Source organism: Tiliqua scincoides, chromosome 12 (assembly GCF_035046505.1).
Source record: "Tiliqua scincoides isolate rTilSci1 chromosome 12, rTilSci1.hap2, whole genome shotgun sequence".
In the NCBI taxonomy this organism is placed as follows: domain Eukaryota; kingdom Metazoa; phylum Chordata; class Lepidosauria; order Squamata; family Scincidae; genus Tiliqua; species Tiliqua scincoides.
Genome location: NC_089832.1, coordinates 605,748 through 712,327, shown reverse-complemented (window position 1 = coordinate 712,327; position 106,580 = coordinate 605,748). Strand labels below are relative to the sequence as shown.

General features: G+C 57.1%; 4 protein-coding genes across 6 annotated transcripts; 2 read left to right on the top strand and 2 right to left on the bottom strand.

The window, feature by feature from the left end:
• The first annotated feature begins 2,513 nt into the window (after positions 1–2,513).
• CCNB3 (cyclin B3) lies at positions 2,514–9,253 on the top strand. 2 transcript variants are annotated; one of them, XM_066640130.1, is made up of 12 exons: positions 2,514–2,550; positions 3,733–3,852; positions 4,609–4,692; positions 4,937–5,055; positions 5,223–5,340; positions 5,897–5,995; positions 6,505–6,597; positions 7,141–7,278; positions 7,739–7,894; positions 8,072–8,221; positions 8,402–8,532; positions 9,073–9,253. In XM_066640130.1, the coding sequence occupies exons 2-12, from the start codon at positions 3,763–3,765 to the stop codon at positions 9,140–9,142; spliced, it is 1,248 nt and encodes a 415-aa protein (XP_066496227.1). In that variant the 5' UTR covers positions 2,514–2,550; positions 3,733–3,762; the 3' UTR covers positions 9,143–9,253. The 2 variants fall into 2 exon arrangements, with proteins under 2 accessions (XP_066496227.1, XP_066496226.1); XM_066640129.1 differs by having other exon boundaries at positions 5,894–5,995.
• Positions 9,254–13,198: 3,945 nt separating this feature from the next.
• LOC136663187 (diacylglycerol kinase delta-like) lies at positions 13,199–46,730 on the bottom strand. The gene is made up of 29 exons (XM_066640170.1): positions 46,542–46,730; positions 32,908–33,018; positions 32,310–32,390; positions 31,395–31,499; positions 30,766–30,898; positions 30,394–30,500; positions 30,030–30,155; positions 29,418–29,520; positions 28,914–29,076; positions 28,483–28,591; positions 27,894–28,033; positions 27,427–27,508; positions 27,140–27,231; positions 26,729–26,828; positions 26,324–26,573; positions 25,697–25,798; positions 24,970–25,069; positions 24,089–24,196; positions 22,412–22,508; positions 21,747–21,854; positions 21,330–21,443; positions 21,056–21,190; positions 20,227–20,393; positions 19,934–20,048; positions 18,568–18,654; positions 17,501–17,620; positions 17,084–17,210; positions 15,903–16,033; positions 13,199–13,288 (listed from the first exon to the last, which is right to left on the bottom strand). The coding sequence occupies exons 1-29, from the start codon at positions 46,728–46,730 to the stop codon at positions 13,199–13,201; spliced, it is 3,492 nt and encodes a 1,163-aa protein (XP_066496267.1).
• Positions 46,731–53,317: 6,587 nt separating this feature from the next.
• Positions 53,318–84,919, bottom strand: SHROOM4 (shroom family member 4). Of its 2 annotated transcripts, XM_066640064.1 has the most exons (11): positions 84,777–84,919; positions 74,851–75,002; positions 71,344–71,475; positions 67,152–69,378; positions 66,677–66,738; positions 64,920–65,576; positions 64,451–64,563; positions 64,108–64,360; positions 58,774–58,945; positions 57,566–57,838; positions 53,318–56,886 (listed from the first exon to the last, which is right to left on the bottom strand). In XM_066640064.1, exons 2-11 carry the CDS (start codon positions 74,964–74,966, stop codon positions 56,617–56,619), a joined length of 4,275 nt encoding a protein of 1,424 aa, XP_066496161.1. In that variant the 5' UTR covers positions 74,967–75,002; positions 84,777–84,919; the 3' UTR covers positions 53,318–56,616. The 2 variants fall into 2 exon arrangements, with proteins under 2 accessions (XP_066496161.1, XP_066496162.1); XM_066640065.1 differs by lacking the exons at positions 74,851–75,002; positions 84,777–84,919 and adding an exon at positions 72,501–72,657.
• Positions 84,920–90,658: 5,739 nt separating this feature from the next.
• BMP15 (bone morphogenetic protein 15) lies at positions 90,659–102,825 on the top strand. Its single transcript, XM_066640169.1, has 5 exons — positions 90,659–90,711; positions 93,834–94,112; positions 95,472–95,514; positions 95,676–96,033; positions 101,939–102,825. The coding sequence occupies exons 1-5, from the start codon at positions 90,659–90,661 to the stop codon at positions 102,823–102,825; spliced, it is 1,620 nt and encodes a 539-aa protein (XP_066496266.1).
• The last annotated feature ends 3,755 nt before the right edge of the window (positions 102,826–106,580 follow it).

The following is a 106,580-nucleotide window of genomic DNA, read 5'->3' as shown; positions in this document are numbered from 1 at the left end:
GGAAAATTCCAAACTTACCTTCAAACTTTTGGATTCCCGGAGAAAGCAAGGGCAAGAAGCAGTGACATACAAATGGGGGGGCCCCAGGTGGCCGCTGGTCCCAGGTGCCAAGCTGCGAGGGGGGAGGGGTGACATCATTAGTGACCAAAATCACAAACATCACGGTTATTAGGGATAATACCATCATATACCATTCAATGTGCAATTTACAGCAGAATGCAATGAAAAACCAGAGTGAAATATCTCAATTCTATCAAAAGTTATGGCCAAAAACCAGAAAACAAAGACACAACTGTCTTGTGCAACAAAAAGTAGTTTCCTTAACTTCGAACTGACCAATGAGACTGATTATTCAAAGAGCCAATGAGATGTTATTATGACACAGAATGGAACCAATAAGGTGTTAATAAGGAGACACCCAGGGACGGGACGGGACACCAAAATTGTGGGAATTGTAGTTTTTAGGACTAATACCATCATGTTATATACCATTTGATGCATAATTTACAGCAGAATGTAATGAAACCAGCCACATGGAAATATTTGTGTTCTGTCGAAAGCGATAGCCAAATAACCAGAAAAAGAAACACAATTAATTGCCTCATGTCACCAAAAGTAGGTTTCCTTAACTCAAAACTGACCAATGAGCCTGAGTGTTCTGAGAGCTTACAAGGTGTTCCTATGACACAGCAGGGAACCAGTAAGATGTTCAGCTCCCTTGTCCATGTATCCAGGCGCATACTCAAACTCCCATTCAGTTGTGTCACTGGTTTTTATGGGTTACTGATTGGTTCAGTAACTTGGATTATTCTATAGTAAAATAAATAAATAAACAAATGGAGGTGACACATGAGTTACCAGACTGGGGCCCAAATCCTAACCCACCTTCCAGCACCGGCATAGCTGTCCCAATGGGATGTGTGCTGCATCCTGCGGTTGGGGGCACTCACGGAGTCCTCATCCAAGTAGGGGAATGTTTGTTTCCTTACTTAGGAGCTGCATTGCCCTTTTGTCGCTGCTGGAAAGGGGTTAGGATTGTGCCCTGGTGACACCTGTCTTTGGTGGGAAGGTTATTGGCCACTAGTTCAGATGACTTTTAAAGTGGATTCTAGACATTCATGCTGGATTATAGTCTATCAGTGGTTATTAACCATGATGGCTGCATTGATTCTGTAGATCAGGGGTCTCCAAACATTTTGGCCAGAGGGCCACATCAGATATCTCGTGTGGTGTTGAGGGCCAGAAAAAACTTTAAATATAAAATTTAAATAAATAAATTGGAGACAGAACTTAGATGAGTGAATAAATGAATGAATGACCTCATTCATTCAACCTCTCTGACCCTCCAGACACAATCAGAGCACTGTTCTAGTCATGTTCAGTTGAGTGGGCCAGAGGCTTTCAGGGGACAAGAGGTTGCCTGGCGGGCCGGAAAGAGGCTTGCTGCAGGCCGCATCTGGCCCCCGGGCCGGGGTTTGGAGATGCAGGTGCAGTATGTCATTGAGTCAGGGATGGATTCAGTGTTTTGTGTTTGGAAGGGGCCATGAGCACTCAACTCCAGAGCCCAGGTTAACCAGGTGGGTAGACCTGGGGTCCCAGTTGAACTTCGCCCTCTGTGGCTGAGGTTTGCTGGTTGGGTAGACCTGGTCTCCCACCTTGGAATTGCAACCCAGATTAACTAATTTGGTTGTACGGGGGGGGGGGGGTCAAAAATGTATGGGCCCCATTTGTTAGATGGTCTAGCTACACCACTGGCAAGAGGACAACAGAACAGAGGACCAGCTTCCCTCCTGGGAGCAAGTGACAGGTTTGAAACTTAAGTAATAAATAAGTCAGAGAGAACGTTCAGACCAAATCCTCCTCCTTGGACAGCGATTATTTCTGCTTGCGAATTTAAACCAGCGCAGTGCTGAGAGGTTCTGATCCAGACAACCGGGGAACAGCGGCTCTGCATGTCTGCTCAGAAGTGTCACATTACAGGCAACGGTAAGTGTGGATCGGATTGCAGCCTCCCAGGAAAGCGTGTGTAGGATCTGCCTGGTTTTAGGTTGCAATCCTATCCGCACTCACTTGGGAGCAAGTCCCATTGACTATGGTAAGTCTTACTTCTGAGTAAACCTGCCTAGGTTGGGCTCTGAGGCTGCCATCCTGTCCACACTTTCCTGGGAGTAAGCCCCACTGACTATAATAAGACTTACTTCTGAGTAGACACGCACAGGCGGACTGCGCTCCAAGCCCCGCCTGTCCGCAGTTCCGCTGCCCCCTGCTGGAGAGCGTCTACAAAGCCCCCCCCCGCTCCCCCGCAGAAGGGGGGCCCCAAGTAGGCGCTGTCCCTTTAAGACGAAGCCCCGCCCTGCGCCTCCCATTGGCCGCGGGAGCCGGTTTTTAAAAATCTGTTGGTCCCGCCCCTAGCAACCGCCTTCTCCCCACGCTGCCATTGGCTGCCCGGGAGCCAATCGATGGCCGCCGCCTGCCAATGTAGCAATTTTCAAATCCTCACTTTGTGCCGGAGCAGGACGGGCGCTCCGGCCGCGCGTGGAGGCTACGCCGGTAGGTCCGGAGCCTGTGCCCAGGAGGGTCCCGGTCTCCTTCCCGTGGCGCGGCCCCTCGCCCCGTCCCCACCGCAGGAGGGGGAGACCCGTCGGGGCCGGGCAGCTGAGGCCGCTCGGGAGGCAAGCGGGTGCGCGGCCGGCTTGCCGGCTCTGGCCTCACCCGGCCGGGTTCTCTTGACCTCTTTTACCCGCGGCGCTCAGCGGAACTTCGAAGGGCCGGACTGCGGGCAGCGGATGCCGCTGGCCCTTCTTGCTCTTTCAAAGGAAGAGGGATTTAAGGCGCTGGAGGAGGAAGGGAGGCCCCTCCGGAACAGATGCTGGGCTCCTTGCCCATGTCCTGCCCGTGGGCTTTGAGGCACCTGGTTGGCCCCTGGTGGAAGTGGGGTGCTGATAGTTACTCTGTGGAACATAGTTAGCCTGTGGAACTCCTCGTCACCGGATGTGGTGACCGCATCTGTCCTGGATGCCTTTAGAAGGGGGTTGGACAAGTTTCTGGAGGAAAAGTCCACTATGGGTTACAAGCCATGATGTGTATGTGCAGCCCCCTGATTTTAGAAATGGGCGATGTCAGATGCAAGGTTGGGCACCAGGATGCAGGTCTCTTGTTGTCTTGTGTGCTCCCTGGGCAATTGGTGGGCTGCTGTGAGATACAGGAAGCTGGACTAGATGGGCCTATGGCCTGTTCTAGGTGGCAACAATTTGCCCTGCTCTAGGAGGGCTCTTTGTTGCCTCCTGTTCTCCACCCTGCTGCCTGTCACTGCAGGGTGGTGTGGGCACACAGGCCCTCTTGCAAGGGGCATCTCTTATTTGCTCAGCCTTTCTAAATCCTGGCTTGGCCACCCTTGTGCTTCATAAAATCCTGTCTCACAGCCAGGCTGCTGCCAGTCCCGTTCCCCCCCCCCAATTACTGCGCCAAGCAGTAATTCCTTTTTGTCTGACCGCACAAGAAGTGAATCTGATCAAGGAGGCCCATCCTTGCCTGGGGAGTGCCCCTCTCCCTGCAGTTGCTCCTCCACCTGCCTCAATTCTTCCTGCTGTTCTGGTTAAGAGAAGACAGAGGTGCCCAAGCTGTCCTAGATCTCAGAGGCAGTGTTCCTGGCCTGGTGTCTGAAATGATGGGAGATGGATTGGTTGGCTGCCTCTGACATGCTGCCCTTTCCGGTTTCTTTTCCGCCTCCAGCTTTGCTTGGGGAGGCTGAACACCAGCAGGATGCCCGCCCCACGCAATGCCAAGACTGCAAGCAACAAGCTGCCCTGGTCAGGCAGAGCAGCAGCTGTGGACAATGCTCAAGCTGAGAAGGTGAGCAAGGTTCGATCTGCAGGGTGCTCTTCCTTCATCCCCCCTTGCGCCCCAGAACCTTTGTGTTTCACCTCTTTGTGACTCTCTCTGGTAGGGCAGCGTGGCTGTCCCGGGCAGGCAGGCTGAACATCCAGGGGTTGCTGACTGGGACTGGTGCCAGGGGCTGCTGGATTACATCTTAGGGAGCAGCTTCAGGCAGGCAATGGGGAGACCGAGCTCTCACTTTTTGGGGGTGCTGCTGTGTTGCTGGAGTTCTTCCAGCAACACAGAGGTCTGTCAGTGGCTGTGGGCTCAGAGGGGTAAGTGGAACCTCCCTCTTAAGATGCAGTCTACCTCTGACACCAGATATAGGGCAGATGAGGAGAAAGCTATTGTCCACCAGCTTGGGTTGAGGGCTTGCAGGAGGCATCTGGTTGGCCCCTGTGTGAGGCAAGGTGCAGGCTGGGGTAGCAGGCCTGCCCTTACCCAACCTTGCCCTGTGGAACCTTTCATGCTCTGAGTGGGGGCTGCCACAGTAGGGGGCTCTTTTCTCATACCCTGCTGGTGAGCTCTTGGAAAGAAGTAGCCGGGCTTGATGGCCCTCGAGGAACTGATCCTGCTGGACTCTTCCTGTGTTCTTGGAGCTGCTTTGCAGAATTGTTAGCCTGCCTGGCACCAGGGCTCTCTGTCACTTTAGGGGAGAGAAGCCTCAGGGATGTGGGGATCTCAGGTGCAGGCACGGGCTTTGTTGACTGGGCTCTTGCACTTCTGTCCTAGGAGGAGAATTCACAGGCCAAGCGATCCCCCTCCTCGCCCCAGGGGGCACCTAAGAAGCGCTCGGCTTTCGGGGACATCACCAATGTGAGTTTGGGCACTGTCCTGGGGTGGGGGAGCAGGGGTCAGAGGAGGCAGCTGTCCAAAGTGTGCTTGGTTTGGGTACATGGACCAGGATGGGGGTGACATGGCACCTGCTGTGTCTTTGGCATTCCACTTGCAAGGGTGGCTCTTCCACATCTGTTTGGGGTGGGTGGGAAAAAAGGGGGGCCCCACAGAGGAGGTCTTCCGGCTGGGGTACTGATAACAGCTTAGTGGTCTCTCCACACAGGCTCACAAGTCTCGGCAGATCACAGGAAAGAAGGAGACGGCGAAGGCAGCACCCAAGAGGGCGCCAAAGGGGCTGGCTGTGCTGGGCGTGGTCAAGAATAACGAGACAAACCTGAGAAAGTGAGGGCACCTGCACAGGGTGGGGGTGGGGACCCTCTGCCCCTGCACACGACTGCGCTGAGCAGAGAGCGAAGAAAGGGTAGCTGCTGTGCGCAGTCCAGTGGCAACGCTGAGTTGGAAGCACAAAATCGCCTCCTGTCTCTCTCTCCCTCCCTCCCTCCCTTCAGGCCTCCAAGCAGAATTCCTCTGGAGCCAGCACAGGCCACGGAGGCTGACTGTACTGCCAAGAAGGGCCCAGGAGAGGTGGTGGAGGAGAGCCCTTCATCGGAGCTGGTGGCTCAAGAGGTGCCAGTACTGAGAGGCGGATCCTCTTATGCGGGGGGTGGGGCTTGTGGATAGTGGAGGCAAAGTCCTGGGGTGATCCGTCCCTGCTGGTCATGCAGAAGGTCCCAGCTGGCTCCATCCTGGTAGCCTCTCCATGTAGGGCTTGGGGAGCCCCCCTGTGGCTGGGACCTGGAGACAGGCAAGGCAGGGCAGATACCTCTTCTGAGGCAGGTGGCATTGGTGAGAGCTTCTGCCTGGAGCAGGGTAGGGGCTGCCTTGCCCATGTCAGGGTAGGGGCATGCTGGTGGCATCTGCCTCTCCTGCTGAGCTGGCCGAGCTCACCTCTGGAGTTTGCTTCAGCACCTGATCAGATCCTCTTTTGCTCACCTGCTGCACTCAGCGTAACAGCATAACTGTTACTTGGTTACAAAGCTGGTTGCACGTGGGACAGCCTCGAGCAGCAGGCCTGGTCTGGAGCCCAGCTTGCACAAACGTGTGTCCTGGCTCTTTCACTGATGGTGCAAGAGGCTGCTTTGCGCAGTTGAGTCCTGAATGTTCCATTCTCCTTTCCCAGCAGGTGTTGCCCATTGAAGACATAGACAAGGCCCTGCTGGCCGACCCCTACGCAAGTGCCGAGTATGCCAAGGACATCTTTGCCTACATGCGGGAACGGGAGGTAGCTCGCTTTCATGTTCCACCACCATCATCAGTGCTAGAGAAGTGGGGCTCAAGGGCCGGCACTGGTGTGGGGGGGGCTCCCTCACTCCTGGCTCTTCTGAGGAGAGGCAGTGGCGGGGGGGGCAGGAAGGGGAGCATCTGCAGTCCTGTCCCAAGAATGTGTCCTTGACATGGTCAGAGATCTGGAGTGTCCTGGGCAAGAGCTTTGAGCAAGGCAGGCAGTATGTGCAAAGGGAGGCAGGTTGTGCCGGGTGAGAAGACCAGCCCCACTGTACCCACTCCATGGGGCATCAGGTGGGGGGAGGTCTGGGTGGAGGGGACTGCCTGGGCAGGAGAGGCGGAGCTTGCTCCAGGAGCACCTGCCATGGTCCGGCAAACTGCTGAGACTTGATGACTGGTCTGCGTCCTTCTCTTCCCCAGAAAGGGTTTAGGCAGTTGCTGGGGGTGGGGGGGCATCAGTCGCAAGACCTTGCTACAGTCTTGGCTCTTCTGCTGCTCCTTTTGCAGGAGAAATTTGTGCTCCCAGATTACATGGAGAATCAGCCTGACATCACCAGGGATATGCGGGCCATCCTGGTTGACTGGATGGTGGAGGTGCAGGTGATTGCCTACCGCCTGTGGGGCAAGCCCCTTGTGTTCCTCTTTGGGGCAAGGGGGAGGGCCCTGGACTGTCAAGGAGCAGTTCATACTCTGCTCAGAGTGTGGCGCTGACCATGGGAGGCAAAGGGAGGAGGAGCTGTGCAGGGAGTGGCGCTGCCCAGAGCCACGGCCCAGGGTAGGGGGAGGTGGCTTATCCACTGCCTGCCTGCCCGCCCCTCAGTGTGCAGTCCCAGTCTGCCTGGGCTGGCAGTCAGCATCTTGGGCCTGGCTGGGGTGACCTGGCTGGAAGCCCTGCTTGGGCCATGACCCCCCACTGTGGTGGTGATCTGGAACCAGTCGCCTGTTCCCACTCAGCTCCATGTTTGCCTCACAGGGCTGATGTGAGGCTCAGGGGGACTGACCTCATCCACGTGTCCTGCTCATGGCTCTGTGAAGGAAGAGTGGGAGATAAATGCAGGCGGTCCCAGGGCCGGTCTCTGGCAGCATCTCCAGTTCAGTGGCCCACAGACCTGACTCTGCTTCTGCCCTATTGGGCTTCTGCAGGAGAACTTTGAACTCACCCATGAGACACTGTACTTGGCGGTCAAGCTGCTGGACCACTACCTGGTGAAGGTGACCACCATGCGGGACAAGCTGCAGCTCATCGGCTCCACTGCCATCCTCATCGCCTCCAAGTTTGAAGTGAGCCTGAGCAGGGGGCCCCCAGGGGCCGGACGAGGGCGCTCTCAAGTCAGCCTGCCTCTCTTGCCTGGGGGGGCCATTGGCATTCGTTGCCCAGTTGCCGCTAGGGCTGCAATGCCTGCTCCACCAGGGAGAGGAGGAGGGTGCCAGGGCAGTGAGATCCAGGGAGGGAGCCGAGGAGTGGGGTTTGGATTGCGCCTTTTCAGGTGGTGACTCTCCAGGGCTTTGTGTTAAAAACTAAAGCTGCAGCTGATCCATTCAAGGCTGAGAGTTCTTAGAAATGCCCTGCGAAGAACGTGTCCCCTCCGAATCGTGTAGGGCAGCCCTGCTTTGGAGAGATCCAAATGGCCCATCTTGACCTTCTCTGCTGCATGCCTAGTGGTTGCCTTGTCTGGGGCTGGGCCTCTTTTCCTGCCAGAGCAGAGGGCCGGGCGCCTGACCACCTTCCCCCCCCCTCCAGGAGCGCTGCCCGCCCTGTGTGGACGACTTCCTGTACATCTGTGACGACGCCTACAAGAGGGAGGAGCTCCTTGCCATGGAGATCGGCATCCTGCGGACCCTTCAGTTTGACATCAACATCCCCATTGCCTACCGTTTCCTCAGACGCTTTGCCAAGGTGGGCGCTGATGCTCTGCAGAGCGATGCAGTGAGTGTGTGTCTGTGCCTGATGATTCTCTAATCGTCAGCCACTCTGGGTGCTTCCTTATCTGCCCGGCCACATCTAGCTGTGCGTTTGCTCCTCGCGGTCTCCCCCGTCCCTTCTTGTCTCACTTGACTCTCCCCCCCCCCACAGTGCGCCCACGCCACCATGGAGACCCTGACCCTGGCCCGCTTCATCTGTGAGCTGACCCTGCAGGAGTACGACTTTGTGCAGGAGAGGGCCTCCCGACTGGCTGCCAGCTGCCTCCTCCTGGCGCTCAAGATGAAGAACCTCAGTGGCTGGGTGAGTACTACCTTGGCCTCGGGCCCACACTAGGGGGCTTTTGCTAGCAAGAGGCGTGAGATACTGTCCTGGCACCAGAAGCAAGGTCCATTGGCGAATTTGTGGGACAGCTGGTCCATTCTGTCATGGGGGGGGGGGCAGCACAGAGAGACCATTGACATGTTCCCTTCTGGCTTCCAGAGCCCCACCCTGGAGCATTACAGTGGCTATGAGGCCCAAGAGCTCCCCCCGCTGGTAAAGAGGCTCAACTTCCTGCTGACCTACCGACACGATGAGCGGCTCAAGGCTGTGCGCAGCAAGTACTCCCACCGGTAAGGGAGCTGTGTGTGCTCTGTACCAACGTGGACGTTTCTTGCTTGCAGCTCACACGAGCTCTTTGCTCCTGGTGTCTGCAGTGCTGGGGTTGCAGCTGTCTGTTCTTCTTGAACACTTCTTGCCTCCCCAGTGACAGAGCACTGCTGGATTTGGGTGGGGGGAGACAAAGCATGGAAACAGTGCGATTTGGCTGGCCTCGCAGCACTCAACAGTGGGGCTTTTAAAAGAGCAGCAGGGCTGAAGCTTTGAGTTGCCTCCTCATTCCTAAACCTGCACCCCCCCTGCCGAAGCTACACAGGTCTGAATGGGAGACCTCCTGCTTCATGTCTGACCTGCCAGTCTGAATGTCACTGCCTCGCTGCATTCATTGGGGCTGTAGGACAGTCCTGTCTCTGAAGTCCTTGAGAACAAAGTCAAAGGTGGAGGCAGGGGCTCCAAAATCCTCCCCCCCCAGCCGCAGTGGTGCATCTGGGTCCCCTTTCTTCCTGCTTTCACGATGCTGGAGCCTAACTCCTCCCTCTGTCTTGGCTTTACAGGGTGTTCTTCGAGGTGGCCAAAATGACCCCCATGGACATGCTGAAGCTGGAGGAGGCGTTGCAAACCTAACCCTGGCCTCAGCCTCCTGTGTGTAAATACCCTGTACATAGACACTTGTTTTTAGCCCAAAGGACCTGTACATAATGCTTGTTTGTTTTAAATTGAACTGGGGGGGAGGGAAATGGGGGAGAAAAGAAAAGAAAAAATTTGTTGTTTGGAAAGGAATAAAAATGGCCTTTATTGAATAAAGTACCTTTCCTTCCTTGTCTTTTTTTCATAGCAGCTTAGGTGGCTCTAGTCAGTGAGCTGCTCCTCTATCCCCAGGGCTCTAAGGGCGATGCCTGCATCACTTCACCTGGCAGTGGCCTCCTTGCTGGCCTGGAGTGCCCTTGTATAATTCCCCCCAATGGGGCTTTGTAAATTTAATTTTCATCATTGCCTCCCCAGGGGAATGTGCAGAATCTGTGAAGAGCGGCTTGTGCTGACACTGGCAGGGGGCAGTGGGATCTAACAGCAGATGCACTCCTGGCACAGGATCAGTGCTGGATCCCAGTTCCACAAGGCCAGGTAGCCCTGAAGTTCACAAGGAAGGCAGAAAGATTCACAAAAATGAAATCCACATTCAGGTTTATTTTTGCACCAGGAGACCTGGATTCTGGCGTGTTAAAAATTCAGCTTCTTTTGCCAGGTTTGCAGGGGGAGGAAACGAGACACCATCACCCCTGCCCCAGTTCTGGCTCTCTCTGCTACCCTGCGAAGGCCCTGCCAGTGCAGTCGCTCACTTTTTCTTTCCTGCACTACTGCCTGGCTGGCAGGTAAAGCAGGGGCTGGAATGGAGGGGCAATGCAGGGAAGGCATGAATGGGGGCGGGGGTCAGCCACGGTTGTGTAGTCTCCCTTGGGCTTGGTATGCAGCAGGTGTCATCCCTGGCACCAAAGAAATTCCTACCTGAAACCCTGGAGAGAAGCTGCCAGTCTGTGATGACCGTGCAGGTGGTCTCAGCTGGACTGATTCCGGCAGTTTCCTCTGCAGGGTGAGGCCTGGGGTGTGATGGCTCTAACTGCAATCTGCTGCAAGGAGATGGGAAAAAGCCTAGGATGGGGGTGGGTTACAGCTCTTAAATGCAGGTCCCTGCTAGGCTGAAAGGGGGTGGGGGAATTCTGGGGGCACAAGGAAAAGGCATAATCCAGCAGTGCCTTGAAGAGAGCCAGGTGACTCAGGCACCCAAAAGTCAGACTCACTTGGAGTTGCAGCTTCCACCTTTCCACCTGTTTCTTTTCATTCTCTTGCTCCTGAGCAGAGGAATGAAACCAACCTGGCTCTGCAAGAGCATCAGCTTGAAAAGACAAGAGCAGCAGGACTAAGGCCGAGGAAACCCCCCAGTGGCATCTGCTGTGAGCAGTAAAGGTTCTGAGGGTCCCCACTTGCTTCAAGGAAGTGAGAAGCTTCTGCTGCTCTCATAGGCCTGCTGGGCCTCTGTGCATGTGTGCTTAAGGCCCTGGATTTTGCCTCATGGGCAGAATATGGACTGGTCATGAGTAAAGCCCTGGGCCAGCCTGAGGGGATGGAATACAGAAGGGAGGGATGGTCTTTCTTGCATACCCCAAGGGGGACCCGCAGCCTCCTGAACAGGCCTGTTCCATGGAGCCAGTGGGAATGAGCCAGCCAGCTGGTTGCCCAGCCCAGAAAATATAACTATGTACACCCCCCACCCCCTTCCACCACACTTAATTCACAATACGAATCAATCACTAGCACATGGAGATGAGGAGTGCAGCAGCCTGACACACACGTGCACACGCAGACCCCCCCACCCCCAGCAGCATGGACAGGATGGAGCAAGAGCAATACAGCACCGCCTCCTAATGGCGCAGGGGGGCACTCGGGTATCTCTTCCGGCTCGCTTGCCCGTGGGTCACGGAAGCAGTTGCAGCAGTCTCCCCGCTTCTCTGTCTTCTTCACACACCCGCACCCAGCTTCATTGTTGGCTCAGGGCAGAGGCCGGCGTCTACTGCAGGCAGATCCTCCTGTGAGTCTTCCTTTTCAATCTTGCTCTTGGGGGTCAAACATGGGGCGGGGGGCGGGGCAGAGGCTGTTGCTCAGTCCTGTGTGCTGCTGCACAATGGGGTGCCAGCTTTGGGCCAGGTGGTCCCTTCTGGGCTACAGGACTAATCAGGTCTCTTCACGGCATTCCCAAGCCCAGTGGCAAGATGTGAAGGACAGCAGAACCTCCCAGCGATGGAAACGTCAGAGTCCTGAGGGTGCTTAGCAGAGGTGGTGAGGGTGCCAGTTTGGAGATGCTGGGAATGGGGGGGGGGGAGGCAGCTGCTTCAAGGCTATTTGCTGTGTTGGCTGCTGGTCTCACACCAGCTGCATCTCCTTGAAGTGGCCCCAGGGGCGACTGCCCTCCTCTGTGTAGCGCCTGTCCCCAGCTCCAGTACTGCTGCTGATGCCCTAACGACTTGGGGGGTCTCACAGAGCCATTCATCTCCCACCCATCAAGTGATGCCAGCAGGCTGGCAAGTAGTCAGGGCTCGAGTCAGACAAGAAGCACAGTGCGCTGGAGGTTTGCCCCAGAAACGCCATCTGCGGAGACCTTCTTTCTTCTGTGCAATCTAGAACCAGCTGGGGAAGGCAGCCTTCAGCCACACAAGCGGAACTCAAAGCACAAGTGTGTGACAGGTGAAAAATAAATTAAGCTTTATGTATCTGTTTCTCTCTCACTATATATATATATTAAATCTTTAAATAAATATCTTCTCTTTCTTTCCAAACTATTTACATTCTCAGCAAAGCTCTACAACAGGCAGGGAACAAAAGCTGGCCTTGCGCTGGCCTCTCGTCTTGCAGAAGCCAAGAGCTGGGCCAGTAACAGGAAGGCCTCACTCTGCTCTCCTGCCCCATTCAGAGAGACAGAAACACTGGGCCAGGTTCTCTCTGCAGGGGTGGGGGGAGAGGGCAAGCCCATTTGGAGCAGCTGCTCCTGGGAGGGCTCCACAAGGCCTCAGTCACTCAGCCCCTGAGCCAGCAGCACCAAAGAATTAAAACAAAAAGGGTTCTACTTTGATCAGAACTTTTCTTGAGTGTCACAGAATATTTCTGCTCAATGAGGAGCCCTGTAGAACTGGGAGGTTCCCATTGGTGCACATGGATTCAAAGCTGGCCTGATGGAAAGTGATTTTTAAAACCTCTGTAGCAAAGCTGTGTGTGTGTGAGAGAGAGAGAGAGAGAGACGGACTTCAGGCTCAAGTCCTTTTCTTCTTTCCCCTCCTCTTAAAAAAAGTGCAAGATGCCACCCTCTTGGCCTCCTGTGTGCCCATCCAAACAACTGGCGGCAACTGCTCAGTAGGGACTACGGAGGGAGCAGAAGTGCCCACCTGTGGCTTGGTTTTCCAAGGCTGCACCCCAAGGGAAAATCTTGTTCATTAACAGCTGCACGACAGGGAGAAATGCAGCACATTTTAACCTCCTCTGCAGCTACAAGGCAGAAAGTGACTTCCCTGCCTGTGGAAAGCAGCCAAGTGGCTGCAGGGAAGAGGCAGAAACAGCAGGAACAGGCCAGTGCTGGGAGTCTGCAGGGTCTGGATCTTGCCCCAGTACCGGTGCTCCTCCAGCCCTGTCCGCTTGGCCTGGCTTCCCACATTGTCCTCTTCCATCCTGGCTGCTACTCACCACCCAGCCAGCTCTAGGAGTCCTTTGGGGCACAGCCAGGCCCAACAGACCCCCATGTCCCAGGATGCCACCTGCAACTGGTGGGGCCATCATCGCTGCAGCAGCAGCAGCAGCACCCCTCCTCCTCCCCCCCAGTTCACAAGGATGAATGGAAGTGAACCGCTGTGTGTGAAGCCACCGAAGCACACGGGCGAGATCTACAGGCACCACAACAGGGAGGGGAGGGAGGAGGAGGGACAGCAAACAGCCAGGCCACAATCCTGGGCAGACACGGACATGCAAACCCGCTGCATGAGATGCATGAAGGAGTGAAACGGTCCTTGCACGAGGGGGCCGGAAGGCCCTGGTGAGAGCTGGGAGCCACAGCCGACTCAAGATGGGAGGAGCCCCTCAGTCCCAGGAGCCGGTGGCTGTGGAGGGTCCTCAAGGGCTGCAGCAGAGCACCTCTGCTGGTCATGGGGAGTTCTTCTGGAGTTGGCTGGCAGTGTCCTTAACGCCCTGCAGAATCCTCTTCACATGGCCCACCTTTGTGATCCCCAGATCCTTCCGGGAAGAAGAGGAGAAGGTAAGGCTGAGGCAGCAGCAGCAGCAGGGGGCAACTGGGATGACTGAGCCCCCCAACTCCCTCCTTCTTGTTAGGAGGAATGTTTGAATGCTGCCTTTCTGCAAAGAGTGGTTCATGTAGCAAACTACACCAACACATGGTTGTGCCCACCGGTTTTCCTCAAAGACTGTCTCAGGTCCAGTCCAGCAGGAGAGAGGCTTCCCTGGGACTCAGCCCAGTGGCAGGGTGCCAAGCAGGCTGAGAGGTGGTCGAACCCCTCGTCTTCTGGCTGGTCTCAGACCCAGAACAACAGGCCCCAGGCAGCGCACCTGCTAGGTCTGGCCTGCTTCATCAGAATGGTCGCCCAAGCCCTGCCCCCACCAGGTCAGAGGGCAGGGAGGGGTGCTTAAGTGATGGTCAGCCACCCCACTGGACAGAGCTGAGGTTTCTTAAGGTCCAGCTGAGGGTGCTTGTGCCTGTGCTGGTTCTAACAGAGGAATCTGTGCATGATCAGCTCCACCTGCCTCCCTGCTGCACACACAGATCGGAGCAAAGGAGGGAGGCATCAACCCCAGAGCTCCCCCCCCACCAATCACCTCAGGGGGCCACAACAGGCAGTTCAGATGTCACAGCCATGGTGCAGAACTCACCAGTGCCATTCTGGCCTCATGTCGGGCCCAGTCCTACTAACATTCCAGTGCTGATGCAGCCGCAATGCAGCCCTGAAGGGAGAGGACAAGCGTTCCTTAGCCCTGAAGAAGGCTCTGTGAAGGTTCCCCCTCCCCATCACAGGATGCAACACATGCACTGGCACTGGGAATATCCAATTTTCCAGTGCTGGTGCAGCCATGCCAACGGGCTGTGCACTGCATCCTGTGGTGGGGGCCCCTGTGAGATACAGGAAGCTGGACTAGATGGGCCTATGGCCTGATCCAGCGGGGCTGTTCTGTTCTTAACTACAATTCCCAGGAAGCCTTGCAGGTCTCTTGTTATCTGGTGTGCTCCCTGGGGCATTTGGTGGGCCGCTGTGAGATCCAGGAAGCTGGACTAGATGGGCCTATGACCTGATCCAGTGGGGCTGTTCTGATGTTCTTAACTACAATTCCCAGGAGGCCTTGCAGGTCTCTCGTTATCTGGTGTGCTCCCTGGGGCATTTGGTGGGCCGCTGTGAGATCCAGGAAGCTGGACTAGATGGGCCTATGGCCTGATCCAGTGGGGCTGTTCTTATGTTCTTAACTACAATTCCCAGGAAGCCTTGCAGGTCTCTCGTTATCTGGTGTGCTCCCTGGGGCATTTGGTGGGCCGCTGTGAGATCCAGGAAGCTGGACTAGATGGGCCTATGGCCTGATCCAGCGGGGCTGTTCTTATGTTCTTAACTACAGTTCCCAGGAGGCCTTGCAGGTCTCTCATTATCTGGTGTGCTCCCTGGGGCATTTGGTGGGCTGCTGTGAGATACAGGAAGCTGGACTAGATGGGCCTATGGCCTGATCCAGTGGGGCTGTTCTTATGTTCTTAATCATGGAGGCCTCCTCAAAGTAAGGGAACAAAAGTTCCCTTACCTTGGGGCTGCATTGCGCATGCACTGGTGCTGGAAATTTGGATAGGATTGGGCCCTTAATTATTTAAATTTGTATGCATTTGCACATATGAATAAATAAAATACAGGTGTGCCTCTTTGTCTGCAGGAATTCTGTTCAGGAATCCCCCCCCCCCGACAGATAGACAAAACTGCAGCTATAGGTGAATGCCCGTCTCCATAGTCTGGATCCTTCAGAGACCCTCTCCCTCTGGATCCTCTCCTCCTCTTTGCTGGCTTTCTGAGCTCAGCAGAGGCCATGGATGTTGGTCCACGGCCTCTGCCAGGCTCAGATGGAGCTCTAGAGCTCAAAACATGTGACTTCTGGTGTCACAGAGGAACTGGAAGTGATGTTTTTGATGCCTTTTAAGGCATTTGGAGGTCTGGGGAACTCCTGGAGAGGTGCTTGGGGGGCCCAGCGGACCTGATCAGAGGAAATGGGATCTGTGGATATGGAGGCCTTCCTGTAATTTTGAAAAGGAAAAAGTTACTTCCTTTGTTTTTAGGAGGAGCAGCCACCATTGTAGAAGAGGCACTTGCTCCTGCAGAGAGTGCAGGGAGAAGAGAATGCCTCTTCCAAAATGTACTGTACTAAAAATAGTTAGTGTTTTTAGTATGTTGCCTGATGAAGAGCTTTCTAGAATGAAGGGCTGCAGGTGAAGGTGTGCGAAAGGGAAATACAGGCCTCTGAACGTGCTCCATTTTTCCAACTGCCAGCAGGTGGGGCAGGGGCACCGCTGAACTCTCATGGGGCTGAAAGAACTGCAGGAGCAAAACCGCCCTTGTAGGGGTGCCAGAAATGTCAGGAGTGGACAGAGACAGAAGTCTTCCTCGATGTGCCCAGTCTGCTTCCAGCCCTTCTCTAGGTCTACAGCCCCACATGCAGCCACTTGCACACCAGGGAAAGGAGCAGGTGAGAGGTGCCCAGCCCATGCAAGCAGCTCAGCTTAGCGACAACATGCATCGTGCAAGCACACCCCCTCTGCCCCCCCCGCGGTTGCACGGGCAGCCAGCTTCAAGAGACTGGCAGGGAGTACCTTCAAGTCTCTTCTCTCCAGCAGGATCAGCTCGGAGCCCTGGATGTCGTGGCGCATAAAAACCTCTTTGTACTCCCCTAAGTCAAGTGCCTCCAGCCAGGCAGCCACTTCCTCAGGGCCCCAGTTGTCCACTGGCAGAAAGGAAAATTGGAAGATGGTCGATTCAGTGGGGGGAGAGGCAGAGGCACTGAGCTGCAATGGCGTTACCAGAGGGGGCAAAGCGCCAGGTTTTGCAAGGTGCCTCAACAGGCCGCATCAGCTGTCCCTGCCCCTCACTGTCGTTCTGAGTGGCAAGAGCAACAGAGGCCTCCTCTGCGTGTTGCTCCTCTGCACTGCTCTTGCCGCTCAGAATGGCTCCGATGGCGGGGGCAGCTCACAGGTGCGTTGAGGTGCCCTGGAAATTTAGCACTTCCCCCCTCCCCAGAACACCACTGCTGAGCAGGAGCCTGTGGGGAGACAGAGTAAGGAAAAGGGCCAGCAAAGCACAGGTAGCGAGGGTGTGGGGCAGGGGAGTGCGAGGGGAGAAGCACAGGAAGACAGGTGCTGGGATACCCCTCGGCTGCCAGCGGGGGCTCCGCATCACCTGCCAAGCCAAGCCAAGCCAAGCCCAGGTGACACTGTGGCTGCCCTGCCCCCACCTCTCTGTTCTGCCCCTTGGGAGGAACAGCCAAAGGCACAGAAACACAAACACGAGCAGTGAATGGGGAGGCTGCTCCACAAGCTCATGCCCAGTTCATGCCCCCCCCCGTCACATCACACACAAATAGCAGGAAGCGCTTCCAGGCCACAGCTGGACTGCAGGTGCTCTGGCCAGATGTGCCCCTGCTCTTTTCTGTGGTGCTGCCCCATCCCCACCCCTCACCTGCCACCCACAAGGACCCCAAGCACACGGAACACCGGCAGTTGGAGAGAAAGTGCCCCACCGGCCTCTGCCCCAAAGGCACAGGCCACAGTCTCTGGCACCAGCAGGAGCTGCGCCTAGCGCTCTCTGCCCCCTTTGGCTCTGCCTTCCAAGAGGGCAGACTTGCAGGTGTGACTTGATGCCACGGAGTCCCGCTGCTCTTGCCCTGCCCAAGCGCACCTTCAAGGGCCAATCCTGACTGTGCTCTGGCAGAGGAAGCTGCTCTCACCAAGCCCCCCAGGAGCACCTCAGTGCCCTGCAGCGGTGGCAGCAGCAGTACCTGGTGTGATGCCGAAGCCGGACTTCTGCTTCTGGAGCTTCTCCTTCTCCCGCCTGGGCTTGTTGAGGTTGATGCGCAGCTTGAGGCTCCCCTTGTTGCTGCTCCCGGAGGTCTCCTGGCCGAGGCCCTGCACAGGAGAGAAGAGGGAGAATCAAGGGGGGGGGGAGACCCCAGCCTCACCTTGGACTGTTCTGTCTTCCTCTGCTCACTTCCCCAACCCCTGCTGTCCACCTCAGCCTGGTCCACATGGCACTGTCTCCTGCTTCTAACCTCCTTTGAAAGACAGGCTTGCACTGACCATCCTGGCGGCCCTCCTGCCTCCCCCCCAAAACTGCCGCACCAGGAAGGTGGCTCCTTCTTGCTAGTCGCTGGCTGGGCAAAGCCAGAAGGCAGCCCTTGCCCCCCTGGGGCACCCACCTCCTCCGCAGAGGTGCCGACTGGCACCATCCAGTGGATGTCGGAGAGCTTCTGCAGTTCTTGGCTGATGGCATCCAGGGCGCTCCGGAGCCCCTCCTCCTGCTGGGGGGAGTCCAGCTGCTGTGAAGAGAGAAGGGGGCTTTCATTCTTCCCTCCCCCAGATCTGGGTTCCCTCCTCCCCACCCCAGAAGCAACAGGGTAAGCCTGAGGTTGTGTGGCGGCACAGGCAGTTCCTGGCAGGGCTTGGGGAAGACTGAAGCACAGGAAACGGCAATCACATCTTAGGACTGAGAGTCACAAAACATGAAAGAAGAGCTCTTCTCTCTGTCACTGTTGGCTTCTGCTCCTGCCACCAAATACTGGCTTTCCTCAGACAATGCCAACTTCTTCTGTTTCAAAGGGGGGGGGGGAGTCTGAAAGAAACTAGGAGGTTCCACTTCCAGACTGGGGTGGGTGAGTCTTGTTTTTTCTTCTCTCTATAGGTCAGCAAGGGAACCCAAGCTACAGCCGGTGCCACATTCGGCCCACCAACATGTGCTGAATGGCCACTGACATTCAAATTGCACGTAGCCCCCTCCACCACTCCTTCCTCTTCTCCATCCCAACCGCACCCCCCCCCACCCAGCATCTTTCTCTTGTGGGATGAAGTGACTGCTGGGTTGGGCTGTTCTTGCTGAGAGAGAGAGAGAGAGAGAGAGCGAGAGAGCAAGCAGCCCAGCAACTGCAAATATTCCACAAATAATGTGCTCCTATCGTGAAAGCTGCATACAAAATGCGTGTATTATTTTCAAGACTTGGATCGGCTGTGGTCCCCGTAGGAGCAAGGCGGAGCAGTGTGGCCGGGCAGCTGAGAACTGTGGGACTCCTGATCTGCAGTCATTCCTGCCTCATCCTTGGCTACACGTCCCGACAGCATGCCTTGGATGGCCAAGAACAAAGAACGCCTGCCTCCCATGGCGTCATCTGGGCAAGCAGAGACAACTGTGTCTCCCCCTTCTGCCCAGAAAAGGACAAGGATGACGCCTGCTACACAGTGAAGCCAGTACCCCACCTGGGCCCACACTCACCAGCTTCCCTTCCAGGAACGCCCGGGTCTCCGTGTAGAGGGCCTTCACACTTACAGACAGCTCCATGGCAGTGCTTCTGCTCAGGAACTGGGGGGACTAGGTGGGACAGAGAGAAAGCCTTGGAGGTCCATGTTCTGAACGTACCGATGGGGGTAACTGACAGAGGGAGCCCCAGATTCCCTGGTGCCACTGGCTGGTGCCACCCCCGGTTCTCATACTGTGACACAACTTTGTGAAGGGAACTCTTTCTGCCCTCTTGCATTTGGTGGGGTGGAAACATTGCAAAATGGGTGCTTTGCTTCCCCCCAAGTAACGCTGAACTGTGGCCTCTCAGGCCGAATGCCAGCTCGGGAAGCTCTGCCTACAAAAGAGCACCTTCCGGCACTGCCCTTTAGAACTGTGGAGGCTGCTGAGGCACCCACAAGGGGATGGGTGCACAGGAGCTGGAGGAGGTGGCTCTCTTTAGACCAAGCAGGGTTCGTGGAATGCACTTGCGCCCAGTCACTGTTATTCCCCAGCATTCAGGGTGCTCTGGAGCCCCTCCTCCTGCTGGAGTTACTGGAAGAGACGTGCTCATAGTGGCCAAATCTGTGTTCAGGTGCCTCATCAAAAGACTGAGTTCAAAAAGTGTCGCTGGGGAGTTTCAGCCCTTTGGTCCCTGCAGCTCTGTTGACCTCCCCAGGTCTAAATGCCACCCCTGGAGACAAGCGCACTGGCTGGGCGGCAAGAAAAGTTCCCACGGCTGATAGCAGAGAGACCAGGGACTTCTGCCTCTGGGGGAAGGCGTTGTGGTGGGAGGGGGCAGGAGGCACTGCATGGCACCTCTGCTCCCTTCCGCTTCCACTCCCCTTTCCTTCCCTTTCTCCTGGGCAGGCCACTGCCTGGACCCCATAACAAACCCTGAGCACAAAGGAAGGTTGTGGCATCCGCAACAATGGCAGCAGCACCTTTGCACACGCACTTTGGACCAGCGTGCACTGGAATGTCTGAAAGCTCCAGCAGAGTGCGCGACAAGCAGTCACCCAAGAAACCTCAGTCTTGCTCCCTCAGAAGTTCTGAAGGGGGAAGATCTGCCGGCAGAGCCCAACGCCCCCCCTGCCCACTGGTTCTGGGTCAGACTTGGCTCAAGCAGGGGCACAAGAAGGCCCATCTGCCTGGTCATTCGCCTCCATGTCCAGCTGACCCACCCAGACGAACTTCATTCAGTGCAACAACCCAGAAACAGGTTTCGAGAAGTGCTTCAAGACTCCCTTCCCTTCCCATCCCTCCAGCAAGACGAGTGCCACAGACCGGGGCTTAAGGTGACCAGCCCTGACACGGAAGCCACCCATCCCCTGGCCGGGGGGGGGGGGAGGACTTGCCTTACCTCAGGGCTGCTACTCTTGCTGGGCAGGGCCTCGCTCAGAGCCAAGGCGCTGCCATTCACGGCATGTGCCAGCTCCTGCTCGATGGCTTTGTGTGTTTTGGCCGCCTCACGGATCCTGCAAGGGGCAGGTCAGTCACACCTCTGCAAGGAGGCCCCCTCCTCCCCTGCTGCTGCACCAGCTTCCCCGGTACGCCGGGAGACGGCAACTGCAGGAGGGAGGACTCTTTGGGGCTGCCCAGAAAGTGGCCTCTAATGCGTGTGTCCCCCTCCACAGGGCAGGGCAGAGGTGGTACCTGCTGATGAGGGTCTCGGTCACCTGGGCCAGCTGCTGCACCTGACTGTACTCCTCGTCAGTCATGTACTCCATGGACTGCTGGGAGCTGAGGCGAGGCCGGGAGGCAGTTCGGTAGCCCTCCCCCTTCTGCTTGTCCTCCCATGATTTGAGGGTGCTCTCAAAGGCCTGCAAGGACACACAGTGGGCATGACCCTCCCTCCAGGAGGAGGCACAAGACCAAGGCCGGCATGGTGTGACTTGGGAGACTGCCACACACCATCACATGCTTGCCTTCCACTCACTCGGCGCCAGACTGCTGTAGTTCTTGTTGGGCAGGCTCAGAAGACTGGCACTCCAAACCCCATTCCCCCCTTTAGCACTCAGTGGTCCCTCTGTGACATCACAGCAGCTAAGCCACTGGCAGCCAGGCAGGCGGTGCTATTTCGCCATCAAAATCCCCACTGCACTGTTGGAGCAAAGCAGCTGTTGCTGGGGGTTCCTCCCAGCCGGCAACAAAGAGGCTGCATTCTCCCTCCCAAGCCAACTTCCAGGAACACAGGAAGCCACTGCTTGGTTCTTCTCTAGGCCATGACAGTCTCTCCGGCAGCAGAGCCTCAGGCAGAGAGAGCCTCTTTTCCAGTCCTGCTCCCGAGATCCTCCCAACTGGAGGCTGAACCAGGGACCCCCTACAGGCAAAGCAGGCAGCTCCGCCACTGCCCCCCCCATTTGTAGCAGTGGAAATCAGTCTCCAAAGCTCTTGCAGGAGCCCAGAGGCTGCCGGAGAGCATGCTGGGATTGCACTTGCTCCAATTCCTCCCCCACCCCCCTTGTAGCCCCTGGAGCCTCACCCGGTCTCTTGTCAGCATCTGAGCCCGGTTCTTGTGCTGGATCTTTATCATGCCAGGGGGCTGGATCCAGGCTTCCCCATCCACCTGCACTGGGACACCCTCATCCCCACGGATCGTGATCTTCACCATCCGGCACTGCCGTGCGGGCACAAGAGGAGTGGTGAGGGGGGCTCAGAAACCAAGCCCAGCCAGTCCCTCATCTGTGGAAACTCAAGCCTTTCTCCCAGAGAGTCTGGGAGGCTCAAGCCAGGAGGAAAAGTGGGCCCTGCCCTACCTGGGCAATGCGGTGATGCTGCAGGTTGATGACCCGTGACATGGCCATCTGGATGCTGCCAAAGACGGCGACCACCTCCAGCTTCTTGTCATCAAAGGAGGGAGCCCCAAAGTTCTGGAAGGCACAAACGTGTCAGTGCCCTCAGCACTGGGCAGGCTCCCCTGCAACCCTGCCTCTCTCCTGGAGACCCTTCCAGGGGTGCCTGCTGTTGGGGCCAGGGAACTTTGAGGGGGGGGAATCCTGCAAGGCTGGGTTTCAATTTCGCCCCTTCGCCACACAAGAGGGAAGGAAAAGCAGAGATGAAGGAAGGGAGGGGCGTCTCCCTGCACTGGGAGAACCATTCTAGGGGACCGAAAACCACATGCTGGCTTTGGCCAAGAAGAAGCTTCAGCCAGCTGCCCACATGCCCCAACTCACGTTGTCTTCCTTGGTGCCTCCCCAGAAGTTGATGCCTCCGGCGTAGCTGGGGATGTTGAGCACCGCGATGCCCTGCAGGCTGGGCAAGGAAATGGGCACTCCGTCACACTGCCAGGAAGAGGAGAGAGCAACAGCATTGTTCTCTCTGACCCGCAGGTTCAGCACCCAGCAGCAGGCAGCCCTCCAGACTGGGGGGAGACCCCAAGCAGGCTGCAGCTGTCCAGCAAAGGAGCCTCCTGTCGCTTCGCCTCTCCCGAGGCTTGACCCTTGTTACTCAAGGGCACTGGAAAGGGGACCCAGATCACTCGGGAGGTAGGGCTGCCCGTGCCTCATCCTGCGGGGTGAACTTACAAACCCCGAGTCTTGCCACTGCAAGCTCCAATGGTGCTGTTGTACTGCTGGAGGAGAGATGGGGGGAGGCAAAGGGATGGAGCTGCAAGGACTACTCCCCCAATTTGAGTCTCGCCTCTATACTGAACTCTCACTGGGTGGGCTCGGGCCTCTGTCTTTCCTGTCTGCCACGTGGGGTCGCGGGCCTTGCTCAGCTTGCAGGCATGCTGCAATGAGGAGCTTTGCACGCTCAGGATTGTGACACAAATGGCCAAGCACGAGAGCTGCCGCCTGGCCTGCCCCCAGTCCACCCTCCAGGGGGTGCCTGCAGCTACCTCGAGCTGGACGCGCTGCTCCAGATTCTTATAGGTCCGCTGGAGCAGCTCCTTGGTGCCCAGGACCCCGTACCACATCATGTTCTTGGTGCGGCTGCTGCAAAGGGAGGAGGAGAGCAAGGAAGGCCTTCTCAGGAGCACTGCCGAGGAGCTCTGCCCACCCGCATCCCACCTGCTCCACACACCCTTCCTTCCCACCCCTGAGGCCACCCCAGTGGCCTCTTACGGGTTGCCTTGCACAAGGGAACTCTGCATCCAGGCTGCCAGGCTCCGTTTGCCCCCGGCCACCCTCCTGATCTGGTGCAGCCTGATGAGGATCACCTCTCCAGGAGACTGAAGCAATCAGCAGTCTCCTTCATGCCTTCCTAGGCCCTTCCGAGGGCATGCAATTAAGGCTAATTAAAAAGCTCAATTAGATTCTCTCCTCCTGGTGCCTGGAGGAGCTCCCAATGTCCTCTCTGCTGGGTGCTGATTCCCGCCTGCGCTCCAGGCCCAAAGGCTGCAGCAGGAGCTGGGGCTCTCTCAGGGCACCCAGGCAGCATTTCCTTGCTCCCTCAGGCTGTTCACAGAAGGCCCACTTAATTAATGTGCACACAGAGCCTTGGAATGAAGGGCACTGCTGCAAGGTGCCACTGGCACACTTCTCCTTCTAAGCAAGATGTACGAGGAGGCTGGGAATGAGCTGGCATGGGAAGGCATGGGCAGCACTCCTTTCGCCCTCCCCGAAACACGCTGGCTTAGGTCAGACTTGGCCCCCTTCTCCCCCACACTCCCCCAAGACAAGAGCCTGCAGGCTGCATGGCTTCACCCCCAGGCGCACTCTCTCCACCCTGCCATGATGTATATGCGCAACCTCCTGATTTGAGAAATGGGCTATGTCAGAAGGCCAGATGCAAGGGAGGGCACCAGGGTGAGGTCTCTTGTTATCTGGTGTGCTCCCTGGGGCATTTGGTGGGCCGCTGTGAGATACAGGAAGCTGGACTAGATGGGCCTATGGCCTGATCCAGTGGGGCTGTTCTTATGTTCTTAACTACAATTCCCAGGAGGCCTTGCAGGTCTCTTGTTATCTGGTGTGCTCCCTGGGGCATTTGGTGGGCCGCTGTGAGATCCAGGAAGCTGGACTAGATGGGCCTATGGCCTGATCTAGTGGGGCTGTTCTTATGTTCTTAACTACAATTCCCAGGAAGCCTTGCAGGTCTCTTGTTATCTGGTGAGCTCCCTGGGGCATTTGGTGGGCCGCTGTGAGATACAGGAAGCTGGACTAGAGGGGCCTATGGCCTGATCCAGTGGGGCTGTTCTTATGTTCTTATGCCCAGTGTGAGCCAAAAGGCAGCAGCAGCAACCTTGGCTCAGGCCTGGGGGCCAGTGGAGGCCTGTCTGCACAGAAGAGGCAATGCTCCTGTGTGTGTGTGCGGGGGGGGGGGGGGGGGGAGTTGCCTAATTAACTTGCAAGCAGGGTGGCTTTGTGTGTGCAAGGGCAGCAAGGTGGGGGGAATCAAAAAGAGGAAACCCTCATGGACTTTTCTTTTCAAGCACCCCCAGGGTTTCCATGGCCACCTGGTCAGTGTGGAAGGGGAGGGGAGCGGCCTGCTTTTCGGACATTCAGAGCGTTGCCTCCCAGGGTCCTCCACTCTTAGGGTGCACCTGTGTGCTGGGCAGGGGCGATCTCAAACGTACCTGCATTTTTTGGGGTGCTCGTCCCTTTTGTTGTTGAATTCCAGAGAGATCTTTGCATCCAAGCCGATGCCAAAATAATTATTCATGACGCATCTTTCAGAAAATTGTCTGAAACCAGCAGAGGCGGAAGGGAGATTGGAAATGGCTCAGAAATGAGCACTGAAGCAGAACCAGCAAAATGCCAGCAGAATAACAAATGCTCACTCTGGTTATTTCCTCTCCTTTCAAGCTTTGCAGAAAGTGAGAAAATGGCATCAGTGCCAAGCGGGGGAGGGGGGACAGGCGGCGTAACAATGACGCCGCACCCACATTTGATTGGCTGCAAGTGATGTCACTTCCAAAGCTCCAGGCACACCGGCTGGCTTTCAGACCAGTGTTCACCTAACTTGAAGCTGGAGGTCGATGGACTGTCCCAGGCCAGGCCAGGAAACAGGTGAAATGCCTGAAGAAGATGCCTTCCTGCAAGTGGGCACCAGGGGCTAGAACAGGCCAGCCAGAAGGGAGCCTGGCCAGTCGTGTTGCCCCTGACCACATTATGAAGCCGAGGACCTTGGTGCCCCCGATCTGAAAGATGACAGTGGGGGGGGGGGCTCCTCTGCCTGGCACTGACATCTCTATCCAGCAGTGGCCACACTGCTGGATTCATAAAAGGATAATATCCAACACAAAGCAAAGCAAACCAAGATTCATGCAACCAGATAAAAGCCTCACTCTGGAGATACCAGAAGATCAGTTCTCGGAGGCTGGGCTGCAAAGGGCTTTGACTGCTGTGGCTCTCTCCCTCACCCCACACAGGCACCAGCTGCATGAGGCACATCAGCGCCTGCCCCCCTTCTCCAAACGGCCAAGGCCAAAAGCAGAGGGACCCCCTCCACACTCACAGGGCCCCGGGGTCCTCTGCGAAGTGAACAGCGCTGAAGCTCTCAGGCCTGTCCAGGATGATGGACGAAGTGGTGGAGACGACTGTATCCCGCCGAGATTCTGGTGCAAGAAGAAAGACCCACTGAGGGTGTCTGACCACAACCTGCCCTCTGCCCCCTGAACAAGGTCCTGCAAGCAGTAGTAGCTGCAGCTGTATTCACTTTCAAGATGTATATCCAAGTTTACTTGTTGGACACAAACAGCAAGCAAAACCAACAGGAAGTGCGGCAACAAGACAGCACACAAAGATAAACGCAATAAAGCGGAGTTCTCAGAAAAGGAGCAGCCCCCAGAAGCAGCAGGAGAGCACAGCCCCCCCAAAGGAGCCACACTGTGTCTGCCGGGGATGGGCAGGCAGTGGGTCTGGTTTCCTCCTGGGGAAGGACATCTGCAGATTTGGCACCCCTACCCAAAAGGTCCTGCCCCAGCAGACACTCCTAACGTTACCAGGAGGGGGGCACTGGGGAAGGGTTGTCCCCGTCACGCTGAAGTCGTCACCCAAACTTTAAAATTCTGACATTGGAATCGCCCCACTCCTACGGAAGAACTCCAGATGGAGCCTTGAGCCCCACAGCCACCTCACCCTGCCCCAGGCCTCCAGCAGCCTCTCTCGCAGCTCGTGCCCCTCTGTCCTCCCCTCTCCTCCTCTCCTCTGGTTGCCTCCAGAGCCACCCAGGAGGGTCTTACTGAGCTTCTCAGCCTCCTTGTTGCAATCCTCACTGCTGTCCTTCTTGCTGGCCACTGAGAGGCTCCTGTAGGCCTGTGTCTGCTTGTTCTGCTCATCCACAGCTGCACAGAAGGAGGAGAGGACAAACAGGGTGGAGAGCTCCCTCAGCTGCTCCCTTCCAGAGCATCCCCCCACTACTGGTCTTGCGAGTCCTCATGTGCATTTGTGGTTGCTTTGCTGCAAGGTTGCGCAATCCGCACTGGGGCAAACCCGGAAGTTCCCCCTTGTCTTTGAAAAACCAAAAGTGACAATTCAGGCCCTCTGGAGGGTCAGTGAAGCTGCTTTGGATGGAACAGCTGGGGGTGCCCCAGTGGTATTGTGTGGGGTACTTGCACCTGTGGCCCCCCTAGGTGTGCAGGAGGGGGTCAGGCATGCTGCTCCAGCCAGAGCCTACAGAGGCTTCCCTCCTTTCTGAGCTCAAAGGCTCCAGGTGCAGGAGAGGAACACCCCGGAGGCCCAACCTGGGCCAGGCAGCTGAGTGGTTGGCTCAGCAGAAGGCAGCTCCTGAGGAGGCCACCTGGCTTTGTGTAAGGCGGGGCCATCAGTGCGAAACAGCAGCGCACCTCCCCAGGCCTGGCAACCCCTACCTTTCTCCGCCTGCTCAATGATCTGCTTCAGAGCCTTCTTCAGGCTGTTGGCCCTCAGCATGAGTTGCTCCTTGGACTTGAAGACCTGAGGCACAGGGCGAGGCTGGAACGGGGTCTCCTTGCCACCACTCTCCAGGGCCTCAGGGATGGCCAAGGTTGCAGGAGGGGCACCCGCGGGGGCCACAACGGCCTGCGACTCCTCATTCAGCTCACGGACCAGGGAGTCCAGCTTCTCATTCAGCTTCGCGCACTGGGCAGCAGGAAGAGGAGTGGCAAAAATGTGGTCTTCCTTGCAAGACGGTCTCAGTCTCTGCCTGGTCACCTGCCAGTCACAGAGCCTCCTCCTGGCCTGGAGCCCAAAGGGACTCTGCATATGCTCAGGGGGCCGAACCCACCCACACTTGCCTTCCGAGCCATGATGTCGGCCTCTTGCTTGCTGTCAGCTGCCTTCTCGTAGGCCTTGCCCACGTCGGTCACAAAGTCATTCACTGTTCCACACAGGAACCTGAGAGGGAGGGAAGCAGAGGGGGCGTCTCCGACCCACTTCTTCAAGACCCCCAAACCAGCCCTTCTCCTCTCTCTAGGAGTGGCCTGGCTTCCATCCAACAGCATCCAATGAGTGACAGAGAGACTAACAGTTCTCTCCAACCCAAAAAGCCAAAGCTGGGCAGGGGGTGGGCAGCTTACTGAAAAACACTATTTGAGTTATATTCTCTGTCACTTCTGCACTGACTCAGCCCACACACTGGAATCCCCCGTTTTTGAGGAGTTCCTCTTCCATTCACACACACACACACCCCAAGCACTGTGCCTTACTTGGCCGAGGAAATGACCACTGAGTGCTTGTCAGACTCCAGGATCTTGGCCAGGTGGAAGGCCACAGAGTCAGCATAGTGGGAAATCTGCGACTGAGAAAGGACGGACAAAGAGGGCAGGTTGCAGAGCAGGCAGCAGCCCTGGTGCCTGTCTTCAGCTCCAGAGAAGGACCCCCCCCCCGTTCCTGGCTCCTAGAGCCCACTCCTCCTCCTCCTCTTCCTCCCTCCAGCCTGTGCTGCTGCTTAAGGCAGGCCAGACTGGAGGTTGTGCAGCACCACTCCCCTCACCTGGATATTGGAATCATCACTTTCCTCTTCTTTGATGGCTGGGGGAGACTGCTTGGGAGCCTCGTAGGTCAGGACGCTCCACCTGCAGGGTAGGCAGAGACTTCAGTGCTGTCCAGAGGGCATGGGGGGGGGGCAGATGAAAGCTGGCACAGCATAGGCAAGTTGGCCGCCTACCCCAAGGAGGAGCAGCACATGCACACCCAGGCTGAGTTGCCCTGTTGTGCCAGGCTTCCTCCTTCACCATCCCAGGAAGCTCCCATCTCAGTGGGGCAATAAAGGGGAGATGAAATCTGGCAGAAGCAAACGGCACCCCCATCAAACACACACACGCTCCAAACCTTTTAGACACCTGCTGCTGAAGGGGGGCAAACTGTTAGGGGTTCCGGTCCACCCATGACCAGCTCCCTTCCCAGTGTGGCCAGTGGGCCTGCCCCGAGTTCCGCAAGTGGCTCCAGGCAGACACCCACCTGTCCAGCATCTTGGTGGTGGCTCGTTCCAGCTTCTCCAGGACCTGCAGCAGCTGCGTGTCATCGTCACAGAGGCTGCCCCAGCCCAGCACCCGGGCTAGGTCGTTGCCAGTGCCAAGGGGCAGGACTCCCAGCTGGCACTGCCACAGAGAGAAGGCATGGTCAGGGTGGAAGGTGGGCACAGCTGGCGCTGAGAGCGAGCCTCGAACCTCGCCACATTTCCTGTTTCCACACACAAGCCTTTCCTGCCTTTTGCGCACAGCCACTGCACTCTTCCTGCTTTGGGAACATTCTTTGAGCACAGGCCTGGACATCTACAACTCCAAGGGGGCCATCGCTTTGGGCAAGAGTTGGGCAAAAAGGGGGTCGAGTTTTGCTATCCACTCACTTGCCCTCAAAACTTAGGAAAATAATCCATTTTCCTGGATTCCTCCTGAATGGGAGGAAGACCCATTTCTACAAGTCACTCACCGCCCTCCCCCCAAAAAGGCAGCCTGGGCTTTTTCTGAGCAAGGAATTTAGGATTTCTGGAGGGGGCAGATAAATCCTCTGGCTTTCTCCTCTCCTCCAGTGGTAGGAACTGTCTCACCTGCTTGTGCAGCCCCAGAGAGTCGATTTCAGACAGTACCCAGCCCACACTGCCATCACCTCCGCACACCAGGATCCGGAACGTGGAGAACTTCTGGAAGAGCCGCAGCCTGGAAGAGAAGGGGGGGGCTTGGCCAAGACCCAGTGCAACAGCCACGCCAGAGGTCACGGAGGGCTGCTGCCGCCAGATCTGGCTTTGTGGCTGCACATCACACCAAGGTTCACCCAGTCCACTCCCTGCACAGCCCAGAGAGCCTTCAACGGACCAGACCTGGGTCCATGAATGAAACCCTGCCCAGCCTGTCTCACAAGAGGTTGCTCTGAGTGCCAAGCACCAAGGAGCCAATGGAGCAGGTGCTGGGTGCAAGAGGACAGGACAGCTCGCAGCACTGCGGGACACGCCTGGTGAGGCGTGGGAAGAAGGGCACCTACCCCAGGTGAGGCCCGCCATTCATCAGGTCAAAGACTTGCGCTGGGTTGAGGAACTGCTTGAACTTGCGGAGAAACTTGACGCCCTGGTTGTCCCCACTCTTGGAGTTGACAAAGGCAAGCAGGGGGCTGGAGCAGGAGGAGGGGCAGGTGGCCTTCCAGAAGCCTGGCTCCACAGAGGAGGGAAGAGGATGCTTCAGCTAAGGGTCGGCTGGCTGAGCAGGCAGTTGGTGCCCCAAGGGTGCCAGCCCTTCCTAGGCACTGCCACTGTGCCTCTTACCAGCTCAGAGGCGGGTGCCCCCGGGAGTGACTCTCCAGTACAGCCCAATCTGGGCTGTTGCGGTCATTATCAGAGCTGCAGGCCACAGCACAGCTACACTTGGAAATGCTGTTGCAACACAGACCCAGCTGGCTGCCTGGAAGGCCCCCCAAGTTGCAAAAAGGGCAGCCCCGTAGCAAGACCAGGAGGCCTTGCCCCAGTTGCCTCTCCCAGGCTTCCCCACTCACCATCCGAGTCGATGCTGTTGAGGGCTGTGGGGGGGATGATGGAGACCTTGTACTGCCCCAGGGGGCACTTCTTGCCCAGCTGCTCCTTGCAGGCACTGTGGACCTGGGGGGGGCAGAGCTGGCAATGGATACGATGCAGGCCCCTGACCCTCCCAGAAGCAAGGGGCAGGGCCTACTCAACGTCACCCACAGCACTGACACAGCCCCCAACTGAGGGTCACATAAAAGGAGCCATCCTGGGGATGAGACAGAGGAGGCATTTGGGCAGGATCTGAAAATGGGAACCAGCCCCACAGAAAATGACAGCCCCACCCCATGTGCTTATTTTGAATTATGGCTCTTGTTCTCTTCCACAAGGCTTGGAAATGAATCCAGCATTCCCAACATGCATTTAAAATCTGCTTTTTGCTTTTTCTTAAACTGAGTGGCAAGCAGGGACTTGCGCACTTGAGTAACCCTGCAGCACATGCTCCACTCCACCATTATCGGCCTGGTCACATTCCAGAGCACCTTCTGTGTTGGCACACAGGGACAGACCACTGCAGTCTCTTTGTGCGGACTGAGGCCAAGACTTTGTCATGGGGTTGGCAGGGAAACCCAGAGGACTCTTACAATGGCCTTGCACCACAGACAGCGCCAGTCCTGCAGCCTTCGCACACTGCCACACGTCTTGTCACACACGGCACAGCGGGCACTGACAGGCAGGTTGCCCTCCAGCCACTGGTGGGGCATAGCCACCTGAGAAGGGAAAGAAGAGCTCAGAGGGAGGACAGTCCTGCCCTTGCAGGTGGCCTGCTCAAAATGGCACAATGGGGACATTCGCAGGGAGTGCCACCCAGGAGTCCCATCCCAGGAGTGCCAGCTGCAGCTGTCAGTGCTCCATGCCCCCCAGGCACTGAATTTAAGGCCCACAGACTCTCACAGCTGTGAAGGTAGAGCCCGGGCAGGGGGCGGAAGGGACTGTTCTCAGAGTTACCCCATCCTCGTCCTCGATAATGTCATTCCCAATGGAGGCCAGTGTGGTCCACTTGCAGTTGTTGGTGGCTCTCACTGCACAGCGCTTGTGGGCCTTGAATTTGCAAACTGGGAGGAGAAAAAACCACAGAGAGGCTGAGGGGGGGAGGGGGTGGGAGAGACCAGAAGGACTCTTGCCCCAGGCCAAGGTTCCAGCCCTGCTTCTTCCCACAAGGACCAGCTGGGGCCTCGCAGGCAGCCAGCGCCAGGCCTGTGTCTCTCAGCTTTTGATATCTCCCCCCACCACCACCACAATCAGCATCTTGGCTTTTCTCTTCCACTCATTGCAACCCAGGGAAAATCAGTTTCCAAGGCCAAGGTGGGAGTCGCTCACCTTCACAGGAGAGGCCATGGGAGGTGACGCCAGAGAGCGCCTCTCGGCAGACATTGCAGAACGTGGGGCGGGCATGGGAGCAGGCGTACCAGTTGTGCATGCCAGAGAAATGCTCCATGTTGAACTGGGAGGCCTGGAACATGCCAAGGAAGGAGGAGGCTGGGGCAAGGGCAGAGCCAGCTTTGCCTGGAGCTGCAGCAAAGACCACTCCCTCCGCTGCCTGACCCCCAGCTACAGGTGCCTCTACGTCTCTGGTCAGCAGGGAGTCTTATAAGAGGGTTGACCTCAGGAGGGTGGGGGGCAGCCCCTCTGCCATCCAGGCAGTCCTCCTTGTTGTCAAAACAGCCACTCCTTCCTGAGCCCTTCCTTGCCCCAGGCTTGCAAGCGTTAGATGGGAAGCTTGCTGGCGCACCTCATGAGGACTGGGTGGGCCTTCCGCAGCAGACACCCCAGCGACCTAGTGGAAAGCCACATTCAATGGAAGAGGGCAAGTCCTGTAGCAGCAACAGCACATCCAGAAGCAGGGAACAGCCAGCAGTCCCACAGCCTCCTTCCACCTTTGAAGCGCCCCCCCAGCTTCATCTCTCTCCAGGCATAGCCCCCCCCCAGCACCCCTCTGGTCCTACTACCTCATTGGCTTCCCATTTCTGGACTGATTTCAGAGACCCAATCCAGTCTTCCATCTCCTTTCGATTTTCAGCACACAGGATGAGCTTCCGGAATGGCGTGATCACCTGGAAGGAAAAGGAGGTCAGAAGGGCAGCCCTGCCGGGTCAGACCAAAGTGGGCCACCCAGCCCAGCCTCCTGCTCTCTGGAGCAGTCGCCAGGATGCCTTCAAAGGCAGCAGCCCTCTCCTGGTCTTTGCTCCCCAGGCACCTGCTGCTGAGGGTCCACATGGCCGCTAGGGGCCCAATCCTATTCCATTTTCCAGTGCTGATGCAGCCACAGTGCAGCAAGGGAATAAACATTCCCTTACCTAGAGGAGGCCTCCGTGACTGCCTTTCCATTGCAGAATGCAGCAGATGCCCCACTGACACCATCATCGTTAATAATATTTACATACCGCTTTCCAACTGAAGTAGTTCATGACGCAGTTTACACAATTTAAAAAATCCAGTAAGTGGGTCTTAAACACGACTGCGCAGGTGCTGGAAAGTTGGACAGAACTGGGCTCCAAGAGTTCTGTCCCACTCAGTGGAGTTCTCCAAGATCTGGCAAAGGCAGCCCAGGCCTCAGTTGCATATTGCAGCAGGAAATTCCACGTGTTGCAGGAAAGAGGCCTCCTTTTCATAGGTTCTGAATTCGGAGCCCATCAGTCCCACCAGGTGACACCCATGCTCGAGCACTCATCCCCACCCGCTTCGGTCATCATATCCTCCCCTTCACCTTCAGACAAGGCCCCCTGGGCTCAGCCAGCAAAACAGGCCATTCAAGGTGAAGGCAGTGCAGAAATGCCTCTGGGAGGGCTGGGACAAAGCCCGGAAGTGGCCTTTGGACAACCTCGCTGGGTCCTGGCTCCCCCCAGCACAAGCAGCAGACCTACCGTGAAGCTGTTGTTGATGTTCTTGGTGCTAGTCTCTGCTACGCTGGCATCGGACAGGTCCACTTCATCGAAGATGAGCGACTGGAAAGAGAAAAGGCTAGGAGTGGCTGGCCAGAGGCGAGACCCAGCTTCCCCAATCCTCAAGGCACCCGTGGGGCAGGCCTTCTGCCCCCTGCTCGGCCCAGGCCCTGTGGAAGGATCTCAAAAGTCTACCCTGAATGAGGGCACTACACAGGCTGGATGGCATTTTGCCGACTTTGCTCACTGGCCAAATGCAGGAGTGGCTGGGGAGAGGGGCCGAGCCCAGCTCAGTTGGCCAGGTCACCAACTTGCAGGGGGGCTTGACGGCAGCGCCTGGGGACGGTGGCAGGCAGGCACTCCTTGGCCTACTTCCTTGAGCCCCAAACCAGGCAAGTTCCATGTGGGGTGGGGTGGGACGGGGCAGGGCAGAGGCATCACACTTTAAAAGCCACAAAAAGGAAGGGAGAGCTTTGGCCTACGCCCCTTCCAGGAGAGATGGCACCTGCTGCCAGCATTCCTTCTGCAAGGCACAGAAGCCTTGCCCTGTGCAACCCTGGCAGCCCTCCAGACTCCCCACCTTGGAGTCTTTGGCATAGTAGAGGGTCCGTCCTCGCAGCTTGAAGTATCTCCTCTTCCAGCGCTGGAAGGAGCTGGTCTGCTTCAGCAGGAGACCCTCCTTCACACTCTTCTGTGAACAAAGCAAGAGCAAAACACATTACCCCTCTGCACCGGAAGCCTTCAGGAGGGGTGGGGGAGTGGCCCCTCCAAGCCTACCAAGTTAAGTGGCGCAGTGTCCACTTTGCAGAAGGTGAACCAGGTGCCTGCAGACGGGGGGGCAGGGCAGGTGCTGGGTGGGAGCCCACTCCTGTCAGAGGACCCACCCAGCTGGGCTCATTCTGAGCACACAACAGCAGTACCACTGGGGTGGGGTGCCAGGGGAGTGCAGAGCTTTGCCCAGGCTCCAGCAGCCTGGTGGGGGTGCCACAAGTGGACAAGCAGGACCCATCGTGGGCCATGGCCTTCACTTGGGGCCCTTCAGTTTTCAAACACAGGTCTCCTGGCAGCATCCAGTCCCCAGCCACCCCCCTCTCCTGCCGCAGGCAAGCTGGAGCTGCCAAAAAGAACACGAAGGGTGGAGCTGCTGCCAAAGAAAGGCCTCTTCCCAGCACAGCTCCTGCCCCCTGCAGGCTGCCACTCAGGCCTCCAGAAGGGATCCCGACTCAGGGTGAAGGAGGACAAAGGTGAGTTTTTACTGCAGGCGCCAAAGCAGCAGGCGATGAAAGGCGCCGCACCAGCCAGAAAAACCTGATCTCTTCTCCAACCCGTGGCCACGCAGAAGGAACCTCCAGCCCAACCCGCTGCCTCTGGAGGAAGACTCCCCCACAAAGCACCCCCTCCCAGGCACACGTCTTGCACAAGCACCACCAAATCAACGGGGCCTGAGTGGACTGTGCCACACAAGCTCTTTGCACATCTGAGCAAGCCTTGGAGCATTCCCCACACCCACAGCTGTGTGGGTGAGACAGTGGGGTCACGGCCGCTGCCAGAGCACGTCTCTTCTCTGCCGTGAACCCACAGAGAGCCCCCTGCAAGCCCCTCTTCCTTTCCCAGGCCCACGCGAGCAGCTGTCAAGCGCTGCCGGACCCTTTGACAGGGCAGCCAGAAGGGGGGATGCTACTCCTCCTCCTCCTACCACATCGTTACAATCCAGTAGTAGAGTTAAGGCAAAGCTACGTGTTCGGTGAAGCTCGGCGGTGCCACAGGTGAGTTTGTGTGGGGGTGTTTGCTGTGAGGCAGCGTTTCTCAGCCTTGGTCCCCTGATGTGCCGCTTCACGTGGTCCATCTTAAGTACCACCAACAGCCCTGCACTAACCCTAACCCTCTCCTGGCTCTGCCGCACGGAAGCTCCCAGGAAAGGGGGGCAGGCGGGAAACTTCTGTGCTCTTTTGGGCAGCTCAACTAGACGGCGAGCAGGAGCCTGCCTGAGCCGGGCCCTCCAGCGAAACAGCTCCGGCAGCGCCTTGCGAGGAGGACAAAGCCTCGGCAACGCTGCTCGAAGGGGAACCCGGCCTTGGCGCTCCTCTCCGCCAGCCGCGCTTCGAGAGAGCAGAGCGGCGGCGGCCCGGGGTCCTGGCTTGGCTCCGACGGTCTCCCTGGGCTGGGCCGTGAGCCGCAAGCGTGAGAGGCCACAACAAGCGGCTCGCCGCCTGGGGGCGCCGCGAGGCTCTCGCTCTCTTCGGCGGAGCGGCAGCTTGCGGGGCATCCCGGCTCGGGGCGATCCCCATCGCAGCCCCCGCCCTCGCGGACCCTCTGCCGCCGTCGGGGCTGCGCAGCGCCCGCAGCAGGCGCTTGCGGGAGGAAGGGGCGGGAGGCGGCACCCGCGGCCAGGCCCCCCCCCCCCGCCGGGCACGGGACGCCTCGTCTTGGCGGCCCCTCCTCACGTGCCTTTAGGGGGCGCACGCGGGCCGCTCGCTCCGGAGCCAGGACGGGCTGCCCCCGCGAGCCCCCGTGCTGTGCCCAGGCAGGGCTACCTCTGCGCGGCGTCGGGCTCCGCGGCGCTGCCCTTCGCCACCTCCTTCCTGCGCTTCTTGCCCGAGTTCCGGCTGTTCACGGGCGGGCCACGCTCCGGGGTCGGCAACGGGCCTTCCACGTGGCTCGGCGCGGGCAAGGTGCAAGCGCGCCCCCGCCCCGGAGCCGGAGTCCAGGCCGCTCCCTCCGCTCCCCGCCCGGCCCCTCCTGGCAAGCCGGCAGCTGCCACCCGGGCCACGTTCTGCCCGACCTCAGGAGGAGCCTCGGGGAGGCCCTGAGCCCTGGACGGGGCCGGAGCGGGGCCCTTTCCGAGGCCTCCAGCAACACCCCCAGCCCAAGCAGGGCCTTTTGCAGCCGAAGAGGTCTCTGCCCCGAGGACTCGCACTGGAGGCACGGGCAAAAGGGAGGCGGCGGAGGAGGGGCGGCCGCGCTGACTGCCCGTTCAGGCCGCCGCGCCTCCTTCGGGGCACGTGCGGGAGGGCCTCGGCGGCACGGGCGCCCAGTCGGCCTCCGCCCGCGGGCTTTCCCCCGCCGAGCGCGGTTCTGCGCCCGCTTGTCTTGAGCAGAGCTGCAGCCTGCCGGGGGGCGGCCCCTCCGCGCCCGGGAAGTGCTGCGCCCGGCTTCGCAGCGGCTCCGGAAGGGCGGGCGCCCTTTGCAGCTCTGCTCGCTGCCTGCCGCTCCCCGCCCAGCCAGCAGGCACACGCGCGCGGGAGGCCGCAGCATGCGGAGAGAGTCCGGGCCGCCCTTGCTCAGGGAGCCGCTTTCCCGGCCAGGAAGCCCGGCTGGCGCTTCCCCACCGGCCCCCGGGAGGGGGAAGGCGCGCCCCACCCCAGGCCCGCTCCTCAGTGCCCACGAGCCCCGGTGCCAGCAGAGCAGCCCCCTCGGGGTCCCCCGACCCACCCGCCCGGGGCGCCTGCCGCAGGGAGACCCCAAAGGGGCGGCACTCGGCGCACTCACAGCCCACCCCCGGATTTCGTTCCAGCCGGAGCTGCAAGGAGGCAGGCACATCAGTGGGGGGGGGGCGCTGCTGGCCTCTTTCCGGGCTGGCCCAAGACCTCCAGGCCCCTCACTGCTGCCGCTCCCCCCACTCCGTGAATTGGGAGGGAAAGGAGCGGAAGTGTAGAGGAGGAGAGGCTGGCTGCAGCCAGCAGTGCCACCGGGCAGACAAGCAGCCCCTCGCCCGGCAGCGGCAGGGCCGCGAAGGAGGGGCGGCTGCGCCTGCGAGGAGGCTGCGGAGCCGCAGCGGCTGAGTCACTCGCGCTCGGGAGGAAGGGCTAAAAATAGCCCCTCGGGCGGGCCGCCAAGTGCCTCCGCCGCCCGAGGGGAAGGGCAGAAGTTCGCGGGGCCGCTCGGGAGGCAGAGCCTCCTGGGCCACCTGCGGAGAGAGAGGCGCGAGGCACCCGGCGAGAGCGGCGAAGCTGCCCCCTGCCCCGCACTGCCTGCCCCGCACGAGCTGCCTGGCTGGGGGCAGCCGGCTGAGTCTCTCGCTCTGCCTCGGAGAGCGGCGCCCAGGTCCCCCCTGGCGTGCCAGGCGCCCCCGCTGTGGACGCGGCCTGCCTGGGCCTCCCCGAGCAAAACGGGCGGCGGGCGACAGCAGGCACGTTCCGAAGCGGCGCTCGCCCTGCGGCGGTGACATCAGGCGCGCCCGGCCACTCTCGTCGCGGAGCGCCGCACCCATTGGCTCAGCGCTGCCCTGGAGCTTCCTCGCCAGCAGAAGCACCGGTGTCATTGGGGCGACCTCTCGGCCCCCGCCTGGCGACCACGTCTGGCTGCGCCCAGACCTCCTTGGCACTGCCAGCTGCGCTGGGGAAGAAGCGCTGAGTGAGCGAGGGCGGCGCCTGCACCCAGAGCCCAAACAGCACCGGGGTTACTGGGCAGCTCATCCTGGGAAGCCGACAGCCGGCAAAGACCAGGCTGCTTGGGGTGGCCACCTTGGGGGCAGGGAGAGAAGTGGCCCTTCTCTTTACAGCACAAGACAAAGGGATCTGCTGCTCCTTTCCGGGCCCTTGGCAGCTTCCACCATTCCCTGGACTCTTGTCCAGCAAGAGGTGAATGTGAGAAACCCTGCAGGCTCAGACCACGTGTTCCAGTTTGAGCCATGGTTTCCCATGGACGGGCCAGCATCCTGTTCCACAGTGAGAGGCCTACAGGACAAGGGCCCGGCCCGCTCTAGCTCCTGCTCTGCAGCATTTGCTAAACAGAGGTAGACTGCCCTTGGGCATGGAGGCTCCACAGAGCCATCACATGGCTAGCCTCCATGAGCCTCCCTCATTCCCCCTTTGAGGCCACCTATGCCCCGGCCATCATCACACATCACCCCACAGAAGTGAATTCCATCAATCCTGCGCCTTGTGGAGGGAGGGGGCTTTCCTCTTTCCCACCCTGCATCTACAGCCAGTCTGTTCACTGCAGGACCCTGGCTGCTAGGACGGTGAGGGAGGGAGGGAGGAACACTTCCCCCCCCCCCCACACCATATACATAGTTTTACATGTTTCTATCATGCCTGCCCCTCCCCCCCCCTGGCATAATTTTTCTCAACTAAAAAGCCCTCAATGCTGCCACATTCCAGGGCGCAGAGGAACCGTGGCTGCCCAAACTCCATCCTCTCAAAAGTGCAGAAGGGAGTCTGTGCAGCTGGGTCACTTCAGTACTTCACACCCCACCCCGCCCCCCAGGCCAGCAGCTTCTGCTTTGTGGCAGCTTCCTGGCTGTTTTCGAGCTTGAACTGCTGAGCTGCAAACAAATACCGTCCAGGCAAGGGGCCTCTCACTCCAGCTCTAGGAGGGACACCAGCAATCCCAGTCACTGCTTCCCCTCTACCCAAGATCAGGATCAGACCCAGCCTATGACAAATATTCATTCATTTGACCTGTCAAATGGCTTGGAAGGGGGAGGGCCCTGTGCGTCTCCCAGACAACATCACTCTCCCTGCAAGAAACAACATCAATTGGATTTTTGAAAGCAGGGAGCAGCAGTGCCAGGCGCTCCCAGAGCAGCCAAGTGCCTCAGAAGCCTCCATTCATCCCACAAGGCTCCCTCCCTCCCCAGCTGCACAGCCAGCCTCCTCCAACAAGCCTCCAGCAGCACAATGAAGCGAGCCCTGAGCCAGCCCGAGGAGGAGCCTGCTCCAGAGGAGGGGGCCAGCACTCTAAGTGGGCCCCAGGGTGGGGGACTCAGGAGCAAGCACAAAACCCCAGCACCCTTCTGCTCAGGCCCCTTTTCTCATCAGAATGTGGAACAGAGGCCGATCCTCCCCCCTTGTTGGAGTCCAGACCCCAAAGCAAGAACATGGGGGGGGGGAGGTGAAGGTCTGGGTCCTGACAGCCTGTCCTAGCCTTGAACAAAGGATGGGGAGCTGCAAGGGCCAGGCTTCCGGGAGCCACAGCTGCCACCAGCATCCAATGAAGTGGGACTTCCAAGCCCACTGAGGCTTCCATTCATGCCCCTCTTGGCTGCAAAGGCTTTAACCCTTTTTTGCCTGGTCCACAGGTGTGCACATTTGGCCCCTTGTTGCATATATGCAGCATTGGGCAGAAATGGCTTAAGGGTCCTGCTGGTGGTGTCTTTTCCCAGCAGTTACAGGAAGACTCAAAAACCGCCCTGTCTTATGAAAGAGAAGTCCGGCCTCGATTCAAAGCCCTGGTTTGAGCACATGTGCTGCTGCCATTCCCCAAATCATAGCTCAGTCCAGCACTGACTGGCAGCAGCAAACCAGGGCCTAGAAACATTGCACCAGGGACATTTTGGGTGCCAAGCGGAGGCTGTATCCTGGAGCCACAGCCTTGTAAAAATGCTCTTGGCACCTTGGACCTTAGGGGTCTGAACCTGGTACACATGGGCCAACATGAAGAGTTTTCCCTGTGGTCCTCTCTGAGTTTGGAGTGGGCTGCATGGGAGGAGGCAGATTCTGTGGTTGGAGGGGCTGGTGAGATCAAGAAGTGTTCTGGCTTAAAGGCGGCCCTGACCATGAAGCACACCCATTGCAGACACTCTTGCGCAGGCATCAACAAGGGGGCCGGGGCTAGGAGGGCTTCTGGGTTTCAACAGGTCTGCTAGAGAAGCAGTACCAAGTCCCTCAGTCTGGGCCTTCCAGACTACATAGATGCAATGGCTACATGAAGCCTCACAGCTTAGAAGCAGACCACCTGAATGCCAGAGGAAGCCCTGTGAGAAACAGGACACTCCCCAAGGAAGTTTATGGCTCAGCACAGCTGCTCCTTCTGAGTTTGGGGGACAACTGGAGATTTGGGGTTCTGGGACCCTATTTTGAGTGGATGTACCACAATTTTCTCCACTCCTTGTCCTCCCAGCTGCTTCCCTTGGGGTGCCCAGGATGTCTCTAATTGGGTCACCACTTTCCATTTCCAAGTGATGAGGAAGAGCATCTCCTTCAGGGACACAGCCTTGCAGGGCCAAACTCATTAAGTGCAAGAAACAGGTCATCCTCACACTGCACAACCACTGTCTATTCTTAGCCCATTGGCCATTCCCTTGGCAACCACACAAAAAGGCAGGGGGAGGGCTCAGCTCCCCCCAACTCCTGGCTTCTGTGACCACCCTCTCTGCACAAATACACCCGCCCCTCATTGGATGGAGGGCATTGCAGTTAAAGCTGTAGCAAATGAAGACCATGTGCACCTCATCTGTGCACACTACTGCCTCTTCAATGCCCTCTTCAGAAGTTGGGGGGGGGGGAAACACGTGGCCTCTCTTCCTGTTTGGACAGTGTTCTGCCAAATTCCCTTTCCAAACTTGGTCTACAGAAATTATGCCCACTTTAAGCTAATTAGTTCCCCTCTTCACTCAAAATAGCCCTAATTCTGCAGAAAGAACTGCTGGGTCCTGTCCCATGACCAGGGGGGCTCGCCTGTTCAACCTGCAGAGGTCTGCCTTCCTCCCTCTCCTGCCAGCAGCTTCTCCAGCTACTGCAGCAACAACACCTTGGTTCTCAGCAGGTCTTGGGCGTGGTAGCCACACACCAGTCTCCAGCATCTCCCAGTAGTCTCCATTCAGCAGCAATCTTCAGTGGTCTGTTCGCCTGTCAGTTAGTCTGTTGGTCAGTCAGCAAGTCCTGTAGTCCATCAGCCAATCCATTTAGTCCCTCAGTTCATTAATCAGTCTGCCAGTCAGCTAGTGTATCAGTCTGTTCTCTCTCCTCCAACCTTCACCCACACCTTTTTCCTTCCTCCAGGTACTGCTTTTATCCCTGTGGGACTTTTTGACTCCAAGTGGCTACAGCTATGCAGTACACTCACTGCAATCTAAGGCCCTGGTGTTCACCCTATGCTTGCCTTCCAGAGCAAGTGACCACTGTTGACACCACACCCTGTCTTCTTAAGAGATCTTGCACATTTCCATTACTGACAGTAGAAAGCAAGCAAATGGGGGAGCCAGGAAAGAGAGTATCAGAACAGGATTAGGGTTCACCCCAACCAGCCTCTAGCACAAGCCTTCACTTCTGGCTGGAGAGGAGTCCTGCATGAGCAGAAAGTGTGCATGTCCCTGTACAAGTTCAGCAGAGCAGTGAATCAGGAGGCTCTTGCAAGGAGCTGTCCTCACACAGAGGTTAGGAACAGGGCTGGGTAGTCCCCTGTCTGCAGCTGAGCTCCGCCTGGAACACAGCAAAGGGGCTCGTTGATCCACCACGACCCAGCCCCTCAGTCTCTAATAGGGGGGAGAGCAGCACTGGCCCAGCTGATGGGGCTGTCCTGAGGGCGACTGCGATCCTGGCACTTGCCTGCTTTGCTATCCAGACATCATGACTGCCCTAACCAGCCTTGAAACAGCACTGGTGATGACACCACTACACTGCCTAGCTGAGCAAATAGAGTGACGCAGCTCCCGCCCCCGGCCCAAAGCTCCCCACGAAGCTCCCCAAGTGGCCCTTTTGGGTGCGGCTCCCTCCCTCCCCCAGGACCCCAAGGGCACTTGATGTCTGAGAGACAAGACTCGCTTGAGCCCCTGGGAGGACAAGCAGCGGGACACACGCTGTGCAGCGGAGGCGGCTGTCTTCTCTCTGCCAGAGCGAGCCTCCCTTGCTTCAGGAGCGCTCTCCAGGGTGCTGGGAATGATCCATCCTGGCCTAGTGCAAGGAAGGATCTTTCCAGGCAAGTTCCTGACGGGGAGAGAGGGAGATGTGCCCTGCTTGCTCCCTGGGGCCTGGGACAAGCACTCTGCAAGTCCACGTTGCTTAAGCAGGAGAGCCAAAGTCCAGCTCTTGCCACAACCGTGGCATGCTTCCATGCACCAGCAATCTCCTTATCACGCCTCACTGAAGTGCTGAACTGGTCAGGTGAAGCAGGCACCAAGGACTCCCTTCTGCCACACCAGCCAGCTTAACCCCAGAGTCTCCAAAGCACAAGCAGAACCACACAACTTGTGGTGCCCAGGCAGATGGTGCCCCCCCTTTGCCGGAGACTGCAGTGGTGACTCATCACAAGGAAGCACATGGAGAGATGCGCTGCTGTGGAATACACAGCTCCAGAAGGACCCCCTGCACTCTCACCCTGCATTTCTTCTGCATCAGTGAATCCTCCTCCACAAGTCACCTGAACCAGAGTCAGCAGGCCGGCCCAGAGACCAACAAGGGAAGAGAATGTCTCCCTTTAAAGATTCCCCCCCTTTCAAATACGTGCACTTCAGGCACCTTCAAAGCAGTAGGTTGAATGAGAGAGTTAAAGCCAGAAAGAAAAAACAGTTTGGAGGCCAGGAGTGGCTGTGGCCCAGTGGTCAAGCACTCGTGACCCCTGCAGAAGGTTTCCAGGTCAGAGTGTCAGGAAGGAGGGCATGGGAAAGATCTTGTCTGGGAAGGAAGGAGCTGCTGACAGTCAGAGGAGACCTTCTGGCCCATCCTGGGTGTAGGCCTTGCAAGGAGGGCCATCAGGGAGACCTGCATGGGCAGGAGGTCTGGTCTAGAGGGTAGAGCCTCCATTTGCCTGAAGATAACATCTGAAGGTCGCCAGTTCGAGGCCACCGGCACCGTGAAAGGCAAGACCTTGAAGCAGCTGACAAGCCCAGCTGAGTTATTCCACCTGCTCTGAGCGTGGAAGGATGGAGGCCAGAATGTGCGGCCAGATCAAGAAAGAAACATCTGAATGTTGTGGTTCTTGAAAGAAAGAACCTTCTTTCATTTGTAAAAATCCCTACGGGGATTTAAATAAGCCTGCCTATGTAAACCGCCTTGAATAAAGTCTTGAATAAAGACCAAGAAAGGCAGTATATAAATATAAATACCTGTATTATAAATACCTGTATTATTATTATTTTCTAAGGATGCTGCCTACTTTTCTTTGTTTTTGGCAGCCCCCATCTTTGAACAGGAAGCGTCCTGGGGTGAAAAAGAGCTGGAGCTTTCTCTCTTCCTCTTGTTCTGCCCAGCTCTTTCAGCCCTGCATCTCTCCCAGGTAGAGTGCATGCTTTGCTTAAGCTCAGCCAGGCAGCAGGTACCTCTGCCCTCCTCCATGGTTCCTTCACACAGCCCAGTGCTGCACCCAAGGGCAAGGCAGCTGCATCTTGACAGGCATACCAGCACCCTTGAACATGTGTAAGAGAAGGGTCCTAGATCAAATTGTTGGCCATAAAGAGGGAACAGTCAGAGGAACAGACTGGAGGCTTCTGCAGGCCAAATCCAGTACTAGGCCTTCCTTTGCCCCCCTCTGATGTAGACCAGCCTAGGCTACCAAGGGTCTGAATTGTCTGAAGACAGCTGCCTGCATTCAGAGGAGTCTAAAATGACAGCCAGTTTAATCACTGGCTCCTGGCCCTCCAGAGCTGTCCGAGGAGGAAAACCCGAGTGGTTCAGTGCAAAGAGCTTTTGACTCCTTCGCGTGAACAGGATGGACTCCCACACCCGTCCCTCAGTCTCTGAAGAGTCTGTTAGGCTCAGACTAGTGTGAATTATACATTTCCTCAGTTTTGTTTTTTGTCACAACCTAAATGACAGCAGCTCAAAAATCTCCCATTTCACTGTGCTAAAAACAAAAAGACTATTTTTCCCACTGAAGGAAGACAGGGAGATTGCAGAATGAACTCTTGGTGTCAACGGTCACTGTGAAAGATGCTGGAGAGAGACCCAGCCCTGAGCCTTCACTCGAGGGAAAGTATCCAAAGACCCCATCAGACGGAGGTGACAAAGGATGACATTTTGGAGTTAAGTCAAAGAGTCCAGGGCTGGACGGCTTGTCCCCAGAGGCTGCACAGAACCAACGTGCAAGACCAGCCTTCTTGCCAGGAGATGAGAAGAGCCACCATAACACCAGTTCTCAAAAGGGATCTGGAGGAAGCCGGGAAATTGCAAGCCTGTTAAGTCCAACATCTGTTCCAGGTTAATCAGTGGATTGTGTCAGTAAAGTGAGAATTATGACACTGATAAAGTAACGGGCCTGGAGGAAGAATCAGCGCAGCTTCTGCGAACAGCTCGCTTATTAACCTTTTAAAATTATTTGATGGTGTCAAAAGTGCTTTTGAAATCCAAGTATGCACCATCTACTCCTGGATCAGCCCATCCACATGCCTGTTGTCAAAAATCTTCATTGTTAAGCCCCTAAGCAAACGTAACAGCCAATCGTTCATCGAAGAACAGGAAGAAGTGGAGAGGAATGAAGAGACTGACTTTGCAGAAGAAGAAAGCCAGCAGCAAGGCCTCTCCAAAGTCTTCCCTGAGCCCAGCACCACTTCACTTGCTCATAAATGGTCTGGAATTAGAGGTGGCCAAGACTGCAGATGACGCCAAATTATTCACGGCAATGAAAATCACATGGACTGCAAAGACACTGTCTGAATGAAGTCTCCAAACTGGGCACAAGAATGTTCAAAAGTGCAATTGGGTTATGTTGTTTCTCCCCTTCATATGCCTGTATATCTGCTGACAGAGTCCAACTGGCAGCAGCTACCCAAGAAAGAAATGCAAAACGAGACTCAGAAAAACTAAGCTGCAACTAAGACCTCCTGACAAACATCTCACCAGCCCTGTCCCAGCGTCTTCTAAATAATTGCCAACACCTCTCTCCCTTGGTCTTGGCCACCCTGCAAATGCTTGTATTGTATGAGTTCTCACACAAGTGCCCCACCCCATATCCTCCTGGCTCCCTCCTCACTTGCAGATTCAGGCTTGTGTTTTTCTCTTGCAGTGCCTACAGGCCAAACTAAGCTCCTCACCATTCTGTATTCCTGAGATCTTGGCAGAAAGGCCTTAATTTGCCCCCCCCCCCCATACTACTGGCTCTAATGGCAATTCAACCTCAGTTATCATTTGGGCACCTCAGATGGCATCTTTCAAAAGCCTATTGTTTTTGTACACAGTCACTATATGGACTTCACTGTACTGTACTGACAAAGTGTTGCCTGATTAGTACTGGACCTTTGCCTAGACCATAGAAAGCTGGATCTTGCCAACAGCCGGAGGCTTAGGAAAGGGCACTCTTCACTCTCTCTCACTTTCCTGGGACAAGGAATTCACACATTTGGTGCTCACCCTGTCCAATGCCTCTATCCCAAAATGCTTTCCCTTTCCTGACAATGGAAGATCTGTGGCAATCACCCCATGCAGAGATTGCTCTGCAGAATGAGCCCAGTTCCAGCAACCGGCGAAAGGTTTGCCAAACCCTGGCAGTTGGAGAGAACACCTGCCAGGCCCTTTCCTGAGATATCACTGGGGGGAGGCATCACTGGGGGGGGGGCAGATGAGGCTTTAATTTAACCAGCAGGATTCCGTGCCAGGGAGGCACCACAGTACTATGGCCCCAGGCGTGGGCGATGCTGGCTGCAGCAACTTAAAAACAGGTGGCCCAACAGTGTCACAGTCCAGTCTCTCATTGTTTCAAAGCACAAACAGCACTGCCTGAATGAGGCCTGCTGTGATCCCAGAGGCACTGCATAGCCTGAAGGCTGGAGAGACTGCTTCTTGCAAAGCCCTTGTGCAGAATCCTGCCTGCCTGCCTGGCTGCTTTATCTGTCCCCTCCACAGATAACAAGGATTGGGACTCCCTTTTCTTCTTTTCCAAGAGAGGCTGCTTGTGGCCAGTTGCCTACAGGAACGCCTGCAGTGAAGGAAGACCTGGTTTGGGGAAAATTCACCCTTTTCCTTGACAGACCGCAAAGAGAAGGTGCCACCTTTTGAGCCAAAGAGAAAAACTGGAGTGCCCAGTGGCCTGGGGGTTGGTTCTGCTGCTCCCCTGAGTTGAGGTCTGGGAGCGAAGTTGCTCCTTCTCAGCTCAGTGCCACCAGGAAGAGCCAGCTGGCCTCCAGACCCCACAGGCAGTGTGGAGGGAGGCTCCATCCTGCCAAGGGAATCGCTCAGAAAATGCCGGGCCTGAGATGCTCTTAGGAAATTAAAAGCATCCCCGTCCCCTGTGCCAGCTCTCTTGGCATCTCAGCATTGCACTCCCCCCCCCCCAAGCTCCCCCACTCACTCGCTCCTCCTTTGCACCAGGGCTGGCTGAGCAGCGCTCAGCTTTTTGCTCTTGCCTGTCAACTCCCAGCAGGCACTGCTGCCCTCCACAGGTGGATGTGCTGGGCTTGCCTGGCCCTGGATAGGCCCTGCCCAGTCGCAGCTCCTCTGGGACCAGGGCCCAGGAGTGCTCTCTGAAATGGGCCCAGTAGCTGCTGTGGAGCTGGACCAGCACCAGCCCAACAAATGAAGTGAAGGGCGCTGGTTCTGCAGGCAGGGACCCCGGGCAGCCTGTCTGGACACTGGCTGGCTCCAGGTGACTGCAAATGGCTGGCTCAAGACAGATCTCAGGGAAGGCGCACAGCTGGCCGTGGCTGCAATTGCTCAGAATTGATTTTCTCTACTATTGCTTCCCAGAAACAATAAACTCTCTCACTCTCCCCCCCCCCGCTTCCTATAAGATGCACCAGATTTTGCAGGGTCCCTGTCAGAAGCACCAGGGGGCAGTTCAGGGGTCCTCACCACTGAGGGTCTGCTCCAGGTCAAGGCCTCTCTTTCCTTCCAGAGGAAGACTCATGAAAGGTGTGGGTCTGGAGGGCAAAATCCACCCAGGCTTCACAGGCCAGGCCCAAACTTTCTGCAGTGGAGGTGATCGCAGCAACCTCCCGCCCCCCTCCGCACCTTCCTGGAGGTAAAACGTGGGGTCAGAACCAGCTCTTGGATCCACCTACAGAGCGCTGTCCATTTCCACCCCAAGAAATGACTGAAAGCCACAGCTGAAGGGCTGCATTTCAAACCGGGGGGGGGGGGAGGAATCGCAGCGCAGTCGCCACCCCTTCAGGCTGTTAGACGTTTTGTGGCTGATCTTGAGGGACGCACAGTCGGGGGTGGGGCGGCCCAGGAGTCAGTGGAGCCCAGAACTCCAAAGCCACCAGCGCCCTGGATGGGCGTCTGGACACGAACTGGGGGCTGAAGGAAGGAAGGAAGGAGGCGGCTGCCAAGGCGGCTCCCACGACCCGCCACCACCAAGACACGACGGCAGAGGGCAGGGCTGCAGGGGGAGTTCCAGCTGCCGAAGGCCACCCGGGTCCTGCCCGCCCGCCAGTCAGGGTGGATCCAGTGACGCCAGCGCGGCCCACCCCCCCGGGGGGCCTGGTTCGCTGCTTGCCCAGGGCCTGCCCGGCAGCGCTCCGCGGCGCCCCTTCCGCAACAGGCATCCCGCGCGTCTGGTGCCGGGTCCTGCGGGGCGCGCGGACCCGTCGGGGCTGGGAGCAGGAGGCCCCGATCCGCTCACCTTGGTGCGCATCTGGCCGGAGGTGGAGACCTTGCGGATGAGGCGGTGCGAGGCGCCCTCCTGCTCGCCGTCGCTGTCCGAGGACTCCTCGCCCGCCGGGCTCAGCCGGTCCAGCTCCAGCGAGGACAGCGACTCGCGGCCCCCGCGCAGGAAGGGCTCCCCGCCGGGAGGGGCCAGCTTCTCGGCCATCGTCGCGGGCCTTCCTCTGCGCCCGCGGGCCGGGCTGGGCTCGGCGAACAGGTGCGCGGCGCTCAGCGCGCTCTGCCGCAGCCTCGCCTGCCTGCCTGCCTCGCGCGCCGCCGGCAGCCAGAGAGCGCCGCCGAGGCCGGGCTCGTCTCCGCCGCCGGCCGCCTCCCTCGCTCGCTCCCGCAGCGCCGCGGGGGAGGCGCGCGCCCGCCCGCCCGCTGCCGGTCCGTCGCAGCTGCGCGCGGGCTCCGGGCACGTGTTGCTGCCTCCGCCGCCCGCGGGGAGCAGCTGCAGCGCGCCGCCCCCAATCAGGCGGGCGGGCGGGCGGGAAGGGTCCCGCTGGTGGCCCCCCGCCGCGCGCAGGAGACCCGCCGGACCCGCACGGCTCCCGGCCCGCACTCGGGCCAGGCGCGGAGGCCTCCCGCTGGGGACCGGGCAGGAGGCGGAGAGCCTCCGGCGGCCGCGGGCCCTGCCCTGTCCTGCTGCGCTCCAGGGGCTCGGAGACTCGCGGGTCGGGCGCAGCCGGGGCGAGTCGCCCGTCCCGCGGGGAGCGGCGCAGCCTCCCGGCCCGGCCCGGCCCGGCCCGTCCAGCCAGGCCGCCGCCCACTCGGGGCACAGCGGGCAGCGGGGCGGCAGCACTGGCGGCCGGGCTTCGGGTGCCCCCTCCGCGGGCAGCCCCTACGACGCGTCCCCTGCCCGGAGGGGCGCCAGCCCGCGCCTCGGTCCGAGGGGGCGGCGCGTGGCGTGTTCCAGGCAGCAGAACGGGCAGGGCCGGGACTCAGTCTCGGGGGTCGGCGGTTCCCCAGCAGAGCCGGAGCGCGGGTGACCTGGCCCCGCGGCACGAAGCAGTGCAGGGCTCCGGGCGCCCTGCGGACGCCGTCCAGCAGCGGAGTGCTGAGGACTGGCCAGCGGCTTTCCAGGCGGGCCGGAGAAGCTCGCGGAGGAAGCAGCATCTCGAGGGCGCCGTGGTCGCAGGGGCCGGGCTCGAGCTGCACGCCCCCCTTGCGGACTTCGGAGCAGCGAGTGGGCCGCAGGTTGCGGCCCGGCTGGGCTCGGGCCTGCTCCAGCAGGGCCTTTCTGAGGCCGGCTGATGGGCACTGGCAGGAGTGCAGGTTCCTGCAGCGGGGCAGGCGTCTCCCCACAGGCCGTGAACATAAGAACAGCCCCACTGGATCAGGCCACAGGCCCATCTAGTCCAGCTTCCTGTATCTCACAGCGGCCCACCAAATGCCCCAGGGAGCACACCAGATAACAAGAGACCTGCAAGGCTTCCTGGGAATTGTAGTTAAGAACATAAGAACAGCCCCACTGGAGCAGGCCATAGGCCCATCTAGTCTGGTGCCCTCCCTTGCATCTGGCATTCTGACATAACCCATTTCTAAAATCAGGAGGTTGCGCATACACTTTATGGCTTGTACCCCGTAATGGATTTTTTCTCCAGAAACTTGTCCAATCCCCACTTAAAGGCATCCAGGCCAGACGCCATCACCACATCCTGTGGCAAGGAGTTCCACAGACCAACCACACGCTGAGTAAAGAAATATTTTCTTTTGTCTGCTCTAACTCTCCCAACACTCAATTTTAGTGGATGTCCCCTGGTTCTGGTGTTATGTGAGAGTGTAAAGAGCATCTCCCTATCCACTCTGTCCATCCACTGCATAATTTTGTATGTCTCAATCATGTCCCCCCTCAAGCGCCTCTTTTCTAGGCTGAAGAGGCCCAAACGCCATAGCCTTTCCTCATAAGGAAGGTGCCCCAGCCCCGTAATCATCTTAGTCGCTCTCTTTTGCACCTTTTCCATTTCCACTATGTCTTTTTTGAGATGCGGCGACCAGAACTGGACACAATACTCCAGGTGTGGCCTTACCATCGATTTGTACAACGGCATTATAATATTAGCTGTTTTGTTCTCAATACCCTTCCTAATGATCCCAAGCATAGAATTGGCCTTCTTCACTGCCACCGCACATTGGGTCGACACTTTCATCGACCTGTCCACCACCACCCCAAGATCTCTCTCCTGATCTGTCACAGACAGCTCAGAACCCATCAGCCTAGATGTAAAGTTTTGATTTTTTGCCCCAATGTGCATGACCTTACACTTACTTACATTGAAGCACATCTGCCATTTTGCTGCCCATTCTGCCAGTCTGGAGAGATCCTTCTGGAGCTCCTCACAATCACTTCTAGTCTTCACCACTTGGAAAAGTTTGGTGTCGTCTGCAAATTTTGCCACATCACTGCTCACCCGTCTCCAGGTCATTTATGAAGAGGTTGAAAAGCACCGGTCCCAGGACAGATCCTTGGGGCACACCGCTTTTCACCTCTCTCCATTGTGAAAATTGCCCATTGCCACCCACTCTCTGTTTCCTGGTCTTCAACCAGTTCTCAGTCCATGAGAGGACCTGCCCTCTCATTCCCTGACTGTGGAGTTTTTTCAGTAGCCTTTGGTGAGGGACCGTGTCGAATGCCTTCTGAAAGTCCAGATATATAATGTCCACGAGTTCTCCTGCATCCACATGCCTGCTGACCTTTTCAAAGAATTCTAAAAGGTTTGTGAGGCAAGACTTACCCTTACAGAAGCCATGCTGGTTCTCCCTCAGCAAGGCCTGTTCGTCTATGTGTTTTGAGAGTCTATCTTTGATGAGGCATTCCACCATCTTACCCGGTATGGATGTTAGGCTGACCGGCCTATAGTTTCCCGGGTCCCCCCTCTTTCCCTTTTTAAAAATAGGCGTGACATTTGCTATCCTCCAATCTTCTGGCACTGTGGCCATTTTGAGGGACAAGTTGCATACCTTAGTCAAGATATCAGCAACTTCATTCTTCAATTCCTTAATAACTCTTGGGTGGACACCATCAGGGCCCGGTGACTTATTGATCTTTAATTTATCAATGAGGTCTGAAACATCTTCTCTTTTAACCTCTATCTGACTTAACTCCTCGGTCAGGAGGGGCCGTTCGGGCAGCGGTATCTGCCCGAGGTCTTCTGCCGTGAAGACAGATGCAAAGAACTCATTTAATTTCTCTGCCATCTCTAAGTCTCCTTTTATCTCCCCTTTCCCTCCCTCACCATCCAGAGGGCCAACTGCTTCTCTGGCGGGTTTCCTGCTTCTAACATATTTGAAGAAGCTTGTATTATTCCCCTTAATGCTGCTGGCCATGTGTTCCTCATAGTCTCTCTTGGCCTCCCGTATCAGCTTCTTACATTTCTTTTGCCACAGTTTATGTTCCTTTTTATTCTCCTCATTAGGGCAAGACTTCCATTTACGGAAGGAAGCTTCCTTGCCCTTTACGGCCTCTCTAACTTGGCTGGTTAGCCATGCGGGTACCCTCCTGGATTTAGTGGAACCCTTCTTCCTTTGCAGTATACACCTCTGCTGGGCCTCTATTACTGTTGTTTTAAGCAGCCTCCATGCACTCTGGAGAGATTGGACTCTTTTTACCCTCCCTTTCAACCTCCTTCTAACCAGCCTCCTCATTTGGGGGAAGTCTGCCCCTCGGAAGTCAAGGGTTTTTGTGAGAGATTTGCCCGGTATTCTTCCCCAACGACATGTCGAAGCGGACTGCAGCATGATCACTGTTCCCACTCGAGCCACAGCGGGCAGCGGGGCAGCACTTGCGGCCAGGCTTTGGGTGCCCCCTCCCCGTGCTGCGTCTTGGGAGCTTCAGGAACAGCCGCCGCCACGTTCTGGGGAGGCACAGCCTGCAAAGGCACCTTCGTGGGGCAGGGAAGTAGGTGGGGGTCAAGTGGGAGGTGCGCACTGTAAGCGAAGGTGAGGCGGTGCCTGGTCCAGGGCTCCAGGGGCGCTCAGAGGGTTCCCGTAGCTGGCAGCAGGTGGGGGACCAGAGTGCGCAGGTGGAAGCTGCTGGGCTGGGGGCTTCTGTGAGAGGCGTGGGGGCAGCCACAGAGGCCACACAGCTTGCACGGATAGGAAGCTGGACTAGAGCAGCCTCGGGCCTGATCCAGCGAGGCTCTTAGGAGCCTTTGGCCTCCTTGTCAGCAGGGGACTTTGGGGGGTGGGCACAAGATAGCCTTTCCAGGTGCTAGTCAGCCCTGCCTTTCAGACAGATTTTTTGACCCATTTTTGCCCAACCCACAGATGTGCACATTTGGTCCCTGTTGCGTATATGCAACGTTGGGCAGAGGTGGCTTAAGCTGCCCCCTGCCCCACAGAGGCACTTTGCAAGGACAATCCCAGGCTGGTGGGCAGGACTGAGTGAGGCACTTGAAGAGTGGCACAGGTTTGGTCAGCCCTGCCCCAGGCAGTGCTGGTACTCACCCCCTTCTGCCTATGACACTTCCGGTGGCAAAGCGCATCCCCCAGGGAGGTGGCCACCCTTCCATCCTGCACTGGTCACCTGGGCACGCTGGGTCAGGCACCGCTGCTGCTGGGCTCATTGCTGTGCAGGTAACATTGCAAGGCGGGCCCAGGGACTGGGAGGTGATAGAGCGTGAGGAGAACAGCAGGAGTTACCTCTGCCTCGCTGCTGCCGGCATGAGAAGACCCTGCCACACACGCTTCCAAGCAGGCAGACGCAGCCTGCTGAGTGGGCACACCTGGGCACACAACTCAGACAAAGCCTCTTCCCTGCCCAGTGCAGAGTGGCTTTCCCAGCACTTGAACACTGACAGGGGCCTCCAGCACAAGGTGCCGTTGAGGGGCCCTGGGGCTAGGAGCCTGCCCTGAGACCCAGGAAGACCTCAGTTCCAAGAAGTCCTCGCTCTACACTTATGGCCTTCAGCAAGTGCCTCTCCCAGCTGACCTCTCAGGTCTGCCCCCCCCCCCAGGGTGTGCTTGGAGATGACACAGCAGCACCTTCCAGGCAGCTTCACTGAAGCCCAGGCCCCTCCTAAAGGGTGTTTAGTTGAGCTGCATACTTGGACCAGCTCACTTTCACTTCCTGTCCCCAGTGACCCTCACCAGCCACACACAGGGGCAGGAGAGGAGCTCAGAGGTGCTTGGAGAGTCCTGGCAGAACAGGCAGAAGGTTGCACAGCTCAATTCCAGGTCTTTCCATGCGCTTCCTCCAAGGCTTGGCTAGCAGAGCTCCTCAGAAGGCCCCCTCCCAAGAAGCTGCCTAGGTCCCTCCTGGCCCCAGAGGTCTCCTCCGTCCTCTGGGGCCCCAACTCCCGCTGCCAGCCTCAAGGAGGCACACCTGGCACGGTAGCCAAGATTTCTGACTCACTGGCTGAAGGTTTCTGTTATCCCTGCAGGCCTGGGTAGGCATCTTCCACACTTTGGTTCTGCATGCAATTAGCCAAGCGTAAATTCTGCTTTGTTAATTGTCAGCCACTCCAGCCTTCACAGGGTGGAAAATGCTGAAACAGAATCCCCCCAAAGCCCCTGGGAGAGGGTAGGGTGTGCAATGTCCTACCTCGGATCACCAAGCCCCAGTGAGCGGTGCTGCCCCCACTGTGCAAACACTGTGAACAACTCTCCTGTTCCCTTGTGTTCACGGGGAGGGGGGGCAAAGTCCTGTTTGTGGCCAAAGGGCACCCAGCTGTTATTGCACCTTCCCAGCATTATGTAGGGAGGGAATTGAGGCAGTGCTTGGGGGGAGGTGACCAAGGCCTATGCCCAAGCCCCTGGTTTCCACCCAGGGCTCTAGAGGTCCAGAAGTCCCACCCACAGTCCCATTCCCAGCTGGAGTGGTGCAACAGGGTGGATTCAGCAGCTCACTGGGCTGTTGGAATTCCCTGTGGTGATCTTGTGCAGCTGGTTGACATTCCTGCTTTGGGGAATGTGGTGGGGGGGACGACAGCAGCCTCAAAACCTGCCAACTGACCCCAGCAGGAGTCCTTCTCCAAAGGGCAGGTACTTTTGCTCTGGAAGACTACCACGAGTCACCCAGAGCATCACAAGCTCCAAGAGGACCGGGCTGTCATGCAATCCTCATGCAAACAGGACAGTCAGTGACAGCTCCAGGTCACTCCAGCCTTTTCCTCCCCACTGGTTAGCACTGCAGGGTTGCAGCGCCCCCTGGTGGCAGCCTGCAGCCAAGGAGGAGGCAACCCAACAAATGGCACGTCTATTTTCCCAGGAATGACGACACAGCTGATGCAATCGCACTGTCAGCCCCTTGCGCCATGGCAGGGGGTAGTGGTAGAAGGCACTGGCAGAGCCAGAAAGGGTCTTTCCCTCCACCTCTTGTGTGTGCCTTTAATGCGAGAGGCCTGCACCAGAGCATGGTCCTCTCCCCACAAGGACAGCTGCTCTGCCGTGACATCATGAGGCCCAGAGACCCACTTCCAGGCTGCCCACCAGGCTAGGGTATTTGGTTCTCTCTGCCGGGACTGTTAGGGCCTCCCCAGCATCTCCAATTCCAGCCAGAGAGACACTTCTTGCCCCGGCCTGGCACAGCTGGCGAGAACAGCTCCTGCTACTGGCCGTTTCAGGCCCCAGCACAAAACCACCTCGCAGGCCCCAGGGAAGCCCACTCCCATTAGCACCATTCAATGCTGCTAATGCAGCAACTCAGCCCCCAAGGCCAGGGCACACGCTGCCAGAGGCGGGCCCGAACAGAACAGCCGAGCAGGGAGAGGCATCGTCAAGAGCGCCGCTGAAAAGAGCTCACAGTGGCAGTGCTGGACAGCAACCATCGATTTCTTTTAGTGTGTAGGAAGCACAAAATTATACCCAGCTATACATGTATTTAATAACATAGCAACGTAACGAGTTGGCACTTAGACTCCGCCTGCATGGAGGAGGGGCTGGCCTGGGCAGGAGGCGGTAGCCACTCCCCCCCGCCTGGAATGTGTGGGGGCAGGAAGGTAGAAGGAGCAGCAGTCCAAAGGGCCTGGTAACTGCACAAACAGGGAGGCACAAATCACCCCTTTCTGGTAGTCCCATAAAAACAGGGCACAAATGCAAGTGTTATGGGGGACCTGCAGTATGCAGGTCCCCAAGTTACACACGACTCTTGCGCAAGCAGCTTCTCAGTCTCGCTCCATGAAGAGTCCTGTGTAACTGGACAAGCTGCCTCCACTACCTCCCACAGCTGGTTTTCGCTACAGTGAGGACAAGCGAGCCTGTCTATTCTGCCTCTGAACAGGGAGGCAGCTCAATGCAGAGCCACAGGGCAACACTCCTTCACAGGGCACTGGTTAACAGGAGCCCCTCAGAGGTTCCAGCTAGGAGAAAGAGAAGCCCCCTGCCCACATCTGCAGTAGAAGAGGACCAGGTTTAGAGCACTCCTGCTGTGGGGAGAAGAGCAGGAAGTCACCAAATCCTGCAAAGACAAGTGAGGAAGCCCCCCAGGACTCTACCTGGGGAGGGCAGAGGGAGAGGGCTTCCTGCAGGAGCCTCCAGGGCTGAGGTGATGCCCTTGGCTACCTCAATGCCAAAGCAGCACCTCAGCCTTGAGGACCACAGGCAACCTCAGCAGCCTTCCAGGGGGCAAGCAGGCACTCCCTTCTCTCCCTCGCAAGACCAGCAAGCACTGGCAGACTGCTGTGGGAAACAATGAAAAACACCCCCCCCCCACTCACACACACGCACTTAACAACCAAGGCAGAGGCCGTGGCAAGCCCTGGCTGCTGCCTTTTCTGTGCTGCAGAGGAAGATTACAGAGGGCACAAGGGAGAGTCCCGTGTCAAAAAACGGGGGTGGGGGTGGACAGGAATGCTGCTGCTAGGAGACAGGCCTGCTCCCACCAGACCTTTGGCTCCAATGAGTGAGGCTGTCAGGAATGTTCTCTCCTTCAGGCTGGAAGTGGCTCCAAAATGTGTGCTGCCCTCTTGCACCAGCCGCGGCAGGCCCTGGCCTCGGGGAGGCTGGGTGGTCGAGGTGGTCTTGGATAAAGACTCACCTCCTCTGGGGCAACCTGAGTTTCTGGCACTTGCTGGGCCTAGGAGAGGGAAAACTCGCAGGGCACCTCCCTAACAGGGATGCAGAAGGTCCTGCTGATGAACGGGGTGGGGGTTCAGAGGGGTGGGATTGAGAAAGGGGGGTTTCAAGGCCTGATCCTTCCCACCTGCTAACCAAGGAGATGATCAGTTTTCCAAGCATGAAATACCACCACCAGCCCCTGGGGGGCTCCGTGCCTGCACACCTCCCTGATAGTGGTGCACAGGCTGAGGAGACAGCCCCAGGGCAAAGGGGGTGGGGCACCTCTTGGCTCTGTGGGGATTGCCAACAGAGTGCTGGGGGGGCCGGAGTTAAGGGCACAAGGCACCCTGTGAGGCATCAAACCAACCTAACCCAGCTTCTCTTCCCACCCCTGAGGCGCATTGCTTGGAGGGCAGTTCAGCACTAGGGGGGTTAAAACGCAAGGCACGCCAGCTCCCAACATTGTTCTAGAGACAATGGAGAGGAAGAGGATGTTTGGGCCGGATGGTCCATGGCGCACGTCCAGCACATTCCTTTGGCAAGAGGCACCGTTCACGCTGCTCAGGCCACAAAAGTGCCTTCGCCTGCCTCACTAAGGGGCTTCTGGGGGGGGGGGGAGAAGAGAAGATTAGTTCAGGTTATGCAGGGCCAACAAGAGACACGGACATGGGAGGGCCGAACCTGGCTGGCAGCAGGACTCGCAGGCAGAAGGAGAGTGGCAGCCACTGGCCTTACACCAGGTGCTGGATACACAGGAAGGGCTCTAAGGCCCACTGCAGGAAGCATTTCTCCAAGGAAGGAGGTCTGCGTCCCTCAGCTGGCAGCCGCTACAGGAAGCCACCCCCCAGCAGGCGGGCCTGGGGCTGCTGCCAGAATCCATCTCCAAGGGGCCCCACCAACAGGCAGACTCCAGGCTCCCGCAGCAAACACAGCAACCAGAACCTTCCATGGACCCGATCCCCTTCCTCGCTAACGGGGCAGGCCCACAGTGGGCACAGTGGGGATACTTGTGCCACGGGCAAAGGGGGCGGGGCTGCCCAGATCCCAGCTACAGAGACCGAGCACAGGCCACAGAGGCCTGCTGGGGCCAGGCTCCCTCTGGGCAAACAGGCCGCATGTGCAGCTGCCCCACATGGAGGCTCTACGCACAAGCTTTTCCCCTGTGGGAGGCATGAGCAACAGGCAGAGCCCTTCAAGTGCTGCCTCCACAGAGGTGGGCAGGCAAGGTGGGCGGGTGGCTCTTCTGGCCCCTGGCTGGGGGGGATGGAGGTGGTGCACAGGCAAGAAGGTGCATGTGGCACTTCCCCACCTGCATCCTCAGAAAGGGGAAGCCGTGAAGGGCACCGATTCCTCCCTGCTGGCTCCACAGGCACCGTCAGCGGAGGGCGAGGATGGGCAGCCATGGTTAGGGCCCATTTAAGGATGACCTTCCGTGGCTGCATCAGCAGGGCCCCCACCCCTTAGCACCATTCCCTGCTTGCACTCAAAGGCAACAATGGTTAAGCTGCTACAGGAAAATAAATAGAAGAGGGACAGGAGAACCTGAGTGCTGCCAAGGATGGCTGGCACAGTGGCAAGGAACAGGGGCACGTGATCAGCTGCAACAGCACCTCCTGGCCTTGGAGACTAAGCTGCTGTGGGGGGGTTGGGCGAGGGTCCTGCTGCTTAGGGACAGAGGGACCCCTGCAGCGGCAGAAAGCAGGGTGTGTCCTGGCACAGCCGAGGGCTGCCACCTCCACCTCCCTGGCTCTGGGTGCCCCGCTATTCCAGTCTGGCTCCAGGAATCCCGCCACCTGAGCAGCTGCAATCACCAGTCCCTCCAGCCACACGCCCTCCTGGAAAAGGGCACTTTGGTGATGAGGCTCCAGTTGTCTGGCACAGCAACTATCTTTGGCACAATCACTCTCGAGGGCAGGAAGGCACCAGGCAGCAAGTGCCAAGCCAGGCACACAGATCAGTCAGCCGGGGCACTCTGGAGACCGCTCCTGGCTCCTCTTGGCACAGAGGGCACCGTCAGCCAGTCCCCCAACAAAGGCGCGCCTCCGAACACAGCATGGCTAGTACTCCCGGGGTGCCCGGCCCAGGCTCTCCTGCAGGCAGCGAAGCTGCTCCTCCCCCAGCTTGATCTTGTCGTCCAGCTGCCGCTGCTGGATGGCCAGTGCCGACTTCATGTGCACGAAGTGCTGGTAGTCCTGCAGGGGCTCGCTGGGCAGGCACCGCGACACGCAGGCAAAGACCAGGCGCTCCCGGCGCGTCACGTGCTCCTGCAGCTCCTTGGCGTCCTCCAGCTGTGCTGTCAGCTGTCGCTTCTTCTCCAGCAGGGCCAGCTTGTGGGAGGGGAAGAGGAAACGGGTCAGGACTGGGAGCAGGTGGCGTGGCCCAGATCCTCCGCTGGCACGGGCACACAGGCACCCTTGTGCAGCCGGGTCGAGGGCAAGCAGTTAGCAGACTATAAGCTTCGGCGCAGACAAATTCTGCAGCCCTTCTTACAACACGCAAACCCGTCACGCCAAGTCTGGTTCCACCCTCGGTAGATTCTTAAGGCTCTACCACCTGGTACAGTCCACATGAGGGAGACAATGGGGGGAGCCAGAGAAACAGCAGTGGGGAAGAACGTGTGGGTGGTGAGTCACTTGTATTTGGGCATAATGATGGGGGCAGAGGGGCTACGCCCAAGTTCCCCTATTTCTGCAAGTCTTAAAGACAGCATAGCGACTGGCATCGAGGAGACCCTCCCAAAGAGGCTTGTCAGGAAGAGCAGACAAAGGCAAGTCAGATCTGCCCGTGACGCTCAGGGGCGTCAACACGGACTGGTGGCAGCTCCTCAAGGTTCCCCCCTGCAGCCCTGCTACTTGGAGACTTTGCCAGAGAACCAAGGGGAAGACCGTCTGCAGGTGGGGGCTCTGCCTTTGAGCCCCCACTTGTGACCGGGAGCCCTCGGAGATGCATGCTCATCCTGGGCTTCCACCTTTCAAGACACTGCAGCCCCCGCACCCCGCCGCGTACCTTCTCCTCCTCCGGGGCACCCGCATCCAGGCTGCTTAGCGCATTCTCCACCCTGGCCAGCCGCCCAGAGAGAGACAGCAGCAGGTTCACCACCTTGTCCAGGTCCCCAATGAAGAGGCGGAACTTCTCAAACTCCTGGGGCTTGCACACCCGCTGGACGTGGCTCTCCACCTCCCGGCCCAGCACTGCATTGGCCCCCACATCCTCCTGCAGGCCCCGCTGGGCCTCCTGCAGCACTGCCAGCTTCCGGCTGATGCTCTCAATCAGCTGCACCTGCACAGGGGAGGGAACACAGCCAGGCTGGGGAACCCAAGGCACACCTGCCCCAGCAGAGGGGCACCTGCACTTGAGCTGCTCGCTCAAGGAATGGACTCCCAGAGCTCCTTCAGACCAACAGGACTGTGGCTGGAGCTCCTGAAGACCACAAACCTACAGAGTGCTACTCAGGAGGAGGAAGTGCCCTTGGCCTCCATGGGGCTCTCTTCTCAGCAGGGACACAGATCATTGTTCTTGACTACCTTACCTACAGGAGAAGAGCAGCCTCCCCCACGTGGACAAGAGGAGGCCCCCTTTCCCCTGAACTACCACGAGCTCCACACGGAGCCTCCCTCCTCTGTGTAGCTTCTGTTTCGGATTAACCAAATCGGCGCACCCAAATAGAAGCTGTAGCCTAAGCTCATGGCAAATTTGGGGTTGGGGTCTCCAGATTGCCCCTCCTGGCCCACCTGGCACTTCCCCCCATTCATCCTCCAGCAACACAGGAGGAGACAGGGAGCTGCTGTGATCCTCTTCTGACTGCCGTCCAGCAGAGTGACAGCCTGGTGAGGGTGGTAGGTAGGTGGGCTGTCAGTTTGCCACCCCTCCTGGTGACTGGTTCCAGTTGCTTTGCGGCAAGGATGGACCAGATGCCAGACGGGGTGTGCCACTCCAGCGGGGCATGTCAGGGCTTCTCCAGATGTTGTCCCCCCCCCCAGAAAGCAGGAGCAGCCAGGCTGAAACTGGGCCAAGGAGCACTGCCCCAGTTGGACACAACCCCCTTGCCCTCCAGGTGCACACCAGGGCCCATAAGAAGATCCTTGCTGGATCAGGCCGAAGGCCCATCTAGTCCAGTTTCCTGTATCTCACAGCGGCCCATGAGATGCCTCCGAGGACCCGGAGGCTGGACACGCAAGGCCGAGCAGAACGGAAGAGTCTTGTCTTGGCCTCACCTTCTTCCGGGCCAGGTCACGATCCTCCTCCTCCTCTTCAGAACTGGCCTTAGGCAGCTCCTTCATCTTGTTCAGCAGTTCAGCCTTCCCCGCGGACAGGCTGTAGTAGGCTGAGCAGGAGGTGGGGCTGACAGCCCCTCCAAACATCGGAGAGGCGGGCTGGGCCTGCTGCCTGCAAGAACAAGAACATACAGGTCCACAACTTTGGGACTTACCTACTGACACGATATTGCCAGAGACCTGCCTATGCGAAAGGCAATCGAAAGACAGAACAATCAATGCTGCGGGGCTTCTTCTAGCCAAGTTTTGTATTACTTATGGCCTTGCTTGGCTAAATGGCTTAGACGCATTGGGGGATAACGGAGAATTCACTTACATCTCACCCAGAGGTGCAAGTGTTATTGATTATATCTTGGTTCCTCCTCAACTCCTTCCCCAGACAGCAAACTTTTGAGTTGGACACCCTCAGTCTAGTGACCATCTTCCTCTGTTGTGTGATTCAGAGTATCTCCCAAATCACTGTCGTAACACTAACACCCAGGAGGAAGAAGGTTACCCAAATATAACAAAAAGAATTAAATGGGACCCAGACTCTAAGGACTCATCTTGTGCATTGATACAAGCAAAGGAAATCCCTCAGTTGTCCACTCTGGATCAACCAGGGATTGTCCACTTTTTCGAGGACTTAATATCTACTCTCTTGAACGTATTAGGTAAGATCCCCTCATCCCGAAGCGTTGAGGGTGGGCGAGATGACTCTAAGATTGATCAGATCTGCTTATCTCTGAAAACTGCCGTTCGCAGCACTTATAAAAAATTTAGAGACACTAACAGTAAAACACTTTTACACCAATATTTCAAGCTGACTGCCCACCTGAAGGAAGCTATCAGAGTTTCGATCCATCGTATTGCAGAAGCAAGATGGTCACTGCTAATCAACGCTGTTAGATCAAAAAATGCTGTTTTTGGCAAATTATATCAGGCTGTTTTCATAATGAGTTAATTGGTACTACCATCATCCCTGCTAAACTGTGGGAATCACACTTTAAATCAATTTTTTTAATGAATCCAAATCAACCTCTGTTGTTCAGGCATCCATCCCGTCAGACCTCCCAGACTGGCCTGCTGTCTCAGTGGATAATGTCATTTCAATTATTAAGCAGCTAAAACAGGGTAAAGCAGCTGGCCCAGATGCAATTCCCTCAGACATCTACAAAGCAGCGCCAGACTGGTGGGCACCAATTATCGCGGAACTGTTCACAAGAATCAATAAATTTGGAGTAATTCCAGAATCCTGGACCAGATCAATCTTAGTCCCTATTTTCAAAAAAGGAAATAAGAACCTTCCCTCTAGCTACAGGCAAATAAGTCTTTTGGATGTCGCAGGGAAAATGTATGCATCCCACTTATTGAAGAAACTTTCTTCCTGGATATCTGATTATAACATCATAGGTCCAGAGCAAGCAGGTTTCAGACCAAACAAGTCCACAGTCAACCACTGTGTGATATTGTCCCATTTAATTTTCAAACAGGTGACTCAAAAGAAATCTTGACTATGTGGCATTCCTGGATTTAAAGTCCTGCCTTTGATTCTATTGATAGGGACAGACTCTGGGAAAAACTTGAGAAGATGGGACTTGACAAAAGATTATTAGAATTAATTCGTGTCCTCCACCTAAACGCTTCCTGTCAAGTGAAATTATCCCCACAAGGTGACCTTTCAGCTCCAATCCCGATCAACAAGGGGATCAAGCAGGGTTGTGTGCTGGCACCCATTTTGTTCATCCTTCTCATCAATGATTTGGCCCCCTTCTTAACAAAGCTTGACACGCATCGCCCCAAACTGGGATCGGTGGACGTCCCTTTACTTCTATATGCTGACGACATGGCTCTGATCTCACGTACAAAAATAGGCTTACGAAGACTGGTCAAAGCCTGCATGGAATATTTTACAATAAACTCTTTGCAGTTAAATTATGAAAAGTCTAAAATTGTGGTTTTTGGGAACTCATGGAAACCACAACCTTGGCTTTTCAGTGGAAAATTAATTCAGCAGGTCAAGGAATTCCAGTACCTTGGTCTTCGATTTCATTACAAGCATTCCTGGCCCTCTGTTCTGCCAGATTCCCAGTCCAAGCTCCACCTGGAGAATTATGCCCACTTTTAGCTAATTAGCTCCCCTTCTTTCCTCAAAAATGACCCTGGTTCTGCCCTGCAGTACTGCTGGACCCCACCACCAGGGTAGCTCGCCGGTTTAACCTACAGAGGTCCTCCTTCCTGCCAGCAGCCTCCCGCCACTACAGCAGTCCCCTGGTCCTCAGCAGGTCTTGGGCACAGCAGCCAAACACCAGTCTTAGTGTCTCCAATAGTTTCTGCTCCAGCAGCTTCCAAAGTCCATTCACACATCAGTCCATCAGCAGTTCCAGCAGTCCATTAGCCATAAGAACATAAGAACAGCCCCACTGGATCAGGCCATAGGCCCATCTAGTCCAGCTTCCTGTATCTCACAGCGGCCCACCAAATGCCCCAGGGAGCACACCAGATAACAAGAGACCTCATCCTGGTGCCCTCCCTTGCATCTGGCATTCTGACTTAACCCAATCCTAAAATCAGGAGGTTGCGCATACACATCATGGCTTGTACCCCATAATGGATTTTTCCTCCAGAAACTTGTCCAATCCCCTTTTAAAGGCGTCTAGGCTAGACGCCAGCACCACATCCTGTGGCAAGGAGTTCCACAGACCAACCACACGCTGAGTAAAGAAATATTTTCTTTTGTCTGTCCTAACCCTCCCAACACTCAATTTTAGTAGATGTCGCCTGGTTCTGGTATTATGTGAGAGTGTAAAGAGCATCTCCCTATCCACTCTGTCCATTCCCTGCATAATTTTGTATGTCTCAATCATGTCCCCCCTCAAGCGTCTCTTTTCTAGGCTGAAGAGGCCCAAACGCCGTAGCCTTTCCTCATAAGGAAGGTGCCCCAGCCCCGTAATCAGCTTAGTCGCTCTCTTTTGCACCTTTTCCATTTCCACTATGTCTTTTTTGAGATGCGGCGACCAGAACTGGACACAATACTCCAGGTGTGGCCTTACCATAGATTTGTACAACGGCATTATAATACTAGCCGTTTTGTTCTCAATACCCTTCCTAATGATCCCAAGCATAGAATTGGCCTTCTTCACTGCCGCCGCACATTGGGTCGACACTTTCATCGACCTGTCCACCACCACCCCAAGATCTCTCTCCTGATCTGTCACAGACAGCTCAGAACCCATCAGCCTATATCTAAAGTTTTGATTTTTTGCCCCAATGTGCATGACTTTACACTTACTGACATTGAAGCGCATCTGCCATTTTGCTGCCCATTCTGCCAGTCTGGAGAGATCCTTCTGGAGCTCTTCACAATCACTTCTGGTCTTCACCACTCGGAAAAGTTTGGGGTCGTCTGCAAACTTAGCCACTTCACTGCTCAACCCTGTCTCCAGGTCATTTATAAAGAGGTTGAAAAGCACCGGTCCCAGGACAGATCCTTGGGGCACACCGCTTTTCACCTCTCTCCATTGTGAAAATTGCCCATTGACACCCACTCTCTGCTTCCTGGCCTCCAACCAGTTCTCAATCCACGAGAGGACCTGTCCCCTAATTCCCTTCCTAAGCCATCAATTCCTTAGTCTATTACTCCAGTCTGTCCTTCCTCAAGCTTTCCTCCTTCTGCTATCCATACCAAACTCTCCCTTCAGCAGGTGCTTTTATACCTGAGGGCCCTATTGCCTTCAAGTGGCTGCAGCTGTGCAGCACACTCCCTGCTGGGGAATGCTCAAGCCTTCACCCTTAAAGGGGCCACTGCTGACACCACATCTACCTCATTGCCAGATCTTCCGCGATTCCACTACATCCTCTCATCAATCAATTGCAATTAATTCATCCAAACCAGTGGTTCAAGCCATAACTCACTTTTTCTTCTCCTGGGGCAACCGGTTTGTACCAGCTGCTTTACAAGCTTTCAATGCTAAAGTCATACCACAAATTTTATATGGCATCCCAGTATGGATGCCTGCATTAAATAACACAATTGAAAGGGTTCAATCTAAATTTCTTTACAAAATTCTCTGCTTACTGCATTGCGTTCCCTACGCAGCACTCTGCCTGGAGTCAGGTTAACATAGACTGGAGTTACATGCATGGTCCAGTTTTTTAAAATACTGGGCCAAGGTCTTTTTCAGGGCTGATCACGATTTGCTGCTAAAGGGGCTGTTGACTGATTGAATGTTAACTCCTTACTTAGTACTATTTTATAAAAAAACAGATGGGCCTTTGAGGCCCTCTCCTGAGGTTATCACCAGGCTTTTGAAAACCAGACTATATGATATAGAAAGGCAAGAGATTCTAGGCGCAGCACAGAAAAAATGTTCCCCTTTGAATTTTCAACTTAAAATTACAAGTGGTCAACAACCAAAATACCTGTCCCTCCTAATGCACCCCCTGGAGAGAAGGGCCTTTACATTGGCACCTTGTAATGTGACCCCCTCTAATGACTTAAATGGTAGATTCAGAAATGCCTCCTGGGAAGATCGTTTATGCAGCTGCAATTTAGGCGAAGTAGAATCATCCATACACATTATGTTGCACTGTCCCAGATATCAAGCGCTAAGACAGCAATTTCTCTCTCCCTTGCTCAATGCTAAAACAGGGCATTCTGAGAACGCTATAATTCAATTCCTTCTAGCAGGTGACGTAGAGCGTACAACCCTCTCAGTCGCACAGCTCCTAAATTTGAGTAATCTGAATCAAGCCAAGCTTTCTGTACCAAGCAATCTCTGAGTAGATTACATCTTGGCAATATCTGTAGAGTAACTGATTGTTTTCTGTCTTTTAAATAATTCATGTGTGTATGTAAAATGTATTGTATGTTTGTCTCTGTGTGTACACGTAGGTGCGCACATATACATACATTTGTGTGCTGCTTAGGTTTCTACTCTCTACGGTTTCTGCACAGTCTTCACCCATCAAATGTTTATGCCTAATAAAGGTTTTGTTGACTGACAGGAGGTCCACTCCACAAGGCGTGGTGGAAGAGGGCAGCTTGAGGCAGCGGTGGGCCAGCTCCATGCCTGAGGCACACACTGATGGGTGGCACCTCCAGGAAGCCCCAGGCTCAAGGTCCCACCATCCTTCCTGCTCTTTAGCCCATTTCACAACTGGGAAGGAGCCGCAGCGGTGCTGCTCCACCCAGCAAGTCTGGGTCTTGCTCTGCCACATCCCCAGAACCTCAGCAAGCCCCTTTGGGTGGGATATGCTCCACCCTTCCAACCCCCCCAGCCGAGACAGGCCTACCTGCTGGGGAAGGCAGCCTTGCCACCTGGCTGCAGCTGCCAATCCTGCCCCTTCCAGACCAGGCCCTCGCCAGGGGAGAAGAGGCTGTCCATCACTTCCGCCGCCGACACCAGTCCTACGGCTGGGCTCAACACCCTGGCCAGGGCACGATCCCTGCCAGCCACGTCCCACATCAGCTCCTCGGAGTTCAGGCGGAGAGGCGGTGCTGGGCCCCGATTGCTGCCCTCTGGCAGGGCCTCCTGTCCTGGGAGGGCTGTGGAGTGAGAGGGAGGAGAGGCGGTCAGGGAACAGGTTCCTGTGAAGACCGCAGCCTGGCCCCCTCCCAAGGGAAGCACGCACTCACCCAGGCTGGCGGCGCTGCTGTGCTGCTGCTCCAGGGTCCTGCAGGCCAGCCTGCTGGGCTCCTGGTCCCAGGAAGGCTCCAGCTGCCTCTCCTCTTCTGGGGAACTTGCCGACCTTTAAAGGCACAAAACCAACCAGGTCCCAGTCACGGGAAGAAGGGAGGGGCCGCTGCAGGCCTCTCCCCTCCCCAGCAGGGACACAGCCAGAGTGCCCAGAGTCGCAAAAACCCACCAGGTGACAGACTTTGGTTGCTGGTGTGACACCCGGGCCTCCCTCCGTCCTGCTAAGCAGCCAAAGATGCCACACAAGACGCCCCTCACAAGGGGGGTGGGGTCTGCCCAAATTAAGATGCAACCCAGAGGGACCCCTGCCACTTTTATCCCCCATTCCCTCCCAGTTGGCTGCTCTTGGTGCCCTCCTCCCCCAAGCCCAAGCCATGGAGCTCCCTCAGCACATACACAGAGACTTGCCTGGAAGAGCCATTCCTGCTGCTGGCCTCTGGCACCTGCCATTCGGGGGTCCCATGTGGCAAGCTTTGGCGGTAGTAGTGCTCTGCAGGGGAGGGGCACTTCTGAGGCTGGGGGCCCGGCTGCCGGGCTGCGTCGTGCCAGAGCCGCTCCAGGGGTAGGCTCTGGGACCGCTGCCTCGCCACTTCGGTGGCACTCGGAGAAGGGGCCCGGGAGTCTGCTGCAGGGGCCCAGAAGCCTGCCTTGGAGGGAAGCAGCTGGTGATGGGAGGCACGGCGGGGGCAGTACTTCTCCCAGTTGGGGGGCGGGGGGCGTGGAGGGGGCGGGCCCTTCTTCTTGGCGATGCATGTCGACTCCGGTGCAGCCTCCTCCAGCTTCGCCAGGGGGGAGTCCCGCCTCTCCCTTGGGGAGGTGCCAGTTGGCTCTGCGGAGAGGCGGCTTTCTGAGTAGGCCCTCTCGCGCGGCGGGTTCTTGAGCGGCTCCCCAGCACCCTCCTCATAGGCCAGGTCCTCCGCCACTTGCTCCGGCCGGCTACAGTCCCAAGCGAGGTTGTGCGTGGACACGGCTCGGCAGAAAGGAGTCCACTCTGGCTCGACACTCTCACAACTGGGCCAGAACGGACTGAGCCTTGCAAAGCCCACCTGGTGCTGTGACAGCTCACTGCAAGAAACAGCGCAGGGGCTGCAGACATTCGTATCCCGCCTTTCCCGGCTAGAACTAGCTCAGGGCAGCTCATCACACCACACAGCAGCTGGACCCAGGAGTGGCCTTTCCCTGACCCAAGCAATTCATGTCCAGAATACAAGGAGGAGCAGGTTGGGAGTCCAACTCCGAGGGCTGCTGCAACAGACCCCCCACCACCACGCCAGGCCCTGTGCAGAGCGAGGGACACCTCCCCAGGAGCAAACCAGCAGCCTGACCAGCTGCAGGACTCAAGGACTGACCCTGCAAAGGGAGCCCAGGGGTGGCTGACACCTGGCAGCCAAGCTGGAGGTGGCACACACAGTGGTTTGACCCCCCCCCCCGGAGAACTGCTGGGAGGGAGAGCGAGAGGCCAAGGGGAGGACATCACCCCTTTCCCAAGTGCAAGAGAGGCCAGTTACATGTCTGTCCACCTTCAGCAGCCCCAAAGAGCCATTTGGGATGGGGGTGCAAGGAACTGCTCTGGTCCCAGGGAAGGTTTGTGCCAGGCCTGCTAGCAGATACTCCAGTATCCTCCCCCCCCCCCCGGCCAGCACATGCCCTGGCTCTACGGTTCAGCAAACCGGCTCCTCCAAGGAAGCCTCCCAGAATGCCCAGAAGCTGCTCTGCCCCCCCACAGTTTGGGACAGGCATCAGACATGACTGGATGGGCGTCCCGTCCCATCCCCCGCACGCTTCTGGCTGTGATCATACCAACAATCCATCTCCTCTCTGGGGGGGGTCCTTGTGAAGGGGGGGCTCCAGACAGCTTGGCTTTTGGAACTGGCCAAGGGCAGGACACACCAAACCACAGACTGTGCTGAGGGAACACATCACGCCCTTCTCCACAAACATGCTGCGCAGCAGGGACGAGAGGGAGCTGATTCTACAGGAGTTGCCCCCCAGGCTGCCGACACCGAAGCCTCTCCCAGCCCACTGTGGCAAGCCCATCTCTGAGCTGGGGGGCTGCACTGGAACTCCCCAAACAGTGGACTGCCATGTACAGCTGCCCTTCTGGCACCTCAAGGACCAGCATCCAGCACTTCCTGTCCTGTCCTCCCCCGCTGCCCACAGCTTACCTCATTGATTGGCTGCTCTTCCTGTTTATCGCTTGGGGCTCCCACTCAGCCAGAGGAAATTCCTGGTGAGAATCAGAGAGTGAGTGGGGGTGTGTGTGTGTGTGTGTGTGATGACTGGACAGGGCCTCCTCTTGGGCTGCTGCCTTTCATCCCAGCTAAGGGCAGTGGAGGCTTCAAAGCAAGCTGGCCCCAACCCCCCTTCGCTGCAGGACACGCAGACCGGTTGCTACTGGCAAGGCTGCTGCCCCTGCTGGGCACGGCGCTGACGGGACTGGGGTGCTGCGGGCGACAACAGGCGACTGGGGCGCAGGGCCAGCCACGAAACGGACACTTCTCTGCCAAGCCTGCACACAGTGTGGCACGATGGGCAGCTCTGTAGCCACTGCCAGGCCTGCTCTGAACCCAGCAGCTGGTTGAACTGGGGGCCTGCTGTGCACTGCCGAGCTATGCCCGCCCCCTCCCGAAGGGCACTTACCGCCTGGAAGGTCTTCCTCACTGGCCAGGGAGCCCCGTCCTCCAGGTGCTGGTGCCGGGCGGGACAACAGCAGTCGCTGCAGCGAACCCAGCAGTGAGGGTGGCAGTGGTGGGCCTGGTGAGTGGACGGCACCGACATGTTCCTCTGGAGCAGTGCCGGGCCCCGATCCCCACGACAGCAGGCACAGGCTTCTCGGGCAGCCGCGCAGGAGCACAGCAGACTCCGCCAACACTCACAGTCCCCGTGCCGGGCCGGTGGGTGGTAGAAGACGGGTGTCTCTGGACGGAAGTCCTGGTAGCGCGGGGGAGGAGGAGGGGCCACGTACGGCGGGTCCATGGAGTGGCGCCGCTGGCCCTGGCGCTCAGAGCCTGCTGCCTGGCGGGCGATCTGCTCCACCCCCTGGGGAGGCCTCGAGCCCGCAGGCCGGCTGCTGTGCTGGGGGCTCGTGTGAGCCGAGGGCAGAGGCCTGCTGGTCTCCTCAAAGAACTTCCTTCGCTCCGAGAAAGGCAGGAGGCCAGACTCCTCCGAGAGCCGCGAGGGAGACCCCGGCTCGGCCCCCTGCAGGCCTCGGCTGTGGGGCTGCAGCTTGTGCTCCGGAGACCATCGCCAGCGCCCGCCACCTCCTTCTCCCCCAGGCAGCAGGGGCAGGGTCTTCTGCGGCCTCTTGGCCCCTGACAAGGGGGCCTTCCACTTGGGCTCCGGGGCTGAAGACTCCTTGCTGGAGCTCTGGCAAGCACGCTCTGCCTGCAGCACGCTCAGTTCTGAGGCCCAGCGCTTAGGGGGGGCTGTTCGCAGAGGGGGGGCCAAGCTGTGGGGCCTGCTCTCTGCCACTGAGGGACGTGCGGGTGGGGGAAAGGCAGGAGCTGAGGGCGTGCTGGGGGGCTCCTCTGCCTCTGGCACAGGCTCCTCCCCACACAGCAGCAGGGTGGACCCCTTGCCTTTCTGCAGCTGGGCCTTGCGCCACTGAATCTCATTGCGCAGGTTGGTGGCAAAGCGGTTGCTGCGCCGGCGCATGTGGGCCGAGCGATGTTGGGCCGAGCTGCCCTTCCTGGAGGCTGCCTGGACGCCATCCGCCTCCTGCCCCCCTTCCATCACAGCGCCTGCGCCAGGGGCTGCCTTGAGGCCAGTGGCCAAGTCGGCAGGAGGCGGCAGCGAGAGGGACGGGGCCGACTCGGCGGAGGCACTCCTGGGCCGCTGCAGCACTGCGCGGCTGCTGGTGCTGGGCGAACAGGACCCTGCTCCTGGCCTCACGGCTGGGTGGGAGTCCACCTCCTGGCCAAGCGGGTCTCGGTCCTTCCAGGGCTCTGAAGCCCTCTGTTCCTGGTGCAGCGGAGAGACAGTCCAGTGGGGGCTCTCTTGGTGAGGAGCGATGTTCAGGGTCTGTAGCTGGGCAGCCAACAGGTGCTCCGGGGCACTGTGCCGGTGAGCCAGGGGTCCCGTCCAGCACTCCTTCCAAGGCGACGGGCAGGAGTCGGGGCTGCTCGGCTGGGCCTCAGACTCCCCACCAACCACAAGCTGGGGGGGCCCCTCGCACTCCTCAATGGCCTGCACACCCCTCTCCATGGCTGGGAGCTGGTCCGTGTGCGAACTCAGCAGGTAGTACTGGTCGGCAAGCAGAGCCTCCTTGACGTGGCCGTCAGTGGCCAGCAGCCCCCCTGGGCCCTCAGAGTCCCGGCTGCGCACACACAGGGAAGTGTCAGACGTCCACCGGCCGCTGGAGTGCAGGGTGTCTGTCTGGGGCGAGGCCCTCTGAATCTCTGTGCTGACTGGGGGCGGGTGACAAGTCTGCAGGCTGTCTTGACGCACGGGGGGTTTGGGAGGGCTGGGAGCTCTGGCGGGACGGCTGCTGTCCTGTATGCGGGAGGCAGACCTGCTGTGGGGGCTGAGCTGGCTGGCAAGGGAGGGCAGGACTGCTCCGCTGCTGGGCTCCCTGCCTCCTCCGCTGCCCGTCTGCAGGTAGCGGGGGTCTGGCAGTTGACCCTGGGGGGGGCCGTCACCGGAGCTGCTCTCCTCGGGTCTCAGGGCAGAATCAGAGGTGCTGGAGCTGGCCGAGAAGGAGCTGTAGGCCGAGTCGCGCTTGTTCTGATCCATGACCTGGTCAATGGGGGAGAGGCTGCCCTCGTAGTAGGTCTGGCTGGGCTGGTCCAGACTCTCCATGCTCCCCAGGGAGCTGCTCTTGTCGGTGCTGCAGTGGCGTGACAGGGGGGTCCACGGCAAGGGCAGGTCGCTGGGACAGAACAGACACACGCGTAAGACCCATTCACTCAGCCAGGGTGGCCAGAGATTCCAAAGGCTCCAGCAGGCCCCAGGCCACCATGTCTCCCCCTCCCCCCGCACTCAGACCCGCTCTCCTTTGCCCAGATCACCTTCAGAGCCAGCTGTGCTGCACCCTCCCCTCTGGGACTTGCACCGCCTCTCCCTTCAACACCCTCAATTTTGCTCTCACCCCCCTCCACCTCCCATCACTCCCTGGCTGTGACCTCACCGCTGGCCTCCTGGGAAGTGTCCTTCTCCCCAGGACTGTTAAGCTAAAGGGGGGGGGCAGGTAAGAGGGAAGGGGCCACCATGACCCACACTGGCAATGCTCAGGGGAAGGAGCAGGAGAGGGCCTTGGAGCTTTCTCCCACATCTCCAATACACAGAATAGCCCAGCTGATTGGAGCCGCACTCCACGGAGCCTGAACAACCTTCCTCCAACCAGGGCGCCTGGCCACAGCAGGCAGAGGAGGGAGCGGCCAACAATCGGGTGGTCTTTCTTCTGGGAGGACGCGATTGCCTTGTTACACTTCCTGCATGCATTCTTCCTGGTTGGCCAATGAAGGCTGCCAGCGCAGCAATGAAAACGCCCCTCAGAGAAAACTCAGATGGGAGACCATCTGCAGTCTCCACAGGTGATCAGGACCTACAGGCTGCTCAAACTAACAGTGGACAGTGTGTGTGTGTGTGTGTGGGGGGGTGCTTTTGTTCAGAGGAGACCCTGGACTGACGAGGGAGAAGCAGTAGCCAAACAGAACAGCTACTGAAGTCCAGGAGGCAGAGCAGGGAGTCTTCCACCTTCGCTTCCTGGTGGGGCAGCCAGGCACACCTTGCCCTTCAGGACCAGCACATATCTTGTGCAGAAGGAGTCCCAGCCCAAGTGTGTGCGTGTGTGTGTGGGGGGGTCCCTCTAGCCCAGCATTCCCCACAAGGAAGATGGGAGGGAAAGAGCTCTTTCCACCCACCAGCAGCTAGGACTTGGGACAGGAAGAGGCTGCCTCTCTGCCTGGGGGTCTCCCTTGGAACCACCAGGCACTCCTCTTCCTTGCAAGCGACTGATCCCCCCTTCAGGTTGACTAAGCCAGTGGCACCTCCATGTCCCAGAACAGTGGGCTCCACCATGATTTTCCTCAACGCCCTGAACCTCCAACCAGTCCAGCCTTGGCCCATCTAGTTGTGGCCTCAGGAAGAGGCACTGCTGGACTCTGGCACCTCTCAGGCCTAAGGCCCAGGCCATTGTTCCTGCAAAGCACTGTTACGCCCCCCAGTTCCCAGGACTCCCGGGGAGCCTCCTCTCAAGGCACCTTCTCCCTGCACATGCCTCCTGGAGTGGCCTCCTGCCTCATCTTGGCTATGAGTGGGGTGCCAGGTTGGAGAGGCAGCAGCATCAGGAGTCACCCCAAGAGTGGCTTGCAGTTGGAAAGGCCCTGCCAGATCAGGGAGGGGTGAGCACGATCAGCCTCGCCACATCAGCCAGCCACCAGAGAGTTGGCAGCTCCCCCTCCTCCATTTGGGCAGGCAGTCTGGAATTCATTAGCTCCTCTGCTGGCAGCCAGCGAGGCCTCCAGCCACCTCCCTTCCTGACAGGAGAGGAGCAAACACTCGGCCCAAATGGGGGGGCTGCCTGGCCCTGAGCTGGTGAAGCCGCCGTCTCCCACACCCAGCACACTGAGCCCTGGGCCACAAGAGCCCTGGGAAAGAACGGGGTGAGCAAGCTGGGCACGGCGCTCCCAGGCCAGGCAGCGGCCCGGGGAGGACGGGACGCGGGCAGAGCCTACGCCCTCCTCTCTGCTCCCAGGCCGGGCTCAGGCTGCAGCAGGGGTGGGCGGCTCCAAAGCAACCTTCCCAGCACGCAGCACGTGCTGCCACTGGGCCCTGGCAAGAGACAGCTGCCCCCGAGTGGGGAACCCCCAGCTCCCCTCGGCTGGCCACTCACCTGGGGTCACATCCAGAGTGCCAGGAGAGACTGAAGGCATCGGCAGGGAAGTGCATGGTGGCGGCCTCAGTCCGGACCTCGGAGAGCTTGGCCAGGTGCCATGAGTGGGGCCTGAGCACGGGCACGTTTCTCCTGAGGAGCAATCAGAGGGAGCAGAGATGAACAGGAGGACGCAGCACTCCCCCTCCAGCACCCGTCCTGAGAGGGGCTCCGACACCCTGCAAGGAGCAGGAAAGTGAGCCCCGCCAGGGGTCTCTGACCACCCTGCAAAACTGCTGAGCATGGGAGGACTGCCCCGCCTCTCTCCCACCCCTGAAGCCAAGGCACCCCCCCCTGGCGATAGCCTGGGCACTCCTTCCCCCACCACGGAAGCTCTCTGCTGATGAATGTGCAGGGGGGGGGGGTTCCTCTGGGAGTTGTGGCTCCCAACAGTCACAGAGTAGAAGCAAGAGCTTTAAAGGGCACACGAGGCCATACAGAGATGTCAGGTTCTGGCTCTGCCAGCTGTAGGCTGTGGGCTGCTCTACGGAGCCCTCTAGTTTTGAAGGTAGGAAACAGAAAGGCCATTAGCTGATCCAGCCACAACCAGGTCCCTGCACCCACCCACCATTCCCCCACATCACAAACAGTGGAGTGCCACAGCCACAGATTCCCCAGCAAACACGGCCCTGGGGTGGCAGCTGATCCAGACGCTCCACTGTGATACCCTGGAAGGCGGACCCCCAGAGAAGACCAATGGAGCAAGCCTGGCATGGCTCAGAAGGTCCCTGGCAGATGACTCCACAGCGGGCAGTGCAGTCCAACTGCAGGTCTAGACAGCTGGGCATGAGGTCCCACCACTGCCCCCCTGTTCCACTGGCGCCCTACAGATCAATGCCATCACCACCACCACAGAGCAGCAGCTCAACAGAGAAGGAAGCAGGTCTGCCAAGCAGCACCCTGGACATGGCCACCTGCAGCATCTGCCGGCTCCCTGCTTCAGACATCCCACCGCAGAGAACACTGCAGGGTGGCAGGTGTGAGGCCAGAGCAGGAAGGTTCCCCCTGTTTCAGCCCTGCTGTGCCTAGGTGTGGGCAGAGAAGAACCCAGAAGGATCAGGCACTCCCACACCTTCCTGTCCCCAGAATGGGCCCGACAGAACAGGGCCTAGACTCACCTGTTGCTGGGTGGGGAGACTCCTGGGGACAGCTGGCAGGACGCAGCACACCCCGGAGCGGCATCCCAGGCAGGTACAGACACAGCTGGGACACCCTGGTGAAGATGCTGCTCAGAGGAGCTGGAATCAGCAAGCCAGCCCAGCACAACAGGGAGGGGCTCCTTGCTGGCTCATGGCTTCCTGCCCCCCCCCGTGTCAGAGCCAGACGCTATTCTCATCCCCTCCCAGCCAGGAAGCAGTGAGGAAGTGATGTCCAGGGAGATAACGCTGCAGTGTAGAAACTGGAGGTGGGAACAGCAGAGGCCGGAGACCCCCCAGGGAATGGACCTTCCTGCCTCCCCCCCACTGGAAGACACAGGGACAGAAGTGGGCTGGAAAAAGGCAGCACACCCCCACCCCAAGGAGCCCTTTGGACAGAGCCCCTTGGTTGTGTGCTGGGGGAAGGGGAGTTGGGGAGCCGCCGCCCCCCCAGATGGCGAGTGCTCCAGCTGCCTGGCAGGGGGAATTCCAAAACTTGACCAAGTGCCGCAGCTGCAACCACCTCCACCCTCAGCCTCAATGTTCCCCCCACACAGGAAGTAGCTGGGAGAGAACACAGGAAGGGAGTGAGGTCATTGCCGGCCCTGCAGTGGAAGCCACGGGACTGGGGGAAGGAGTCTGAGGATGGCCCGTGGGGGGTGAACAGGAGAAGAGGGTGATGCCAGGGAGCCCGTGGCCAGCAGCAGTTACACCTGCCTGGGACAGGGACCCAGCTCAGGGCGCTCTGAGAACGAGGACAGCTTCAGTGTCTGTCCAGGTGCCCCCCCCGCTCTCCCCCACATTTTGCAAGAACCAAAGCTGGCCTTCCCCAGCCCCTCCCATGAAAAGGAGCAGAACCCAGAGGGTGGGCTACACTGTGGGGGCCCATCACCTCAGCGCACAGCACTGCACACACCAAAGCCCAGGAGAACTTTGTTGCTCCCCCTGCCCCAGCACACAGAAGTCAACTGCAGCCTTCCTATCCCAGGGCAGAAGTCACAACAGCCCAAACAGTGCACCCTCCATGCACACACAGTGCAACAGTCTGCATGGGATTTGGCAGCTAGGACTCTCACATGGCCAGAGATGAATGAGAACAGCAGCAGATGCCAAGGAGTGGACAATGGGTAGCAGAACCTGCATGTGACTGCAGAGTGGCGCATCGGTACTCCTCCTGAACTTGCCAGTCCTGGCCCACCTCAGCCCAGCCTAAGTCCATCCTGCTGCAAAGCAGGCAAGCTAAAGGCAAGGACAAAACTCAACCCCTGTGCCACCCTCAGCCTAAGCCAGACTTCTGCACAACCGGTGGGGGGGCGGGAGTCTAGAAACGGACTGGCCATTGGCCTCACTTTGCAGGGATACTTCCTCCCTGCCCTGATTCTGTTTTTTTTTTGGACTTACTTATCACTACATGTAAAGCAGTCAAGTAAATATTTGCTCTCCTGCTGCACTGCTGCCAAAAAGGTTCTGTGCAACTCGTAAGTCAGCAAACAGCACCTGATGCCATACCCAGAAACAACCATTTCGCAGAACAGAGGTATGTGCTATGCTGGTGTTTCTCAAACTGTGGGTCGGGACCCACCAGGTGGGTCATGAGCCAGTTTCAGGTGGGACTCCATTTCAATATTTTATTTTTAATATATTAGACTTGATGGTACCATGGTATGGGACTGCATTTGGGGAAATGTAACAGATCTGTACTTTTAACAAGCTACTATGCATGTTCTTTTAACAATGATAGTAAATAGGACTTACTCCTGGAAAAGTATGGGTAGGATTGCAGCCTAGGATTGTTCAACATTTTCCTTCTTGATGATGTCACTTCCGGTCATGACATCACTTCTGGTGGGTCCTGACAGATTCTCATTCTAAAAAGTGGGCCCTGGTGCTAAATGTTTGAGAACTGCTGTGCTACAGAATTAAAACATTCAAACTCCGAAATTAATGTTAGTATGTGATTGGGGGAGGGACACAGATGGAGAGGGGAAAGCAGGCTGCTTCCAGTTAACCCTGGTTCACTCTGGAGGTTCTTTCCTGCAGGGAGGGGGGGGAGGAGAGGTTTGAGGGAAGAAATCCTTTGGTGCTGGGAAGGGGCTTGCAAGGCCCAATTCCTTCCACGGGGTGGCAGCACCAGGCAAACCAAGAGGGCCCAGGACATCCAGTAAGGGAGCTGCGTAGCCTGTCCATGCAAAGCCACCTGGAGAAGGGTCATCAATGGAGAAGCACTTCTCAAGCAGACCAGCCCCAGCCACGCCCCGTGAGTCAGACACCCGAGGGACCAGAAAGGGCGGCCAGCATAGGACAAGCAGGTGCCCAGCCCCCCCCGCCTCACCTCCGGATGATCATCTTGAGGGTGCGGTAGGAGCCCTTGATCAGGATGAGCGCCTCCTGCCGTGAGCCGTAGAGGGGAGTCCCGTTGATGTTCACCAGCTCGTCCCCAGGGCGCATCTTCTGCGACTGGGCCGCCTTCCCGCCATCCTCCACCTGGACCAGGACAAAGCCAAGTGTGAGGCTGAGTCGGGATGTGTCCCACTCATGCGGGGGCTCAAGGATGCACCCAGGCAGCCCATACTGGCCCCGAGGCTGCCAGCCACTCACCACAGAGGCCAGCGGGTAAGAGCCAGGCCACTCCCCCCCAAGCGGTGCTGCAAGTCACTTTCGGATGCACAGCAGCAGCTGGGGACAAGCCAGCACGCCACCCTCCACCTCCAGCGCAAGGCAGTCAACTGAGATTGCATCATGGCTAAGGGTGGGGGGGAGGGCTAGTCATTGTTTTCTGAAGGTGGGGTGGAGAAAACCCTGCTCTGGTCAAAATGGGTTAGGGGTCTCATTAAGTGCCCCCCAATGCTACAAGCATCAGGCTGCACTGTCCCACTGTGCCAGCTCCAAGGGGACAGGAGGCGCATGGCGGCAGACACAGGCAAGGGTCCTGTGGCCCATCAGAAGCCAACGGGAGCCCCCTCTCCTTGCAGAAGTGGCTTCTCATCCACAAAGGGACTTGCCCTGCAGGCTCCACCAGAATGCTGTTGCTGCTGCTTTTCTTCTCCACCCTTCCCAGGCTGCCCCCGGAGAGGACTCACTCTTGCCCTAGTTCCCCTTCTGCCCTCCCCCGAGGCCCCCCCTTCTCAACTATACATCCCGCTCACCTAGCAGAGGAGGAAGGGGCAGGAGGCAGCACCTGGGAGTCTCCCCCACCATTTCAATGGCTTACCAGAGCAAGCTCTCCTTGCCCTTTGAACTCTCCCGTCCCCTCGACCTCAGCAAGGGCGCAAGGCCTCCTTTTCGCAACCCCCCCCCACATGGGACAGCCAGCACAAGGGAGGCCCCTCTGCTGAGGGCTCAGCACTGCGCAGAAGGAGCAAAATGCCACCAGCCCACAGAACTGCAAGGTCAAGCGCTCAGTCGCCCTCCTGCCACGGGACACTCTCACCTCTTGCCTCCAGACCAGCGACCCCCGACGGGGCAGCTTTGCCCCCAGGAGACTCTCAGACACAGCTGGGGCCGCAGCACTGCGCAGAGCTGGATGAGCCGCGCCTGGTCACATGAGCGAGGGAGTCCCACCACTGCTTCCCCCATGGCCTGGCTGACACAAGGGCCCTTTGTGCTGCCAAATGCCAGCCAGAGCATCCGGAGCCCACAGAGCTCTTGCTCTGCTGCCCGCCTGGGGAGGAGCCCACACATGCCATGCTCAGCAGTGAGTGCCAGGCACCCTGGCCAAGAGAAGAGCAGGCCCTTCCCCAAGCCAGGGGAAAACCTGCTGCCACCAATCCACGTGCCCTGAAGGAAGGCTCAGTCTCGGACAGGCAAGGAGGCAAGGACCGGGCAGCTCCAACCAGCACCGCTGCCACAGGGCACTCTGGGCTCAGAGAGGGCCTGTGACTGGGGCACCTGGTCAGCAAGCTGGAGGCACCACTTCCAGAGCCCTCTGTGGGGACATGCTTCTGCTGCCACAGCCCAGAGACAGTGCAGACTGAGGGCCACATCAGCAACCCTGGCAGCAACAGACTACAAGCACCCTGAGGGGCCACTCTCTCCTAGGTAGGGTTTTGGGCCAGAGGACTTCGAAGCCCTGCTGCTGAACTGGCAACCTTCTACACACAAAGCAGAGGCAGGTTGGGGCAGTGCCACCTCAGGCACTCCCAGGTGGCAGGGTGGCATGAGGGCTCTTGGCTGTCCAGCCAAGGGAAGGCGAGGACTGCTCACAATGTCAGAGCATCCAGGGACCAGTGTCTTTCAAGCTGTCCATAAATGACCTGGAGACAGGGTTAAGCAGCAAGGTGGCCAGGAGACCAAACTTTTCTGAATGATAAAGACCAGAGGAGAGTGTGAAGAGCTCCAGGAGGATCTCTCCAAACTGAGAGAATGGGCAGCAAAATGGGAAGGAATTGCAATGTAAATAAGCATAAAGCCATGGAAACAATCAAAGCTTCACATGTAAGCCAATGGGTTTTGATCTGTCTGACAGATCAGGCGAGGGATCTCGGGCTGCTGGTGGACAGCTCGGTGAGACTGTTGATCCAATGTGCAGCAGCGGGGAAGAAGGTTAATTCCATGCTTGGGATTGTTAAAAAAAGGTATTAAGACTAGAACGGCTAATATTATAATGCCATCGTACAAATCGATGGTAAGGCCACATCCAGAGTACTGCATCCAGTTCTGGTTGCCATATCTCAAAAAGGATGCAGTAGAAATAGGAAAGGTGCAGAAGAGAGTGACCAAAATGATTACTGGGCTGGGGCATCTTCCTTATGAGAAAAGACTACAGCATTTGGGGTTCTTTAGTCTCTAGAAAAAAGGCACCTGAGGGGGGACATGACTGAGACATACAAAATTATGCAGGGGATGAATGAATGGAGAGAGGGATGTTCTTTTCCCTCTCACACAACACCAGTACCAGGGAACATCCACTAAAATTGAGTGTTGGGAGAGCTAGGACAGACAAAATAAAACGATTCTTTACCCGGCGTGTAGTCTGTATAACTCCTGGCCACAGGATGTAATGACATCTTGCCTAGATGCCTTTAAGAGGAAATTGGACAAATTTCTGGAAGAAAAGTCCATCACAGGTTATAAGCCATGATGGGTATGTGCACCCTCCTGAATTTAGACTTCTAACTGCAAGAAATGGCACCAGGATGCAAGTCTCTTGTCTTGTGTGCTCCCTGAAGCATCTGGTGGGCCACTGTAGGAAGTTGGACTAGATGGGCCTATGGCCTGATCCAGTGGGGCTCTTCTGATGTTCTTAAGCGTTTCCTCCAAAGAGGACACTCCAACTCAAGACACGAGTCTGCCTTTCCTCGCTGCCTCACCACCACTGCAGACAGAGCCAGATCCTGGAGCTCACAGAAGAAGCTGCCCAGAACTGCAGCCTTGGCTCCAACCTGGCCTTGGATGCTACCAACCATTGGGCCATGTTTTCAAAGAGCAGACATCTCCACTGATAATGGCTCACCACTTAGGCTCATGGAACAGGCTGGGCCTGTATATGTATATTTACATAATTGGAAGACATTCTACAATTCAGAATCTATTCATGTGCAAAACATCTTGAAGACAGGCTGCCTTGGAACTCTCTGGTATACAATAACAAGAGGTTCCTGCCATTGGAAAGGGGTTGGTGCCCTTGGTTGTTTTTTTGTTTGTTTGTTTGTTTTTTTGCCGGGGGGGGGGGGCGGGGGGAGTCTAAGTGGATGTTAATTGTATCCAGATGCAGGCAGTGGGGCTTGGAGGGCAGAATTTCTCACTGGTCATGTCTGGAGCAATTCAGAGTGGAACTGAGGATGGCTGAGTGCGACAGACCACATCTATTCACTCTACACCCCCAGCTTTCAGTTGCAGAAAGAGGGAAATGGACCCACCATGCAACATTCTGTTTGATGGCCGGAATCGAGTTCCATATTTTGGAGCAAGTTCCAGCAGTGGCAAAGCAGCTTGGCAAATAAGTCCACCAAGTTGCTAGCCCACAAGAACGTCACACTCTCCGGTCTGCCTTCCCACTTAAGCCTTTGTTTGCCTCTTGGGGATCACTTTAGAAGAACCAAAGAGGAAGTCCCAACCACTTGCAAGAGACTCAGAACTGTTGTTCACCATCAGGCAAGTCGGGGGAGGTGGGTGAGCAGGAGACAGTATTTATGCACCTCTTGGAAACAAAAAACTGTCTGGTTTTAAAGGAGGATGGGATTCATGTATGATTGCTGCAAACCAACTTAGTGACCGAATCAGAGAAATCAAAATAAGCTGGGGTTCACCCCACTGTTCCCCAATGCAAAATCTACGACAAGCTGGCCTTGGAGGGCAGGAGAGGGCCTCATCCTGACTCTGAAGGTAACCAAGTCCACTGGCAAAAGGAGGCGTGATCACAGCTCAAGGGAATCATAGTCACAGAGTGTGGGAAAAACAGCAACCCAGAGCTGCCCTGGAGACGGGGAGGGGAGGCAAGGCATTTCTCAGTCCCTCCCCTCAAGTTTGCCCCTGACAACCAACCCCCCCCCCCCCGCAAAGCCCAGCTGTGCACCAGATCAGCACATTCTCTGCAAAGGGCCCTGAGCATGGACCAGAAAGAAAACAAACAGGGCTTTTGCTGGGCATTCTGGGTCTGCATCTCGGAAATCCTGGGTCTGCTGCTGGCACTGCAGCTCAAGGCAACAGAGAGCCTCAAGGTGGCTGCTGGGGAGGAGCGTAACAGCTGGCCCGGACTGCAAGGGGCTGGATGAGGAAGCCACAGGCACAGCTTCAAGGCTGGCTGCTCCAGAGGACCCTGCCTGGGGTTCCTCCAAGCACCAGGAAGGTCCTGGGACGGCAGCTAGTTCTTCACTCCTGATCATGTCACCCACCCAGCTATGCGCAGCCACAGGGAATGTTGGGTCACCCCCCCCCAATGCACAGCATTCACACAGGGCAAGGGAGAGGCCCAACCAGCCTAGCCAGCACTCTGCATCAAAGGGGCACATGCCCAAGGACACGCTCCAGACACCTCTGCAGCAGGCTAAGCCCCCTCCCCACAGGAGACATGGAAGACAGGCTGAAATCCTGTGCTTTATGCCATTCTCCAGTTTGGTTCCATCAGATGCCATCATCATTGCTGCTGCCTCAGCACTCCCCAGATCAAGGCACCATCCACAAAAACACACAGATGCAAAGCCCCTGCCATGGGTCACACCTTTGGGCAATCTGCTCCCCTCCCCAGAGGCTTCTTGCCTCATTTGCAGCAAACTGGAAACCAGAGAGGGTGCTGCCATTTCTCCACCTTCCTCCCAGGTAAGTGGGTCAGCTCTTCTGCACCCCACTCCACAGGTGACAGCAGAGAAGCAATCCCCTCATCCAAGGTGGCCCCCAGGCAGCCACCCCCCCCAGAAGGCAGTATCACCCCAGTATCACCCTGCCTAGCATCCCATCACCCCAGGGAGACAATCGGAGGAGCCAGAATCCCCCTGGACCGCACCCATCAGCTCCACTGCCACTCCAAGCAGCAGGTGATCACCCACAGGGCACACCCAGAGCTGGAGAGAGGAGGCCCCGCAGACCTGCATTCTCTCAAAGAGGCGGCAGGACACGGCTCCCTCCAAGAGCTCTGCCAAAGGCAACTGGGAGCCACGGAAGCCTCTCCTGTGCCAGCTCTGAGGATGCAGCCAACAGAGGCCTCCTGAAAGAGACGGGCACGTACCACATCCAGAAGGCCCAAATAGTGAGCAAATTAAACACAGAGGAAGGAAATTTGCATCCCTAAACACAGGCTGGAAAAGGCAGCGCTTCAGACTGGTTTGGCATTGCTGCCAGGGGCAAGGAAGATGGCGCAAGGAAGGGGGTGTTCAAGCCTCTGAGGCTAGGAGAATACGGCAGCCTGGGACGTTTCTTCTGCAAGGAAGAGCTCTCTGAACATGCCCTTGTCCAGCCAGGATTCCTGCTCTTCTGTACTGCGCAACAGACTGAGGATGCACAGACAGGCAGGGCCCCCCCACTCTCCAGACCACAGGGAGGTTTGCAGCTGCTGTTCTTCACCCCAGACAAGAAGATGTGTTTAGGGGCAGTTGCATGGATGGAGCCTCCAGGCCCTGGGTGAAGGCACAGCTTGCTCACTTCCACCCAGCCAGAAGGCTGAGCAGCAGGTCCATTCTTTAGGAAGGGGGCAGCGCAGGCCAGGATCCTCTACTGAAGACACACCATCTCCCGAGAAAGCTGCCCGGAGTGCTACTGGCCAAGAGGAGGGGAGAGAAAGAGGATGACCTGCCCCATGGAATTGGTGCCCTCTGGTCAAGGCCCTCCCATGAGAGGGTTTGTGGCACCATCCAGCCACATCCGGAGATCTGGGGGAGCAGCAGCCAGCGCTTGGGTGGATTCCTGGCAGGCCCCAACATCCAGGAGGGAGCAGGGAGGGAAAAGGGTAGGGCCAGGCCCAAGCGTGCAGGGAAGAGAAGGGCTTGCCGACTGAAGGCTAATTCTGGCACAAAGGGGCCCTTGTTCCAGTGTGGACTGCCAGTGACTTTTGCCAGGGAGCAGAAAGGAGAAAGATGCTCACCCGCTGCCCTCAACATCCTGCCCTGCCACATCAGCCTTGGGAGGGGCTGCCTCTTTGTACCCCTCCCCCAGCACTCTCCTTGGTCCCCCTCTCTGAACCCCAGTCTCAGGCCCCAGCAGTCCAGCAAGAGGCTGCACGTCAGGCCGACCCAGAAGACAAGAAAACGATCCCGCTGCGGACCAATGGCGTGACAGACCCAGTGCCGATGCAGATGCTTGCCAGTGAGACCGGAGGATGGGCTGGGAGGCACCCATGTCTGTGACTGGCAGGGGGCAAAGATGGAACGGCCACACTGGGAACCCTTGAGACCTTGCCAGTTAGTGGGCACCACATTTTCCAAATGCAGCTTGAAAAAATCCTCAAGAGAAAGTCCTGTTTTGAGGTTTGATTTTAGGCTCCGCAGCCTCATCAAGAGGTCACCTGTTGTGCCCCATGAGAGGAAGAAGTTGGTCACACAGCAGACCCTGAGTCAGGGCCTGGGGTTGCAGGGAGGGAAGCAAGGGTCCACTGCACACCTGTGCATGTGCTCTTGGCTCACGAGTGATGTGAGGCCACCCACAAACAGAAGCTCTTCCCCCACCTGTCCCCGAAGTGTTGGGTCTGCGACTGCTATAGGGAACATACGGAGTAAACCGTATCCCCTCTCTCATCACAAGTCTAGACCTTAGAACTGCACGAGTTCAAACCCCCCCCCCCAGTGCTACGGTTCAACTTGCAGCAAGCTCGGTTCCCTGCCAGGGGGGTTCGCGCAATCCACAGGCACCCAGGAAACAAACGGCAAGAGCACAAACAATGGGAATCAGTCCTTGCAGCCACTTTGGCACACAGCAAGCGCCTTGACGATTCCCAGCTGCCACCCACTCAAGTGTGTGCACGTTTGCCTCTTGGCCTGCCAGGAGAAGCCACCCTGAGCACTGCAGCTCCCCAGCCAAATCCTCCAGGTGGCAGCTGGAACACACACCTACCCCCAGCCCCGGAGCTGCGGCCCAGTTCTTGCCATCACTTGCTCGAGCTGGGCCTTGACAGACAGCACAAGTCAGATGTGCTGGGGATGCGGAAGAGGCCTCCGCCTCCTCCCCCCACATCCTCCAGGGCTCTCCTCCCCAGGGACCAATCCCGTCCCGGCAGAAAGTGGGCATTCCTCCCAGAGGAGGGGCCTCACCTCCACTCCAGGAGTCAAGCGCCACTCACTGCTGGCAACAGAGGGACAAGGGCAGTTAATCATTCACTGCCAAGTGGCCACTGCTGCTTAAGACCCAGCCTCGGGCTAGCACAACTGGGACAGGTCTGGCACGGTGCCCCCAGAGGGGCAGGGTTGTCCAGAGTCCTCTTCACACAAATTGCATGGCAGAGGACACAGTGAGGGGGGCAGAGCTCAAGGGACCCCACACCACTGCTTGCTTCCTAGCCAGCTCTAGCTGCCCCCAAAGGAGTACAGCAAAGAAAGCCTTGCTTCCCACCAGAGAGTGTGAACCAAAGACGCTGCACGCACGCAGGGAGGCACTCTGCCCTGCAGTACGGGGTTCACTTCCAAACGCTGAACACACACGAGGCATGTGTGGCCCAGCTTAGGGCAGCACCACTGACCGCAACGGGGGGGCCCCTGGAAGGCCTTGGGCAGGGCAGAGAAGGGTCACACTTGGGAGTTCTGCTTTGAGTGTCTGGATCCCCTGCTGCAGAGGGAGGAGGTGAGCAGTCATACTACTCCTATGCCAGAGACCTCAGGCAGACTCCAGTCATCCACCAAGATGCCACTCAGAGACAAAAGGGGCAATAAGCACAGCATGTGCCCCCGAAAGGCCTCTCACCGAGTATCACCCAGGGCCCTGAGGAAGTCACCCCCTTTGTGGAATTCTGGACAGAATCTGTGTGTCAAACAGTGGCCTGGCTTGGCTCCTCCAAGATGCCTCTCATGTCATCGCCTTTCACGTCCAGGCCAGAGGGGCTGGTCTCACTGCAAGGTGGCCCATCAGTACCAAAGATACCCAGAACAAGTGGCCCAAGATTTCCCATTTGGTCCCAACCTGGTTCTGGTCACACCTGCCCATGGGCCAACTCTGCCCACAGCTTGGGCAACATTCCTGCTCTTGCACTAGCCACCAAGAATGGCCAAGACACAATTTCCAGGCACACTTCAGAAAGGCAAGAGCAGCTCGGAGGACTGGCAGGCTGCTGCTGGTCTGGGAGAGTGGAGACGACCCCTCCCAGCGCTGGAGGACGTCCTGCGTGGAGCTCAGCTTTCGAGGCAGGGAGCTTGTCGCCAGAAACTGCTCTTGATTTCTGATGCCTTGTCTCTGATCAGAAGTAACAGGGAGCCCCCATACCACTGGACTTGCCCCCCTTTCTTTTTCTAGCCCCTTATTTGGCTTTTGAAAGCCAACCACCTCTCTGGTCGGGACAAGGGCTCTGGGAGCTTGAGCAGAGGGCAGCTGGCAGCTCCTGGAACTCCTTGCCCTTATGCTGTGGTCAACCCTAGGCTGGGCTTGATAATGAAGTCCACCTTTGGGGGCTGGGAATCAACCCCAGGGGAAGGAGATACAGGCTGGGACACCACAGAGACTGCTGGATCTGGCTGCCAGGGCCTGCCTCAGCCTCCTCTTCAGGAACCCCAAAGTGGGCTCCTTGGGGAGCACACCTGTCTCCCCATCTCCAGAGCCTGAAGGTACGGCTGGCCCATCTGCGAGGCCGTCACCTCAGGCACCCACCTGCCACCCCCTGAAGGGCTCTGCTCCTCCCCCACTCCCTGGACTGAGAAAGTCAGAGGGGCCAGAACAGAAGTGGGGGGGGGCTGGGGCGCCTCAGGTCACCCCTTCCCTTGCCAACCCAGGCAGCAGGAGAGCAGAGGCTGAGCATCGCCAGGCCAGGAGAACAGCGCTGGCTGGACAGGCTGCCCCGGCGGGGGCGGGGTGCTCGGGAGGGGAAGCAGCCGCAGGAAAGGCCGCGCAAGGCCCAGGCACGGGGGGGGGGCGGCAGCCGCAGGGAAGAGCCATTGGCAGGCCGCTCCGGGGCATTTCCTCGGTCCTCACTCGGCCCTCCACGCTGGCCTGGCCGGGAGAGGGCCGCGCCACCAGAAGGGCTGCAGGAGGTTGGGGGAGCCGCAGCCTCTTGCTCGAAACGCCGAGAAGCGCCCCCGGCCTCTCGCCGCCTGGGAAGCGAGTCGCCGGGGGCCGGGCAGCAGCCCACAAGACGGCGCCCAGTGGTAGGCTATTCCCGGTCCCCGCACGCAGCCCGCGGGCAGGCGAGCCGGACGACGAGCTTCCAGGGCCCCGCGCAGGCCCCGAGACGTGCAGCAGCCGCCCAGACTGGGGCCCCGGCAGGAGGGAGGGCCGCGGCAGGCCGGGCTGCAAGTGCGGCGCGGAGGGGAAGGACGGGCCGCCGCGGCCCACCGCTGCACAGGCCCGCCGCGGGTCTCTCCCAACTGCGCCGCGGCCCGCGCACGGCCGGCGGAGGCTGCAGCACGGCTCCCCGCGGGCGCCCATGAGCTCGCCCGCCCGCCCGCCCGGGCTGCTGGCCCAAGCCGCTCGCCGCCGGGAAACCCCCGGGCCATCGGGGGCGCACGGCAGGGCTCCCGCGCGGAGAAGCTGCGCGGCCCGGGCCCCCGGCGCCTCCAGCCCGGTCCAGCGGAGGAGGAGGGCCGGAAGGCGGGGGCGCCCGCGGGGAGCGGTGCCGGGCCGCCGCGCAGCCTCTGCGCCCGCGCCGTCCAGGAGCGCGCCGGCCCGAGGCGCCCCCGCGCGGCGGCTCACCTTGGAGACGATGAGGGGCTCGCCGTGCTCCAGGCCGCCCTTGAGCGTGAAGCCCCAGGGCGCGCCGCCCGCCAGCTGCACGTGCACGTACTGGAAGGCCAGCAGCGCGGGCGCGGACCCCGGCTCCCCCGCCGGCCGCTCCATGCACCATCCCGCAGCCTGCCAGCGCCGCCGCGGCTGCTCGGCATCAATGGGACTCTGTCTGGCGGGCGGGGCGTGCCGGGGGCGGGGCGGGGCGGGCGCGCTGGCTGGTTTGGGCCGCCTGCCCTGCCCAGCCCGGCCCGGCCCAGCCAGCGCGGAGGGCTCGCTCGAGGGGCGGCCTCGGAAGACCGCTTGGCGGGAGCTGCCCGCGGGGTCGAGTCGGGGCGCGCGGCAGGCGGGCCAGGCGAGGCGAGGCGAGGCCCCGGGAGTTCTCCCGGCCTGCCCGGGCAAGGGCCCGCTTCCCCGCTGCTGCTTGGCGCCCGTGCGGGCGGGTGGGCTGGCCGGGGCCGCCTGGGCTCGCAGTTGCGAGCTTGGGCGGTGCTGGAGAGATGCCGGCGGGGATCCCGCCCTCTGCGCCTGTTGGCTGCGCTGCTGCGGGCGCCTTTACTCGGGAGTCGGTTGCCCTGAGCGACCTGCACGGCCCGGGAGGGCAGTCAGCGCCCGGGCCTCCTCCCCTCCGCCTCGTTTCGCAGCAGCGGGGGGCGAGGATCCCACCTTTGTTTGCTTGTTTTGCATTGAGGCTGTGATCTTATACGCACTTGCTTGGGAGTAAGGCTCATTGAGTGCTTGGGACTTGCTTCTGAGTAGGCATGCCTAGGCTTATGTGTAAGTGCTCATTTACGTGGGAGTAAGTCGGGTTGAACTCGGGGGAACTTCCTTCCGAGGACCTGTGCGGGGGCGAGCACGCAGAGGCGCCCTTCGCAGTTCTCCGGCCTCTCTTCGATCCTGTTCTCCAGCTTCTGTCCAGCCCGTTTGTTTCAAGGCACTTGTAACCCACTCCAGGAGTTCTGGGCTGGAGTGACCCGCACTGGGGATCTTTAAGCAGAGGCTGGACAGGGACCTGCTGGATTTCCTGCTGCAGGCGGGGGTTGGACTAGATGATCTTGCGGGACCTTCCGACGCTATGATTCTATGAGCTCTTTCAGCGGGGCCTAATAAGCGTCGAGACAGAACTGAGCGGCAGGGGAAGAACCGCTGCAGGGAAGCCTCTAAAGTGGACTTTTGCGGTCGTAGCAGGATCTTAGTGACGCGGGGGGGGGAGGGGGGAGGTCGGCAGTGAACTTACGCAGAAACTTCTCCGGGTCCCGCCCCCCCCTTTTCTAAGGAATGTTTGGGTGAATACAGATAGGCGCTTGCCGAGGGGTGGGCATAAGAACATAAGAACAGCCCCACTGGATCAGGCCATAGGCCCATCTAGTCCAGCTTCCTGTATCTCACAGCGGCCCACCAGATGCCCCAGGGAGCACACCAGATAACAAGAGACCTGCAAGGCTTCCTGGGAATTGCAGTTAAGAACCTAAGAACAGCCCCACTGGATCAGGCCACAGGCCCATCTAGTCCAGCTTCCTGTATCTCACAGCGGCCCACCAGATGCCCCAGGGAGCACACCAGATCACAAGAGACCTGCAAGGCTTCCTGGGAATTGTAGTTAAGAACATAAGAACAGCCCCACTGGATCAGGCCACAGGCCCATCTAGTCCAGCTTTCTGTATCTCACAGCGGCCCACCAAATGCCCCAGGGAGCACACCAGATAACAAGAGACCTGCAAGGCTTCCTGGGAATTGCAGTTAAGAACCTAAGAACAGCCCCACTGGATCAGGCCACAGGCCCATCTAGTCCAGCTTTCTGTATCTCACAGCGGCCCACCAAATGCCCCAGGGAGCACACCAGATAACAAGAGACCTGCAAGGCTTCCTGGGAATTGTAGTTAAGAACATAAGAACAGCCCCACTGGATCAGGCCACAGGCCCATCTAGTCCAGCTTTCTGTATCTCACAGCGGCCCACCAAATGCCCCAGGGAGCACACCAGATCACAAGAGACCTGCAAGGCTTCCTGGGAATTGTAGTTAAGAACATAAGAACAGCCCCACTGAATCAGGCCATAGGCCCATCTAGTCCAGCTTCCTGTATCTCACAGCGGCCCACCAAATGCCCCAGGGAGCACACCAGATAACAAGAGGATGGTAGCCGCTTGGAGAACTGGAAGCGCTTGCTTGAGAGCCCGCCTATGCCTGTCTACTCAGAAGCAAGGCCCATTATAGTCAATGGGACTTACTTCCAGGTAAGTGTGGCCAGGATTTCAGGCTTAGTCTGTCAAGCAGTGTGGAAACCCCCCACCCAGCCTCCCTTCAGTGCCTGCGAGGGAAATGGGGGGGGGTGAGTCTCTGTGCGGATCCTTGCCTGGGATCTCCGCCTTTTCCAGCTCGGAGGGGGCCACCCCGATGCTTAACCCCCAAAGTGTCACAACCCGGAAGTCGGGACAGCGGTCAAGCCGGTCGCACGCGCCCTTCCCGCCCAGGACTAGGGCAGGCTCATCCCTCCCGGCGCAGCTAAAGGGGTGCAAAGAGGAAGCCTCCCCGCAGCGCGCAAGCGGCCCTTCCCTTCCGAGGCAGGCGTCGCCTCCGTTGTGCTGCCCCCTCGCGGAACGGCCCTGAAGGGCAAAAACTTCGTGGTTTGCACCCCTCTGGCTACAGTGCCGGCGGCGAGAAATCCCTCTTCAGTCCTCAGGCTACGGACAGGGGTGGAGGCTGAGCCCCCTGCCCGGTGTCTTCTGTCTTTGCCGCCCGGTCCTCTTGCTACTCCGTCGGGACAGCACAGCCAAACGCCGCTGCTCGTCTCCAGCCTCCGACGATGCTGCCCGGCTCCCGCAGGGCTCCTCTGCACAGGGCAGGCAGAGTGGGGAGGGTTGCAGCAGCCACGAAGGTGCCTGGGTGGCCATTTGGGTCACAGGTGCCACCCCCTGCCATGCCACCCCCAAGCCCTAGAATGTGAGGGCTGGAAGGGGCCTTGGAGGTCATCCAGTCCAGCCCTTTGCTCAAACGGCTACAGCCTCTGCTTCAAACTCTCCAGTAACTCCCAGGACTGCATGAGGCAGGCTGTGCCAGGGCCAGACCCCCCTCTTGTGTTCAATGGGACTTACTCCCAGGAAAGTGAGGTTAGGATTGCAGCCAGAGTGTCCCAAGGCACCAAACTGGTGTGTAATTGCTGTTCTGTGTGCAGAGCAGCCACGCTGAGTCTCATCTCAGCCACCCTGTCAAGGCAATCATCAGTGCCATCCAAATCCAGGGGACTCAGTAGCCACTTATGCTGGGTATTGCAGCAGCCGCAGGCCTGCACAGTCTCAGGGTCCCTCAGTCCTCCTCTGGTCCAGCTGAAGTGTAATGCCCTTGGGCAGCTTCCATAATCCCTTGCTGCATACAGCTGCCTACCTTTCCTTGCCACAAGTGCCACAAACCCAGCCCTTCTAGCAAGGAGGCAAGGCCCTGCAGGGAGGCCTTGAGAAAGGCAGCATACGGGTCTGCTGCTCCCCAAGAGCAGGTCTGCTCTTCATGGTGGCCTGAACTCAGGGCAGAAAGAGTCACCCAGGTTCAGCCTCCACCCCCCCTCCTGCAATGCTGCCTCTGGGATCCTTGCAGCAAGTGGCTTTTAATAGGGCCTTATGGGAGGAGGACAAATTGAGAGATAGTTTTTATGGAGGAATCTTAACCTTCATTTATAAAGAGGGGGACCCTACTCTGCCTAAAAACTGGAGTCTGACAAACATTGACTATAGGAGTTTAGCAAAGATTTTGAATGACAGACTTTCCAAAATAGCCCCTAAGTTGATTGTGAGGACCCAGACTAGTGCTGTCCCAGGGAGGAAGATGACCGATTCCTTAGTTCTGGTTGGAGAGATCTTTCAGATGGTGGAGAAGGGAGAGTGGAAAGGGATACTTCTACAAATGGACCAGTCTAAGGCCTTTGACAGAATAAACAGAAAGTATCTCTGGCAAACGCTGATGGCAAAGGGTGTCCCAGAGGTCTTCATAAACTATATAAAAACTCTGTATGAGCGGGCATCGGTTATGCCGCAGGTAAACGGATGGAAGGGAAAAATCATACCCATAGAATGGGCAGGAGGTCTGGTCTAGAGGGTAGAGCCTCCGTCTGCCTGAAGATAATATCCACAAGGTCGCCAGTTCGAGGCCACCGGCACCATGCGACCTTAAAGCAGCTGACAAGCTGAAGCCGAGCTATTCCATCTGCTCTGAGCGTGGGAGGATGGAGGCCAGAATGTGAAGCCAGATCGGAATGAAACACCTTGAATGTAGTGGTTCTTGAAAGAAAGAACCTTCTTTCAAATTGTAAAAATCCCTATTTAATAAGGGATTTAAATAAAGCCTGCCTATGTAAACCGCCTTGAATAAAGTCTTGAATAAAGACCAAGAAAGGCGGTATATAAATACTTGTTGTTGTTGTTGTTGTTATAGAATCAGGGATACGCCAAGGATGCCCATTGAGCCCGCTCCTCTCTGTTTTGGCGTTAGATCCATTGATGGCCATACTCCAGGCAGGGCCCAGAATACAGGGAAGCGCCATGGGTGGGGAATGGAATAGCGCAGAGGCTGGGAATGCCTTAAAAACGGTAGCCCACGCAGATGATGTGCACGTTATGGTTAGAGACGTGGGTGAGATGGAGACATTGAAGGGAATAATAGATGAATACAGCAGGGTCTTGGGAGCGGTGATAAACGAGGATAAAACCAAATGTCATTCTCTTGGGTTGAGGGGGAAAAACATAGAGGTGAGGGCCATGGGGCCTGTTTTTGAAACGGATGACAGGAAACAAGAGGTTCAAAAGGTGGAATCTGTAAAAATTTTAGGAATAATTTTTGGACTGAAACAGAGGGTGGGAAGAGAGCTGGAAACTGTGGGCCTCTAAGGTGAAGGAAAAAGTGAAGAGGTGGAAAAAATGGAACTTGAACCTGTAGCAGAGGGCAAGTTACATCAACGTGTATTGCGTTCTGATGATCCAATTTGGCAGCGATCTATCCCCTTCCAAAACAAGTGGTGAACAAGGTTACCCATCAGGTTTTCTTGTGGGGCACTGCCTTCTTCCCTCTTGCCTGAGCGATGGTGTATAAGAAAGTGAAAGAAGGAGGACTAGGGGTTTGGGCCCTGGGACCTTTGTTCTTGGCGACCTTTGTCTCCTATACCTTTGGCAACTGGGCAAAATGGAGGCAGAGGATGTAGGAAGGGGGAGACTTTGCATCTGTATGGGCCCAATTTGGAGACACTCAGGAAAAGATGACCTGGGGACAGAAATGGTGGGTGAAAGAAGAGACGGGATACGTACTCACTCAGGCGATAAAACGATCTTTGCCGGAGTACATGAGGGAGGCGATGACTCTGATGAAGGAGATGGGGCTCTTGGCCAAGCTGTATAAGACCAGTGGGCTGGAAGGGGAACAACTCAAGCGTTATGGTACAGGAGTTTATCATGAGGCCTCACCAAGAGAAACAGCAAAGTAAGACGCACCTTTCCATGTAACTCTTGCAGAAGAAGGTGGCGCACAGCGCCTTTAGCGAGAAGAGAATCCCCTTTAGTTTATGGGAATTAAGGTGGAGGGCTTTCCATCAGGTCCTCAGGGTGGGAGCGGCAAACCCATGGTTGCAAGAAGATCAGAAGAGGTGCAAGAGGCCGACCTGTTCGGGGTCGGGACCCCCAAGATCAGAAGGCGCCCCGCTGCTGATAGAAACTGTAGCCCATTTCGTTCACGAGTGTTTGCCGGCAAAGGAGTTGTGGAGGCGGCGTAGCGAGGGCCTTTAAGTGGCCCGAACTGGCCCAACAGGCCTGGGAGATTATCATCTTTGGAAAGGAGCCGGCAGGAGGTATGAGGGGACCCAAGAGGACAAGTAATGCGGGACAACGGAGGGGAGGAGACGATAGGTGGGAGGTACCGTGGTCTACGGTAAGATTGATAAATCTGTACGTCCTTTTTGGGCTGGGCATCCAAAGGGGCAAAGAAATAAAGGAGAAAAAGTCCACCAACACGCAGGGATGGGTCCGCTTTGTGGTCTCCAGAGTATACGGCGTGGCAGCTTACGAAAGGGTGAGAACCGGTAGAGACAGGTGGAAAAAATGGTGGGAGTGGTTAGATGGGGTGAATCCACCTATAACATGATGCATCTGTGTTCTAGTTAAACAGCTGATGTAATGTGACTAGTTGAAAATGTAAACTGTGATTTCTTTCCTTTGTATTATATTTATTGTAGTATGAAACTTTTAAAATAAAAATCTATCTTTCCCCTCCCTCTTGGATCCTGGAGCCAAGCACACACTCCCCACCCAAGAATGCAGAGCTGGTGCCAGAGGCGGAAGCGGGCGCGACAGAGCTGTGTTGTCAGCTGCAGCAGCCATGGGCTGAAGAGGGGCTGCTCTTTAGAGCAGTGCCAGTCTCAGGGGAGAGAGTGAGATGGGCTGACCAGATGGAACAGGCCAAGGGGCTGGGGTCTCACTCCTAGCAAGGCCTCCTTTGGAGAGCATTGCCCAGCTGCAGGCCACGGCAGACATCCGATGTGCTCCGCAGGCTGAAGAGCAAACCTCACCCAGAGGAGGTTGGAGCTTTGCTGGGACTTCTGCCAAAATGGAACAAATGCCCGGCCGCGGGGGCAGGGCGGGAAGCAAGCCATGAGCCAAAATATTGGGGCTGTTTATCCCAGGATAAAGGAGCAGTGCTGCTTTTTGGTCAAAGATGAGGAAATGCTGGCCCTCTGCTAATCTGGAGATGAGAACGTGCTTGGCCTGTGCTATGGAGGGCTCCGGGGGCACGGTGAGGTGGGTGGGGGTTCACCTTTCAGACCTCAAGGGCCTGGGAGCTGGAGACCCAAAGGCTGGCTTCTCTCTGCGTGCCGCCACCACCACTATCCTCATCATGAGCCCTTCTCCACCCCTAGGGAGGGGAGACAGGCGGTGAGCAGGCCAGGAACCTTGTTGAGTGTTGGCTCCCCAACTCCATCCAGTATGGGTTTCTTTCTTGCCCTCCTCTTGGTGTCTGCTGCGGGTTGGCGCTGTGTTGTGCTGAGGGTGGATGAGGACGAGCCCAGATGACACACAGTGGCAAGACTTTGCATCATCTGGGTGGGGCCGCATGCAAGTATGACTGGGGTTTCTTTTCCTGGAGAAGGCATCATTAGTGATGTTACTCCTGGGTGTCTCCCAACTCATGTAGGCTGCCCTGAAAGTCAGAGGGTAGCAGACATCTGTGAGAACTAAGACTAAAACATTTGCACCCTCTTCCCCTCCATTTTATCTCTGCAGTGGCCAAGGAAGTTGCCAGAAGCTACCAGCTAGGGGCGGAAATGGGTCTGTGCTTGGCTCCCCCACCATCTGGGGTGATGCCTCACCTTCCATGCACCAGAACACCCCAGTGACTCTGGGCCTGATCCCACCCAACTTTCCAGCACTCCTGCAGCCATGCCAACGGGGCGTGCACTGCATCCTGTGGGGGGGGGGTCATGGAGGTCTCCTCAAGGTGAGGGAATGTTAGTTTCCTTACCTTGGGGCTGCATTGCAGCTGCCTCAGTGTTGGAGAGTCAGTCAGGAGTGGGCCCTCACAGGCAGAGGGGTGACTGTCAGAAGCTGACCCCCTTCCTGCCTGGCCTGCAGCCCTGCCTGGGTCTGGGTTTGAGTCAGGTCATGTGTGCTGCTAGCACTTAGGCTGCTGCTTTCAGGATCTCCAGCAAGCAGTTCAGCCCTCAACTCACTGACCCATGGAGCAGTTTCAGCACCAGGCATTGGGGGGCTCATTGGGCAAAATTCTGCGCTGGGGTCCCACCCCCTGCCGTTTTGCATGCACACAACAAGCCCATCCCAAGCCTCACGCCAGTCAAGAGGAGGCACTAAGAGGCACATCAATGATATCAGCTGCACAAAACACCCTGCTGCCGTTGCACACTGGTAGGCCTCAGCCAGGAGGGCCCAGAGCAGCCATTTTCAACCACTGTGCCATGGCACACTGGTGGGCCATGAACGGTCCCCAGGCGTGTCGCAGGAATTTGGTGGAGGGTCATTTATTAATAGGACCATTGGGGATATGAGACCCCACCAACAGCAAGGTGTGCTTTGTCAATTGTCCAAAAACGGGTGGTGTGCCTTGACAATTCTAGCACCTTGTCAGTGTGCCATGAGATGAAAAGGGTTGAAAATCCCTGGCCCAGAGGCTGAGTGGCTGCCCTTGCAACTCTCCCAGGGCTCCAGTGCACATAAGGCTGCGCTGCTGCCAGGCTTGCACAGTGTGTTTTGGCTTTGAGGCCCAGCAGGTGGAACTCAAGGGGAGGAGCAGCCCTGCACTTGGCAGTTCTGAACTGGGCTGCCAGATGTTGGAGAAATCTCTTAAAACTGGTTTCCTCCTTAGGGGGGAAGCAGAGTAGCTTCAGCAGCAGACCCCCCCCCCCCTTGCTGGGAATCAACCCCAGGGAGCCTCCCACACCCGGCTGACAGCTAATCAAGAAACACAAACAACATTGGCTGGTTGAAGTTGCAAAGGAGATTCATTTACTCAGGATTCATTGGAAGTAAGGTTACAGCATCTGAATGTGTTCAGAGGTACACTAACTTAATGGACAACAAGGCCCTGAGGCTGCCTCGTCCTGCATGCCATGTGGTCAAGATGGCGTCACCAGCAGAGCCCTGCTGGGAGTGGCGATCTTGTCTGGTCAGTGGTCTTGAGGAAGAGAGAAAGAGCTTGGAGAGGAAGGGAGTTATATAGGGTCTGGGGCCATGCCCCACACAGGTCATCCAAGGTGGGCAGGTAAATTGCAAAGGCTATGGCTTAACCCTTTTTAGGACAGTATTCTGCCACCTGTGGAAGCAGACGGGGTTGTACCAACTCCAACACCAGAGCTTTTCTACACACACACACACACACACACACACACACACACACCAGCCTCCCTTGGAAAGAGGCACAGCAGGGTAGCTGGAGGGGGTGCAGAGCGCGAAGCTTTGCTGGGCGCCTCCTCCCCCTGCCCTGCGGGGGGCTCGGTGCAAAACTGAGTGCTTTGCACCCCCTCTGGCTACGCTACTGGACAGACACTGCTGTTCAAGCACTGGGGAGGTCGGAATCCTGGGCTCAGGCCCAGCCACCGAAGGCCACCCTGCGCTCCACCAGCAGCTCCCCAGCCAAAGCCTCCCCTCCGCCCGGCTCTCTCGGAGACAAAGGAAAGTGTCGAGCAAGAGCGCAGAACTGGAGGACGCTGCGGCGGAGGCGGGCTCGGGTTTCAGGCGGGGAAGGGAACGAGGCTCCTCCGCCCCTGCCAGTCGGACAGCCCCTCCCCCGCTCCTCCAGGACAGCGCAGCCAAGCCCCGCACGTGAGTCCGGCAGCCCAGCAGCGGGGCTCCTGAGGGGAGGGGAAGGGCCGCTGAGGTCGCCTCTGTCCGCGGATCTGCGCCCCAGCACAGCAGCTCCTTTCCCGGGTAGCACTTGAAGAAGAGGCCTCCGTCTGGCTGGACTTGTCCTAAGAGGCGACTAAACAGCCACCGGGTAGGTGGGACTCCTCAGCCTGGGAAGGCAGCTCATCTGAGAGAAGGAAGACTCTGATCCCAAATCTCCACTGCCCTGTGGCTACATCCAGTTGTGGAAAAGGCTTCAGGAGTCAAAATCCGGAGCCGGAGTCCCTGAGGCAGTTCATGGCTGAACACAGCCACCTGCGACGCCGCTGGAACCAACTGTACTGGCCTCTGCCTTTCCCTTGGACCATTTCCGCAACATGGAGAGGGGGATTTGCTGCATGGGTAACAGCCTATCCTCCGTACCTACTTTTCCCAGGCTTCGCGCACTGGAGAGGACACTCTGTTCCGGAACCACCATTCAGAGCGCGATACCAGAGTCTTCCGAGACTGAAGGATGCCAACACACTTGGGCTACAATCCTATGTACTCTACACGCTTACCTGGGAACAAGTCCCATTGAATGCAATATGACTTACTACAGAGGAGACCTAGGGCAAAATCTTCACTCAGCCAGGATGAAGCTCACTGGGTGTCTCAGACCACAAGCCGAGGCGTGTCTACTCAGAAGTAAGTCCCATTCTGTTCAGTGGGACTTGCTCCCAGGAAAGCGTGATTAGAATTGCAGCCTGAGCCAGCTGCTCTCACAGCCTAACCTCACAGGGCTGTTGTGAGAATAAAATGGGGGGGGCAGTATAATAGCCTGAGTTCCTTGGGAGGAAGGAAAAATGAAAAAAGTAAGGAGGCTTCTTGAGAGCAAGTCCTGCGGAACTCAGTGGGACTGGTTTCTGCATAAGGTTGCAGCTGCAACAGCCTGCAGTGACCGTTGGCACTTTCGTTGCGCAAATGAGCCACTGGAGGGCAGCAAAAAGCGTTCGCGCGCTCCCTCTCTCTCTCTCCCCAAGTAACAAACAGCAGCCAGTGTAAAGGACAGTGCTGAGTAAAGCAGCAGAAGGAGACGCTGACGAGAGCAGCAGCACTCCGAGCCACCGCCATGGATGCACCAGAGTCCTGCTGGGCTTGGCTGGCCACCTGGCGCACTGATCCCACGACGGGAAAGGCTGCCGTGCCTGCCTGGCCCTTTAAGGCCTGATTGATGGGTTCCTGCCTTTAAAACGGGCTGGGAACGCCGCTCGCTCGTCATCCCTCTCCAAGCAAAGGTCTTCCAGGTGTGGTAGTGCACAAAGCTCCCCTCCCCACTTTTGTCCTGTTCTGCCTCAGGCTGCTGCTGGTTGTGCCCCTCCTCCCATTGCTACGTCTTGGGGTGAGCCAAGTTCCAGCCCGGCTGTGACTGTCTGGAGGGTCCCAGCATGGGGCTGGCAGTGTGAGGACTGAGTGTGGTTGCTGGTCCTTCCCTTGGGAAGAAGATGCTCAGCCTGGCCCTACAGGCCCAGTGAGCCTGAGTTCTCTCCCCTCCCCCAGCAGTGTGCTGCTGCTGCTGCTGCGATGCCTGCCCTGAGCCCCTGGTGCCCTCAGGGGGCTCTGCTCCTCCTGGTGCTGCTGCTTCTCCTGGAGCTGGGCTTGGCAGAGCGTGGGGGTGGGCCTGCCTCTGCCCAGGGGCCCTCGGGGGCCCTCTCCCTCCCCCTGGTACAGGTGCTCCTCCGCCAGGCCCCGCCCAGCTCCAGGCCCCACAGGCAGGCAGGGGGGCCGCCCCTGCGCTACATGCTAGACTTGTACCGGAGTGTGGCCGATCGGCACGGCCGCCCTCGCAAGAAGCAACAGCTGACCACCAACACTGTCCGCCTGGTGAGGCCTTTTGCCAAGACCCGTCAGCCTGGGGCAGGTGAGTGGGGGGGCACTACTCCCTGTGCAGGGGGAGGTGGCAGCTGTGGGCACTGGAGTCCACCTCGGGGGCTTTCCAGCTCCACAGCCTGTTCTTCTGTTGTGCTGGCAGCCAGAGAGCAGACTGGGGCTGCAAGACTTGGTTAACCACCCCACCCCTGGCACAGGCATTGAAGGGTGTCTGCTTTAGGTTGAGACAAGCTCCTGTGGCTTTACAAAGGGGTGCAGAGAGTGAGAGGAGGGCAGTGGGACTGGCTTGGCTGTGCCCAATGCTGGCCTTCTGCCATCTGCCTGTGGGCTGTCCCAGAATGAAACTGGCACCTGTTTCAGTGCCCTGGAGAAGAGTGCTGGGTGGAAGGTCTGCAGGTCAGTGGAGAGCCCCTGCAGAATGCCTGCAGAATGGAGCCCCTGCATTCTGCCTGCAGAATGGAGAGCCCCTGCCTGCAGAATGAGTTCTGGTTCAGTCCTGGACTGGCTGCGTTGCTGACAGACCTTATCTCCGTCTACAGTCTGGAGAGCTGCTGCTGCAAGCTGGGCTGGCTGCCCTGAATCAGGTGGGCAGAGATTCTGGCTCTGCAGGTGTCTCCTCTCTGCCCCAGGGTGCCATCTCTGTCCCAGCTGCTCTGAATGAAAGTCCTCTCCACTGCCTCACCCCCCTTTGCTGACCACTCTCCAGCCGTGGTTGGGACTTGCCATCTGCAGCTGCAGCACTTTGGCATGACGTCCGTGGGAAACCGGACTCTGTGCAAGACCGGAGGCAGAGCAGCTGCAGTCCTTGAGAGTGGGGCCTCCAGAGCAGGGCCTCCAGAGCTGCTCCTGGATGAGGCTGCCAGCCGTGACTGGAGCTGTTCCTGGAGGCTTCTCCCCATATGATGTCATGTTGAGCATTACTGGAGGTTCCCCAGGCTACCCCTGAAATTCAGCCAGGCAATTGACGCTGACTCCTGGAGGCCCCGGGCCAGCCCTGGCTGGTCAATGAGTGAAGGCTCTTCTACAGGGCACACTGGGGAGATGGGGGGGCAAGGACCCATGAATCATAGGTATCTGTGTATGAACTGTGCAGGTCCTCCTGTCTCCTACTTGGGCCTTGTGCTGAGGGGGATCCCATTGACTCCACCCTTTGGAGAAAATTCCTTGCAGCTGTTAAGCAGAGCTCTGTGAGTTAAGCAACCATGGAGCTGGGGTGATGTGCCCTGCTTAATCCATTTCTGCCCAGCCCACAGGTGTACACATTGGATCCCTGTTGAATATATGTGATTTTGGCAAAAATGGCTTTAAGTTTTTTTTTGGGGGGGGGGGGGTAGATCTGTCTTGCACAGGAAATCTCTTGGCTACAGAGAATTTCTGGAGAGAGAGAGGGAATGCAGTACAAGTCTGCCTCTGAGCTGCTGCTGATTCTCAGGGGTCCCCAAAAGAAGAGTCCTGTGTGATTCAGAAATCTGTTTCTGAGAGACAGTCCTGCACAATTTCCCTCTGTCTTAGCCTGCCATGCGACGTAGACTGAAGTTCGAGGTTTGCGGTTGAGCCAGTTCTTGTTACAGAGGCAGCTGTGGAGAAGGGGGTTGGGGGGAACTGACTACAGGGCCCTCCAGGGGCTGCAGCTCATGCCTACCTAAAGAAAGGGGGGGGGGGCTGCCAGTTTGGTCTCTGTGTTGGAAGTTCATCACAGAAGACCTTTTTGCAGGTGGGGGGCAAGAGGTTTCCTGAGTGCACTGTGAGGCTGTGCACTCTTACCTCCTTGAACCTGCTGGTACTTGCTTGTGAGTGAGCATCCAAAGGGATCAGCCTGTGCAAAAGACCTTTTTCAGTGATCTTGAACAGCCTGGGGAGGTGGGTGCAGGTCTGGCCCGGGGCTTGTTGGGTCCTGGTGAAAGGCACCTTCCTGGGGCTGGGGAGGCAGCATTTAAGAACATAAGAACAGCCCCACTGGATCAGGCCATAGGCCCATCTAGTCCAGCTTCCTGTATCTCACAGCAGCCCACCAAATGCCCCAGGGAGCACACCAGATAACAAGAGGCCTCATCCTGGTGCTCTCCCCTACATCTGGCATTCTGACTTAACCCATTCCTAAAATCAGGAGGTTGCGCATACACATCATGGCTTGTACCCCATAATGGATTTTTCCTCCAGAAACTCGTCCAATCCCCTTTTAAAGGCGTCTAGGCTAGACGCCAGCACCACATCCTGTGGCAAGGAGTTCCACAGACCGACCACGCGCTGAGTAAAGAAATATTTTCTTTTGTCTGTCCTAACCCGCCCAACACTCAATTTTAGTGGATGTCCCCTGGTTCTGGTATTATGTGAGAGTGTAAAGAGCATCTCCCTATCCACTCTGTCCATCCCCTGCATAATTTTGTATGTCTCAATCATGTCCCCCCTCAAGCGTCTCTTTTCTAGGCTGAAGAGGCCCAAACGCCGTAGCCTTTCCTCATAAGGAAGGTGCCCCAGCCCCGTAATCATCTTAGTCGCTCTCTTTTGCACCTTTTCCATTTCCACTATGTCTTTTTTGAGATGCGGCGACCAGAACTGGACACAATACTCCAGGTGTGGCCTTACCATCGATTTGTACAACGGCATTATAATACTAACCGTTTTGTTCTCAATACCCTTCCTAATGATCCCAAGCATAGAATTGGCCTTCTTCACTGCCACCGCACATTGGGTCGACACTTTCATCGACCTGTCCACCACCACCCCAAGATCTCTCTCCTGATCTGTCACAGACAGCTCAGAACCCATCAGCCTGTATCTAAAGTTTTGATTTTTTGCCCCAATTTGCCAAACCGTCTGGCCCCAACCAGGCTTGCGTGGTTTGCCTGTCCTGCTGGAGTATGTCACACACTCCCCCTCCATCCCCTGGCCCTTCAGCGTGGCTTGTTGCATGCTGACCATGTAGGCTTTCCATTCAGCAGTGCAGGTTCTGGAAATATATATATTTTTGGAAATACAGATTTTTATTTAAAAGTTTCATACTACAATAAATAATACAAAGGAAAGAAATCACATTTTACATTTTCAACTAGTCACATTACATCAACTGTTTAACCTTCGCCCAGTTGCCAAAGGTATAGGAGACAAAGGTCACCAAGAACAAAGGTCCCAGGGCCCAAACCCCTAGTCCTCCTTCTTTCACTTTCTTATACGCCATCGCTCGGGCAAGAGGGAAGAAGGCAGTGCCCCACAAGAAAACAAAAACCTGATGGGTAACCTCGTCCACCACCTGTTTCGGCGGGGGAGAGATCACCGCCAAATTGAACGCCATCAAAACGCAATACACGTTGACGTAACACACTCTCTGGTACAGGTTCAAGTTCCATTTTTTCCACCTCTTCAGTTTTTCCTCCACCTTAGAGGCCCACAGTTTCCAGTTCTCTTCCCAACCTCTTTGTTTCAGTCCAGAAATTATACCTAAAATTTTTACAGATTCTACCTTTTGAACCTCTTGTTTCCTGTCATCCGTTTCAAAAACAGGCCCCATGGCCCTCACCTCTATGTTTTTCCCCCTCAACCCAAGAGAATAACATTTGGTTTTATCCTCGTTTACCACCGCTCCTGCTGTATTCATCTATTATTCCCTTCAATGTCTCCATCTCACCCGTGTCTCTAACCATAACGTACACATCATCTGCGTGGGCTACCATTTTTATGGCATTCCCAGCCTCTGCGCTATTCCCTTCCCTACCCATGGCGCTTCCCTGTATTCTGGGCTCTGCCTGGAGTATGGCCATCAATGGATCTAACGCCAAAACAGAGAGGAATGGGCTCAATGGGCATCCTTGGTGTATCCCTGATTCTGTGGGTATGATTTTTCCCTTCCATCCGTTTACCTGCAGCATAACCGATGCCTGCTCATACTGAGTTTTTATATAGTTTATGAAGACCTCTGGGACACCCTTTGCCACCAGCGTTTGCCAGTGATACTTTCTGTTTATTCTGTCAAAGGCCTTAGACTGGTCCATTTGTAGAAGTATCCCTTTCCACTCTCCCTTCTCCACCATCTGAAAGATCTCTCCAACCAGAACTAAGGAATTGGTCATCTTCCTCCCTGGCACAGCGCTAGTCTGGGTCCTCACAATCAACTTAGGGGCTATTTTGGAAAGTCTGTCATTCAAAATCTTTGCTAAAATCCTATAGTTGATGTTTGTCAGACTCCAGTTTTTAGGCAGAGTAGGGTCCCCCTCTTTATAAATGAAGGTTAAGATTCCTCCATAAAAACTATCTCTCAATTTGTTCTCCTCCCGTAAGGCCCTATTAAAAGCCGTGGCTAGGGGTTCAGCCAGCTCTTTCTGAAACAACTTATAAAAGGTGTAATTTAGTCCATCGGGACCTGGAGCGGTGCCATCTCTTATCACCTCCAGTACTCCATCTTCTGTTACGGGTTTAGTCATCTCCTCGGCTTCTTCCTTACTGGGTGAGTCATGGGCATCCCTAGGCATTTTCATCAAAAAGTCAGTCATGGTTTGCTCTTCTATCTTTTTCTCAGCGTACATTTCCTGGTAGTGATTATTCATGATGCTCAACATCTCATCAGTTGAGTATTTTATCTCCTCTCCTCCCAACTATCGAAGCCCTTCAAAGTTCCTGATTGTCCTCCCCCCCTTCGTTTCTTCTCCCAGTCTTCCTGCTCCACAATTGGCCCCTTTGATCTGTATTTCTGCTTTTGTATTCTGGCCTCTCTCTTCCTCCGGTAATATTCTTGGATAATCTTCCCATCCCTCTCTAATTTCTTCTTATTCCACGTCAGTCCTTTGTTGATCCTCTGATGGGCCTTCAGAAAGCCAAAAAGGCCTCTATGGTTCTGGGCCAGATCTTTCCTGTACACTTGTGATGACATCACAATGCACTTCTGCTTAATTTCCCTCTTTAGCTCCTCCCACCATCTGATCGGGTTGTTCCTTCTGACCTCAGTTAATTCTCTCCAAGTGATAATACACTTCTCTATTAATTCTTTATATTCCTGCTAATGCAGCATATAGGGGTGCAGGCTCCATCTTGGTTTGCCACGAAGGGTCAGGCGATCGCCCTACAACTCTATGGAAAGGTACCCGTGATCTGACCAAGGGGTCAGTCCTATCCTGCAAGATTGCACCGTCCAATCCTTCTCCGCCCACACCCTGTCTATTCTGCTTGCCACCATCGGGTGATAGTAAGTAAAACGTCCACCTGCCATCTGTGGAAAATTACTCATATAAACCTTCCTGCAACTTAAAGGAAAAAAATCTAACCAGTTAGCAATTAAAAGTGCTTTATCTTCTAAATCTAAATTAAGCAAAAAGGCATTTAGGTTCTTTTCTTCCGGGGTCAGAGGACAATCTTTAGCCGGGCGTCCCGTCATCACATCTCTCAAATTACGCCTGTCTTCTATTCTCGACCTGTTACTGAAGTCTCCGGTGACTATGAGGAACCTGTTGGTGATTGCGTACTCTTTGAGTTTGGCCCACAGTTCTTTCCTAGGTCCGACCTGGATCGGGGCGTAGATCGCACCAAGTCTATAGCGCTTCTGATATTCCTCCCCGTCCCTCTGTATCCCGATGATGTTAAAATCAAGGATGACCAGGATGACTGCTAAAATCAGTCTGTTAGCAGAGCCTGCAGGGCGAGGTTGCTTTCTCCTGGCTCCCGGGTCTGTAGCCTGAGCTGACTTCCCTGCGGTCTCAGCTCCGACACTGTCCTTGTCCAGAGCAGTTTGTTCTATGAGAGCAGTTTGCTCTCAGACGCGTGTGTTGGTCTCGCCAATGGATCTCTGTCCTTCAGTGTCTCTGAAACATCTTTCTGTGCCTCTGGAACTTTCTGTGTCTGTGTCTCTGGACTAAATTCCTTGGGTTTGCGTCCTGCTTCCTCGCAGTGCAGGTTCTGAGCTGTGTGGAGTAAACGGGACCCTGACCTTCTGCTTGCTTGGTCTGCAGGGCCTCGGCTGGTCTGGAGCCTCGACTACCGCCTGGAGGTGCACGTGCCCCGAGAACGCTTGGTTAAGGCCACCGTGGTCTACTCTCAGACTCACTCCTCTGCTCACGGCCTGCTCTGGTGCACAGCTGAACTGCTGCCCTGCCAAGGCACCGAGCATCAGGTGGGTCCCCCACCCACACACACAAAGGTGGCGTTGCCTTCTTCCTCCTCCTCTGCTGGAGACACCTGGGTGGAGATGGACCTCTCTGCCTATCTTCAGCCTTGGACCTGGGCAGCCCAGAAGAGTCGGGTTCTGCAGCTGAGTCATGCCTGTTCCTCCATGGGGCAGCTTGGGGGGCGCAGCCCGGATCCTGACTGGGAGAATGCAGTGACCCTGGAGGACCCCTTCTTACTACTCTACCTCAATGACTCTGGACGAGGGCACGCGGCCGAGTTGGGGGACTGGGAGGCTTTGCCTTTCTATTCAGCACCCCCTGGAAATCCTGCCCAGATGCGCAAGGCCCGCCAGGCTGGCGAGCTGGCCTTGGATCTCCCCAGCAGCAACCGCAGCAAGCAGAGGGACGCGCAAAGTGGCGAGTGTGCCTTGCACCCCTTCCGAGTCAGCTTCAGCCAGCTGGGCTGGGACCACTGGATCATCGCCCCCCACTGGTACCGGCCCCAGTACTGCAAGGGCAGCTGCCCCCGTGTCCTGCGCTTCGGCTTCCACTCCCCCAACCATGCCATTGTCCAGAACTTCATCAATGAGCTGGTGGACCAGACAGTACCGCGCCCCTCCTGCGTCCCGTATGAGTATCGCCCCATCAGTGTCCTCATGATGGAGCAGAATGGAAACATCCTCTACAAGGTCTATGAGGACATGATTGCCAAGTCCTGCACCTGTCGGTAAACCTCTGGGGGAGTCCCCTTGTGGGGCACCCCAAGGCGTCTGCCTCTGCAAAGTGAACCAGTTCTGAATGCTGCATCCCCAACGGCCACACGAAGAGAGGACCCAGATTTTAGTAATAAATTTGGCTGCTTGCCCTTGCTTCCCTGACTCCAAGTCCACCTGTCCTCTCTTCCCAGTGCCAGGATGCAGCTGTGTTGGGGCTGTTTTACTAATGGGTTTTTAAGCACATGTTGGCAAACTGCTGGCCTCATTTGCTTTTTAGAGAGAGCGTGTGTGGGGCACATGCATGCTGGGATTACCAAGGTGCCTTCGTTCGATCACTTTTGTCTCTTCTCCAGAAGCTTGGAGTGGGGAGAGGGAGGTGTGGGGAGAGAGCATGTCCAGCTTCCCCCCTGAGAAGCAAGGAGTGCTACAGAGCAGATGTCAGCCCCCTGACCCTGTTTCCTGGGGGTGGGGAGAGTCTCCCTGGACTTCCTTGAGAAGCAGGCACTCTCTCTCCCCAAAGGCCTTGAGCCTCCTCTCACCTTGGGGCAAAGTGTAGTCTCTCCGTGGGAGGTAGGCAGGAAATGGCTGCTTGCTTGTGGCTCTTGATGTGGGGATCTGTGCCTCCTCTCTTGGCCAGGGGTTCAGAGGAAGCAGCTGGCTTGCCCTGTGGACTCTGAGCTGGGAACTGAGAGGTGGTTGGCCCCAGGGAGCTGCAGGGCCCCCTCCTCCCTTAGTAGTCAACAAGGGCTGCTGTCTGTCCTGTTTGCCTTTTGGGGTGCTCCTCCTTCCTCCCCTTGGGCTTGCTGACTGTATCCTCTCACTCTGCAAATAAAACCTGTCACTGTCACTGTCACTGCCATGCCTCAAGTGTTGGGAGCTGTTAACCTTGGGGATGCTGAATGCTTTTAAATGGCTCTCTGGCATGCAGTGGGAAGGGGTAGCCTATGTGAGAGCGCCCCCCTCATCCCTGGAATGGGATGGTCTTAGATGTCTGCTTTTGGGATGAAGAACAGAATGTTCATCCGCTTGAGTTAAGCTGGTGTTCGGCTGCCTCTGAGCCTGAAGACGGGTGTCCAGGTGGAGCAAGGGCTGGCTGGAGGCCCCCTTCCAGCCCCTGCCCCATCTGACCTGGCCAGATGCAGGGGGGTCAGTTGTGTTGGCACCTCTGTGTGGCAGGAGTCTCTTATGGCACTGGAGCCCCTGATTGGCATTGGCAAGTCTTGGCTGTTGGAGCTTTTGGGGATGGGTCTCCTCTCAACACAATCACCCCCCTTGGAGCACCCAAAAGGCTGGAGAAGGCCCAGGTGGTGACCTTGTCTTGTGCACTCCTCCTCTTCTCACGAGGGCTACTTGGTGCTGGCCTCTTCACCTTTTCTCTGCTTCTTTCCCAAGCACAGTGTTGCCTGCCTGGCTCTGAGGGAGTTGCCTGTGGCCCGATAACCTTTCTATTTATTACCTGGTGTATTTAAATGAGATCTTATAAATAAAATCTGGTTTATTTTGTTAAAGAGGACTGTAGCCTCTGATTTGGGGAAGGGGGACGCAGGACAGGGGAAGCCCCTGACTTGTCCCACATTGCAGCGTGGGTCAGCTTTGCGCAGGCTGGAGATGAAAGGGTGAGGTATGTGTGGGAGAAGAGGGATGCAGGTGTGTGGTTGGTCTGTGGAACTCCTTGCCACAGGATATGGTGATGGCATCTGGCCTAGATGCCTTTAAAAGGGGTTTGGACAAATTTCTGGAGGAAAAATCCATTACGGGTTACAAGCCATGATGTGTATGTGCAACCTCCTGATTTCAGAAATGGGCTATGTCAGATGCAAGGGAGGGCACCAGGATGAGGTCTCTTGTTATCTGGTGTGCTCCCTGGGGCATTTGGTGGGCCGCTGTGAGATTCAGGAAGCTGGACTAGATGGGCCTATGGCCTGACCCAGTGGGGCTGTTCTTAAGAGATCTGTCCTGTAGAGTTTCTGGGCTGAGAGCGTTGCACTACAGCAAGGGGGACTCTGTTTGCTCTGGGCTGTGTGTTCCCTTCGCACCCTGAATCCTCACTTGTATTGCAAATGCCTCTTTCAGCTTGTTTTCCTCACTGAGTTATGGATGTTTCCATAGATAGTGGACAGGAGAATCCATCTGGTTCAGGCTTCACGGGGGGACAATCTCCGGTATTTTAGGAAGGGCAGTGTCTGGAAGGGGCATGGGTGGTGGGTGGTGGTGTGTCATACAGAAGAGGGCCCTACCAACCTAGGGGAGAATGGGTAAGCTCGGTTCTGAGGCTGCCCCTTCCAGAGAGCTTGGTGGAGCTTGCCAGCTGCTGGTCCCCATGCCCAGAACATGCCTGGCACAGGCACAGCCAGCACCAAGCAAACCACAGCCCTGATCTGGGCAGACCCATCTAGGATCCCCTTCAGGCCAGGAGACAACAGGGGCCCAGATGATTGCAGAGAAATCAAACGAGTGCTTTGCAGCAGAACACCTTGGGCAGGTACTGCTGCTTGACCAGATTATCTTGGAAGGATGACCATAGAATCAGTAACTGATCTTCTGGCTACAATGCAACTTGTCCCTTAAAGTGGCCACTGTGGCAGAGGACTGGAGGATAGCCAATGTCCTGCCAATCTTATTTAAAAAAAAAAGGAAGGAGGGGACCTGGGTGACTATAGGCTGGTCAGCCTAACATCTATTCCAGGTAAGATGGCGGAAAGCACCATCAAGGATAAAAACTTGCAGCATACAGAAGGACAAGCCCTGCTGAGAACAAGCCAGCATGGTCTCTGTAAGGGTAAGTCTTGCCTCACAAATCCTTTGGAGTTCCTTGGAAAGGTCAGCAGACGTGTGGCTGAGTCTGTTTATCTGGATTTTCAGAGGGGTTGACACATCTCTCCCCAATGTCTCTTGAGAAAACTCAGTAGTCAGGGAATAAAAAGGCATCCTCTTATGAAGGGGTGCCCAAACCCTGGCCCTGGGGCCACTTGCGGCCCTCGAGGCCTCTCAATGTGGCCCTCAGGGAGCCCCCAGTGTCCAATGTCTGGCCTAGTGTCCCCAGTGTCTGGCCCTCCAGAGATTTGTTGGAGCTCACACTGGCCCGACACAACTGCTCTCAGCATGAGGGTGACTGTTAGACCACTCATGTGAGCTGTAGAAAGAGGGCTCCCTCCACTGCTTATGGTTTCATGTCTGTGATGCAGTAGCGGCAGCAAAGGAAAGGCCAACCTTGCTTTGTTCAAGGCCTTTTATAGGCCTTGGGCTATTGCAAGACCTTCATTAATTCATATAAGTTCGTCTTTAATATATTAATTTATGTAAACATATGTAAATTTATTCAAATTTTAAATGTAAATTAATTCTTTTCCCCCAACCCCCGACACAGTGTCAGAGAGACAATGTGGCCCTCCTGCCAAAAACTTTGGACACCCATGCTCTTATGGATGAGGAACTGGTTGAAACCAGGAACCAGAGCGGGTGTTATAAAAATTGCCCAATGACAAGGGAGAGAAGGAAAAAGCAGTTTGCCCTAAGGAACAGTTGTGGGACTGGTGTTTTTCAACTTGTTCATAAATGACCTGGAGTTAGATAAGTAGAGACATGGCCAAATTTGCAGATGACACCAAACGTGCCCGGATGAAGTCCAAAATTGTGCTTCAGAAGGATCTCTTCAAAGTGGGGTAATGGGCAGTAAAATGGCAGATGTTAAGTGCCTGCATTAAATGCTTTGGCCATTCCGAAGGTCAGAGAAGCGCAATCACCCTATTCAGTGGTTCTCAAACTTTTAG

Excerpts from the sequence above, each read along its gene's own strand:
- CCNB3 (XM_066640129.1), top strand. The coding sequence starts at position 3,763 with ATGCCCGCCCCACGCAATGCCAAGACTGCAAGCAACAAGCTGCCCTGG. Across the intron at positions 5,056-5,222 it reads AACGAGACAAACCTGAGAAA|GCCTCCAAGCAGAATTCCTC; the intron begins GTGAGGGCACCT and ends CCCTCCCTTCAG. Across the intron at positions 6,598-7,140 it reads ACTGGATGGTGGAGGTGCAG|GAGAACTTTGAACTCACCCA; the intron begins GTGATTGCCTAC and ends GGGCTTCTGCAG.
- LOC136663187 (XM_066640170.1), bottom strand. The coding sequence starts at position 46,730 with ATGGCCGAGAAGCTGGCCCCTCCCGGCGGGGAGCCCTTCCTGCGCGGG. Across the intron at positions 30,501-30,765 it reads CCATGGCCTCTCCTGTGAAG|TTTGCAAATTCAAGGCCCAC; the intron begins GTGAGCGACTCC and ends TTCTCCTCCCAG. Across the intron at positions 21,444-21,746 it reads GAGGCACCAAGGAAGACAAC|AACTTTGGGGCTCCCTCCTT; the intron begins GTGAGTTGGGGC and ends TGTGCCTTCCAG.
- SHROOM4 (XM_066640064.1), bottom strand. The coding sequence starts at position 74,966 with ATGCGCCCTGGGGACGAGCTGGTGAACATCAACGGGACTCCCCTCTAC. Across the intron at positions 71,476-74,850 it reads CTCAAGATGATCATCCGGAG|GAGAAACGTGCCCGTGCTCA; the intron begins GTGAGGCGGGGG and ends ATTGCTCCTCAG. Across the intron at positions 58,946-64,107 it reads AAGGCTGCCTTCCCCAGCAG|GCAGCAGGCCCAGCCCGCCT; the intron begins GTAGGCCTGTCT and ends TTGTTCTTGCAG.
- BMP15 (XM_066640169.1), top strand. The coding sequence starts at position 90,659 with ATGCGGGACAACGGAGGGGAGGAGACGATAGGTGGGAGGTACCGTGGT. Across the intron at positions 90,712-93,833 it reads GGGAGGTACCGTGGTCTACG|ACACTGCTGTTCAAGCACTG; the intron begins GTAAGATTGATA and ends GCTACTGGACAG. Across the intron at positions 94,113-95,471 it reads AGCGCAGCCAAGCCCCGCAC|GCTGCTGCTGGTTGTGCCCC; the intron begins GTGAGTCCGGCA and ends GTTCTGCCTCAG.